The 121,896-nt window shown below is 48.2% G+C and overlaps 5 protein-coding genes across 9 annotated transcripts; 2 read left to right on the top strand and 3 right to left on the bottom strand.

The window, feature by feature from the left end:
* The first annotated feature begins 641 nt into the window (after nucleotides 1-641).
* On the top strand, nucleotides 642-18,562 carry SELENON (selenoprotein N). Its single transcript, XM_052659168.1, has 12 exons — nucleotides 642-824; nucleotides 1,490-1,607; nucleotides 5,793-5,926; nucleotides 8,675-8,887; nucleotides 9,066-9,190; nucleotides 9,766-9,903; nucleotides 11,471-11,552; nucleotides 12,171-12,359; nucleotides 12,736-12,841; nucleotides 13,909-14,021; nucleotides 14,113-14,214; nucleotides 15,639-18,562. Exons 1-12 carry the CDS (start codon nucleotides 642-644, stop codon nucleotides 15,807-15,809), a joined length of 1,674 nt encoding a protein of 557 aa, XP_052515128.1. The 3' UTR covers nucleotides 15,810-18,562.
* Nucleotides 18,563-21,098: 2,536 nt separating this feature from the next.
* Nucleotides 21,099-37,108, top strand: MTFR1L (mitochondrial fission regulator 1 like). Of its 5 annotated transcripts, none has more exons than XR_008200878.1 (8): nucleotides 21,100-21,187; nucleotides 24,172-24,315; nucleotides 24,725-24,829; nucleotides 27,595-27,704; nucleotides 28,135-28,346; nucleotides 29,609-29,930; nucleotides 33,957-34,262; nucleotides 36,584-37,108. XR_008200878.1 is itself a non-coding variant. In XM_052655713.1 (7 exons), exons 2-7 carry the CDS (start codon nucleotides 24,301-24,303, stop codon nucleotides 34,060-34,062), a joined length of 870 nt encoding a protein of 289 aa, XP_052511673.1. In that variant the 5' UTR covers nucleotides 21,099-21,159; nucleotides 24,172-24,300; the 3' UTR covers nucleotides 34,063-36,303. The 5 variants fall into 5 exon arrangements, 2 of the variants coding, with proteins under 2 accessions (XP_052511673.1, XP_052511665.1); XR_008200881.1 differs by having other exon boundaries at nucleotides 36,555-37,108; XR_008200877.1 differs by having other exon boundaries at nucleotides 36,529-37,108.
* On the bottom strand, nucleotides 36,068-48,498 carry AUNIP (aurora kinase A and ninein interacting protein). The gene is made up of 3 exons (XM_052655693.1): nucleotides 48,415-48,498; nucleotides 38,355-38,496; nucleotides 36,068-36,915 (listed from the first exon to the last, which is right to left on the bottom strand). The coding sequence occupies exons 1-3, from the start codon at nucleotides 48,496-48,498 to the stop codon at nucleotides 36,068-36,070; spliced, it is 1,074 nt and encodes a 357-aa protein (XP_052511653.1).
* A 2,767-nt stretch (nucleotides 48,499-51,265) lies between these two features.
* PAQR7 (progestin and adipoQ receptor family member 7) lies at nucleotides 51,266-54,390 on the bottom strand. The gene is made up of 2 exons (XM_052636288.1): nucleotides 54,354-54,390; nucleotides 51,266-52,339 (listed from the first exon to the last, which is right to left on the bottom strand). The coding sequence occupies exons 1-2, from the start codon at nucleotides 54,363-54,365 to the stop codon at nucleotides 51,266-51,268; spliced, it is 1,086 nt and encodes a 361-aa protein (XP_052492248.1). The 5' UTR covers nucleotides 54,366-54,390.
* Nucleotides 54,391-93,861: 39,471 nt separating this feature from the next.
* Nucleotides 93,862-97,597, bottom strand: STMN1 (stathmin 1). Its single transcript, XM_052664342.1, has 4 exons — nucleotides 97,526-97,597; nucleotides 96,850-97,022; nucleotides 94,744-94,935; nucleotides 93,862-94,331 (listed from the first exon to the last, which is right to left on the bottom strand). The coding sequence occupies exons 1-4, from the start codon at nucleotides 97,536-97,538 to the stop codon at nucleotides 94,260-94,262; spliced, it is 450 nt and encodes a 149-aa protein (XP_052520302.1). The 5' UTR covers nucleotides 97,539-97,597; the 3' UTR covers nucleotides 93,862-94,259.
* Nucleotides 97,598-121,896: the final 24,299 nt, after the last annotated feature.

The following is a 121,896-nucleotide window of genomic DNA, read 5'->3' as shown; positions in this document are numbered from 1 at the left end:
TCCACGGAATCGCCAAGAGTCGGACACGACTGAGCGACTGAACAACACCAACCAACCCACAGAAGAGCCTCTCTGAATCCTCCCTACAGGTGAAGAAGCTCGGGCCCCGCAGGTGAGGGTTCAGCGCTGCGCCCGTCTGTCCTTACACGGGTAGCTCCTGTCCCTGGTGAATCTGCAGAGGTGGTCTTCCAGCAGGACCATGAGAGAAACAGGGAGGGCTGAACTTGGGTAGTTTTCTGTTGCGCGATGACTGGAGACATTTCAGAAAGCAGGTCGGATAAGAGGCAGGGTGGGATGCGGGGAGACTGGGTACCCGGCCCGCCTCTGGCTTCCCTCGCATCTCCTCGCGGTGCTCGGCCTGGAAGTGCTCCCGGGCTCCTCCAGGCTAGGCGGGACGCGGAGGCCCGGTTTCGTTCGGGGAGAGGAAAGTGAAGGAAGGAGACACCGCCGGCCGGTAGGGTGTGTGGAGCAGGCGCCCCGGCGCGCCTCCCTCCCTGCACTCGCGAGCCAGCAGCGCCGCCGTGCGCCGGACCCAGCGCCCCCGCCCGTCCCGCCCCGGCGCCCAGGCCCGGCCCCGGCCCCGCCCGCGCCCGCGCCGCCGCGGCTCCGCGTCCGCGGCCACCCCGCCCGGAGCCGCCGCCATGGGCCGGACCCGGCCGGGCGAGCGCGGGCCTCCGGGCCCCGGCCCCGCCGCGCCGCCCGCGCCCCCGCCGCGCCGCGCCCGCGCCCTGGCGCTGCTCGGGGCGCTGCTCGCCGCCGCCGCGGCCGCCGCCGCCGCCCGGGCCTTCGGCCGCTACAGCGAGGCCCAGGCGGCCGCGAGGCAGGTCCGAGTCGGCGGGAGGGCGCGGCGGCCGGCCGGGGACGCTCGGGTGGGCCCGGGCGGCGGGGCTCGCCGACGGGCAGGGCTCCGAGGGGCCGGGGGCCGGTGGGGGACGGGGCGGGGATGGAAGGGCAGCCTGACCGGAGGGGGACGGGGCCGCAGGGCCGGGAGGGCGGCCGGGAAGGAAAGGCGGGGGCTCCAGAGAGCGGGCGGGCTAGGAAGGACTGACGGGGGTGAGCAGACTGGCCCCGAGTGAGGCCGGAGCTGGGACGGCTCCTAGGGGAGCGGGCGGACGGGTGACTAGGACAGTTCACCGCAGACAAAGCACTGAGCGCAGCTGGGACCCGAGCATCCGGGCGGGGCCGGGGGCGCTGGGACGGTGGGGAGGGGAGACCAGGGAGGACGATGGGTGGACCAAGAGGGTGACTCTAGATGGATCCGGATACGAAGCGGGCACTCGGAGAGGGGACAGTGGACGAAGGCTCGGAGTGTAGCAGGGACCGAGAGGGATGGGAACGGGGGACCTGGGCTCTGGGGCGTGCAGAAGTGGCATTTGGACAGATGTTTCGGAGATGGGTGGACTGAAAGAACTCGGGAAGGTGGTGGCGAGAGCGGTTTGGGATACCAGTGGGTATCCGGTTGCTCAACCCAGAGCCTCCTCCCAAGCAGGATTCAGCACTGAAAACCCTGGGGACAGAAGGCCTCTTCCTCTTCTCCTCCCTGGACACTGACCGCGACATGTACATCAGCCCCGAGGAGTTCAAGCCCATTGCTGAGAAGCTGACAGGTACCAGGAGAGGCTGGGGACCCGGGAGGAGGGACCTGGGGCACCGCCCTCTGGTTCTTGCTCTGTGTCTGCTCTGAGCAGGAGGACTGCCTGGAGTAGGAGGCGGCTGCCCTGGGGTTCAGAGATACTTTCTAGCGGGTGGTTTGGGCAAGCTGCCTCACCATGAGTACACACAAACAAAGACACACACACACAGACAGACACACAGAGACACACAGACACAGACACACATATACAAACAGACACACACACACAAACACAGACACACATGCTTGAGCCTGTTCTCACAGGTGAAGATTACAAGCTAACATTCTCTGACCCCTTGCTCAGGACCGGACATCACTTGAAGCACCTTCAGCTGCCCTGGGCTTTAGAGATACTTTCTAGCGGGTGGTTGGGGCAAGCTGCCTCACCATGAGTACACACACATGCACGCATACACACCCCTTTCCGAGCTTGTTCTCCTCACGGGTGAATATTACAAGCTAACATTCTCTGACCACTTTCCCAGGACCAGACTCACTTTAAGCACCTTCTGAGTTATGTCTTAGCAGTGCCTGTGAGATGGATGCTGACCTGATCCTCACGTGTATACTTTGAGAGACTGGGGAGAGGAAGGCTCTCCAGCCTGCCTAGGAAGGAAAGGTGCGAGGAGGGTGCAGGGCGAGGATTAGGGAGCCTCTGTCTTCAGGTCCTGCACCAGCTGATTTGAGGATTAGAGAAAACGTCTGCAAAGTGCAGTAGATGGTCAGTGGCGTGGTGTGTGTGCTCAGTTGTGTCTGACTCTTTGCGACCCTGTAGACTGTAGCCTGGTGAAGGCGATGGCACCCACTCCAGTACTCTTGCCTGGAAAATCCCATGGACGGAGGAGCCTGGTGGGCTGCAGTCCATGGGGTCTCGAAGAGTCGGACACGACTGAGCGACTTCACTTTCACTTTTCACTTTCATGCATTGGAGAAGGAAATGGCAACCCACTCCAGTGTTCTTGCCTGGAGAATCTCTGGGACGGGGGAGCCTGGTGGGCTGCTGTCTATGGGGTCGCACAGAGTCGGACACGACTGAAGCGACTTAGCAGCAGACTGTAGCCTGTCAGGTTCCTCTGTTCATGGAATGTTCCAGGCAAGCATACTAGAGTGGGTTGCCATTTCCTACTCCAAGGGATCATCCCAGCCTGGGGATTGAACTCGAGTCTCCTTCATCTCCTGCATTGGCAGGCAGATTCTTTATACCAATGTGCCCCCTGGGAAGCCTGGATAATCAATAGACAGGAGCTATTGCTATTACTACTAAATATTAAACTTTCCTGGGGAACTGTCAGATTCCTATCCTACTTTGTCACCTGTTTTTGCCTGGATGTAATTTGATTTCGGTTGTAAAGATGAGCTAAAGCATTCTAATGAATTATAAAATGTCTCTTCCACCACTCCATCACCAGCCTAACCTCTGTGTCCATATCTTGTGATGTTTCTTGAACTTCTGATCTTGGGCATCTACTTGTTACCAAGATCGCCTGGTGTAAGTAGGTCAATAGATGGGAAAGACAGAAAGAGATACCAGCTGCTCTCAGGCAAGTAAGCGCCTCAGGTCCGAGATGGGCTTTCTGTGTCTCAGGATGGGGTTGGGTAGGTCAGCTTAGTCCCGGCCCGGTGGCACAGTCCCTGTCAGAGAAGAGTCAGATGAAAAATGCTAATTTGGTGGAGCAGACGTGTCAGTGCCTCCCAGGGGCAGTCAGGTTCTGTCATGAAAGCAGATGGGCAAGTACACAGGTCAGTCCCGTGCGGATTTGCTTTGACTTCGTATTTTGCACGCACTGCTCCGAGCAGCCACACAGCCACATCCTTGTCCTTTTCTGCACCTGGAGAGCCAGAGTTCCCTCATAATGACATGTTGGCCAAGCTTGCTGAGCTTGGGGATGCTTTTAGTTTTTTTACACAAATCTTTTTCTCCATCGGGGAAAATAATCTCTCCCTGCATTACCACCTAAGCCACTGTGAGTACAAAACTGGACCAAGCTGTCGGATGAACAAAAAATAAAACCAAAAAGAAACACCAAATCTAAGTAGGAAATAGAGGCAAACAGTCCCCTCTAGGTGGTACAGTTATGTATGCCTAATTTTCTGCTTTGTAGCTTAACATTTTTACAAATTGTCTATAGTGAGCAAAGTTTACGTATAAGTTGGGAAATACAACTTTTTATTTAAAAACCAAAAAGCCACAACACGCAGGGCATTATTATTCAGAATTATCTGTGATAACAGTAAAATGATTGGATAAGGAAGCTGACCAGTAACCCTACATAATCCTGTTGCTCCGTTCCTCTGAGGTTTCCAGATTGCTGTTTGGAAATTTTGTTGCCTTGACTTAGAAATGCAGACGTAACTGGGATGCTTTGGAACAGGGGTTTCCATCAGAAGCCACTGGGGGTGGGAGGGTGGGATGCTAATCAAAAGCACACTTTCTCCAGTTTCTAGCCCTTGGAGACTGACCCAGTAGGTCTGACTCAGGGGGTTCTGGGCATCTGTAGTTTAAAAAGGCATCCTGGTGATTCCAGCGATTCCTGGGTAAGCACTCCTTTGAATGTACCCATCCAGTCTGTCGATCCGTCAACAAACGCCAAGCAATGGTCTCTGCCCCCAAGAGAGCAGTCATGGCAAGACCCACCCATGCTTCATTCCATTATCTGCGTCATGGGGCCCCTCCCTGCTATTTGAAAGACTACACACTTGGCAGGTCTCTGAGCAGGAAGAGATCCAATGAATCAAGTTCAGCTACTGTCAGTCCAGCCCCTCCTTATACCGATGGGGAAACAGGCCACCCAGGAAATCAGGGAAAAGCAGGTCTCCTGACTTCAGGATCAGCGCTCTTTCTGTGACACCAAAGATTGCCTGATTCCACGTTCCCTGACCTCTCCGAGCAGCCCTTGCTTCTCCATGAGACCCCCATGACCGGACATGCATAGTAGCATGAGCTCCCGGAAGGGCTGAGGGATTTGCCCCCCAAATAGTCCAGGAAATAGAGCTGACCTCACCCCAGAGATGAGCTGAGGGAAGGGGATCAGCCAGCCTGGCCTGGTAGAAGGAGCACACTTTAGGGTAAGAATTAGGTTTGAGCCCTAGCCCTGTGGATCCCCAACCCTGAAACCATTGGTAATAAGTCATACAGCTGATGTTTATTATGGCTTACTCTGTACCAGGCCTGGTGCTAACACCACCTGGATTACCTCATTTAATCCTCATAACAGGCCCCTGGGCCAACTACCACGCAGCTGATGAGGGGTGGGGCTGCTACTTGAACCCAGGTCATCTGGTTCCTGAGCCTTTGAGGAAACTTTGGAGATCTTAATGTTCCCAGAAGAGAGTTGTGGTTGATTGCAGGTTTAGGGTACAACAGGCCCACGTTTGAATCCTGATTCATACCCGGCCTGGCTGTGTGTCCTTGGGAAGTGACTTCAACTCTCTGAGCCTCCAGTTTCTCATTTGTAACATGGAATTGATAATACTGCCTCACAGGACTACTGTGAAACTAAAACGTGATATATATAGGAGAAATTGTATATGCGGGATATACTATGTTGTATACATTATACGTACACTTTGTATATCATATTGCTGCTGCTGCTGCTAAGTCGCTTCAGTCGTGTCCGACTCTGTGTGACCCCATAGACGGCAGCCCACCAGTCTCCCCCGTCCCTGGGATTCTCCAGGCAAGAACACTGGAGTGGGTTGCCATTTCCTTCTCCAGTGCATGAAAGTGAAAAGTGAAAGTGAAGCCACTCAGTCGTGTCCGACTCTTCACGACCCCATGGACTGTAGCCCACCAGGCTCCTCCGTCCATGGGATTTTCCAGGCAATAGTACTGGAGTGGATTGCCATTTCCTTCTGCAGGGTGTCTTCCCCACCCAGGGATCGAACCCGGGTCTCCCGCATTGTAGACAGACACTTTACCGTCTGAGCCACCAGCCCAAATAACTTCTGGGCTAGCCCAATACATATACAATTTATTTGTATATGTTTGATAAATGATGTAATCTATATTGTTACTTTGGTGATTGTTACCTGTTACAACCTCCCACCCCCATCCCTCCCAAGCATGGCTTCCTTAATCACTGGCCCATGCGGACCATCCTAGGAAGTAAGGCCCTGCCGTCTAAGGGAGGACCCCTGTCCGCTGGCCTGTGTCTCACAGGGTCGATTCCTACGGCCAACTACGAGGAAGAGGAGCTGCCCCCTGACCCCAGCGAGGAGACTCTCACCATAGAAGCCCGATTCCAGCCTCTGCTCCCTGAGTCCATGACCAAGAGCAAAGATGGGTTCCTAGGGGTAAGTTGGGGCAGGAGGGGCAGGGGGCCTCCCAGAGACAGGACCAGAGACGGGGAACCATCTGTGTGTACTCGCCTCCTGAGAATGGTCTGTGCTCTGCTCATCTTTCCTCCCTCCCTTCCCTCCCTCATCCAGTGCCCTCTGCACCCAGCATGCCAGGCCCTGTCCCACCGTCCAGGCCCCCAGTCTGGTAGGGGAGCTAGGAGGGATAAGCATGAACCCGTGACCCAGATGGCTTCCTAGAGGGAATGACCTCTGACAGCAACTGCAAGGGACGAAGGCTCAGGCCAGTGTCCACAGGGTAGGGAGGATCTGGCTGGAGGAAACAGCTGGTATGCTAGAGACCATGCTGATGCAGACAACTTGCTTATGATCGTTACTTTCTACAGGTCAGTCTTCCACTCCAAGGCTGCGATTTCCTCAGGGCAAGGCCTGTGACACACATTTGTGCATCCCCAGGGCCCTAGCACAGTACCTGGCCCCTGACAGGTGCTCTCTTGAGCTCCAATGAACTGGACCTGAAGTTTAGTCCCTGGCAGGGGCTCTGGAGTGGGGAATGACCCTGACAAGTGCCGTCCTAACCAGCCCCACCTGAACCCAAGGCCCTGTGGACAAGGTCTCAAACCCTCCCAGGATCTGGCATCCCTAGGCCCTGCTGCCTTTCCTGCTCACTCCCCCGCTCTCTCCTCTCAGCTGTCCATGGCTCCAGATGTCCAGACTTTCCTCCACCTGTGAGCTAGCTCACATGCTGGTCCCTCAACCAAGAACGCCTTTTCTCTTTGCCTTGCCCACACCTGCTCAGCCTTTGTGTCTCAGCTGAACCATCACTTCAGCATAGACAAAGGCCTGAAGGCAGGAGATGCCTGGCAGGACCCCGAGGGCAGAGAGAGGGGTTGACTGGACCCCGGGCAGGGGCATCCCTATCAGTGGGACTGGAAGAGAAGTTGCCTGATGGCCCAGGGGCTCAGTTGCCTGACTTTGGCCTTCATTCTGCAGCAGCCAAATACCATAGTGTGTTTTGAAATAGGAGACATCCCTCATCAGATCTAGGCTTTCCAGGCCGGCAGCTGGGAAGAAATGGAAGGGAAAAAGACCAGTTCCTAGGAGGGATGGGAAGACAGGAAGAGGGAAGGGGAGGCCTTGGTGATGGAAAAGAAGGACCACCTGAGGGATGCTGGGGAGGGAAGAAAGGCAGCACGGGGCTCCTAAAGGAAGGGGGTGGGGAGGGGTGGTTGGGGTATCTCAGGCTTCTGGCTGGTGGCCAGGTGCGTGGGGGACCCATCGCCTGATGGGAGCTGGAGGAGGGGCGCGGGTCTGGTAGGGAGGGTATGGGGCCAGTCTGGACTGCTGGAGGTGAGGTTCCTGAGGACATCTGGGGGAGAGTCCAGCATGGTCTGGGTGGAGAAGGTCCACCATTGATGGGCTGGAGTGCTGTCTGAGCAGATGAGTCCCTCCCACTGAGCGGAGAGAACCCGTGCAGGGGCCCACTTGCACTAACAGGGGAGGTGGGGTCTGGAAGACCCCAGCCCTGCCTCCCTAGCTCAGGCCCCACCTTGCAGGCCACTCCCCAAGAGCTCCGAAGCCTGTGAGCAGGACCAGCAGGCAGACAGGCTCCGCCTGGCCCCAGCCGGCCAGCCTTGCTTTGAGAACTCCCCTCGCCACCTCAGCTTGTGCGTATGCCAGCAGACCAAAAGCCCGGGTGCCCCTGCTGTCCCTGGGCTTCCTCACCCCCCTGCCTGCCCTGTTCTCTGCTCCCTATGCCCCGCCTCTCCAGGTCTCCCTGAGCCCAAGGCCCCTCACCAGGGAGGTGGAGGAGGGGACTTGTTACTGTCAAAGGTGGGACAGCTCTCTGGCGGCTGGGAGCCCTGAGCGGGGCCAGGCACTCACTGTCGTGGCAGCTGCTGTTGGTGACCGGTAAGGGCGGGGAAGAGCCACCGAAGGTGGGGCTCTGACCAGGGGACCTGTGTGGTCCAGGGCCTCCTCCTGCTCTAGGCCTGCACAGTGCCTGACCCCCCCCCCCGCGCCCCGCTGCCCGTCACTCATCCAACAGCACTGGGGTGGATTACTGATGAGGAAATGGCCAGGGGAGGCCTTGGGCCCGGGGTGCCCAGCCAGCATGGCCCAGCCTATGCTTGAAATAGCGGTGCCCTTCCTCCCCCTCCTCTGTGGTCTCATCCTGCCCCTGCCCCTAGAGATTTCACCCAAAGGTGGCTTCTGCTCCCCCACAGACTCCTGAATTCTTGTCACCCAGGATGTTAGCTGCAGGGAGGAGACTTGGAGGGGGAGCTAAGGGGGCAGAAAGCAGGGCAGGCGGAGGGGGTGAGGAAGCCCAGGGCGGGCCGGGGGCACACGGCGCTGGTCTGCTGGCTTATGCACAAGAGGGAAGTGGGACCTGGGCTTGAAAGGCGGGCAGAGGTGGTCAGGGCCTACCACACAGAGCCCCCCTGTTCCAGTCCTAGGTGACCCTCCTGCTGCCTCGATTCCCCTGTCCTCCCAAGAGGTGTCTGGCCTGGGCTGGACCCGAGGGGCCGCAGGGGCACCACTTCCCAGGCTGGGGGCTGGGAGGGGTGAAGTGAGCCTCAGCTCTGGCAGGACGGTACCAGCCAGACTCACCCCGTCCTGACCAGAGCAGGAGCCTCCCAGTGCCTCTGTTTTCTGGGTTCGGGGGTTGGCTCAGGGCTCAAGGAAACCTCCAGGCAGCCTGGGAGGTTCTCAGTGCCCAGCGTGCTGGCGGTCTCCCTGCCCCAGGTCTCCCGCCTAGCCCTATCTGGCCTCCGCAACTGGACCACGGCAGCCTCGCCCAGCGCCGTGTTTGCCGCCCGCCACTTCCGGCCCTTCCTCCCGCCCCGGGGCCACGTGGAGCTGGGTGAGCCCTGGTGGATCATCCCCAGTGAACTGAGCGTCTTCACCGGCTACCTGTCCAACAACCGCTTCTACCCACCGCCGCCCAAGGGCAAGGAGGTGAGGGCAGCCCCATGGCCCCATGCCCCAGCCCTGCACCTGGACCCCAAGGCGCCGGCCTGCCCCCTGCCCTGCACTCCTACCTCCGTCCGGCCCCACCCCTGGTCCAGGGCCGACACTCAGCCAGGGGAGCGGGGTCCCCGCAAGCCAACCCCGGGTCCCACTGCCCTCCCCGCAGGTCATCATCCACCGGCTTCTGAGCATGTTCCACCCACGGCCCTTCGTGAAGACCCGTTTTGCCCCTCAGGGGGCCGTGGCCTGCCTGACCGCCATCAGCGACTTCTATTACACCGTGATGTTCCGGTGAGGGGTCCTAGCAGCCCCATCCCTGCTTTCACCTGGGCCCGGGACTCCAGGGCAGCACGGAAGGGTACAGCCCCGGGAGCCAGGGCCAGGCCCTGCCACCACCATCACCACCACGTACCGCCCTGCGGGCCTGGACAAGCAGCTTTGCTCTCTGAGCCTCACGTTCCTCCTCACGCACCGGGGAGGGGGTGACTTCCTCCAGGAGGAAGGAAAAAGTGCTGAGTGTGCTTTAGCATGGGGCTGGTGGCCGTGACTGTCATCCACACGGAAGGGGGTGCATAAGAGCTGTGACACCAGGTCACACAGCCCCTGGAGAGGCTGTGAGAGCTCAGAGGAGGGTCAGCTATGCTTCCAAGGAAGGCGCAGGGAAGCTGGGCCCTGAAGGTAGGGCAGCGCCTTGTGGGCCTGCCCTTTCCCTGCCCCACACACTTCTCCGCCCCCTGCCCAGCCCTCTGCCCCACCCAGAGTCTGGCCATCCCTGTGTGGGTTCCAGGCTTTGGGGCAGAAGGGGGCGGGCAGGCAAGCTCTGCTCGGCCAGGGATCCCGCTCCCAGCTGGCTCCCTTCCCTCCAGCATCCACGCCGAATTCCAGCTCAGCGAGCCCCCCGACTTCCCCTTCTGGTTCTCCCCCGGCCAGTTCACCGGCCACATCATCCTTTCCAAAGATGCCACCCACGTCCGTGACTTCCGGCTCTTCGTGCCCAACCACAGGTGAGAGCCTCCATCCCACCCCAGCATCCTGCTCCCATGTGCCCCCCGACAGCTCCCAGAGTTCAGCCCCCCTCAGTCTCTCCCCAGAGCCCCTTCTCTTGGGAAGCACCTGGAGCTGACCTCGCAGGAGGCAGTATGAGGTGGTCGGGGGCAGGGAGGTGGTCATTCCATCATCCCAGGCAGCACCTGGGACACGCTTATGGGATGATGGAGTGACCAGCCAGCTCTGCGCTGGGACCTAAGGCACCAGCCCGCAGCCCCTCCCTGAAGCTGGAGCCCCGCTGCTCATTCTGCTGACAGACTCATGACCACACCTTGCCCTGGCACCCTAGGGAAAGGCTGGCAGGTGGGCAGGGGCCTGACTGGTGGGGGTGCAGGAAGCTTTCCCAAAGGAAGGGGCATCTGTGCAGCGACCTGGGGGCTGAGGAGGGCTTAGCAGAGAGAACAGCGCGTGCGGAGACCTAAGGGGCAGGCCCTCCTTGCCTGCAGTTGCTACCCCAGACCCTGGGTGGGGACTGAGGGCGGCTTCTGGAAGGGCTTGATGCCAGCCACCTGCCTGCCTGCTCCACCTGCTCAGGGTCAGCCTCTTGTCGGGGGAACACGGGGCGCAGAGAGCCTTTCCAGCTTTGTCCCAGATGGCAAACCCAGGGGGGCCTGAGTGACTGTACCAGGACGGTCCCCGGGCTGGGAGCCAAATGGCCAGAGCTAAGTCAGCTCTGGCACCAGTGGCTATGGGCAAGACCCTGGCCCGCTCCAGGCCTCAAGTTTCCTCATCTGCTAGATGGGGGGCTGGGTCCTAGGCAGGAGTGACAGGGTCGCCGGGACAGCCTGGGAAGAGAACCCAGGACCAGGAGCGACCTGCCATCCTCGTTCAGGGTTACCGAGGGCAACGAGGGGCCCATATGAAAATGATGAGGAAGGAGCAGCCCTCCTCCTCTCCCTTGCTCAGCAAGCATGTCCCTGTGCTGCGGGGGCTCAGCCCAGGGCACGCCTGCCCCCAGCCCAGGGGTGGAGGTGGGGGCCTGGATTGGATGAAACCGAAGGAGCAGGAGGCGGGGGTGGAGTGCCTGCTTCACCGGCCCAAGGTGGTTGGTAGCCTGCCCTGGGGCGCCCTCATGCGGTGGACCTGCGGGTTGCACATGATCAGGCCAGACTTCCCACTGGAGATGGTGGAGGAGGCCCGCAGCGGGAGGATGGTACCCGTTTTTCATTCCTGCCCCACTCGAGGTGCTGGGGGAGGCACTGATGACCGCTGCCTCTAAGAGTCATGGGTCGCGGGCAGTGCGTGAGCCATGGATGTGGAAGCCCTTTGTAAACTGTAAAGGCCTGGGTCGGTGGAGGGTGGTGTGGTCCTAATGCCTTTAGAAGAGGCAGCCTGGCGAAAGAAAAGGTCCCAGGCTCTGCCGTCAGCATCCCAGTGGCTCTGAGACCTTAGGTTCACCCTGCTGAGTCTCAGTGTCCTCATCTATAAAATGGGGCCAGCGTCAGGCTTTCGGTGAGATGAAGTCTGATGTCTGATGGGCTTTGATGATGGTGTTGTGCCCTGGGCGCCCTCTCCCGTCTCCAGGTCTCTGAATGTGGACATGGAGTGGCTGTATGGGGCCAGTGAGAGCAGCAACATGGAGGTGGACATCGGCTACATACCCCAGGTGAGCGCACAGGTGGTCCCTTCACGTGGTTAGTCATAGTCGTGTCCGACTCTTTGCAACCCCAGGGACTGTAGCCCACCAGGGTCCTCTGTCTATGGGATTTCCCAGGCAAGAATACTGGAGCGGGTTGCCATTTCCTCTTCCAGAAGATCTTCCAGACCCAGGGATCGAACTTGGGTCTCCTGCATCTCCTGCATTGGCAGGCGGGTTCTTTACCACTGAGCCACCCAGGAAGCCCCAGGTTGGAAGGTGGGGCTTGGTGGCAGGGCCCTGCCACAGAGTCTCTCAGCTTGGCTGCAGGGAGACCCAGCTGGCTAGGAGCCTCAGGACAGGGAATGACAGAGTTCCTGGCAGGCAAAGCAGGATCCTGGGAAGACACGTATTCCTGCACGCAGAGTCCAGCAGCTGCCATGGGCCCTCAGCTGGCTTCCCTCGGTGGAGCCCTGGCTGGACAGTGGGCTCTGTACCAGACTCACTGCACAGCCTTGACTGGGCCCTGCCCTTCCCTGGGCCTGTCTCCCTACCTCTGCGATGAGTGACGTGTCTCTGAGGGTCTCTCGGGGCCCCTGGAGGACTCTTGCCCCTCACTGAGACATCCCTCACTGACCCCTGGCCCAGATGGAGCTGGAGGCGCTGGGCCCCTCGGTGCCCTCCGTGATCCTGGACGAGGATGGCAACCTGATCGACAGCCGCCTGCCCTCAGGGGAGCCCCTCCAGTTTGTGTTTGAGGAGATCCAGTGGCAGCAGGAGCTGAGCTGGGAGGAGGCAGCCCGGCGCCTGGAGGTGGCCATGTACCCCTTCAAGAAGGTGAAGCAGGACAGCGGGCACAGGCAGGGGCGGGCTCCCTGGGGCTGGGATGAGAGCTGAGGAGCGGCAGGTGGGCCCTGGGCACCGAGTGCCAGGCAGGGCTGTGGCTGAGGCTGCCTCCCTGTGGGGCTCAGCCTGGACCAGGGAGCCGCCCCTTTGTCCTTCAGAACTTGGCAGAGCCATCCCCTGGCTCAGCATCTCACGCACACAACAAACATCCATGCATATGTACACACATATCCATACATGTGCATACACACACACACACATATCCACTACAAATACACACACACCCACATGCACATCACACGCTCAGCCCCTGCAGTGGGACCCTGGCCGCACACAGTAGCTTCTCTCTGTCCCCACTTGGCCCCAGGTCACCTACCTGCCGTTCACCGAGGCCTTTGACCAAGCCAAGGCCAAGAACAAGCTGGTGCACTCAATCCTGCTGTGGGGGGCCCTGGACGACCAGTCCTGCTGAGGTGAGGAGACCCCAGCAGTCCGTGGGGAGAGGAGGGCGGCGTTACTCCTTGTGGGTGCAGGAGGCTCTGAGACCACGGGACTCTGCTCTCAGAGCCCGAGGTTGCTTGAGGACCGCATGGGGCAGGGAGGTGGGGTGAGGGCTCTGGGGTGCTGTGCTGAGCTCCGAGGAAGCTGCTGGACTCAGGAGAAGGAGCCCAGCTCTGCCATCTTCAGCCAGGAGGCTTTGTCCAAGTGATTTTCCTTCCCAGACCTGAGTTTTCTCAGCAATAAAAGGATAACATACTTACCTCCCACCATTGTGAAAACAGATGTGAAAGTGTCCGTGCTCTGGAAAGTGTTGCACACAAGTGAGAGAAAAATAGTGCCAAAGCCTGGACACTTTTCACTTAATCAGAAAAATACAACAAAGACCCCCTGGTGCAAAGATCTCTGGGTGCCTGACAGGGGTTACAAAGAGGAGCAAACAGTGCCCCTGCCCTCGTCCAGCCAATCGACAAACATCCTGGATACCTCCTGTGCCTAGCCGTAGGCCAGATGCTGGGCATCCTGCATCGAGGAAGTCAGAAGCAGTCCCTGGGCTCAGGGAGCACACAGTGTATGCAGAAGGCAGACACTACAAGTGTGGCAAGTTTGCACAAGGCAAGGTCCAGAGTGGCACAGGAGTGTGTAACGGGGGGATCAGGGAAGGCTTATTTGAAAGAGTGACACAAGCTGAGACTCTGAAGGAGGATTAAGGGTTTGTCGAGTGACAGGAGGAAGTGTTTTAGATAAATAGAAGGATAGTCTGTGCAGAGGCCCTGGGGCAGCGTTTAGTGGATTTAAGAAGCTGTCAGTGTCTGCAAGCCCCTGGGCCAGGTGGGAGCCAACACCAAGTCTCAGCCCAGGATTCCAGTATGTTACTGATGTTAATTACAGCTACCAGGAATTCAGTACCTCTTCTGTGGCACTGTTTGAATCACTGTTATTTCACCTGGGTGCACAGAGTATTCTGTAGTCCCTGAGGTTTAGTGCTGATTGAAATCCCAGTGAGACATGTGGGGTCCTGGCCTTGCTTCTCCCTGAACAGGTTCGGGGCGGACTCTCCGGGAGACGGTCCTGGAAAGTTCGCCCATCCTCGCCCTCCTCAACGAGAGCTTCATCAGCACCTGGTCCCTGGTGAAGGAGCTAGAGGACCTGCAGGTGAGCGGCAGGTGGGTGGTAAGAGCCCCATGGGAGCCCCTGGGACAGTGGAGCCCAGGCGGCAGGAGCATATACCCACCTGTCCCCGCAGAACAACCAGGAGAACCCATCCCACCAGAAGCTGGCCGGCCTGCACCTGGAGAAGTACAGCTTCCCCGTGGAGATGATGATCTGCCTGCCCAATGGCACCGTGGTAGGTCCCCGCCACCTGGCCTCAGCCGCGGACAGAGGAAGCAGAGAGCCAGGGCTGTGGCTTGCAGACCTCATCATCCCGGTCTGACTCTGCCACCTCCTGGCTGGTCTCTTAGCCAGTCCGAGCCTCAGTTATCCCCTGATGTCCCCTCGGCCTGCCTGCAGGTGTCGGGACCTTCCCTCAGAATGGGGACCTCAGGAGCACTCTGGGGCACAGTCGGCAGCAGAGTGGACAGGAATGTGACCCAGAACGGAAGTCTCACCTCAGACCATTGCAGCCAGCCCTGGCGTGGCAGGGATGGGGGGTGGCAGGGGGCAAGCCTGGTGGCAGCAGAAAGGACCTGACACTACCCAGGCGGAGGCAAGACCCCCGCTCTCCCTGAGGGCCCCTGACAGAGCACTCACGTGCTCAAGCAGGATTCGCACATGAGACTGGTGATCACTAATGCTGATTTTTACAAACTGAGGCTCAGAAGAGTGCAGAGACGTGGCAAGAGCTGCATAAGGAAGAAGCATAGTCGGCTCTGAAAACAGGCGCCCACCTGTGAGCCTCAGCATCACTTGCTCTTCTGAGCAAGCTGCTGCTCCCTTCAGTCCTGGGGGATGGGCAGGGTAGGAGGTCAGCAGGCGGGGAGCAGCGCAGAAGCGAGAGCTGGGTTGGCCCAAGCATCATTCCCTTAGTCGTGTCCGACTCTGCGACCCCACGGACAGTAGCCCACCAGTCTCCTCTGTCCATGGGATCCTCCAGGCAAGGAGTGGGTTTCCACTCCCTTCTCCAGGGGATCTTCCCGACCCAGGGATCAGACCAGGATCTTATGCATTGTAGGCAGATTCTTTACCAGCTGAGCCACCAGGGAAGCCACCTGAGCCACCTGTCTCAGGCTCAGGGAAGGGAAGGCCTCATGGTATCAGCCAGATCACACTGGTCCATGGACGAAACCCCCTTAGTGGACCCAGCCCAGCAGGGCCCCGGGTGGCGGAGCTGGGCAGACAGGACTCCGCCTGGGCGGTGGGTGGCCTGCACTCTCCCGTTCATTTACTGGGCACCCGCCCTTAAGGTACTCACTAGCTGGAGTGGGAGGCTGATGGGGACACAGGCCTGGGCAGGCAGGTATTTTGACAGAAGTGAGTGTGGATTTCAGGGGTTATGGGATCAGAGACAAGAGGGTCAAAGGGCACAGAGGCGAGGTTGTGGGGAGGGGTGATATTGAAAGGCCTTAGGTTTTGCCTGGTGGGCGAGGTGTGGAGCCCTGGAGGCAGAGAGCCCTGTGAGCGGAGGAAGAGGGGAACAGTTCCCGCGGCGCTCATGCTCGCGGCTGCCCAGCCTGCCCAGCCTGCCCGTCATCTGCCCAGACGAGGAAAGTCGAGGCCGCAGCGGGCACTGGGCCCCCCACCCCTGCTCTCCTCACCCAGCTCTTCCCCCAGGTCCACCACATCAACGCCAACTACTTCTTGGACATCACGTCCATGAAGCCCGAGGACATTGAGAACCACGTCTTCAGCTTCTCGTCCACCTTTGAAGACCCGTCCACGGCCACCTACATGCAGTTCCTGAAGGAGGGCCTCCGGCGTGGCCTGCCCATCCTCCAGCCCTAGTGAGCCTGCCGCCGGTGAGACCCCAGCTGGACAGGGAGCAGGACAGGCCTCTCCTCCCGGGAGCGCCAGAGCAGCCTTCCCATGTGTCACACACCAAGCCCTTCGCTCCCCCGCTCAGGCTGCCTGGGGGGACCGGGGTCAGCTAATGGCGGCCATCCGAGCTTTTCCTTGGAGGTGGGTGGACAGGGGTCCTTGGCTGACCTTGAGTGCTGGCTGCCACCGCCAGCCTTTAACTACGTACCTGGCTCTGGTAGCTGCTTGAGACCCCAAAAGAGACGGCCTGGGGTCATCTCCTCAGACCTCCCCCACTCAGGCACATAGTCCTGGCCCTTGCAGGGCGAACAATAGGGAAAAATGGGTGCTAAAAAGACAGGGCCACCCCCCTCCTTACCTTCACCCCTTCCAAAAGAGACATCAAGAAGCCTTGGCCTGGGGTGGGGAGAGGCTGCCAAGGAAGCACTCCTGTCTGTCTGGAGCCTTCTTCCAGGCCAGAGGCCTGCCTGGCTGCCCTCCTGCGCCTGGGGTCCCCTGCCCAGGTGACGTCAGCATTCCAGAAGCTCTGAGCAGAGCCCTCCTTCAGAAGGGGAAATCGTACTGTACCCTGCTGCTCTCCAGACCACTCAATCCAGCCTGACGAAAGGACCCCAGAACCTGTTTCAGGACTTCCTGGAGGCCTGCTCTCTGGGAGGTTTACTGTGAAGGAGGCTTCTGCCCTTGACAAGGAGTCCACTGAGGCCAAGGGCCTCAGCTTCCCCTACGGCCTACCCCAGCATGGGTGACAGCGAGACTCATGGAGCCAGTGTCTCTGTAACAGCCCCCATCCGCTCCCCACCCCAGACCTCAGCTCCACAGAAACGTCTCCCAGAGGTCGCAGCCTCCCCCAGAGCAGGCACTGTCCCACCTCTCAGGCCGCCCAGACCAGGTTATCTACCGCTGGGCGGCCACCAACTCTCCTTGGCCGCTGAGTCCACATCCCGAGCCACTGACCATGGCCAGTCTTTTTTTTTTTTATATACATGCAGAAAGCGTTTTTATGTGAACTTTCTCACAGTTTATATGTATTTTTGATAGCCCCAGCACTGAGGAGAAAGAAGGGGGCGATGGTGTCCCCCCAGCAGCCGCCCCATGATGGCTGGATCTGAAAGCTTAGGTGGATCCAGCTTGATGTCTTTGCAGTTGCTTCTGTGGGAAGAAACATCCCCTTCTCTTCCTCCTTCTCGACCAACTTTTAAAAAATAGTCCCCAGAGGGTCCGTATACCCCCAACTGTATCCTTATCCTCCACTCAGACCCATGAGGAGCCCTGGGGCTTTCACGAAGGCCCCTTCTCACCCCTACGTATCCCGCCCCCACCCCCTACTCCCCCACCCCACTTGGGTCGGGGGGCTCCCCCTTCAGCCTGAAAGGGGAAGGAAGGCAAACATCTCAGATGCACTCCCCAGCCTCCCACCTGTGAGTCCCCCTGCTGCCACTAGAGTTTCCACACTGAGCCTTCCTCACAGGCTTGTTCTCGATGTTGTATTGCGTATCACGATAATAGCTAGTTACTGAGCGCTTTCTCTGCCTAAGGCACCCTGTTAAGATGACACGTATTTTCTCATTTACTCCTCACAACAAAGGACGCGAGGCGGGTAGCCGTCATTCCTGTCTTGTAGATGAAGGAACTGAGTCTCAGGAAAGCGAAGTGACTTGCCCAAGGCGACTCGGTGGTGGGCTTGACAGTCAGCCTGTGTCTTGATGTTGGGAGTGTTTCATCTTGTCCTTCCCACCTCTCCCCTGCCTGTTTTCACCGAGGCGAAAAAGAAAGCCTTTCATACCAAAATGTCAGGTTCCCTTGTCTTCTCTAGAGCAAATGAGGCGCGAGCCAGCAAGCTCGGCCAGGTTCTTTGTGTCCCTCCTGGGAGGCAGCTTAAAGGGAGGGAGGGCACTAAGCCTGTCTCAGTGCTTCCGTCTTGGGTGGCAGTAACCCATCCCACTAGCCACCTGGTGTCCGAAGACATTCAGCCCTCGCACCCAGCAGGCTCCTCCCCTCATGCTGGGCTAAGAAGGCCAAGGCCATGATGAGGGATCCTTGTCCCATGGAAGGCGATGCTTGTACTTCCTGCATCCTCTCCTGATGCCTCTGCCTGATCCCCTACTGTGTTCAAAGGCTCATGGTGGGGGAGGCCCCCAGCTGCCCTCTTGTCACCCCTCCTCCACTTCCCTCCTCTGTCCCCAGTGTGTCCTATAAAAAAATTGAAGAGATTAGGGTGGTTCTAAGTGCCTTTCCTTTCAGCCAGATGTTGTTCTGTTCTGTTCTCCATCTCACTCCTCTGCTGGAGAATTGATACTTTTGAACTGAGAGGCCCTTGGACCACAAGATCAAACCACTCAATCCTAAAGGAAACCAACCCTGAATATTCATTGGAAGGACTGATACTGAAGGTGAAGCTTCAATACTTTGGCCACCTTATGCAAAGAATGGACTCATTGGAAAAGACTCTGATGCTGGGAAAGATTGAAGGCAAAAAGAGAAGGGGGCAGCAGAGGATGAGATAGCATCACCGACTCAATGGACGTGAATCACGGAAGACAGAGGAGGCTGGCGTGCTATAGTTAGTGGGGTTGCAAGGAGCCAAATGAGTGACTGAACAACAACCTTTTTGGGAATTGGCAGATGGCCAAGTGAGCATGGCTGGAATCCCTCTGGGACTAGTTTATTTGTCACCAGAAGCTTGAGTAACTTGCTTAAAATAAATTTGTGATAGACCTAGAGAACTTATTATTTTTAGAATCTGGTGTTCTGTGTTGAGAAAGATTCTGAAGTTAAATCTATCATCAATTAGGTAATTTTTTTTTCTTTTTGAGGGTGTGAACTTAAGGAAAAACCTGTAAAAGAAGGATTGAAGAAGTTAGTTCAGCTGCTCAGTCATGTCCGTCTCTTTGCGACCCCATGAACTGCAGCACGCCAGGCCTCCCTGTCCATCACCAACTCCCAGAGTCCACCCAAACCCATGTCCATTGAGTCAGTGATGCCATCCAACCATCTCATCCTCTGCCGTCCCCTTCTCCTCCTGCCCTCAATCTTTCCCAGCATCAGGGTCTTTTCAAATGAGTCAGCCCTTCACATCAAGTGGCCAAAGTACTGGAGTTTCAGCTTCAGCATCAGTCCTACCAAAGAACACTCAGGACTGATCTCCTTTAGGATGGACTGGTTGGATCTCCTTGCAGTCCAAGGGACTCTCAAGAGTCTTCTCCAACACCACAGTTCAAAAGCATCGATTCTTCAGCGCTAAGCTTTCTTCACAGGCAATGGCACCCCACTCCAGTTCTCTTGCCTGGAGAGTCCCATGGACGGAAGAGCCTGGAGGGCTGCAGTCCATGGGGTCGCTGAGGGTCAGACACGACGGAGCGACTTCACTTTCACTTTTCACTTTCATGCTTTGGAGAAGGAAATAGCACCCCACTGCAGTGTTCTTGCCTGGAGAATCCCAGGGACGAGGGAGCCTGGTGGGCTGCCGTCTCTGGGGTCGCACAGAGTCGGACATGACTGAAGCGACTTAGCAGCAGCAGCAGCAGCAACTTTCTTCACAGTCCAACTCTCACATCCATACATGACTACTGGAAAAACCATAGCCTTGGCTAGATAAACCTTTGTTGACAAAGTAATGTCTCTCCTTTTTAATATGCTGTCTAGGTTGGTTATCACTTTCCTTCCAAGGAGTAAGTGCCTTTTAATTTCATGGCTATTGAAGAAGAAAGGGGAAAGAAAGAAACTTGAGCAGAAATAGAATCTGAAAGCCAAACCTTGGCCAGATCACCAGAGAAAGGCTCTAGAGCATAAACCATACCGCCAAATTGAACTGGCCTCTTGTACCTTGTATCAGTCGCTCCTAGGCTTAGAGGTAGAGTAACTTATTAGGTTAGAGCTTCCATTCTGAGAATGGGGCAGCTGTGAGCAGCCAGCACAGCTGCTGGGGGATAGAGTCATGTGCTGGGTAAAAGGGATCTTTGGGAAAAACAAAGACTGCAGTACCACATCCAAGGAAAGGCAGCTAGAATGGATTTGCAAGATCTGCCATTGCCCAGGATGGGAACGTGATGATTAAAGCAACAATTTCTCATCCTGGAAAGAGGGCTGGACCAAATTTCAAATTTTCATAATTTGCAGTATAGTGGGAATCAGGGTGGACACAGTCTCTGACTAGGACCAGCTACATAGTTTGCAGGGTCCAGTGCAAAATGAAAATGCAGGGCCCTTGTTGAAAAAAAAATTTTTTTGTTAATTTCAAGAGAGCAACAATAGGGCATTAAAGCAAGGAGTTTGTTTGATAGGAGGCCTGTGTGACAGCACAGATTCTCCCCACCATGAAGCCCATCTGTCCCTGGCAGCTGGGACTTTCAAGCTTAGAGGCCAAAGAACAGCAGCCTGGGAGCCAGGCATAGTCACACAGAAGTCAGAGGAGGGCATGTGACCCAGGCCTGGATGCCATGGTGACCAAGACTCCGGGGGGGTTGAGCACAAAAAGGGAGTGCGTGAGCGAGCCTGGAAGGAATGTGGGTCTCTTCTGCAATGCCTCTGGTGTCTTGCTTCTCGGGCTATCCATCTGAGCAACCAACTCACAATATATCATGGTGGGTATGAGTGTGTGATACACAACAGCTTAAATAAAAGAAAGCCACAAAGCACTGGAGGGCAAGAGGCAAGAGGAGAAAGAGACTCATTTCTTGGTGCAGAGACGACTGTAGAGGGTCTTGGCTGGGAAGCATAAACTAAAGGAACCAGAGGGAGATGGGAGAGGGGTTGACGACGGGGGACACATGTACACCCACGGCTGATTCATGTGAATGTATGGCAAAAACCACTACAATATTGTAAAGTAACTAGTCTCCAATTAAATAAATTCATTTACAAAAAATAAAAATAAATTGAAGGAACCAGAGTGAGATGAGGTCGGGCAAGCACTAAGCCTGGAGCCTTGAACGCCGGCGCGAAGCTTCTGAAGTTTGTAATCGAGGTGGGGACAGCAGACACCGATCAATTTGGAGGCGGAATAGCAACACAGATCCCTCCCAAAGGTTGGATTGGGACTAAGCGACGAGAGCGGTAAAGAGCCGGTTGACCTCGGGTTTCCCGGCACCATCAACTTTTTCCCCAGGGGGCGTGGCCTATGGTAGGCGTATCCCCTCTACCGCCCCGCCTCGGCCCCGCAGGATCCTCTCTCGCCCCACCCCCAGCAGGGTCCGCTTCCGGAAGACGCGCGCGGCCGCGGCTCGGCGCGCAGCTGCAAGGGATCGCTTCCGGGGGGTGGGTCAGCGGAAGTGAGGGCGAGTGAAGCTGGGCGGCCCGCTGTGGTAGGAGGGGCCGTGAGGTGAGTGAATCCGGAGCCGCAGTCTGAGGTGAGACTAGGTCCGAGTGCCGCCTCAGAGCGGGAACGCGAGCGGGAGCGCGGCCGTCCGGCCCGGCGTGTCGCGCGGCCGAGTGCCGGGCGCCGTGCGCTGCCCAAGGCTGCTGGGCCCGCGCCGGTTTTCGGGGGAACTCGTGTTGTCCGCCACACTCGGCTGAGGGGAAACTGAGTCCCCGGGGGGCAGTTGCTCGCCCGAGTCACCCAGCCGCACCAGAGGCTTCTCGTTTCGGCCGCCTCCTCGCTTCCTCCGGGACCCGGCGCCGGGCCTTTGAGTTCATGGGCGCCCCCCCACTCCCGAGCCGAGGCGAGAACTTGGCCGACCTTGACCCCGTCTGGTCGGGCTGTTGCGGGGGGAAGGGAGGCGTGTCCTGGACAAAGGCCCCCGCGGCGGCTCCCCCTCCCCCGGCAGAGAACGGCGCTGAGCGCAGCGGCCTCGGCGGGGACCGGGATGATGCGGCCGGGCCCCGCTCGGGAGGCGCTGGGAGACCGTGTGTAAAAACACCGGGACAGCAGACCCGGAAAGGGCAGTGCGGGTTCGGAGGTGGTGGGAACCAGGCGCACGGCCAGCGAGCCGTGGGGAGTCTTCTAAGCAGACACTTGTGCAGGGTTCAAGGCTAAGTCGGCGTTCTCGTTGGTTCGTTTCTTAACAAATGCTCGAGTGCCTGCCGGGTACGGAGCGGGCTCAGGGCTGCACCTGGAAGCCCCGCCCTTCGGACAAACTGCACAAGCTACACCGTTATCTGGTTACTGCTGCTCCGGAGGAAACGCGGGACGCCGGTCCGGGAAGGGCAGGCAATGCTTCAGCTGAGCTCCAGGGGTAATTGAGGATGAGCTTGGTGAAGAGGCTGGTAGGGTTTCTAGCAGAGGGAATAGAGTAGACAGGGCCGTTGAGGGGCTGCAAGGCCAGTGTGGGTGGAGGGCAGGGGAAGGCGGGTGTGGCGGTGAAGCATGCAGGGACCAGAGTGGAGAGGCCTTGTCGGCTGGGAGAGAAAGACAGGGAGGACCTGCTGGCCATGCTGAAGAGGCTTGGTGTTATCTTCTTTGCTCTAGCAAGCATGAGGGGTTGAAGCTTGGCAGAGATCTATTCCCAATGTGTTCTGAAAAGAGGCCTCTGGCTGCCACGTGAGGGTTAGGCCCAACCGAGTTTGGAGGTAAGTTTGGAGAGGTAGTGGCTGCAGTGACTGAAGTGAGAAACACAGGGAAGCACTGTTGTGTGGAGCTTGTGGCAGGCACTGACACTTAGCACAGAGCCTGGCACACCGAAGGACTTATAAAAAGTCTTGAACTTTGCTGAGAAGATGGAACCCAGGTTGGAGGCAGGAGGATCTGGACCAGACTTGGGTGCTTTCTACTGCCATGGCCACTAAGTGACCTTAAAGCAGTCCCTCTTTTCTAGCTTCCTTTCCTCATGTATCGCAGAGTAAATACCTCCTCTCTTAGAGGTGAAGAGAGACCCTCCAAGGGAGGTTTCTGGAAAGAGCTGGTTAGTCCAGCCTATCCCCTTTTCAGAGGCTGCCCTTGGCTCTGCACTGACTCCTTACCTAGAACATTCCCAGCCCTGGAGACCTGACCATTACCTGACATGCGACCCCCCCCCCCCCCCACCTTTATGGCCTGACCATACTCTGTTCTTTACACATCTCTTCACCTTCTTTTCCTAGACCTGTGTTAATGTTGCTGTTTTCTTTCCCTTCTTAGCTCCTCTGAACTCACTATGGGGCCTTGGGGCCAGGGAACTCAACTCACCTGGCCAGCTGCCTAATGTGCCTTTCTTAGACAATGATATTCAGCCTCTGGTAGAATTAGGTATTTGAGTCCTGTCTCTCTTCTAGATTATGAGTTCCTTGAGAGCATAGCTGTGTCTTACTCTTTCCATAGCCCCTACAGTGCCCAGCATAGGTCCTGGCACAGAGCGAGTATTAAGTGTTTGATGAACAAGGGACTGAATGAGTTCATTGACTGCAACTGCTCACCATGCAAGGGCAGCTATGAGGAATCCGCCCATCTGTGTCTTGTTTCAACAGTTCATTAAGTACTTTAAAATCTTACTTCACTGATTGACCTTCTTGGTATCCCTGAGTGGCAGCTCTTCCTATCTTCTTACTGATAAGAGAAACTACATTCTGAAAGATTAAGTAAGTTGCCTAAGGCTATTAAGCCAGTTGAAGGCTGAGCCAGGATAAAAAGTTTTGGCTCTTCTCCAGTACCCGGTAGACTGAATTTGGCCAGACTGGCTTCTTTCTCCCGTTGTCTGTTTCACTCATATCTGCCTGGTGTAGGGGCCCAGCAGAGCTAGGCTGGGTGGCACATGCTGGACTTTTTACATCTTATCCTCAGGAATGAATGTTGGACTTGGATGGCACCTTACACTCTGCCTTTCCCATGAGCTTTTTTATCTACCAAACAGTTCTATTTACATCGAAGTTTGTTTTTATCTTACCAACTTAAAAAAAATTTTTAATTGAAGTATAGTTCATTTACAACGTCATGTTTCTTTCGGGTATACAGCACAGTGATTCAGTTATACATATATATTCTTTAGAAGTTTTGCCTCAGGAAACCTAAGGACTCAGGAAGGCTCCCAGCTTTGGCCAAGCTCACATGGTGCATCTGAAAGTAACCTCTAACGGTCTGGATTTGTAGAAGCCATGGTTGGGTGAGCACAGCCTCTTTGGCTGGTTTTCTTCCCCTGTGATACGTCAGAGAAGCCTCACTGTTAGTCATGGGCTTCCCTGGTGGCTCAGATGGTAAAGAATCTGCCTGCAATGTGGGAGACCTGGGTTTGAGCCCTGGGTTGGGAAGATTCCCTGGAGAAGGGACTGGCTACCCACTCCAGTATTCTTGCCTGGAGAATCCCATGGACAGAGCAGCCTGGTGGGCTACAGTCCATGGGGTCGCAAAGAGTTGAACACGACTGAGTGACTTGTGTGGGCTTGTGTGGTAGCCACTGAGTCTCCTGTGGGGATTGTTTCACAGGAAGAGAAGTCTGGTGTTCCTTGAGATGGCCTGATATGAAGGCGTCACACTCCCTGCCTCCCCAAGCCTCTAGCGCTGCCCGGTGGCTGCCTTGTCCTTCAAGTGCAGGAGCCAGTTGAAACGTCAGGAATGGAAGCCAATGTGGTAAGGGGCGTTCCCAAGGCAAGGGTGTAGTGGGGAAGATTAAGTACTAGACCTGCTAAAGTTCTATAGGAAGTTCTGAGATCCTCAAGTTAACTCTTCCCCAACCCAGGCTTGGGATTGAAGGGTCCTGCCTTCCATCCCCTCCCTCCAGGCAGAACCAAATATGATATTGGAGCAGTTAGAGGGTCAGTGTGTTTCCATCACTCTGTGTAGTGGGAAGGGAGGGCCACTAATTCCTCACCCTTTTCTCTGGATCCTCCCAGCATTTACTGTGCCTCAGCAGCAGCAGGTGTCCTCTTACGTATCTGGCCAAAGTGAAGGTTGACTGCTGCTAAAGGGAAGGTAGGGGAGAGGATGGGGACAGAAGTTGGATTTTTTCTGAGGTTGTGGCTGTCTCTCTGTGCTTTAGACCATCCCAATCTGGCAAAATAAGCCGCATGGCGCTGCTCGAAGTGTAGTGAGGAGAATTGGGACCAACTTGCCCCTGAAGCCATGTCCCCGGGCATCCTTTGAGGTAAGTGAGCTGGAAAATAGTGGCCCAGAGTGTACGGGGAGTGCTGCTGCTTCTGTGGCCCAGACTCCTTGGCGTTGCCAAGACAGCCTGCCTTCCTGATCACATCTGCATTTTTCAAAAAGAATTTAACTGCTTTTAATGTATCCTGGTCACTGTGGCTTCCTGATTGCACACAAACCTGTGACCACAAGTCAAGCTTCCAATCTGCTCATAAATTAATCATATTGCATCTTTGATGCCTCTGCTAAGCAACTCAAATTTCATCAGGCTCCAGCAATCCAGTGTGTCAGAGTAGGCCAAAGGCCCCTGCTGAACTGGATCTCCAGACTAGCTGTGTCTGTGCTCTGAGGTGTGTGCCTACAACCCTGGCAGGTCCCCTCACAGAACACTGAGTGCTGTGTGTGATTTTGAGATGAACTCTGCTTTTCTTTTAATATGGTGTTGTCACTCAGGGCTTCCCTGGTGGCTCAGACAGTAGAGAATCTACCTGCACCACAAGGCACCCAGGTTTGATCCCTGGGTCAGGAATATCCCTGGAGAAGGAAATGGCACCCAGTATTCTTGCATGGGAAATCCCATGGACAGAGGAGCCTGATGGGCTACAGTCCATGGGGTTGCAAAAAGTCGGACACAACTGAGCGACTAGCACTTAAACTGCTTTTCTTCACCAGCCCTAAGGCTTGCCCTGCTTAGCTACCTATTTACAGTATTTCCCTGATGTCTTTATTCCTCATCCCCTCTTTTCTAGCCAAGTTTAGCCGTTCCTTTACTGGGCTATTTCAGTCTCACCTCTGTGCCCAGGGGGCCTTTAGCATTCACTCTATAGTAAGACTCCCTTGTGCAGTGGAAAGCTAAGTAGCATTTATTGGTCCTAGCTGCCACTCTGTAAGAACTAATGGTTAAGCATCAGCTCCAAGTTAGATGCTTAAGGTCTGTGCCTTTGGGGAGCTGGAACACAAAAGAACTACTTCAGCTTTCTGCCTACACAAAGGAGACAGAAATATGTGCCTGAAAAGATGTAGGCCTGGGGCGAAACAAATGAAGGAGCTGAGTTTGTATATCGGATGCTGAGCTGCAAACTGTGTAGGAGCTTATCTGGAGTCTGAATTGGAATGGGTTTGGGGTTCGGTGCAGGGTGCTGTCTCTTGACCCAGATTGCCGGTTATTGCCTAGGGCTGAATGTGGCCCTGGCTGCCTCAAGCATCAGGAACAAAGGGAAGGACAGCTCGGAAGCATGAGTCAGTCATGGTTGCCCCCACATTTGACTATAGCCTCTCCAGTCCTTTGGCTGGATGCTGCTGGGCAGAGGTGATCAAGGGCACAGGCTCCCACAGAGCAGAAGTAGTAATACCAGCTACATTTATGGAGCCCACACTGTGTGCCAGGCACTGTGCTAAGTACTTTATATTTGTTAACTCATTTAATTGCCAATAGCAGAGGAGCCCTCTGGCTAATCAAGGAAAGCAAATGGAGGCGTCCCCTAAATGGCCCATCTTAGCATTAACTCCTGCGTCATTAGCTCGTTTGTAACCTTGGAGCATCACTTCACTTCTGTGAGACCCAGATTCCCTATCAAAAAGTCAGACCTATCAGTTCCAGATCTACCTACGGAACAGTCTATAGCAGAAGCATCTGAATTTAACTCATATATAGGTGCATTTTTGAGAAACTGCCTCTAGATTTGCTGTAAATTGATTACCTTAAATATTTTTAAGGGAATCTTACTGATTTATTTTTTAATTTACCCATATGAAAATATTAAATTATGAAAAAAGAAAGGGAAACAAGTTGCCTGTAATCACATAGTCATGAGACATGTTTTAGTTCTTTCCTGTCTTTTTCTGAGCATGTATTTTTCTTTGTTGTAAACAGTCAGAATATAATTGAACCTTCCTAATTTTTCATTTAACATGGTGTCACTCAATCTCCCTGTTCCCTAGTTGTTCATTTGGGTGGAGGAGCTATTTTAAGGAATTACATTATGATTCCTTTTGTCTAATTAGCTATTTTTTAAAATTTAAATCTAAATAGTCAAATTATCAACTTTGTTTCTAACAGTGTTGCTATAACATGTAGATCCCAGTATGCTACAAAGGTGTTGTAAAGAGCTTGCCAGGAGAAATTTCCTGTTGATATAACAGATTGTCCATGTCCTTGCACCTGTATTCTCACAACCAGAAGGCTAGACAGTGGGCATCTCTGTTAAAAAGTAACTCTTGCCAGTCCTACTGAAGACTTCTTTGCTCTAGCCAGGGGTCAGCAGAGGACCAGATAGTGAATATTTTAGGCTCTGGGCCATACCGGTCTCCATTACAGCTACTTACTTCTGCAGTTATAGCTTAAAAGCCATGACAGGTAAGACTCAAATGAGTGTGACTCTTTTTTTCCAATAAAATCTTCTGATTGCTCTCCACCTTCCCATCCACGCTCCAAACCGTAGCCAGACTAATCTTTTAAAACCTCACATCTAATCCTTACTTACTTGACCTTTCAATGGCTCATTATTTCAAAGCTCCTAATTCACTTCCCAGTCTCTCCCAACTCCCCACCACTCTATCCTTCCTGTTTCAGCCATGCTGAATTATTTGTAATTTCACAGACTCTTTCTTCTGGCCTCTTATTCAAACTGCCTCCAACTGGGACCTCCTTTAGGAAGTCTTCCCTACACCCAGTGCTGGATTAGATGTTCCCCTATGTATTTTGCCCAGTTTCCAGTTGTCTCATCACGATGGCAGTAAATGTTAATGAATTTTCCTTCCCCACAGACCCTGCCCAACATCTCTGACCTGTGTCTGAGGGATGTGCCCCCAGTTCCTACCCTGGCTGACATCGCCTGGATTGCTGCAGATGAAGAGGAGACTTATGCCCGGGTCAGGTAGCTGAGGCAGTAGCCTGCCGACTGGGGAATGAAAGAGTGAGATGGAGGGCAACAGGAGTGAGAGTAGAACCTGGCTGTGTTACTTTTATTTTTTAAGAGTAAGGAGATTAACCTCCTTTGTTTATTTAATTTTTGGCTGCACTTGGTTGCTGTGCGCAGGCTTCTCATTACAGTGGCTTCTCTTATTGCGGAGCATTGGCTCTAGGGGCATGGACTTCAGTAGCTGTGGCACACAGTTCAGTTGCCCTGCAGCATGAGGAATCTTCCCAGATGGGGGTACAACCCTGTTCCCTGCATTGGCAGGCAGATTCTTAATCACTGGACCACCGGGGAAGTCTGGCTATATATCTCTTGCAGGAGTGTATGATGGAATTTTGGAAGCAGTGCAGTGGCCCATGTCTCTGACACTTTTCTCTCCCTGGTCCAGGAGCGATACACGCCCCCTGAGGCACACCTGGAAGCCCAGCCCTCTGATCGTCATGCAGCGCAATGCCTCAGTGCCCAACCTGCGTGGGTCGGAGGAGAGGCTCCTGGCCCTGAAGAAGCCAGCCCTGCCAGCCCTCAGCCGCACCACTGAGTTGCAGGATGAGCTGAGCCACCTGCGCAGCCAGATTGCCAAAATAGTGGCAGCTGATGCAGGTAGGAGCCCCTGAGCCAGGACCAAATAGCAGGCTGTTTGTTTTTGCTTAGCTTTTGGACAGGATAGGGATACGAATGGTCCTTGATTCGGGGGTACTGGAGTCTAGGGCTCTGGGACTGCCCTAAAGCCTGGCTAGCCTGTATAACTTTTGGATGGTTTCTGTCAGCCATTTGGGGCAGACTGGTTGGGTTAGGAACAAAATCTTCACTTAATCTGGGGCCCCAGGCAGATTCCCTCCCTCAGCCACAAAAACCAACTCTCTTCCAAATGTCTTTTAAGATCATGTCTTCCATGAGTGCTCCATGAGCTTCTGGCTTTCCTTTTCAATATGAGAAATAAGTGTTCCCTACCACTGAGAGATATCCCCCTTTGTAAGCATATTTTCCGTTTCCTTGCATTCTGACTTTCTACCAGAGACCATCTCTCCATCCCTCAGCCTTTCTGTCTGCAGTTAAGGGAAAATCACTGGGAATGGATGGGCTGACCAGATGTAGGAAATACCAACAGGTGGATCTCTCCCAGGATGCTCCGTGTTTAACCCTCATATTCCTCCCATTCTCACTTTTTTCCTATTCATTGACTCAAAGTTATAGCTCCCAAACCTTGTCAGTTGGTAGAACATGTGAAAATCACGGTTTTCTCTCTGAAATTTTTATGTATTTAATTCCCTCATGTGGCAGTTTTATAGAGAAAATGGACTTGAATTTTCCATATATAGTTGTTTGCTACATTTTTTTTTAATCATCCAGGAGACATGCTGAAGTAGTTTAGGAAAAATCCAAAAATATTCCCTAGAAACTTAGAAATTGAGGAAATTCTCTCCATTAAAATTTGGGAACTGGGAGAACTATCACCATTCTGGTTTTTGGCTGTCGAACAGTTCTTCTAGTCACAGATAGCTGCATTTAAAGGAGCACAGTCAGAAGCACTGGCCTAGTTAGAGAAAAGAACAAATTCAGGCCATGGTTCTACACTATTGCTTCAGTCTAAAAAGTGCTGTCCTTCCATTGCCCACTGCAAAATGGGAGCTTTTAGGAAGCAAGGCCTTTATGGGGTGGGTCTTTCTGCCCTTCTGAACACTGGAAAAGCGTAGTACTGCTGCATCTTCTTGAGATCCTGAGAGGGGAAGGTAGTTGGAGGAACCCAGAATGTCACAGTGTCAGCCCAGGAAATGAATATTTGGTAGGCAGTGCTTGTGGGGGGATGTAACTGCTGTATTTTAGCCCCCGTGTCCATCCATGCCTATTGTTTTCTCTTTCAGCTTCGGCTTCTTTAACGCCAGATTTCTTATCTCCAGGAAGTTCAAATGTCTCTTCTCCCTTACCTTGTTTTGGATCCTCATTCCACTCTACAACTTCCTTTGTCATTAGTGACATCACCGAGGAGACCGAGATAGAGGTCCCTGAGCTTCCATCAGTCCCCCTGCTTTGTTCTGCCAGCCCTGAATGTTGCAGACCAGAACACAAAGCTACCTGCAGCTCATCTGAAGAGGATGACTGCGTCTCTCTGTCCAAGGCCAGCAGCTTTGCAGATATGATGGGCATCCTAAAGGACTTCCACCGGATGAAGCAGAGCCAAGACCTGTAAGTATACGTTAAGGAGCTTATGGTGATCATTTTGGGGGGCGGGCAGAGGGGGCTGTGCTGGGTCTTCATTATTCCACTCGGGATATGGGACCTTCGTTGTGATATGTGGGATCTAGTTCCCTGACCAGGGATTGGACCCAGGCCCCCTGCATTGGGACCTCAGAGTCTTAGCCACTGAATCCCCTATGCTGGTCTATTTACTGTTTAAGTTGCCTGTGGCCAATTATCCAATAGAAAGTAAATACTGACATAGTAAATCCTCATTAGTAGCAATGTGTAATTTCATTCACAAAGCTTGCTGCCCGCTTGCTAGTGCCTGGGGACCCCAGTTTGAAAAAAGAGGAACACTTTACATTTGGTTGGGGTGGTCTAACCCAAGGAAATGTTACTAAACAGGAGGTTTAATAAGAAGGTTCATCTAATCCAGCTTCTGTCCTCCAGTGAGGCTTCACCACTTTGGTTCTCATACTGCTAGTAATGTGTCCCTGTGCCCCATCCTTCAAAGTACAGTTGCATAACAGTTATTTTAGTATCTCAAAAAAGTAGACTTGGTGGAAGGAGAATTCCCTTTAAACAGTGGTCCATTATTCAGACCAACCCTGGAAACACAGATTTACGAACAAAGCTTTTGAGATGCCTAGTGCCTAACTCTGGCTGCCTATCAGAATTGCTTGGGTTTGTTCAAAATGCACCTTAAACTTACCAAAGCAGAACACTAGGTGTTTCTGATGGGAGTGTGAGGGGATCTGGAAAATACCTACCATAAGAAACTCGTCTAGCAGAGAAGCCCTAGAGCTCCAGCCTGAGAGTCACCTGCTTGCAGTGTTTCTCTGCTGCATGGGACATACCAGAAGTGTTTATTTAAATGTAGATTCCTGGACATTGAAATATTTGACATCTTAACCTCAAAGTCCAGAGGCCAGGTGTGCAGCTGTATTTTTTAATGCCGTTAAAAAGCTGTTTTCAGCCTCTTCAATAAATGATGCTGGGAAAACTGGACAGCTATATGTAAAAGAATGAAATTAGAACACCTCCTAACACCATACACAAAGATAAACTCAAAATAGATTAAAGACCTAAATGTAAGACTAGAAACTAAAAAACTCTTATTAGAGGAAAATAAGCAGAACACTCGATGACAGAAATCAAAGCAAGATTCTCTATGACCCACCTCCTAGAGTAATGGAAATAAAAACAAAAGTAAACAAGTGGGACATGATTAAACTTAAAAGCTTTTGCACAGCAAAGGAGACTATAAGCAAGGTGCAAAGACAACCCTCAGAATGGGAGAAAATAATAGCAAATGAAACAACTGACAAAGGATCAATTTCTAAAACATACAAACAGCTCATACAGCTCAGTGCCAGAAAAACAAACAACCCAATCAAAAAGTAGGGGAAAGACCTAGAACAGACATTTCTCCAAAGAAGACATACAGATGGCTAACAAACACATGAAAAGATGCTCAACATTGCTCATTATTAGAGAAATGCAAATCAAAAATACGAGATATCACCTCACATCAGTCAGAATGGCCCTCATCAAAGTCTACAAACAAAAAATGCTGGAGAGGGTGTGGAGAAAAGGGAACACTCTTGCACTGTTGGTGGCAATGTAAATTAATACAGCACTATGGAAGACGGTATGGAGATTCCTTAAAAAACTAGGAATAAAACTACCATATGACCCAGCAATCCCACTCCTAGGCATATACCCTGAGGAAACCAAAATTGAAAGAGACACATGTATACCATTGTTCATTGCAGCACTATTTACAATAGATAGAACATGGAAGCAACCTAGATGTCCATTGAAGATGAATGGATAAAGAAGTTGTGGTACATACACACAATGGAATATTAGCCATAAAAGAACACGTTTGAGTCAGTTGTAATGAGGTGGATGGATGAACCTAGAACCTATTATACAGAGTGAAGTGAGTCAGAAAGAGAAAGATAAATACCATATTCTAACACATATATATGGAATCTAGAAAAATGGTCCTGAAGAATTATCTATAGGGCAGCAGTGGAGAAACAGACATAGAGAACAGACTTATGGACATGGGGAGAGGGGAGGAGAGGGTGAGATGTATGGAAAGAGTAACATGGAAACTTACATTGCCGTAAAATAGATAGCCAATGGGAATTTGCTATATGGCTCAGGAAACTCAAACAGGGGCTCTATATCAACCTAGAGGGGTGGGGTAGGGAGAGAAATGTGGGAAGGTTCAGAAGAGAGGGGATATATGTATACCTATGGCTGATGCATGTTGTGGTTTGACAGAAAACAGCAAAATTGTGTAAAGCAATTATCCTTCAATAATAAAGAAAAATTGTTGGGTGGATGCAAATAAGCCAGTATCTGCAGACGTGTAAAAATCTTACATTTCAGAATTATCCTTTGTTAAGTGTCCTAGTTACAGAACCCATCTGTGAACCTACAGATTAATCAATCTGTAGCTACACATGAGTTAACTAAGGCTCAGACGTTGTACATTGTTTGCTTATTCATTTATGCCATTAAAAATTATTTTGCCTTAAAAAAAAAAAGCTGTTTTCAGGGCTGGGGAGCTGAGGGCTGCCTCCTGGAACGATAAAGTTACTCTTAAAGGGACGGTGACTCGCCTCACACAAGATCCCTTTTTGTTTTCTGGTCCCATTTTCTTCTGAAAACTAGACAAGGGTGCTGGTAGTGGATCCTACTACCTGTTCCTAGTCAGGCTGGTCACACAGACCCCCCAGTTCTTTGATTTCCAGCATTTCCAAATTCAGCTGCTGCTGCTTTCTTCTTCTGATCAGTATTTTATAGATTGACTCTCCAACTTTCCTACACTTGCCTCTTGTACCAATTAGATCTGTGATCCCCTACTGCTAAGCCCTTCTTCTCACTCATGCCCTAGGATCTTTTCTCCTTTGTTGATAGAAGGAGCTGGGTTGATGAGTAAGAATGGGAAAGTAGTCCTGTCCTCAAGGTTCAGAAATGTGACAGACTGAAGGCAGTTCCTCTTGGTTTGGTTTTCAAGGTTTAATAATAATCTTAGCCCTTATATGACCAATAAAATGCCTTCATGAGGATGTATATATGTAAGTTCACTAGGATTTCAAGCAACTACTTTCGGAAGATACCTGAGGTTATCAGGTAATTTGAACCTACCCTAATCTGGAACTGGTTTTGCTCCCATGGGTCCCTTATAATGTGAACATTTAACTGTAAATTCTGGATTGCTTATAAGATAGAGCCAGAAGGTGGGATCAGAAGCTTAGCCACGACAGGCCAATACCAACAGGTTAATGGTCCTTTGCCCACATTTTATAGCCATTGCAGGGAATAGTAAAACTATGTCTAATTAAAAGATGAGATCTGCAAGCTTGGTTTTAAACTCTGGCCTCTTCGCTTACTAATGACTTTGGGCATAGTCATAACATTGCTGTGCTTCAATCTCCTCATTGGTAAAAAAAGGTTGTAATAGCTTCTACCTCATAAGAGTGTTGTGAGGAATAAGATTGTATTCCAACACACAAAACACTTCTCAGGACAGAATAAGTACTCAGTCATTTCAGTCACTCAGTCGTGTCCAACTCTTTGCGACCACATGGACTGCAGCATGCCAGGCCTCCCTTTCCATCACCAACTCCCAGAATTGACCCAAACTTATGTACATTGAGTCGGTGATGCCATCCAACCATTTCATCCTCTGTCGTCCCCTTCTCCTGCCCTCAATCTTTCCCAGCATCAGGGTCTTTTCAAATGAGTCAGCTCTTCACATCAGGTGGCCAAAGTATTGGAGTTTCAGCTTCAACATCAGTCCTTCCAATGAACACTCAGGACTGATCTCCTTTAGGATGGACTGGTTGGATCTCCTTGCAGTCCAAGGGACTCTCAAGAGTCTTCTCCAACACCACAGTTCAAAAGCATCAATTCTTCGGCACTCAGCTTTCTTTATAGTCCAACTCTCACATCCATACATGACTACTGGAAAAACCAAAGTACTCAATAAACAAGCTATTATTCTATTTCTAGGAGCCGGAGTTCACTGAAGGAGGAAGATCCTGCTGTTCTTATCTCTGAAGTCCTAAGGAGGAAGTTTGCTCTGAAGGAAGAAGATATCAGTAGAAAAGGGAACTGATATCACTCAGCTCTGCAACTCAGTCTCACGCTCCTGGAATTCCTTCAGTAGCTGCCTTCCTCACCGCAGATGTTTCTGCCCATCAGTTAAAAATCTGCAACAGTCTTGCTGAAAGCTAGAGCTTGGACTAAGAAGAGCTGCATTATGTTTTCCATACTCAAACCTAAGAAGCTAAAGGACTGTTTTGAGCTGAGACACAGGTAATTATATACATTGGAAATGTCTCAATTTAAAGGGTGAGATACAACTTTCTGGTTTTTCTTTCTCTTGTGTGAAAGTAAGTCCTAAATGAAAGACTGACTTCACTGCACTAGACCCCGTAACTGGTCTCACCGAACACTTTTTGTGCCCAGCTGTCACTCACTCTCAGCCGCTTCCTTGCAGCAGAGCAGGGCTGAGGGGAGGGGGCTATAAATGTATGTGCACGTTCACAGGGCAGGGAAAATCTTATGCTGCTCCATCATGAACTGACACCAATGCCCAGCAATCATTCTCTCCCCCTTCCCTGTCTTAACACTTACATGTAGAGGTTGGGCCACTGGACCCACCGAGGCTTGGGATACTGCTGGGAGGCCTGGGCTGTTTTTTTCTTAAATATATTTTGTAATACTGTACAACCAAATCTACCCTCCAAGGCCCTGACGCCTCATTGGTTCCACTGATTGAAAGCTCTTTCTCTTCCATGGACTTTAAGCCCAGCAGGGAAGAGAAATGAAGAGGTGAATCTTCCAGGCCCTTGACTGCTCCTTTGCGTGGGGCCAAGGTTTGTACTTACTATACCATGCATGACTCAGATGCCCTCAGGTCCTTTTCATTACAGTATGTATCCTGTGTTTGGGTTGAAGCATTACCTGACATTAAAGGAAGGATCTGGAGAGATACTGCGTTGGTTGTGTCCATCTCTTGAGTTGTGACCACCCAGTATCCCCCACAGGTATAGAATTCCTATTAATTTCAAGGTATATGAGCTTTTGTAAACAGGTTCCTGCCTTTATAGGAGGAAGCTTCTTCCCTAGGGAGCTTCTTGTTCCCTTTAGAAACACTTCTTAAAGCCAGTCCATCCTATAACTTGCACGCTTGCCCCTAGAGGCTTATTTTTAAGCCTCCTACGTACCACACCTGCAACATGGGAAACTGCTGCCCGGTGGATGATGTCTTGAATAGAACACAAATCAGATTGGATTCGTGTTCAGATCAGACCCATGGCAGTGACGGAACATTGCTTTTTCAAAAAAACGAAATTGGTAATGTTTTAGTTACCATCAGAGCCAGCTTTGTAAACAGTCATTTATTTGGATTCATAGTTTTACAAAGGGAGTTCTCTCCCACCTTATAGTAGAAGAATGATACAGTCACGTTTAGATCATTATAAGTCAGCCCTTTTCAGGGAGATGTTTAAACATATATAACCTTAAAATGCTGTAAAGTTACCACAAAAATAAAATAAAAAAACTACTTAATCATTCTACTTCTGTCTATCCTCCCTGCCCCTGTATGCCTGGGTCTGGGAGAATTGCCTCATCACTCAAAAAAGTCAAGAATAATGGTGACAAGCTTAGGTTGAATGGGTAAAATTACAGCCAAAGATTAGAAAAACACATATCCATAAGCAGCAGCTTCCAAGTCAGAAGCATCTAAAAGGGCAAAGAGGTCCCTCTGTGCAGGCTGTGTAGCGGGCTCTAGTGGAGGGATGAGTACCTGCCCTGCCCCTTCAGTGCTCACCACAACTCATGCAGGGAATTCACCAGCCACCTCATCCTCAGGGCAAGACATGAAGCCAATCACACTGTCAACAAGTGGTACCATCTGCTTTATTGACACTTAAGAAAATGGTCAGTAACAACAGCTTCATCCCATGCTTCCCTCCCACCAAAGATCATTCTCCTGAATGACCTTTCTAAAACAAAAATCTTCCATTCCCCTACTCAAACATACCCCTTGAAGATGTTTTCTTATATGTCATTTCTAGGTACTTTTAGCACCACCCAAACCCTCACAAAGACATTTAGGCTTGGTGCCTGATAACTTGATTACCTTCAGAGTCCTGGGTAAACAGCAAATCAGGCTGCAGATTGAACTGGGTGGTCCTGTCCTGGCACTGAGCCCAAAGGCTATTAGGAACCTGCCCATAGCCCTGATTTTGGTCATTGGTTACATCTCGGAAAGGAGCTCTAGAGTTGTGGGCAATGACCCGCTGGCCCTGAGAATCCTCGGTGAAAAGCTGACTCCAGGAGTCCTTGTCATTCCTTTCACTGTCCCAGGAAAACTCAGGAATAGGGCAAGAGCTTTGTTTCACTGCTTTCGTGTTTGCTCTGTGCTGGGAATCCTTGTATGTTTGAAGGACAGGGGCCTGCCTGTTGCTTTTGGCAGACACATTTTCCCAGTTAGTCTTATCCAAGAGCTGATGGCCCTTGTGCCCAGTTGTTTTACTGTGTCTCTCCACACTCTGATAATTATTTTTCTTAGATCCATGAAGCCATTCCCTTTCACAGGAAGAATCCTCTCCCTCTTTTTGGTCCAGCAAGCAAGAACTCTCCAGGTCTTGGGTGAAGGAGCAAGCCAGTGAGGCCTTACTCTCTCCAGCACAGACTGAGGTATCAGGCCGGAACAAAGACGGCACAGTCAAGTATGGGGTTCCTATTCCATGGTGGCAAGAAGCCTTCAGAGACTGAGGAGAAAGTCTAGCTTCCTGGACGTCTGCAGGGGTTGAAGTGGCTAAAGGGGGTGCTGTGAAGTCATCCTGCAAGCCCTGGGTCAGATGTTCCAGCTGGGCTGCGTCTTCCTTAGACTCTTTGTTGGTCCAACTTTCTGTATGAGATGAAACACTCCTCTGGTCAGCACCGTTTGTCTTTCCTAGTAAAACAGATGAACAAATTTTATTCTGCAGGAAAACTCCACCTGAGTAGGATTCAGGTGGCTTTTTCTGTAATCAGTATTGGCTACCATACTACCTTTGATCTTCCTGCTTTCAATCTCTAGTCTAAAACACAGCTCTTATATTCCCCTTCTCAAATATATGGGTGCTTGCTTTGACCTACCTAATAAACATGGCATATAATCAGACCACAGCCTACTCTTCACATTTTCATATTATGGGTTTGTGTAACACAGGAGGGCAGATCAGTTTTGCTTTTGTTTTTTATTTAACATGTAGTTTCTTCTGAATAGTGATGCTGGCCAAATATTACTCCTGGATATTATACCATTTTTGTAAAGTCTTACAGATCACATTAACCAGCCAACTCAGAAATCTCCTGAAGAATGTAGGTCTCCTGCTCCCCAAATATTTCATGGAAAATGGAATAAAGATACAATTATTTGCTAAGTCAATCAGTAGAAAGGACAAAACTATTAGTGTCCAGCCTGTATGTTTTATCAGGTGTGGAATGGATCCTGTCTGCCTTAAGGATAAATGTAACATGAAATTCCTACTCCCCCACAAATGATGCCAAGATCTAATTATAAACAAAGCTGATAACTTTCTTTCCTTCTCCAAGAAATATACTACAGAAATAGTTTTTTAAAAGCGTTCTCAACTTTTTCTAAGATTTCAATACAGACTATATAGAATATATAAGAATTTTGAATTGGAAAGTGGTTTTGAAAAAATCTGCACACGTTGCTTAAAGCAAAAGATCGTTTTAAGTTTTTGTTTCTGGTAGGGAGAAAGCATTTTGAAGGCTTAGGCAAAGCAGTCCTGGGAATGGCACCAAGAATTAGAACTCTTCCCAGCACCCTTCAACTGACAAGAATCCTGCTATGTAAGCCCCAGCCTGCTCTGAGGCAGCTGGTCCCCAAAGAGAAACATGCAAACAAAGAATTGCCAAGGAATGAGACACAAGCCAACTTTATGCCAAGCTTTCTAAGAAAAAAAACCTTTGAACTTTGATTAATTTGAGAAGCTTCATATAGACATAGCAATTATCAATTAATCTTATACAGACTACTAACTGTGGCCAATCCAAGACATATACCTTACTAATACATATACCTTAGTAATGGCTCCCCTCTGCACCCCCAATCCTCAAGTGTACCTTTCCTCACTGCTCTGTCAAAGAATACCAGTATTTAATTTTAGACTGTGATAAACAGAACCAGAAAAGCATGTTTGTAAAAGCACGTATATATTGCTTTCCAAAAGACGATGTTTTCTTGTGCTTTATAACTCGTCTAATAAGTCAGCTAAGTTTAACACAAAGCACTAGTGACACCACTTCTCATAAATGTTGCAGCTTGGAAAAATGAGTGCCCTCCTTTTTGCACCCTGATGGCTTTCAGTGTGCTCACCATACCTGGCTGCAAGGAGAGAAAGGAAGCAATGCTGGTCTGCCGAGTGCCTGCAGATGGACAGCTTCTTTGAGTAAAAGAAATTTTAGCTTTTCTCTCTCCAGGAAGGAGTGTTAACATTTTGGTGCTTGACTTGATTAAATGTGTCTAAGGAAGGGAAGAAAAAGAATAATAGAAACGATTAATATCAAGACAGCTCAGACAGGAAAGACTCAATAAACACCAGTTACCCTCTTGGAACCACACTAGATCTTTTGGACTCCATGCATAAACGCTTGTCTAGTTTTGGCTGTACCTCACCTTCCACCGTTTTCTGCCATACTGATGGTGTCTGTTTTTCCTCAAGAATCATATATTCAATTCTAGCCCATTCTTTGTGCTTCCCTGTAGAAATCATCAGGCTGACTAAAAAAACAGGATCTGTTGAAGGGATTCCACAGAAGATAGTCTCTCCTTTATACTTAAAGATAATTTATGATTCTACAGCAGCAGCAGTTGATTCATTTTCAATAGTTTTCAAATAGTCACATAGTGGTTTAACAGCATGGCTCCTGAGTCACACAGCTGCTCAAATTAACACCAGTTTTGCCACAGCCCATTAGCTGCATGACCTTCTAGAAGTTGTTTGATCTCTGTATCATTCTCATCTGTGAAATGGAGACAATAACAGTACCAAGCCCACAGGGCAGTTAGGATTTGGTGCGTTAATTCATATAAAGGGCTTACACAATTCTCATACATAGACAACATTTAATAATAGTTGGCTGTTAAGAAGAAGAATGAGATGGCTGGATGGCATCACTGACTCGATGAACCTGAGTCTGAGTGAACTCCGGGAGTTGGTGATGGACAGGGAGGCCTGGCGTGCTGCGATTCATGGGGTCGCAAAGAGTCAGACACGACTGAGCGACTGAACTGAACTGAAGAAGGAGAGCAATGAAGCAGCACAAATCTCACTACACTTACACTCATCCCATGCTCCTTTATTTGTGATTTGATTTTCTTGTGGAATGCCCAAAAAGTAGGGAAAGTAGGATTATATTAAATTTGCTGTGAAAGTCAAAGACAGAATGAGATTTGCCAGTATCCATGTACCAATTTCACGTACTGTTGAAGCGTTCAGTTCAGTCGCTCAGTCGTGTCCGACTCTTTGCGACCCCATGAATCGCAGCACGCCAGGCCTCCCTGTCCATCACCAACTCCCGGAGTTCACTCAGACTCACGTCCATTGAGTCAGTGATGCCATCCAGCCATCTCATCCTTGGTCTTCCCCTTCTCCTCCTGCCCCCAATCCCTCCCAGCATCAGAGTCTTTTCCAATGAGTCAACTCTTCACATGAGGTGGCCAAAGTACTGGAGCTTCAGCTTTAGCATCATTCCTTCCAAAGAAATCCCAGGGTTGATCTCCTTCAGAATGGACTGGTTGGATCTCCTTGCAGTCCAAGGGACTCTCGAGAGTCTTCTCCAACACCACAGTTCAAAAGCATCAATTCTTCGGCACTCAGCCTTCTTCACAGTCCAACTCTCACATCCATACATGACCACTGGAAAAACCATAGCCTTGACTAGACGGACCTTAGTCGGCAAAGTAATGTCTCTGCTTTTGAATATGCTATCTAGGTTGGTCATAACTTTTCTTCCAAGGAGTAAGCGTCTTTTAATTTCATGGCTACTTGAAGGATTTTGAGCATTATCTTGCTAGCATGCAAAACAAGCACATTTGAACAGTAGTTTGAACATTCTTTGTCATTGCCTTTGGGATTGGAATGAAAACTAACCTTTTCCAGTCCTGTGGCCACTGCTGAGTTTTCCAAATTTGCTGGCATATTGAGTGCAGCAGTTTAACAGCATCATCTTTTAGGATTTGAAATAGCTCAGCTGGAATTTCATCACCTCCACTAGTTTTGTTTGTAGTAATTCTTCCTAAGGCCCACTTGACAAGGAGACACTTGCTCCTTGGATGAAAAGCTATGACAAACCTAGACAGCATATTAAAAAGCAGAGACACAACTTTGCCAACAAAGGTCCATATAGTCAAAGCTATGGTTTTTCCAGTAGTCATGTATGGATGTAAGAATTGGACCACAAAGAAGGCTGAGTGCCAAAGAAATGATGCTTTCAAACTGTGGTGCTGGAGAATACTCGAGAGTCCCATGGACTGCAAGGAGATCAAACCAGTCAATCCTAAAGGAAATCAACCCTGAATATTCATTGGAAGGACTGATGCTGAAGCTCCAATACTTTGGCCACCTGATGCAAAGAGCCAACTCATTGGAAAAGACCCTGACTGGGAAAGTTTAAGGCAGGAGAAGGGGATGACAGAGGATGAGATGGTTGGACAGAGTTGGATGGCAACACCAACTCAATAGACATGAGTTTCAGCAAACTCCAGGAGACAGTGAAGGACAGGAAAGCCTGGCCTGCTGCAGTCCATGGGGTCACAAAGCTGGACACAACTTAGCAAATGAACAACAACAATGTACCAATTTGGAAGTAGGCCTGAAATTTGAACCCATGTTATTAATTCTAGCCCAAAGTTGACTTCATTTTAACATTTGGAAAATCCTGGGCATAAAATTCATAGACTTGTAGTATTAGTATGGAGTATTTCCTTCCACCATACAAAACTAGAAAACTGAATCAGATGCAGAAACAACTGATTTTGGATGATGGATAACAGGCAGTGCAGGACTGTGATCCCTGAAAGCAGGAGAAATAAGGTGAATCCTGGATCACCCTAGGTAGCACTTGTCAGATTGCACTGTATGTAGAGAGATACCTAGGCAGAGCACTGCAGTCTTGGTGAATCGAGCAGGCTGAGACTGGAATTCGGGGAAAGATGGGGTGGCTGGGATTTGCAGCACGGAGAAGCACATCCAGAAATCTACATAGAGAGCCCTTCAGTTCATTACTGAAAACAAACCCACCCCACGAGGTCAGACAAAAAATGCCAGGAGCACAAGATGAACAATTCCTAGAGCTCACACAGGGCTGGGAGGGTTCTCGCTAGCCACAGAAGAAACACTTTTTTTAAAATTGGAGTATAATTGCTTTCCAGTGTTGTTAGTTTCTGCTGTACAACTAAGTGAGGAGTGAAAGTGTTAGTCGCTCAGTTGGGTCTGACTCTTCATGACCCCATTTACTCCTTCATGACCCCCACCAGGCTCCTTTGTCCATGGAATTCTCCAGACAAGAATACTGGAGTGGGTGGCTGTTTCCTTCTCCAGGGAATCTGCCTAACCCAGGGACCGAACCCAGGTCTCCTGCACCGCAGGCAGATTCTTTACTGTTTGAGCCATATAACTCCTCCCTCTGGGACCTCCCTCCCACCCACACCCCTATCCCACCCATCTAGGTCATCACAGAGCACCAAGCTGATCTCCCTGTAGTATACAGAAGGTTCCCATCAGCCATCCGTTTCACACGCGGTAGTGTATGTATGCCAGTCCTAATCTCCCAGCCCATCCCACCCTCACCTTCTCCCCATGTCCACATATCCATTCTCTGCATCTGCATCTCTTTTCCTGCCCTGGAAATAAGTTCATCTGTACCATTTTTCTAGATTCTACAGGTATGTGTTAATATATGATACTTGGATTAAAGACCTAAATGTATGACCGGACACTATAAAACTCTTAGAGGAAAACACAGGAAATATACTCTGACATAAACCACAGCAAGATCTTTTTCAACCCACCTCCTAGAGTAATGAAAACAAAAACAAAAATAAACAAATGGAACCTAATTAAACTTAAAAGCTTTTGCACAGCAAAGGAAACCATAAATAAGATGAAAAGACAACTCTCAGAATGGGAGAAAATATTTTCAAACAAAGCAACAAACAAAAGACCAATCTCCAAATTACACAAACAGCTTATGGAGCTCAATTTAAAAAAAAAAAAATCAAAAAATGGATGAAAGACCTAAAGACACATTTCTTCCTAGAAAGACCTTTTTAACATCAGTGACATTTAGCAGAATTAGTAGAAGGATCACCCCTTAGCAATTCTAAACTGGCCCCAGAACAAAAACTATTCCAAACCTGTCCTGCTATTGTTTTTCAGTCACCAAGTCATGTCTGACTCTTGGCAACCCCATGGACTGCAGCACCGTCCCTCACCGTCGCCCAGAGTTTCCCCAAGTTCATGTTTGTTGAATCAACTAGTCCTAACAAAGCTTAAAAACAAGCTGACTGGGACTTCCCTGGTGGCTCAGTGGTAAAGAATCCACCTGCCAATGCAGGAGACCTGGATTCCATTCCTGATTCAGGAAGATACCACATGCCAAGGAACAGCTAAGCCCACGCGCCGCAACTACTGATTGAGCCTGTGCTCTAGAGCCCAGGAGGCACAACTACTGTAGCCTGTGCCCCCAGAACCCGTGCTCCACAGGAGAAACCACAGCAAGGAGAAGCCCGCAGCCGCAACTAGAGCAGCCTCCACTCTGCGACTAGAGGAAAGTCAATGTATCAGTGAAGACTAGCACGGCCAAAAATAAATATAAATGAACACTTTTTTAAAAAAAGAGCAAGGTGATTAGCAAGTAACTACCTGCCAAAACAAATTTCAATATTCTCTAAAGACAACAAAATCCAGACCCCCAGCAATGTAGAACCATGGTCGAGCACCCAACAAAACATTGCTAGATATGTGAAATGCAGGAAAATAACCCATAATGGGGAGGTGGGGGTGGAGTGGGGGATCAGTTAATGGAAACAGACTCAGAAAAACCAGGGATGACTGGGAATTCCCTGGCAGTTTAGTGGTTAGGACTTCACCCTTTCACTGCTGAGAACCTGGGTTCACTCCCTGGTCAGGGAACTAAGATCCAGGAACTGCAAGCTGACCTGTTAGGCCCATATGTATGTATATGTGTGTGTGTGTGTGTGTGTGTGTGTGTATATATGTATATGTATATATATATGTATATATATATATATAAGATGACAGAATTAGCAAACTTTAAATATGCTCAAGGATTTAAAGGAAAATGTGAAAATAATGAAAGAAATAGAAGTTATGAAACATTCACTAGATGGGCTTAATAGATTATAGAGACTACAGAAAAAAAAAAACACTGGGACCTGAAGTTATAACAATATGAACAATCCAAAATGAAGCAGAGTGAGAAACTGAAAAGAATAAATTCGTAATGGTCTATAGAGCACACATATAACAAGAAGTCCAAAAAACAAGGTGAAAGACGGCAGAAAATATACTTAGAAATAATGGCTCCAATTTTTTTGAGTTTGCTGAAAACTACAAAAAACTGTAATTGTCTTTTTCAAAGATGGCCAATAAAAAGTACCCAAGTACTACATTTTAGACCCAGATAACCACGATGGTGTGATCACTCACCTAGAGACAGACATCCTGGAATGTGAAGTCAAGTGGCCCTTAGGAAGCCTCACTACGAACAAAGCTATGGAGGTGAAGGAATTCCAGCTGAGCTATTTCATATCCTAAAAGATGATTCTGTGAAAGTGCTGCACTCAATGTCAGCAAATATGGAAAACTCAAGCAGTGGCCACAGGACTGGAAAAGGTCAGTTTTCATTCCAGTCCCTAAGAAAGGGAATGCCAAAGAATGTTCAAACTACCACACACTTGTACTCATTTCACAAGCTAGCAAAGTAATGCTCCAAATTCTCCAAGTTAGGCTTCAATAGTACATGAACCAAGAATTTCCAGATGTTCAAGCTGGATTTAGAAAAGGGAGAGGAATCAAAGATCAAATTGCCAACAACTGTTGGATTATCGCAAAAGCCAAGAGTTCCAGAAAAACATCTGCTTCATTGACTACGCTAAAGCCTTTTACTGTGTGGATCACAATAAACTGGAGAATTCTTCAAGAGATGGGAATACCAGACCACCTTTCCTCCCTCCTGAGAAACCTGTATGCAGGTCAAGAAGCAACAGTTAGAACCAGACATGGAACAACGGACTGGTTCCAAATTGGGAAAGGAGTACGTCAAGGCTGTATACTGTCCTCCTGCTTATTTAACTTATATGCAGAGTACATCATGAGAAATGCCAAGCTGGATGAAGCACAAGCTGGAATCAAGATTGCAGGGAAAAATATCCATAACCTCAGATATTCAGATGACACCATCTTTATGGCAGAAAGTGAAGGAGAACTAAAGAGCCTCTTGATGAAGGTGAAAGAGAAAAGTGAAAAAGCTGGCTTAAAACTCAACATTAAAAAAATGAAGATCAAGGCGTCCACTCCCATCACTTCGTGGCAAATAGATAGGGAAACAACAGAAACAGTGACAGATTTTATTTCCTTGGACTCCAAAATCACTGCAGATGGTGACTGCAGCCATGAAATTGAAAGACACTTGCTCCTTGGAAGAAAAGCTATGACAGGAATGGGCAAATTCAGTTCAGATGACCATTATTATCTACTACTGTGGAAAAGAATCTCTTAGAAGAAATGGAGTAGCCCTCATAGTCAACGAAAGAGTCCGAAATGCAGTACTTGGGTGCAATCTCAAAAACGATAGCATGATCTCTGTTTGTTTCCAAGGCCAACCATTCAATATCACAGTAATCCAAGTCTATGGCCTAACCACTAATGCCGAAGAAGCTGAACAGTTCTATGAAGATCTACAAGACCTTCTAGAACTAACACCAAAAAAAGATGTTCTTTTCATAATCAGTTCAGTTGCTCAGTTGTATCCGACTCTACAACCCCATGAGCTGCAGCACACCAGGCTTCCCTGTCCATCACCAACTCCTGGAGCTTGCTCAAACTCATGTCCATTGAGTCGGTGATGCCATCCAACCATCTCATCCTCTGTCATCCCCTTCTCCTCCTGCCTATGTAAACTCAATTTATTACTTTGCATATAACCATTTGTCTCAAAAACTTATATAACCTTGCCTTGACCTCTATAGGAGGAACAGTCCTCAGAGCTTTCTGAAAAACTGTCTCCCAGATTATAATCCTCAAGCTGGCCCAAATAAAATTTCCCCTTTCTTTCTTAAATTAACTATTAATTTTTCATTGACACTTGACATTAAAACTCATTCAGGCCTATTGGATAGCTAATCTAGGAAGAAGCAGGATTCCTGTAAAAGGGAATCTTTAGGACTTTGCTTTGGGCTGGAAATCTTAACACCAGAGGAACAGGAACTAGTGGAAGAACAAAAGTTTATAAAAGTATCTTTAGGAATAAAATACCAAAGTAGTTTTAGGAATAATGGCATCAGTGACTACAGTCATAAGGTCCTGCTACTGCTAAGTCACTTCAGTCGTGTCTGTCTGACTCTGTGCCACCCCAGAGACGGCAGCCCACCAGGCTCCCCCGTCCCTGGGATTCTCCAGGCAAGAACACTGAAGTGGGTTGCCATTTCCTTCTCCAGTGCATGAAAGTGAAAAGTGAAAGTGAAGTCGCTCAGTCGTGTCCGACTCTTCTCGACCCCATGGACTGTAACCTACCAGGCTCCTCCATCCATGAGATTTTCCAGGCAAGAGTACTGGAGTGGGGTGCCATTTCTGACCTCCAGAAATCAGAGGAAAGTAAAGGGCCTAGAGATCCTGAAGAGAGGACTCCTGCCATGCACCAGATCAACACACAAATGTTTTCATCATAACATCATCAAAGGAAAAGGTGTGATTTGGAGTGTCAGAGTTACAGACATAGAAACAAATATTGATTCTCCTCTTCCCTGAGGGATATTCTTTTTCTCTCCTAGCTCTCTTCTACTTCTCTTTCTAAATTAAACTGGTACACAGATTTCCCATCCACCTCACATAAATCAAGAATGTATTTATTCTAAAAGTATAAAAGGCTTATTCTTAACTCCAGAAGTAAAAAACACCCATTGCACATTTTGGTCATTTTTGATAAATATGTTTATTTCCCTACCACCCATTAATTAGCCTTTTCCCCTATATGTGGGGATAGATAGCATTCTATCTATGCTATAATATGATAAAACTCCTATTTTGGGGCATACTCATTCACACACTAGAGAAGAACAAAAAAGTTGACAAGCAAGCAAGATAACTTTGCTAATCCAACAAACATAGTTAACAAAAAATATAAGGCTGACACAGACTCTCAAGAACTCCTGTGCTATAGGAAATATGTTTCAGATTTCTAAAGTGATCTACATTTTAACCACTGCATAGAAGAAAGAGACTTTTGTATTTACTAAACAAGGTTACATGTTTCATGTTCTTAATTTTAAAAACATACATTCTTTAACGAGTTATCTCATTTCTAGAAATTGATCCTGCAAACGATTTATTTGCATATGTACAAAAGGATGTGTGTATAAAACTCTTCATTTCATAAGTGTTTTAACAGCAAAAGATTAGAGACAGCTTCTTATCAAGAAAAGACTGGTAAACATAAATACTATATATACTTGCGGGCTTCCCTACACAGTAAAGAATCTGCCTGCAATGCAGGAGACCTGAGTTTGATCCCTGGGTTGGGAAGATTCCCTGGAGGAGAGCATGGCAATCCACTCCAGTATTCTTGCCTGGAGAATCCTCATGGACAGAGGAGCCTGGTGGGCTACATTCCATGGGGTCACAGAGTCGGATGTGACTGAGCAACTAACCACAGCACATATATACTTGCGATGGCTGAATCGTACTCCAAAATTTGTATGTTGAGGCTCTAATACCCACATGACATTATTTGGCCACCTATGCTCTCTCACACTCTTTAGATCTCATCTGCTCCTGTTTGCCTCACTCTGCTTCAGCAACACTAGCCTTCTTGGGCTTCAGGTCAAGTAGACGCATATATCTCTGTCTCTCTCTACACACACACATACACACCAAGAAACGACCACTTGAGGACACAAGAATAAGGCAGCTGTTTTCAAGACAGGAAGTCCTCACCAGAATCGAACCATACTGGCACCCTGATCTCAGACTTCCAGCCTCCAGAACAATGAAAAAATTAATTCTGTTGGTTTAAGCCACCCAATCTATGGTATTCTGTTATGGCAGCCCAGCTGACTAAGACATTATTATTGCATATAATGGATACTATTTCATAACAGAATGCTATGTAGTCCTTAAAATGAATGAAGCAGCTTTCTGTGAGCCATATGAAATAGTCCTTAAGATGCAGTGAGTGAAATAAGTAAGCTGCAGAACAATATATATGATGCTACTATTTAAAAGAATAGTTATGCATTTGCTTGTAGATGCAGATTATCTCTGGAAGGATACCCAAGAAAGTTGTGGCCTCTGAGACAAGGAAAGGCTATAAATGTTAGATATTTTACCGCATAAGTTAAACATATTACTACATACATTACATATATTACTACTACATAGAATTGTACCAAACAAAATAACTCGTCGGAAATATTCAGCACAATGTCCGGCTTAAAATGCTCAATAAACAGTAAATATTATCTTATACTTCTGTTTCTTTGTAATGACTAACAATCTTGCATATGTGCCAAACCTGTGTGTGATTTCCAATTCTCCAAGTTGGTTGAACCTGGCTTAATTAACCTCACCTCAGTCTCCTTACTCCCGTAAAGGTGATGATACAAATAATACATATTAAATACTTACTACAGTATGTGACATCCACTGGATGCTATTTTTCTGTTTTTCCTTTCTTCTATTTTTTTACCCCCTGAAGTTACCAGTTCTGGGCAGCGGACCCTCCCGGCGAGAACTTCCCTTTGCATACGCACCCACCCCTCCGCGTACTTGAGCCTCTGCTACCTTCCCGCAGGGATTCTACGTTAAGGAGTCTGTCCGCTCCATTACGCTCCTCAAAGCGAAGTTTCTCTCCAACCTCTCCCTCACCTCGAAACCTCGCCGTCCCAGCCTCTTCACATGCCGCCGCACTCAGCCTCCCTGTCAGCCTTCCTACCCCATTTTCTTCTCTCCACTCTTCCCAAATCCCATTCTTCAGCCTTTTTCAGACTCCAGCCCCTCTCTCCCCTCAACTGCCAAATATGTTCGTTCTCGCCCCTCGACTCTACCTCCATCATCTCCAGGTTCACCCAAAAGCCTCTCTTCACACACCTTTGGGCCCCTAGGCCCTCCCGAACCACCCTCTCTCCCCCGCAACGACTCACCTGCGCTTTCCGCCTCTTCAGCGCCGCGGCGTCCAGCCACACGCCGCAGGCCTCCTCCTCCTTCTCCGGGTCTCTGTGCCTCATGGCCGCTGAGAAGACCAAGCCAACCGGACACCCGCTGGAAGCTCGAGCCACCTCACGCAACCGCCACCAGAGACTCTGCGGACGTTCGGATCTCCCGCCAACGCTGGGGGCGGAGCTACGCCGCGACCGCCCCGGCGCAGGCACCGCCCTCAGCGTCAGCTCCGCCCCTGAGCAAGCCCCGCCCCCTTTCCCCCCCGCTGCGGTCTTAAGGCCTTAACCAGGACAGTGGTGAAGCGTGGAGCGGATTACCAAGGCCAAGTTCATTCTGGCTTTCTGATCCAAAAGTTGTATTCGGAACTGTGTTGAGTGAACGCGTTCGCGACGCTGCACAAGGAATATGCATTTTCTTTTTGTGGAGTTAGTTGCACTCTCTTCCTCATAACCGTCAGATCTTTTCCTTGTCTTATCGCTGAGTTCTTATGCATCCTTAAGTCGCTTCAGTCGTATCTGACTCTTTGCGACCCTATGGACCGTACCCAGCCAGGCTCCTCTGTCCATGGGATTCTCCAGACAAGAATACTGAAATGGGTAGCCATTTCCTCCGCTAGGGGATCTTCCTGACCCAGGGATCGAACCTGTGTCTCTTATGGCCTACCTGCATTGGCAGGCCGGTTTTTTACCACTAGCGCCACCTGGGAAGCCAAGGAACATCTAGGAAGCCTAGGAACACCTAGGAACATCTCAAAAAGAGGAGAGGAGGTTCTGGTCTGCCAGCTCCATAGCTGGGATCCTCAGCATTACCTTAAACGAATTACATTTGTAATTCAAAACAAAAAACTAAGCATAACTAGGAAACCTCATGGGAAAGGATTTGGAAAATATTAAGTAGAATGAAAACTAAAACTTCGGAGTCAAGAACTAGCTTTCAGTACTTACTGTGTGGCCTTGAATTTTAAAGAGGATCAAGCAAGTTTTGTGAACGTACTTTGCAAATTCTGAAAGCCCCTCAGAAATGCACCTGGACTTCCCAGTTGGTGCAGTTGGTAAAGAATTTGCCTGCCAATGCAGGAGACACAAGAGATGGGGGTTCAATCCCTGGGTCAGGAAGATCCTCTGGAGAAGGAAATGGCAGCCCAGTCCAGTATTCTTGCCTGGAAATCCAATGGACAGAAGAGCCTGGTGGGGTACAGTCCATGGGGTCACAAAGAGTAGGCCATGACTGAGCAGCACACACACACACACGCACACCAAGCATTGTTCTAAGTCCTCAGAAATACAAAAATGCTAGCATACATAACCACAATCTCCACAGATGAAATACATGCACGACATGGTATTTTAGCAGTGGAATGATATTCCTTATTCATTCAAGATTTTTTGCTTTTCTTACCTGTACTTCCTAATTTTCCTTCACTGTACATATGTTGCCATTTATTGCTTATGTACTGGGGAAAAGGCAATACTGTAAATGTTGACATGTAATGATATCATAAAAGTTAACATAAAGACCTTCCTTGATTAAAAAACCAAGAAATGAAATATTTGTCAAATTATATATTTTAAACATATTCTTTTAACGTCTAATATTAATTTAGTAATAAAACTGCCTCACCTTTCCTATCAAAAAAAAGTTCCCATATACAGTAAATAAGGCCCACCCCCAGGCAAAGATAAAACAGGATCTCTTCCCTTTGCCCACCCCCAAGCTCCCCCTGAAAACCTCCTCCAACACAATGAGCAGGCCCAAGGGGTGCACCAGGGCCCTCTCTCCAGGATAGGAGACAAGAAGCAAGGAGGCAACTGTTAGCACAGGCATTTTATTGCATCCAGGACATCAGAGTCCAGACCACCCCTGATTTCAGCTCCAGTGACTCCTCCTTCCATTCCTCTTGGCCTTTGAACAGGTTTTTCCCTCTCCCTGGAATACACTTCCTCTTCTCCATCTGCAAACTCCTATTCACCCTTCTCAACCCAAGACCCTGAGGGTCCCAGGCAGCATTAATTATTCCCTCCTTAGTGTTTCCCCTGACAGTTCATTCAATAGTAAAGCCTTTACCATTCTGCATTAATCCACAGGGCCCCATCAATAGCCTGTATCTGAGTAGAGGCCCAAGAAACACTGAATGGATAAACACTGAGTTGTGAACAAGGGACCCAGGAAAGAAGATGGGAACAGGATGAGTGGGATACAGAGTCCAGTGATAGGAGGGTGGAGCTCACTGGGACAGTGACTGAGAGCTGTGGGGCACTGGATGGGATCCATTTCCACCTGGCACAATCTTCAACCTTTGAGGGTTCTCTGGAGCACCCAAACTCCAAGCTGGAGTTCAAGGAACCTTAAAGTACTGCACACAACAGTTCCCAACGGGATCTGGGTAGAGGGCACTGCTGATGCTTCCCCTGTCCCTCAGCTCAGATCTGACTCTAACCTAAATCCCAACTTCACCCCCTCCCATATAATCTGGAAGCCCCAAGTCAGGGTCTTGGCCCCAGCTGATCCCCTATCCTCACCCCTAAGTGAGAGAGGCAGTGAGGGGAGGCAAAACCAGGGTGACACACATCTTTCTCTTTCCCTCTCCCAGGGCAGGCAACTGGGGCAGGCCCAAGAGTAGACCCCAGCAGCTCCAGCCAATCCTCAAATCCAAGGACTGGCCAGTGCTGCCCTTGGCAGCTGAGGCGTGCACAGAGACTCACCGCGGGCCAGATACAAACAACTTTACCAGGACTTGTTCCCATCTGGAGCCAAGGTTCCCACCTATTCCCATCTGTTCCCATCCGGACCTTTGGGCCCCCACTATACCTCCCTCCCTACCAGCTGCCACCCCCTTCACTGAGTCTTCCGATCAAGATCAAGTTTGCGCCGTACCAGCTGGCTCAGGAGGAATGCGGTGAGGATGCTGCTGCCTACAGTGAGCAAGAAGAGGCCAGAGAAGTTGTGGGGCCAGCGGGTGTGCAGAGGCTCATAGATGGGCCGCCGGGCCTCATAGTCCAGCGCCACAGCCTCCAGCTGGGCCAGTGTGCACAGTACCAAAAAGACATGGAAGAGCTGGTGGCCCTGCCCGAAGACATGGCAGCTGCCAGGGAACCAGCGCTCAGGCATGAAGGCAGAGAAGAAAGCCGCAGCCAACAGGAAGAAGACCACCTGGCATTTGTGGTAGAGAAGAGCCGGGTCGTCTGTGGCAGGGTCGGGGGACACAAGGATGCGGTGTGCCACGGGGCTGATGTCCAGTGCGTAGGCCAGCGCGGAGGGTACCTCCTGGCAAGTGCGGCCCAGCAGGCCAGGCTTCTGGATGTATTTGTTGTAGCAGGAGCCAGTGCAGGAAAGCCAAGCAAGAAAGGCAGCCGTGGGCAGGAAGATGGTCTGCACTTGGGCATGCCAGGCGGGCTCAATGGCATAGTAGAAGTGCGCCAGGGCGCTACCAAACTGGTACACGGCCACACCCACATAGTCCAGGAAGAAGAAGCTGTAATGCCAGAACTCAGACTTGGCCTGCAGGAGGTGAGCTAAGGCACTGAGGGAGAGGTAGGTGAAGGAGGCGAGGACGATGATGAAGAGGGGCAGGGCATGGGGGTCTCCCCAGAAGTCCACAGTGCCCACAAAGATGGCGAGCCGCAGCAGCAGCACCAGGGCGGCCAGCAGGTGGGTCCAGACGTTCACTGCCTCGTTGTGCTGCTGGAACAGCGTGCGGAAGTAGAAGCGCCAGGTCTGATGCAGCGGCCGGTAGCCCACGTAGATGTACGGCTTCCAGAAGAGGGGCGGCACCTTGGCTCGATCCACGGTGAACACAGGCTCTGATGGCACAGACGGCTGAGTCTCCTGGTGGACCTGCCGTGGACCGGGCAGGAGGTGGCTGAGCTTCTGGGCCACCATCGTGGCCATGGCTGTGGGCTGGGCAGGGGGCTGGAAAAGAGAGGCCCGAGCAAAGTTAGGGAGCTGGTGTCCTCACCAGCTGCCCCGTGAGCAGCAACTGGGGGGGCTTTGCTGCCCAGTTCTTCCTCCCTCTTCCCTACCCCCTTATCCCCACACTGAGTTAAAAAGGAACAGAGTTGTCCTTAAGGAGAGCTCAGCTCTGTCTCACGATTCTTTTGCTCCTTGATCTATCCCAAGGGCCTAGAATAGTGCCTGGCATATAGAAGGTGCTCAATAAATGTCTGAGGCAGGCGTTACTTAAAGAGGCTCAGGAGTCAGCCAACTCCTTTCCAGCCCAGGCTCCATACAGCAGCCCCCGTCGTTTTCCTCCCGTGTTCATGCTGCCATCAGTGCTCACACGGTGGCGACAATGTCCTTGCTAAGAACAGATTTGCTGCCTCTACCTTCAGCTTCTTCCAAATGGCCTGGGTCCCACTAACCCTCCATCACCCTACATGATCTGGTCCCTACGCCTTTCCCAGCGTTAGTACTCAACCACAGCACACATCACACCCAGCCACAGCCTCATCAAGCCCCTGGACCTGCTGTTTCACATGTCTGTTCACATGTCTGTTCGCTCCATCTGAAACATTTACCTCATCTTGCCTGTCTGGCAAGCTCCTAGTCATTCCTCAAAACCCATTTCTTCTGTGATATTTTCCCAGGTTTCCCTCGCCCCCAGTCCTCTAACGCTGACCCTTCTACTCGAATGCCTACTGTCCTTTGACCATTACAACACTTCTCATAGGCATTAAGTTGTTAATGCAAGCTCCTCCAGGGTAGGCTTATTTGTCTTATTATTTTGTGAACCCCTGGTGCTTCGCAGGTAACTAGTGCTCATTTTCATTCATTTCATGCTTGTGGAATGAAAAATCAGCATAATAGCATCATAATAATACTTTGTAGCCTTCAAGGCCCAACTCAAAAAGCCACTTTTCCCCCTGCAAGTCCCTAGTAACAACTGATCCTATAAAAACAGCCCTAGCCACACCCCTGCTGAAAAGTTCCTGCCTCCAGACCCTCCACATTGCTAACTGCAAATAAATCCAATCTAACCCCTCACCCTGCATTCAAGACCCCATGACCTGCTCCCATCCTCATTTCCCACCTAACCGAAATGTAGACCCTGTGCCAACTTCCTTTCCCTCTACTGAAATCCTTTAAGCTGCCACCTCCTAATGCCCCCTCATTTTCCCCTGTGGAATATCTATAATGGATTATATAAGTTATCATTTAAAACATATTCATTCATTTATTCATTTAGCAAACACTTACTGAGCTCCTTCTCTGCCTCATGTCCTGTGCTGGGTCCCAGAATGTGGGGTGGGAGGAGAGTGGAAAAGAATTTGATCCTTGCCTTCAGGAACTTCATAATATGGTAGAGGTTATAGAGAGGAAACCAAAGCATAGCAAATGCTTACATAGCGTGTGCTGTGTGCCAGACAGTGTCTTAAGCAATTTATGCATATTTGATTCATTTAATCAACACAACACCCTATGAGATAGGTACTATCATATGCCCATTTTTCAGACAAGGAAACTGAAGCACAGAGAAGTTGAGTACCCTGCCTAAGAAGCAGCAGAGGCATGATATAAATTCAGTTTGCAGTCTTTTTATTATTATTACTATTATTTTATTTTTTGACAGCACTGCACAGCATGTACGATTTTAGTTCCCTAACCAGGGATTGAATCTGCAGCCCTTGCACTGGAAACATGGAGTCTTAACCACTGGACCACCGGGGAAGTCTCTCAGTTTGTAATTTTAACTACTTCCCAAAACTGCCCTCTGCAAGACAAGGTGGCAAGTACTATTAATAATTTAATAATTATATACTGTTTTTGCCTGATACTAGTTGCTTAATTCAGGCTTATCATTACTCACTGTGCCATTCATTAAATCAAATATGTATTGATAAACTATCCAGACAAATTAGCTAGACAGACAACTCCCCTCCCTCAAATTCTCCCCAAGAAGCTTAATGAACGCAGCAACCAAACTTACTCTGTTCATCATTCATCAGATATCTACTGCAACTTCCTTTGCACCAGTCATTCTGAAATGCAAGAAATCTGGGCAAGATAAAGCACTCAAGTTCTCCGCCATCAGCAGCACCATGATCACCCACAAAGCCCCAATAATTCGCACATAGTCCAATCAAACAGAGGGTGCTTGTTGTGCAAAGGCAACATCAAGCCACCCCCAGCCCACACTCCACCTCACCCCCAGCCTGACTTGCGTCCCTTAGTTCCTACTGCATTACATTATGGAGTCAGCTCTGGCCTCTGACCTTTCCCAGCCTGGTAGGGAAGTAGGAGCTAAATAAGTCATTACACCACTGCATGGGAGGTGCTACAACAGGGGAGTACAAGAGTCTTCTACTTTATATTCCACGATGGCCTGGCAGGTTTAGGAATCAGACCCTGCTGATGAACCAATTCATCAGCAAGACCTTGCTAATGACAGCAGCGAGGCCACTTCTGTGCAGAGCACAAGAATCCCCTGGCCCACTTGCTGGTTGAATCCACTTGCCAGAACTGGATTTCTTCTCCTCTCCGAGAGACCAGTCTTTAGCCTCCACAGTCTGGCCTCCACCCTTGTCTACAGCTTTGTCTTCCCAACTCAGAACCTCAGGGAACCAGAAAAGGCCTCTGAAAGCATCTCATGCAGTTCCTTTGTTTTACCTTGAGAAAACAGGAGCCCAGAGACAGGAAGGCTTTCCCAAGAGTTGCCCAATTCAGCTAGCTTTCCATTCCACCATGAGGACAAAGGCTTGGGAATGATGACATGCAATAGTGCCTTAGTTCCTGGCTCCCTAAAATCTGTTACATCCAGTTCAATGCTCCATACCCCACTCTTAGAACTTCCCAAGTCCTAAGAGCATATTAAAAGATCAGAGAAGGCCTGCACCAAAGAAGCCTGCTTCACTTTGTTGAACCTATTGGGTTGGCCAAAAACGTCATACAGGTTTTTCCATAAGATGTTAATGGGAAAACCCAAACACTTTTTGACCAGCTCAATACATTTGCCAAGCTTACATGACAAGGGTTGCCTTTCCCAGTAATGATTATAAAGCTAGCTGAAATATAGTAAGAGTTTACTATATGCTCACTCATAGCCTGGTGGCTCAGCTGGTAAAGAATCTGCCTGTAATGCAGGAGACCTGGGTTCGATCCCTGGGTTGAAAAGACCCCCTGGAGAAGGGAACAGCTACCCATTCCAGTATTCTGGCCTGGATATACAGTCCATGGGGTCGCAAAGAGTGGGACATGACTGAGCGACTTTCACTTTCACTTTCTCACCATAGTCTTGTTGCAACTCTCATAACTAGCCTGTGAGGTAGGTAGAGAGAGGTGAAGCCAGGATCTGGACCCAGCTCTGTGACTGCAGAGCCCAGATACTCTCAGCCACTCCTGTTGCCCTGCTTCCTGTCACAGCCAACCGCATCCCACAGAACCACTTCGGAAAATGCTGTTCTAAAGCAGGTGACCAGGTCCTTTCCTGCAAACTGCTTCCTTAGGCTTCTAGCAACTGACTTGTATCCAAGGACCTCAGTCTCACCCAGTTACCAGCACCCTACTCTCTGTACCAGTGAAGCCTGGCTCGCAGCCACCTCTTGAGGGGGGTGATAGCTCTCACTCCCTGTCCTCCCCCTCCCCCACACACAGTGGACTCTGAGCGCAGAACCCAGACATCAGATCCTGGGATAACAGAGGTCTAGTTGCCCTGTTTCCTTTAGACCTCAGCCAGCAGCCCAGTTCCATGTGAGCAGCTCTATTTTCAGAATTGGTTCCCATCTCCTGACTCCATAAAAGGGGCCCTGGATCCAAGGGAAAGAAGCGGGGCAGGAGTCTAGCATGACCAGAAGGATGAGGGTGGACATCCAGAGGGCAGGCTCAGGGCATCCTGAGTAGTTTGCCAACCCCAGTCTTGTTCCAGGCATCCCACCCCAGTCCAGTACACCTTCATGGACCTCCTCCACGCTCAGTCACTTCAGCATGTCCAGCTCATTACAACCCCATGGATTGTAGCCTGCCAGGGTCCTCTGTCCACGGGATTCTCCAGGCAAGAATATTGGAGTGGGTTGCCATGCCATTCTCCAGGGGACCTTCCTGACCCAGGGATTGAACATTGGAAAGCAGGTTCTTTACCACTAACACCACCTGGGAAGCCCCATGGCCCCCCTCCAAGTCTCCCTAATTGCACTAGTTACCTAAGGGTTTCTCTTGAACACTAGGGCTGATGACTTCTGCTACAGAACAGAAAAAATTCACCAGATGCCAGGCACTGGATGGCACTTCCACAGGTGAGGGTCACTAGGGGTGGGGCTTCCAGGGACTGTAGGTGTCTTGTGTGATGTCACTAGAGGGTGGGGCTAAAGACCACCTCCACCCTCCACCCTCCCCTCTATTACCACTACTACCTTGGTCAAATCCAGACTAAACTCTGCCTCCATGAGCCAGGCCTCAGCTATAGAAGGAAGCTCATGGTTAACCTCTGCATGAAATATTTGGGGAAACTGAGAGCTAGCTGAAATGTTGTGACTTACCCAAGATCACACGGCAAGGCAGGCAAAGCTGGGCTGAGACCAAGTGTCAAGGGCTTGGTTGATGGATATCAGGCAAACTTGACAGGCTTCTGTCCCCTACTCAGTGGGAATCAGAATGGAAGGAAGTTAGGAATCAAGGAGAAAACAGACACTATAAAGGCTCATGAAGCAGATGGACTTCAGATTCAGACAAACCAAGTTGGCTTCTGATTCCATAACACACTAGCTGTGTGACCTAAGACAAGCGACTTACCGTCTCTAATCCTCAGCCCCTCATGGGAATTTTAACATTATCCACCTCATGCTGCTGCTGCTAAGTCACTTCAGTCGCGTCCGACTCTGTGCGACCCCATCGATAGCAGCCCACCAGGCTCCCCCATCCCTGGGATTCTCCAGGCAAGAACACTGGAGTGGGTTGCCATTGCCTTCTCCAATGCATGAAAGTGAAAAGTGAAAGTGAAAGTGAAGTCGTATCCGACTCTTCGCATAGACTGCTACAAATATGAAATCTATGAGAACAGTTTTAGCACAGTTTAGGGATTCAGTAAATGATTCCTATTATTAGCATCAATTATTAATAGTAGTAGCATTTGAAATATTCCTAGCCTGAATATTAGCATTTAAAACATTCCCAAGTTGAAAAGTTTGCTTTGGGTTCTCTAAAAAAATCTCAGTGCTCTTTTAGGCCTCAATATCTGGTTCCACTGGGTTTGGAGGCCTTACAAAATTATCTGTATCTCTTTAAACATTTACCTTCCTCTGAGGGTACATTTAGGGACCAGGACAATATGGCTGGAGTTTGGACTTCTGGGGACACTGACCTTATTTAATAATTAAAGCGTTCTTAGCAAAGGCCATTCAGAGTAACCTCTCTGGATTCACAGAGCCCTGAAGATTTGCACTTGCCCATTGACCCAAGAGAAGTGAAATCGCCAGAGAACAGGGGCTTCAGCCCCAGCTGCCCCAGGAGCCCCATCCCTGAGCAGGAGAGTAAAGGTGGAAGAATGAGCTAGCCGGTAATATGTGGCAAATCTTGCAGGTTTGGGAGCCTTCTGGTTTGGCTGGACTTCAGAACTGGGATCTCCATGGCCCAAGTGGGATGTCTTTTTGTCTTTTTTTTTTAAGTTTATTTTACTTATTTTTGACTCTGCTCGACCTTCCTTGCTGCTTGCAGATTTTCGTTGCTATGAATGGTGGCTGCTCTCCATCGCGGTGTGCAGAGTCCTCATTTCAGTGGCTTCTCTTATTGCGGAACACAGGCTCTGGGGCACCCAGGCTCCGTCGTTGTGGTGCGTGGGCTTAATTACCCTGCAGCATGTGGTAATTTCCCCGACCAGGGATTGAACCTGTGTCCCCTGCATTGGCAGGTGGATTCTTAACCACTTGACCACCAGTGGGAAGTCTTCTGTCAGCCTGAGGATCTTCTTCTTCTTCTCCCCTCCCACCCCCTCAGCTCTTCCAATTTACATTTCCCTTTTCTAAACTCAAGGTCAACCTCCTCACCTGCTTCCTCAACCAAAGCTTACCACCCCCAAGTTCCCCTGGTCTCCCCCTGATACACACTGTCAGAGAGAGGCTCCTTAATATCTCTGGGGGCAAAACAGCAGACCAGTTTGTGGGGATTAGGTGGTGAACGGGCTTCGGAGTGGGAGAGCCCTGGGTTGTACCAATCTCACAGATTTTACTCAATGAGTACTGTACGCGGGGCATGGGGCTGCCAGGTTGGGGGCATATGGTGAGCAAAGCAGACAGGCTGCCTGATGGGGCTCACCCACACAAATGAAATACCCCTGAGCCCGGGAAAATAAATAAATAAAGCCCAGAGAGAAGCCCCCTGGCTGGTAATCACGGAGAACTGCAGAGAGCTGGGGCTCCCGGGGGGGCATCTGCTCACCTGTTTCCTCGGGCAGTTATTTCAAGACAAGCCAGGTCCTTGTTTTCATGTGAGGATGGGATTTCAGGTTTGGAACTTACCAGTTGTGTGACTTTGCTTCACCTCTCTGTACCTGTCCATTTAAAATCTGAGAATAATAATAGCTGCCTCAAGAAAAACAAAGTCACAGATGCTGGATGTTGGCTCTGGCACGGCTTTGGCTCCACCAGCTTTGTTGATTCTAGTCCTGACTGAGCTACTCAATCCTTGTGTGGCCCTGACAAGTCCCTTCTGTCCTTGGCCCTGTTTCTCCAAATGTCGAAGGACAGAATGCATTCTCCAGTGACTTCAAAGGGCCCTTTAGGCCCTAAGACATTCCAACAGAATTTGTTTTAGGCTTCAATTCAGTTCAGTTCAGCTCTTACTCAGTGTCAGAAACTGGAGCTTCAGCTGTGAACAAAGCAGTTAAAACACCACCCTCAGAGAACTAGTAGCCCAGTTAATTAACAGCTAAAGGGTAACACCTAAGGGTATTCATACCCTGCCCTCTTGGAGCTTAACAGCCTTGTGTGTGTGTTAGTTGCTCAGTCCTCTCTGACTCTGCGACCCCATGGACTATAGCCCACCAGGCTCCTTTGTCCGTGGGATTCTCCAGGCAAGAATACTGGAGTGGGTTGCCATTTCCTTCTCCATAACAGCCTTACTAAATACCATCTATTATAAGTATATTTGATTAAAATTCTACTTCTTTTGCCTCCTTCCTGTCAAGCAAAATATTCATCTTTGCTTCTCTGGGCCCTGACAGTTCAGCACACTCTCTTAAAGACAACTTTATCTTGCCATGGAAGGCTAAGTTTAACCTCATTAGATAAAAACAACTAAGGCCAGGCTAGTGCGGTCCTGACAAGGACAACACAATATGGCAGAGCCTGAAATGTCATTACTGAGACTAGGCACTATCAGTTATCATTTACAACGGCTTTACACACATTACACCTCTCCCTCTCAGCAACTCTTTGAACCTGTGGCTACGCTGCTGTCACAGCCCCGGAGGGAAGCAGGATGACAGAGCATGCCTATCTTACTCCAAAACCAGTGCTCTTGCCCTTCATCCACTGCGGTCAACTCCCAGGCACCCAGTGGGTGGCCACAGATTATACAAGCAAAGTTTCCATCCCTGGCTGGCTTCTTGATATCTCAGCAACTAGGTCACCTCCCTCAGTGCAAACCAATTCGCCAGTTCCTCCCACTGAGTTTAAAGAAAAAGCTCCTTCATGTCTTCCAAAACTGAACAGAAACCTCTTTTGTTTTTTGTAACTGCACTTTGGGCCTCCCTTTGTACTGAACCGTGTGATCAGAATGAAATAAATCACTCTTAAAGGAATTCCTCTTTGGGTCTCAGACTCATAACTGCTCTGAGGATAGGGGAACACCTGCTGGAGGAAAGCAGGCCCAGGTGAGCTAGCTACAACTGCCCAGGACATGGGGACAGAAAAGGGACCCGGGTTTAGCACTGACCAGTTTCCCTACCGACCTCTTGGCAGCGGAACTAAGCTGGGGAAAAGCAGCCTCTCACTAAGGGGCCCCGCGGTGGTACAAGCCCCAGGATGGGAGGCTGGGTCCCTCTCCAGTGTCGGGGACATCCACCTAGGAGCAGCCAGGCCCTGAAAATATATCACACTCAACTCCCCAGTCTTGGTCAGACCTGACCTCTCACTCCTGCCAGGCTTAGTTGGGTAGTAGTGGGCGGATGCTCCAGGGAATTTTCTGGTTTCCCTATAGGTCCTCAAAGCCTATAGTCTCGAGACACGTGCGTCCCTCAACGAGTTGGGGGGAATCCCTCATGGTCTCCTGACACCAAAGGAACCCCGATCCCAACGGACCTACGCTCCTTTGGAGTGAGAACCCCTCTGAGCCCCCTGCCGGGCTCTTCCACTGTTTCCGGTTTCCCAACTGGGAGTCCGTCACACCACTCAGTTCCAGGTACTCACACCCCCTTTCACCCCCAGAATCTCCCTAGATTCCCCCTTTCGTGGGAGGAGCGTGGTCCGGACCCATCGTCCTCCGACACTGCAGTCCTCCCCGGGGCCAGCTCGCCCCACCGCCCGCCCCCCTCACAGGCGTGCTCCTCCTTGCGGCTCTGACTGCCCCGAGCCTCCAGCCTCCTCCCGCTCCTCCCCGAGAGGCTCCCCCTCCAGCTGCGCTCCTCCTAATCCAGTCCTCCGCAGCGGCGCCCCCTCCAGCTGATTCATCGTCAGCCTCCCAGTGGGAGATGCTCCCTCTCCGCCGGCGTGGTCCTGTGTGTCTCCCTCCCTCCCCACGTGCCTCTCCCCGCCCGGCACCCCCTCAAACCAAGACACCCAGCCCCGAGTCTCGGATGCACCCTGCGCCCCGCCCGGCCCCGCTGCCCAGCACCCCCAGCTGTCCGGCAGCCGGGTACCTGCGGCCGAGCCGAGCCGAGCTGCGAGAGGCTGCCCTCGGCATCCAGGCATCCGGAGCGCAGATAAACGGGTGCGGCCGGGCGGAGGCCCCGCCCCGAGTCGGGGGAGGACTGGCCGCAGACTCTGGGTTCGGGGCTCAGGACCCGGCCGCCGCCTGCCCAGGCCTGGGTGATCCCGCCCGCCCACCGAGCCGGCCTGGCCGGGCGCCAGCAGCACCCTCACCCCCGCGCCCACGTGTTGCACACGGGGGCAAGAGGGGTCACCCACACCGGCGACGACAGCCTGGCGAGGTCCTGCGTCTTTGGGGCCGAGGGGGACTCGGAGGCTGAGAAAGCAGAAGTTGCTGCTCAGCTGAGGAGTCGCTCCCACTTCCGGCGACTTGAGCCGCAAGCTCCGGAGTCTGGACCTGGCTGACCCGGGAGGGAGGCGGCGAGTCGGAGCTGGAGCACCCGAATTTTCCAGTGAGAGCCCGCAGCCCAGCCCTGAAGCCACGTAAACCCACACAGCCCACCTCAGATGGCCGCTTCTGGTCAGATTCGCCTGACCTTCCCCCATCTTCACCTCGCTGCCTGGGGAGCTCCACCCCACCCCTGCACCTCTGTCTTATTCAAGTCCCCACCTAAAGCGCCGTCTTCGGGCAGCTTTCCCTAACCTACCCTGCTCAGCCCAAGACACACTATTTAGACTTCCATTAAAACACCTGCTTTGGGAATTCCCTGGTGGTCCAGTGGTTAGCTCTCAGAGCTTTCACTGCTGAGGCTACAAGTTCAATCCCTGGTCACGGATCCAAGTTTCCACAGGCTTTTCCATGTGGCCAAACAAAAGCCCGCTTTCTACTCCCTGGTGTAACATCTCCCAGCAGGAGAGGGAGTACCTGAAGAGTAGGCTATCCCTGCCCCTAGCAGGCCCTCAGGAGATACTGGACCAACAATGGCAGGGCTTGTCTGCTCCTCAGGTATGTAAAGATCTGGACCGGGAAGAGTGGGGAGAAACCCGGACCTGTCTGGGAAGCATCAGCCTGATGGATGGAACTGAGGGGAGACTGTCTCCGGGAACAACCCCTGCCTTCAGGGAGCTCTGAGCCTATTCAGAGGGACAGTTGTGGGGCAAAGGCGTGATGACAGGATCCAGGTTCTGGTGCTACCCCAACTAACCATGCGATCTTGGGCAAGTTTCCTTGTTCTCGGTGGGCCTTAGTTTTATTACCTGTAAAACAGAGCTAATAATACCAACCTGACGGGGGTGTTAGGAGAAGTAAGTAAAACTAAAGTAGATATGAAGGTTGTTTGTCAACTGCAATGTACTAGAGGAATGTACATTTCTCTTTTATAACAAAACCCGTATAATCATAATGTAATAGGATGAAATAAGTCTTTACTTCTACAGGTTCAGACAAGCACGCAAGAATTACTTAAATCTCCATTGCTCTTATAGCTAGGAAAAGCAGCATAGAAAATCTGATCATTTAGAACAGGTAGGGTATAGCAAATGAAAACAAGTAAGGACATTATGGAGATTACATTCTACATGATGAAACATATTCTACCATAGTGAATGAAAACTTGAAAGGTGATCTGGATTCAGTTTCCATTTGTGGAACATCTGCTCTGTCCTGGACTTGTTTGTTTTGTGTTGTTTTTATGTCTATTTATTTATCTATTTAGCTGTGCCAGGTCTTAACTATGGGAAGCTGGATCTTCGATCTTCTTTGCAGGATGCAGGTTCTTTAAGTTGTGGCGTGTGGATTCTTTTTGTTGTGTCCTGTAGGATCTTTAGGTGCTGCATGTCAGGTCTAGTTTCCTGACCAGGGATCGAACCCTGGCCCCCTGCATTGGGAGCAAGGAGTGCTCACCACTGGACCACTAGGGAAGTCCCTGGACTTGTTTTTAAAGTGATAGTTTATTAAGCTCTTGCTATGGGCAAAACTACCTCCTTTGATCCAGATAATCCTATTAACTCATTTCACAAATTGGGAAATTGAGGCTCAGAAAGAGGACATGAGACTGTTAAATTCTCTCATTTGGCCTCATGCATTCCTGCACATTGACTGTGTTGCTCCCCATTTTATGGCTAGAAAACATGAAGCTCAGTGAAGAGAAATGACATATCCTAGGTCTCATAACTCAGGGTGTATTTAGGGTCTGGGCAGGAGATGCAGGAGGCGCGGGTTCGATCCCTGGGTCAGGAAGATCCCCTGGAGGACGGCATGGCAACCCACTCCAGTATTCTTGCCGGGAAAATCCCATGGACTGAGGAGCCTGGCGGGCTACACCAGGGGTCGCAAAGAGTCAGACACGACTGAAGTGACTGAGCACGCACACACACGTGCATAAGTGAACCTGTATTTGTGCTTGGGGGAGGAAAACCACTTAACCAGGAAACTTGGCTTGGATACTTGAGAGCTGAATGATAAAAATAATAAAAGTAGAAACAGTGATCAGTCATGACGCACTTGCCATGCACAAAGCCCGTTAGACACACTGTAAGTCCGTGGCGGGGTGCTGTCATTATCTCTGTTTGCAGATGAGGAAGCAGGCTCGAGAGGATCCTACTTGCCCAAGGTCACCCAGTTGCCTAGTGGCAGACTTAGATCCAAGTCCAGCTCTTAGCTGCTACACAGTACTGGTATCAAAGAGTGGAGCTGTGGGGCCAGCACGCGTCCTTCCCTGCCCTCTGCTCCGACTCCTTCCAGCCCAGGGAGGGTGAGAGCAGCCCCAGGGCAGCCAAGGGCACCTCCCTTCCCTGCCCTCCCCTGGCTCAGGCCACCTGGTTGAGGCCCAGTGACTCCACTGCTCCAGGATCCCAGAGCCCCAATAAGCCTTTGAATCCCGTCCCTGGAAAGGGGAACAGGTTATTCTATAACCTGTGCAATATCCACCTGCCCTCCCAGGTGCCGGGCTCGGCCCTTGAAGGAACAGGAAGACTGGATTTCTGGGTAGGCTTAAGGAGCCAAAGGCCTCAGAGGTCGGGCTCTGAGTGGGGAGGCCATCTGGAAGGGCTTCAGTGGACTGGAAGTAAGAGAAAGGATGAAGGGGGCGCCTGAGCTGTCTGAAACACAATCTTTTTTGTTTGTTTGTTTTTTGGTATTTATTTATTTACTTGGCTGTACTGGGTTTTAGTCGAGGCATGCAGGATCTAATTCCTTGACCAGGGGTCGAATCTAGGCCCCCTGCTTTGGGAGCACAGAGTCTTAGCCACTGGACCACGAGGGGAAGTCCCTGGAACACATTCTTGTCTTTTCCCCCCAAGCAAGTGCTTCCATCTTCTGGAGGCAGCAAAGCCGTGAGGCACATGAGTGTATCCTACCTGGATTCACATCTTAGTTCTACCACTTACCAGCAAGTTATGTATATCCTTCACTCTCAAACAGGCTAATGATACCCACCATATGGGGTTGGCATGAGGACTAAATGAAATAATACATGTGACATGTTCACAGAGCCTGGCACAGAGGGACTGCTCGATAAAGGCCAACTATCAGTCTGTTTCAATTCTTTACTCCATCCCTCTGCCAATAGGTGAGAAAAATAAAGTAAAGAAAATTTGTGGTAAGCCCCCAAACTTTGAAATGGTTTGTTACACAGCATCGTTAAAGCTATTCCTGACTTGTACACATAGCCAAGCCAGAGTTGGAACCCGGGGAATCTGACTCAAGACCATAATCTCAACCATGTTTGGTGCACGGGGAGTGCAATGCAGGAGGGACTGGCTTCCTACAGAGATTCTCTGTGTCAAGCCCACTTGGGGCGAGGCTTACAGTATGAGGAGTTTCTCCCCAAGCCCTGGGGAGGGGGAAGAATTTTCAAGGCAGAGGGAACAATATGTGCAAAGGCACAGAGTGGCGGGGTAAGTTTAGGGGATGGGAAACTAAATATAGGGGGCCTGGTGGCAGCAGAGGGCACTGGAAAGGCAGGGGTGTTGGTGATGCCAGAATGCAGGGAGTCAAGGCGGGACGGCTTCAGCCCTGGGGGCGGTGGGGAGATGAGTTAGAGAGAGGGTTTTTTTCTGGTGAGAGCTAGGTGGGATGGGATGGTTTTCTTCTCATTTCAAGCCTAGTGAGGTGGCTTCAGGGAGACCAGTCAGAGAGGTAGTGGGCTGGACTCTGTGGCTGGTCTCTAACTCTTACCTAAGGACCCCAAGGGGTTAGTAGCAACAGAGGAAGGGGCAGTGGGAGGGAACTGCACTCGTGCATGAGCAGGTCATGGGTCTGTGCTACGCCCGATCAGAACTGGGTCATAGGAGAGAGTCAGCCTGGGGCAGCCTTAGATCCCGCCCGAGCGGTCTCCAGAAATGGCCCAGTGCCTCAGCAGAAGGAGGCTGGAGGTGTCCTGAGATGTTCTGGGAACAGGGCAGGTTCACTGTAAGCAACTGGCTGGTGGATGCACTTTGTTCTCAGCAAGGGAAGCAAGGGATCGCCAGGTGGGAGGCCCCACAGTGACCATCCCATGTGGCAAACACAGGAGTGGCCCAGGCCATATCTTCTTGGCCCACCAAGATTTCAGCCTCAGCAGTGGCAGACCGTTCAGAACGTGCTGACCCCAGCCCCACTCCAAGCACCCACCAAGCCTGCCTCTCCTTTCTGGCCTCAGGGCTCTCTTGGAAGCTCTAGCTCAGCCTACCAGCTGAGCTGCAGACTAGAAATGCAGGCGGCCAGCACCCTGGGAGCAGCCCTCACCCACTGGTGTGTCAGAGCCGTTGGAGAAAGCCCCAGGCTCCTGTCCAAAAGAAGACAGCTCCGAAGGGCCCTGTCTGCAGGGCAGACCGGCAGACACCTCCTCCCTTGTGCTCGGCCTCCTTTCTGGTCTCGCCCACTCCCTCCCTTCACTTCCAGCCATCATCTCCCAAATAAACTATCTGCAATTAAGTCTCTGTTTCAGGCTCTGATTTGGGGAAAAACCAGACCAGGGCTTCCAGGAAAGCAGACCCACCCACAGGAAGAAAGAGTCAGTTTTAAATCTCTGCCAAGCCTGGGGTTTTCCCTCTGGCTCAGCTGTTAAAGAATTCACTTGCCAATGCAGGAGACTCCAGTTCGATCCCTGAGTTAGGAAGATCCCCAGGAGAAGAAAATGACAACCCAACTCCAGAATTCTTGCCCGGGAAATCCCACGGACAGAGGAGCTTGGCGGACCCCAGTCCATGTGGTCCCTAAAAAGTCAGACGCAACCCAACAACTATACAACAATAACAACAGCAAACCTAAAAGTGAAAGTGTTAGTCGCTCAGTCGTGTCGACTCTTTGTGACCTCATGGACTGTAGCCCGCCAGGCTCCCCTGTCCATGGAATTCTCCAGACAAGAATATTAGAGTGGGTAGCCTCTCCCTTCTCCAGGGGATCTGCCCAACCCAGGGACTGAATCCAAGTCTCTTAAGTCTCCTGCAGATTCTTTACCATCTGAGCCACCAGGGAAGCCCAATAAACCTGGAAAGCAAGAAAACAAGCTCACCACAGAGGGTTAAGTCAGCTAATTCCTGATCCTATAACCTGCTGCGAGAAGGGGTGCAGCCTCATGCGGCAGGCATAAAGGAGCCAGTCATGGTGCCACCCTGGCTCCCTTCCTACTCCAGACTCAAGCTGCCAACACATCCCCATCCCTTTGACTTTGCACTGGATGTTCCTTCTGTCTGAAGCTCACTTTGCCCCAGACAGGACCTATTACTTACTTTCTGGGGCCCAAACAAAAATGCAGGGCTTTGTTCAAAACTTAAAAATTTCAAGATAGCAATAGCAGAGTATTAAATCAAGCATGGGACCCTTCAGAGCACAGAGCCCCATGTGACTGCATGGGTTCCATGGCCATGAATCTGGGCCTGGCTCCAAAAAGCTGAATGTCTGGCTGCCCCTTCCTTCACATCTCTACTTAAATGTCACCTTACCAGCGGAGGCTTTCCCTGACCACTTATATCAACTGGCATCCAACCCTCAACAGCACCCCTATCCCACGCAGGACCTCTGATAATCCATCCCAGTCTCATTTTCCTTCTGGACACTCAGCGTGCCTGCAGAAAATGCTAGGTGGCATTTCAGGGAGCTCCAAGGAAATCTGGTCCTTTATGTCTCAGCACAGAAAGAATCCCACGAAAGGCAAAGCCGTAGGTCAGTGGTTTATCAGAGTAGGATGCTTATGAGGCTTACAAGTGGGCAAGTGCTTCACATGGAGCAGTTAGTGGGCTACCATTTTACAATCAAAGGACAAGTGAGGAGGGGAAAAGGTCACCTTCTTCCTCATTCTTGAGCAGATATCACCCTTCCATCATCAGCGCCTTCTCCAGGTTGGGCAGGGGAATTTTCTTGTCCCTACAGGGTCAAGCCAGAGCCATTGGAGAAAGCCCCAGGCTCCCGTCCAAAAGAAGACAGCTCTGAAGGGCTGTCATGCAGGACTGTCAGGCACAGTGGAAAACTAGTTCTAGGTCTCAGCACAACGAGAGTCTTTGCTTTGAAATGTCACCTTTCCATGAGTTATTATTTGTGTGTGTGTGTGTGCAGCGAGCATGTCCTAGGGGGCCATTAACTGAGCTCACTGGGCAGGATGTGTGTCTCATGGCACCACCTTATTGTCTGGGGGCATGTCTCACGCTTCTGCTGCATGGACTTTATGCCAAGTAACCTGCTTGGCTTTGTGGTTAAGTAATCATTAATTTCTGCAATTGATTTCCTATTTTATTGTTGTCTTTTCCATTAGACTGTAAGCTCCAGGGACTTTGAATCTGAGTAAGCTCTGGGAGTTTCTGATGGACAGGGAAGCCTGGGGTGCTGCAGTCCATGGGGTCACAAAAAGTCAGACACGACCGAGCGACTAAACTGAACTGAATCGTTAACTTTCTTTCTTGAGTAATCATTAACTTACAGGGGTCTCCTACACCTTCTTCTGTTTTTTTTTTTTTTCACTTACAATTCTCTAGTGGGATTAACTATTTAATTACCTACTTTGTCCCTTTACTCTGTCCCTATCATTGCCATGCTGATGACCCCAGAGTCACCCGTCCTTTCTGATCCCTGCTATTTATGAACTGGAAGAGTTCCTAACACATAGTAGGTGCTCAACAGAGGTTAATGGAGTGGAGGAAGGGAGAAAAAGAGGGAGGAAAGGGAAAGGAAAGATGTCTTCATTGTGGAGCAAGCCTGGGCTGGGAGAGAGGTCTGAAGTTGTGACTCAACTCTTTCAAATTACTGAAACTATTTCATGACTTACGTGATCGGAAACTTTTAAAATCTGAGAGCGTTCAGTGAAGTCATGAAATCTGCTCTTGGTTTCAACCAAGGGACAACAAGACCCAGCTGCAGAAAGTGTCTTCACAGGCAGTGGGGGCAAAAAACAAAGATGTTTTCTTCAGTACAACATTTGCCTGTGTGCAAGGATTTTTGCAAGTTGAAGTCCTAGAAGCAGAATTATCAGATCAAAGGGGATTTTGATAGTTATCACTAAAGTACACTTCTTCACATTGGACTAATTTACACTTCCACCAACTGAGTGTGAGTTAAACCTTTTGATGTTTGCCAAAGTGCTACGTGCAAATGGAATCTTGGTTTTCTTTTGCTTCACATTTCCCCTATTATGAGTGAGGCTGAATATCCATTAAAACACACTGTGCTACTGTGATTTATTAAAAGAAATACATTTGATCTCTGGCCCCGTTTCTGACATAGAGCTTCTGAAATCCTTGTCATGTCCTAAGTGAGGCGGGCACTAAGGGCATCTCTTGTTCTAACATTTGTCTTTGACCCTGTTCCTGACACAGGGTTTCTAAAACCCTGTAGCAAGTTAATCAGACCCAAGCAAGGGGTTATTGGAACCTCTGACCCATAGCTGGTTGGTCAGAAGCACTGGCATCTGAAATGGGAGAGAGGGGTGGTCCTGTGGGACTGAGTTCTTAAACCTGTGGGATCTGATGCTGTTTCTGGGTAGAGAGTATCAGAACTGAGTTGAATTCTCAGAAGCCTTGCTGGGTCTGAGAATCGTTCAGTGTCGTGTGGGAGTTCGCCCCTCCCCCAACTCACATAGACATTGGGATTGGGTCCAGGAATCCAAAAGACACTTTTAATCTTATTTATTTGTTTGTGGCTGTGCTGGGTCTTCACTGCTGTGTGAGGGCTTTCTCCAGTTGCAGCCAGTGGGGGCTCCTCTCTAGCTGCGGTGCATGGACCTCTCATCGTGGTGGCTTCCCTTGTTTCAGAGCACGGGCTCCAGGCACGTGGGCTTCAGTAGCAGCATGCTGGCTCCATAGTTTCAGCACACAGGCTCAGTTGCCCCAAGGCATGTGGGATCTTCCTGGACCAGGGATCAAACGTGTGTCCCCCGTATAAGCAAATGGATTCCTAACCACTGGACCATCAGAAAAGTCCCAAAAGACACTTTTAAAAGAGAAACAATTCACCCCAAATCCCCTCCTTTAACACTCTGACTTTACCTTCCTTAAGTTTACAGCCGATTTTCTGACATCTTTTTCATAGTTTTAGACAAGACAGAATTTAATGTTCTACTTTTCAGTTTCATTTATCTTTTTCAACAAATATTTATCCTAGTTATAAATATTTATACTAGTCAGGATGAGTTAGGTTTGCTGCAGTAATAACACTATCTTAGCAGTTTAAAGCAGACTGCATTTCTTGCTCATTCTACATGTCCATTGTCAGTGTCTCTATTCTTTGTCATCCTCACTCCAGGGCCAGGCTGATGGAGCAGCCTTGAGGTGCATCCAGCCACCTCTGCAGAGGCTGAAGTATGGAAAGTTGCACACTGGCTATTAAAGTCTCTTCTCAGGAGTGACATACAGCACATTCTTTCATGTTTCATTGGTTAAAGCACGTCACATGGCCACAACTAACTTCAGGGGGTAAGGAAGTGCGATAGGAGAAGAAACAAATATTTGGTGGTCAGCATGAGTTGCTACCACATGCAGCATCTAGTTCGTGTCTGGCTATCTGCTCAGCCTCGGGAAAAGGGAGATGAATTCAGTGTTGTTCCTATACTCAACATTCTCCATGGTCAGAATGATACTTCTGGGGGAAACACACAAAAACCACTTTTAATAACCCCGGAATATCTCATTGGTAGAACAGATCATAATGTGCTTAATCATTTATCAAAAGCCTACTCAGGGTATCTGTATTTTCCTTTCTTTCTCCCTTGCTTTCAGCATTAAAATAACAACCTAAGTATCGATGGATGAACGGATAAAGAAAATGTGGCATAAAGCCATACACAGATACACATACACAGAATGGAATGCTATTTAGCCATAAAAAGGAATGAAATCTTGCCATTTGCAACAATGTGAATGGACCTTAAGGTGTTATGCTTAGTAAAATAAGTCAGACAGAGAAAGACAAACACTGTATGATCTCACTGATATGAGCAACAACAAACAACAACAACCGAAAAAAAGAACAAGCTCATAGATACAGAGGAAAGAGCAGTGGTTGTCATAAAGAGGCAGTAGGGAATGGATGAAATGGGTGAATCAGGTCAAAAGGTACAACATCTCTACATCATCTGGGTACAAAATACATTACTCATAGGGATATAATATATCCTGGCGTGCTGCAGTCCATGGGGTCACAAAGAGTCAGACACAACTGAGTGACTGAACTGATATAATATAGAGCATGGTGACTGTAGTTAGTAATAATGTATTGCCTATTTGAAAGTTGTCAAAAGAAAAAATTCTTTAAAAGTTCTCATCATAAGAAAAAAATAGTATGCTATGTATTGTGACAGATGTTAACTGGACTTGTGATGATCAGTTTATAATATATGCAAATGTTGAATCATTATGTTGTATGCCTAAAACTAATATAATGTTAGATGTCAATAATATCTCAATAAAAAATTAATAAAGTAACATTGCACATAATCACATCAAAAATAAGTAAACACTGAGAGACATCCCGCATCTGAGGTCAGGGCGGCAGCCAGGAGAAGCCACCGCACGCCCAAGCCCAGGGGCGGTGACCCTGAGGAGCCACCTCGAGCCTGAGGCCAGGGACGGCAGCTGGAAGGAGCCACCCACGCCCGAGGCCAGGGCCCGCAGCCGGGAGGAGCAACCCAAGGAGCGGAGGAGCTATCCCACATTGAAGGTCAGGAACGGTGGTGGTAAGAAGATACCCCTCATCCAAGGTAAGGAGCAGCAGCTGTGCTTTGCTGGAGCAGCCGTGAAGAGATACCCCCACGTCCAAGGTAAGAGAAACCCAAGTAAGATGGTAGGTGTTGCAAGAGGGCATCAGAGGGCAGACACTCTGAAACCATACTCACAGAAAACTAGTCAATCTAATCACACTAGGACCACAGCCTTGTCTAACTCAATGAAACCAAGCCATGCCTGAGGGGCAACCCAAGACGGGCGGGTCATGGTGGAGAGGTCTGACAGAATGTGGTCCACTGGAGAAGGGAATGACAAGCCACTTCAGTATTCTTGCCTTGAGAACCCCATGAACAGTATGAAAAGGCAAAATGATAGGATACTGAAAGAGGAACTCCCCAGGTCATTAGGTGCCCAATATGCTACTGGAGATCAGAGGAGAAATAAATACAGAAAGAACGAAGGGATGGAGCCAAAGCAAAAACAGTACCCAGCTGTGGATGTGACTGTTGATAGAAGCAAGATCCGATGCTGTAAAGAGCAATATCGCATAGGAACCTGGAATGTCACGTCCATGAATCAAGGCAAATTGGAAGTGGTCAAACAAGAGATGGCAAGAGTGAACGTCGACATTCTAGGAATCAGCAAACTAAAATGGATTGGAATGGGTGAATTTAACTCAGATGACCATTATATCTACTACTGCAGGCAGGAATCCCTCAGAAGAAATGGAGTAGCCATCATGGTCAACAAAAGAGTCTGAAATGCAGTACTTGGATGCAATCTCAAAAATGACAGAATAATTTCTGTTCATCTCCAAGGCAAACCATTCAATATCACAGTAATCCAAGTCTATGCCCCAACCAGTAATGCTGAAGAAGCTGAAGTTGAACGGTTCTATGAAGACCTACAAGACCTTTTAGAACTAACACCCAAAAAAGATGTCCTTTTCATTATAGGGGACTGGCATGCAAAAGTAGGAAGTCAAGAAACACCTGGAGTAACAGGCAAATTTGGCCTTGGAATGTGGAATGAAGCAGGGCAAAGACTAATAGAGTGTTGCCAAGAAAATGCACTGGTCATAGCAAACACCCTCTTCCAACAACACAAGAGAAGACTCTACACATGGACATTGCCAGATGGTCAACACCGAAATCAGATTGATTATATTCTTTGCAGCCAAAGATGGAGAAGCTCTATACAGTCAAAAAACAAGACCAGGAGCTGACTGTGGCTCAGATCATGAACTCCTTATTACCAAATTCAGACTCAAATTGAAGAAAGTAGGGAAAACCGCTGGACCGTTCAGGTATGACCTAAATCAAATCCCTTATGATTATACAGTGGAAGTGAGAAATAGATTTAAGGGCCTAGATCTGATAGATAGAGTGCCTGATGAACTATGGAATGAGGTTCATGACATTGTGCAGGAGACAGGGATCAAGACCATCCCCATGGAAAAGAAATGCAAAAAAGCAAAATGGCTGTCTGGGGAGGCCTTAGAAATAGCTGTGAAAAGAAGAGAGGCGAAAAACAAAGGAGAAAAGGAAAAATATAGGCATCTAAATGCAGAGTTCCAAAGAATAGCAAGAAGAGATAAGAAAGCCTTCTTCAGCGATCAATGCAAAGAAATAGAGGAAGACAACAGAATGGGAAAGACTAGAGATCTCTTCCAGAAAATTAGAGATACCAAGGGAACATTTCATGCAAAGATTGGCTTGATAAAGGATAGAAATGGTATGGACCTAACAGAAGCAGAAGATATTAAGAAGAGGTAGCAAGAATACACAGAAGAACTGTACAAAACAGATCTTCACGACCCAGATAGTCATGATGATGTGATCACTAATCTAGCACCAGACATCTTGGAATGTGAAGTCAAGTGGGCCTTAGAAAGCATCACTATGAACAAAGCTAGTGGAGGTGATGGAATTGCAGCTGCGCTGTTTCAAATCCTGAAAGATGATGCTGTGAAAGTGCTGCACTCAATATGACAGCAAATTTGGAAAACTCAGCAGTGGCCACAGGACTGGAAAAGGTCAGTTTTCATTCCAATCCCAAAGAAAGGCAATGCCAAAGAAGGCTCAAACTACCACACAATTGCACTCATCTCACATGCTAGTAAAGTAATGCTCAAAATTCTCCAAGCCAGGCTTCAGCAATACGTGAACCGTGAACTCCCTGACGTTCAAGCTGGTTTTAGAAAAGGCAGAGGAACCAGAGATCAAATTGCCAACATCCGCTGGATCATGGAAAAAGCAAGAGAGTTCCAGAAAAACACCTATTTCTGCTTTATCGACTATGCCAAAGCCTTTGACTGTGTGGATCACAATAAACTGTGGAAAATTCTGAAAGAGATGGGAATACCAGATCACCTGACCTGCCTCTTGAGAAATATGTATGCAGGTCAGGAAGCAACAGTTAGAACTGGACATGGAACAACAGACTGGTTCCAAATTGGGAAAGGAGTACATCAAGGCTGTATATTGTCACCCTGCTTATTTAACTTATATGTAGAGTACATCATGAGAAACGCTGGGCTGGAAGAAGCACAAGGTGGAATCAAGATTGCCGGAAGAAATACCAATAACCTCAGATATGCAGATGACACTGCCCTTATAGCAGAAAGTGAAGAGGAGCTAAAAAGCCTCTTGATGAAAGTGAAAGAGGAAAGTGAAAAAGTTGGCTTAAAGCTCAACATTCAGAAAACGAAGATCATGGCATCCGGTCCCATCACTCCATGGGAAATAGATGGGAAACAGTGGAAACAGTGGCTGACTTTATTTTTTTGGGCTCCAAAATCACTGCAGATGGTGACTGCAGCCATGAAATTAAAAGACGCTTACTCCTTGGAAGAAAAGTTATGACCAACCTAGATAGTATATTCAAAAGCAGAGACATTACTTTGCCGACTAAGGTCCGTCTAGTCAAGGCTATGGTTTTTCCTGTGGTCATGTATGGATGTGAGAGTTGGACTGTGAAGAAGGCTGAGCGCCGAAGAATTGATGCTTTTGAACTGTGGTGTTGGAGAAGACTCTTGAGAGTCCCTTGGACTGCAAGGAGATCCAACCAGTCCATTCTGAAGGAGATCAACCCTGGGATTTCTTTGGAAGGAATGATGCTAAAGCTGAAGCTCCAGTACTTTGGCCACCTCATGCGAAGAGTTGATTCATTGGAAAAGACTCTGATGCTGGGAGGGATTGAGGGTAGGAGGATAAGAGGACAACCAAAGATGAGATGGCTGGATGGCATCACGGACTCGATGGACATGAGCCTGAGTGAACTCCGGGAGATGGTGATGCACAGGGAGGCCTGGCGTGCTGTGATTCATGGGGTCGCAAAGAGTCGGACACGACTGAGCGACTGAACTGAACTGAACTGAGGAATAGAAATAGTTCAGGCTTGAAAATATGTGGGTTATTTTCAAATATCTTTTGATATTCATTTCTAACGTAATTCCACAGTGATAAGAGAACAGACTCTGTATGATTTCAATACTTTTAGACCATGAGATTTTTTCACCTTCTTTTATGTCCCTGGAAATGTTCCACTGTCTCCTAGTTTATAATCTATGGGAACTTTGTATCCTACTGTTGTGTGAAAATCGTATGAATCTTAATTATGTTGAATTGGTTCATAGTGCTTTTCAGGTCCACTATATCCTTCTACTTCTCTGTATACTCATTCTATTAATGAATGTTAAGAGTTTTTGAGAATTTGATGTTGAAACTCCAACTAAAAATCTTAATTTATCTACTTAAAAAATAATTGCTGTATATAGTGGAACTATATGTAACCTTGTTCTGTAAAAATAAGATAAAAAGATCTGTTCAGACTCTCCAAAAAAGAAAAAATGAAGAATATTTTAAAGGAGAGTCTAAATAAAACCATATTGTCTATTCTCAACAATAAATAGAAATTATCATGAAAAAAAGTGTAAGACTTATACAATGAAATCTATAAAATATTGCTGAAAGAGATTTTAAGAGATATAAATATATGGAAAGACAATTTATGTTCATGGATTGGAAGACTCAGTATTGTTAAGACAGCAAGTCTCCCCAAATTGATCTATATATTCACTTCAATCCCCGTCAAACTCCCAGAAAACATTTTTTATTTTTTTGCAGAAATTGGCAAGGTGATCTTCATCCAACCTCCAAAGCTGTTCCTAAAATATGAAAATACATTGAATGCAAAATAAGTGAAACAATTCTGAAAACAAAGAATGAAGTAGAGGATTTATATTTCATGATTTCAAAATATAGTATCATACCATGTAACCAAAACACTGTGGTCCTGGCATAACAACAGATATATAGATCAATGGAACAGCATTGAGAGTTCCGAAATAAACTCTTACATTTATGATAATTAACTAAAAAGAAGATAAGTCAAGACTGGGAGAAAACTATTCTTAAATATCATGTATCTGCTCAAGAACTTGTATCCAGGATATATAAAGAACTCTTTCAACTAAATAAAACAATAGATAATTCAATTTTTAAATGGGCAAAGTGTTTGAATAGATATTTCACCAAAGAGGATTTACCAATGGCCAGAAGCACTTGAGAAAATGCTCAGGATCTTTAGTCATTGTAGGAATGCAAATCCAAACCACAATGAGTTATCACTTCACTAGAAGTGATATAGAACGGCTATAATTTAAAAGAAAGAAAACAACAAGTGTCAAGGATGAGAAGAAATTGGAACACTGTTCATACACTACTGATGGGAATGTAAAAATGATACAGCTACTTTGGTAAACAATGTGGCAATTCCTCAAAGAACTTCATGTGGAGTTATCTACATATGACCTAGCAATTCCATCCCTAGGAGTCTACCTGAAAGAAGTGAAAACACATGTCCACACAAAGACTTGGTGCTCAGGACACGTTTAATTTTCCTACTTGGAACTAAGAGACCTCAGGTATTTTTTACAAACTAGCAAAGTCTGGCAGGGCCCTTCAGAAATAGGAGCATTTCACAGCTACAGAAACTGAGGCTATGTCCAAAAGAACTGAAAACACATGTCCACAAAGACTTATGTGGAAATGGGAATTTCCAAAGACAAACGGGAATTTCCTGGTGGCCCAGTGCTCAAGATTCAGCGCTTTCACTGCTGAGGGTAAGGGTTCAATCCCTGGTCAGCGAAGTAAGATCCTGTAAGCCCTACAGCCTGGACAAAAGAAGGAAAGAAAAGAGAAAGGAGAGAGAGAGAGAAAAGACTTATACATAAAGGTTCAAAGAAGCATTTTCCCAAAGTGGAAACAACCCAAACATCTATTGATGATGAGAAGATAAGTAAAATGTGGTATATCCATACAATAGAATATCATTTGGCCGTAAAAAAGAATGATGGCCTGATACACAGTACGACATGGATGAACCTCAGAAACGCTGTGATCAAAGAAGCCAGATGCCAAAACACACACTGCATGATTGCATTTACATGACGTGTCCAGATAAAGCAAATCTCTAAGACAGAAAGCAGATTAGTGGTTTCCAGGGCTGAGGGTATGAACTGGCGTGAGAGATCTCTTTAGGATGATTGAATATCCTAAAATTAGATTGTGATGATGGTTGTACCACTCTGTAAACTCGCTAAGCCATTGAATTATACACTTAAAAGAGGTACATTTTATGGGGCGTAAATTACGTCTCAATAAAACTGTTAAAAATAATGTGACAATTAACCTCTACACAACAAATTAATTTTTTCTTTAATTTTCTTGGTATGAGAGATCATTTTTCAGCTTGCTACTTGACCTCCTGAGGTTGTTTCAGACTTTGTGCTCAGGACATATTTAATTTTCCTGCTTGGAAATAAGATAACTGAGGTCTTTTATACAAACTGGCAAAGTCTTGCAGGGCCCTTTAAAATCAGGGCCATTTCACAGCTAGAGAAACTGAGGTTCAGAGAAGTAAAGGCTCTTCCCACGGCAGCATAGAAACTTGGCAACAGCTCCATCAATGACCAGCAGAAGACTGATTTAATAATACAAACGCCAGTCACTGAGCAACCGATCTGGCCTCAGCCTGGCACAGGCAGCCCCATCGTGTGTTCTTGCCAGCACCCCTTTAATCTTTCTGAAGATCTTGCCCCAGCCTGAGATGCTTCTCTAGCCTTTCCCTCTCGGGTGTACAAAGACAGTCTCAACTTCTGGGTCCCCAAAAGTCCAGTCCTGTTGTCCATTAACATTATCATGTTCTTTTGGGTCCAAAGCTTCCCCTCTCTGATAAGTCAGAGGAGGAGACAGAAGTAGAAGAGGTATCCTTTGTCTAGTGTGGTTGTGATTGGGGTTTAGTGCTTCCGGGCAGCTGGTACCTAAATGCAGACTCTGTCCTTATGGGGTGCTTCTGTGGGTTCCCAAGAGAAAGCCCTACCAAAGCTTCATGCTGCATCCCAGGCAGGGGGGTGGCTCTGTCCAGTGGATCCCTTCGAACCCCTACCCTTCTGTTTTGGCACCCCCCGCACCTCTCCACTGTGGGTGCCTCGCCCTGGGAGGAAGCGCCCCTGGGCAGGGTCACAGCCACCTTCCTTTCCACTTTCCACCCACAGAAACCATTATGCTTCCCTACCATCTGGGCAAGAGCAGCCTAGCCCCAGAGGAACTGGGATGCGGAGCTGCTGGGCCCTCTCCGGATGTCAAGCAGGATCTTTTGAGCTTTACAGAAAAGACACGGTAGGCATTCCATACTCCCCGCTCAGGCTCCCTTCACAGCTAAGTAAACTAAGACCCAGAAAGAGCAAACAGATTCAGAATTAGGACCCAAGTTTGCCTGACACAAAAATCATTTTCTTTCTTCCGCACCAAAGTTCCTATTGGCCAGACTGAGGTCACTGCCATCATTAACAGTAAATATTTAATGAGTACTTGCTGGTGAGACAAGTCAGACCACACCGTTTAGTCAGACTGGAAGCCCAGAGTAGGGCAAAGAACAGGAGCAGGAGGGGGAGAGGTTTGCTCAGCTGAAATCTGGCCTGAGGCCCAGGTCCACGCGCCCAGAGTAGACCTGGACTGAAAAAATAAATGTCACCATGTAATCTGCAACCTAGGGACCCAGGGACAGGAGGGGGAGGTGATATTGATCAAGGCCGAAACAGTGGTTTCCAAACTTTGCTGCAATGGAATCACCCAGGGATTAAAAAAAAAAATTCTGATGACTGGACCCCACTCCCAGACTTTCTAATTGAATTGATATGAGAAGCAATTAAGGCAATAGGTTGTTCAAATGGGTTGTAAAGTTGGTGGCAGGGACAGGATATGTGGGGTGGAGGGGCAGGGGCGACTGGAGGTCTCTCCAGAGGAAGTGGCAATATTACGGCCTCAAGGCCTGGGGCTCTAGAGCAGGGAGTTCAGGGCCCAGGGCACTGGGCTGGCCCAAAGTGGCCCTTGGGAAAGATTAGCTGGAGGACTCTGGGAGGGAGGGAAGGAACAGAAGAGAAAAGAAGCAAAAATGCAGTCAGAGAACTGATTTTGAGTCCATGAACTTTCTGTGTGACCTGAGACAAATTGCTTCCCCTCTCTGGGCCTCAGTGTCTCCATCTTGAAAAGGTGGGGATTGAACTTGATGATGGCTAAGGGTCCCTCTGGCTCCAGGGTTGGAGGATGCTCCAGACCCTGGCAGGCTGGAGCTAGTGTGAGATAAGCCCGGATAGAGGCCCAATCTGCAGATCCGTAGAGGATGCTGCTGCAATACTAGGCTGGGCCTGGGCAGGTACGAGGTCCGTGAGAGAGGTCCTCCACGGCCCCTTCCTGGACTCCCTGACCGCTCCATCAGGCTGCTGGAGGTGGTTCATGGAAATTTCCTCTCAGCCCCTCTAGCTCAGGGAACGTGGCTCAGTGTCAAATGGAAATGTCCGCTCTCCCTCCGACAGCTGGTGGGAGACATGTGCATTGGAGCTGGAGACGCAGAGAACTCACGGCAATGACGGCGGTGGGGAGGGACACACCTGGTTATAGGCTATCCGGGCTTCGTCAGTGGCCCAGGCGTCTTCCATCAACAAGTGTTTATGGAGTAACTCACCTACAGCATTCACCATGCTGCCAAAGACTGTTCCAACTCCCACACAACTGCACCCATCTCACACGCGAGCAAAGTAATGCTCAAAATTCTCCAAACTAGGCTTCAACAGTACGTGAACCAAGAATTTCCAGATGTTCGAGATGGATTTAGAAAAGGCAGAGAAACCAGAGATCAAATCGCCAACATCCACTGGATCATAGAAAAAGCCAGAGAGTTCCACAAAAACATCTACTGCTGCTTTATAGACTATGCCAAAGCCTTTGACTGTGTGAATCACAACAAACTGTGGAAAATTCCGAAAGAGATGGGAATACCAGACCACCTGACCTGCCTCCTGAGAAACCTGTATGCAGATCAAGAAGCAACAGTTAGAACTGGACATGGAACAATGGACTGGTTCCAAATAGGAAAAGGAGTACGTCAAGGCTGTATATTGTCACCCTGTTCAGTTCAGTCAGTTCAGTCGCGACCCCATGGACTGCAGCATGCCAGGCTTCCCTATCTATCTCCAACTCCCGGAGCTTGCTCAAACTCATGTCCATCGAGTCGGCAATGCCATCCAACCATATTATCCTCTGTCGTCCCCTTTTCCTCCTGCCTTCAATCACCCTACTTACTTAACTTATATGCAGAGTACATCATACAAAATGCTGGGCTGGATGAAGCACAAGTTGCAATCAAGATTTCTAGGAGAAATATCAATAACCTTATATATGCAGATGACACCACCGTAGCACTAAGCGAAGACAAACCAAAGAGCCTCTTGATGAAGGTGAAAGAGGAGAGTAAAAAAGCTGGCTTAAAACTCAACATTAAAAAAAATGAAGATCATGGCATCCGTTCCCATCACTCCATGGCAAATAGATGGGGATACAATGGAAACAGTGACAGACTTTATTTCCTTGGGCTCCAAAATCACTGCAGATGGTGACTGTAGCCATTAAATTAAAAGATGCTTGCTCCTTAGAGGAAAAGCTATAACAAATCTAGACAGCATATTAAAAAGCAGAAACATTACTTTGCCAACAAAGGTCCATATAATCAAAGCTATGGTTTTCCCAGAAGTCATGTATGGATGTGAGAGCTGGACCATAAAGAAGGCTGATTGCCAAAGAATTGATGCTTTTGAACTGTGGATTTGGAGAAAACACTTGAGAGTCCCTTGGACAGCAAGGAGATCAAACCAGTCAATCCTAAAGGAAATCAGTGCTGAATATTCATTGGAAGGACTGATGCTGAAGCTGAAACTCCAATACTTCAGCCACCTGATGTGAAGACTGACTCACTGGAAAAGACCCTGATGCTGGGAAAGATTGAAGGCAGTAGAGGATGACAGAAGATGCGGTGGTTGGATGGCATCATCGACTCAGTGGACATGAGTTTGAGCAAACTCCAGGAGATAGTGAAGGATGGGGAAGCCTGGTGTGCTGTAGTCCATGGGGTCGCAAAAAGTCGTACATGACTGAGCGACTGAACAGCGAAACCTACTGTGTTCTGGGCCCTATTCCAGGAGCCAAGGACTTAGGACAGGACAGACTCAGGACAGGACAGACACCTGTCTCCTAACAGGGGGATGATAATAAGCATGAATGCTGTGAATGAGGGAAGGTAAAGAAAAGACTGTGGTGCTGGGGGCAGGGAGGTGGCTGTTTTAGGGAGGGTGACCAGAGAAGGCTTTGCTGTGGATAAAGCAACTTTTGTGAGATTACCAAGGAACAGCAAGTACAACAGTTGCCGATTATCCACGGTTTCCCTTTGCTGTTTCCCATCACAACCACGACCAACCAGATAAATTTGTAAATAATTTTTTAAATAACAAATGACAAAAATAAACAACTCATACGTTTTAAATCATGTGAGGTTATGGGTCACGTGATGAAATCCTCGCACAGTCCAGTTTGGTCCTGGCCAGGCCTAGAATCATCCCTCTGTCCAGCACATCCTGCCAGTTACTCACTCAGTAGCCACTTGGGTTATAGCAAGATTGTTGGGGGATGCAGTGTTTGTGTTCAAGTCACCATTATTTTACGTACTAATGGCCCCAAAGCGCAAGAGTAGTGATGTTGACAATTCAGATATGGCAAAGAGACAAGTGCTTCCTTTAACTGAAAGGGTGAAAGCTGTGGACTTAAGGAAAGAAAAAAAAAAATTCTATGCTGAGGGTGACTGGATCTTCTCTCCATGGAACTGTGAAGAAGGTAAAGAAATTTGTGCTAGTTTTGCCATCGTGCCTCACATTGCAAAAGTTATGGGTACTATACATGATAAATGTTTAATTAATAAGAAAAAGGCACGGGACTTGCCTGGCAGCCCAGAGGTTAAGACTCTGCACTTCCAATGCAAGGGGCACAGGTTTGATGCCTTGTTGGGGAACTAAGATCCTACATACCCCATGGCACAGCCACAAAACATGGAAAAAGCATTAAATTTGTACAAAAGGAACTTTTGAGAGAGAGAAACAACGTTCACATAACTTATTACAGTCTATTGTTATAATTGTTCTTGTTATTGTTTAGAAGCTAAGTCACGTTCGACTCTTTGGGACCCCATGGACTGTAGCCCGCCAAGCTCCCCTGTCCATGGGATTTCCCAGGCCAGAATATTAGAATAGGATCTTCCTCACCCAGGGAGCAAACTGGTGTTCCTTACTCTGGCACCCGGATTCTTCACCACTAAGCCACCCAGGAAGCCCATAATTGTTCTACTTTATTTTTATTGTTGTTAATCTCTTACAATGCCTAACTGATAAGTTATACTTTATCATATGTTTGTATGTATATGTAGGATAAAAGATAAAACATCAGCTGTGTAGATAGGGTTCCATACTGAGGTTTCAAGCCTCCACCGGGGGTCTTGGAACATATCCCCCACAGATAAGAGGGGACTTCAGTACAAAAACCCTGAAGCAGGTCCTTGGCTGGCATGTTGAGGGCAGCAGGGGAAGAGTAGGTGATGGGATCAGAGGGTTTCCTGCCAAGCAACTGGACCTCGCGTTACCAAACGTGACCTCCTTTCCATTAGAAGCTCAGCCCTTCTCCAGAAAGGAGGTCGAGGACACAGCGGGCCTGTCTCCTGCCCCGGGTCCAACTCAGTGCCCCCACCCCCTGCTCTCTCCAACATCAAGCACCAGTTCCCTCCCAGCTGTGGGAGGGAAGTCGTAGCCTCTTCTTGTCAGAGCCTCTATGAGGTGTCTCCAGAGTCACTGGCAATCAAGCCCAGACACTGGCGGGGGCGGGACTAGCCCTCACTCTGCGCCCCATGTGGCTGGCACTGCTCCGGAGCCCGCGGCCATCCTGGTGGCCTGGACAGGGGCTCCCGGGAGGGTGCCACCTGGGCAGTAGCACCTGCGAGGGGATGTTGGACATCTCATGCCTGACCTGGGTCATTTTCTCTCTTGGTCTCAGAGCTTGAGAGCAATGTGAAGCCATGGGACAGGGGATGAGGCTGGATCTTCCTCCTTGTCAGCCCAGGTCGAGGGAGCCCTTCAGGGTCAGGATGGTTCTCTTACTCTGAGTTCACCGCTCATATATCTGTTCTGTCCCATGTTCATCGCAACGCTCTGGGGGCATCATTTCTGCTAAAGCCAGCTTTGCATGTGAGGGTGAAGGGCCAGACAGCAGTGGCTTCCTCCATGTGGATGCAGCTGAGGTGGCAAAGGCGTCGGGCAGAGCGCTGGGAGGAAGAATCTGACTCCAGGGGTCAAGGGGCTGCCCTGGAGGACGCACTGTAGAGGGGCTGGGGCAGCAGTTGTGGGGGGCTGGTGTGGAGGCTCCCCGAAGGATCCTGGAGCGTGATGGTGCTGGTCCGGTCGGGGGAGTTGTGGAAGAGGTGAGAGAAGTGGTGGTCTGGCATCCAGGTGTCTGCCTGGCTTGTCCTTCCGCTGTCCGGTCATTCAACCGCCTCCTCCCTGCATGGAAGCCCACAGTCATCATTCCTGCTTCCACTGGCCCATTCCATCAACAAGTGTTTATGGGGTGCCCAGACAGGTCTGACCTGGACCCACCCTGCTTGCCATCCATTGGTGGCTCCCCAGTCAAGCCCAAACCCCTTGTCTTGACTGACAACACCCTGTATGGCCTCCCAGACTCCTGCCTCCCTAGAGCCCCTCCATCTGCAGCCCAGTCACCCTCACATTGCCACCTCGCCTCTCTCAGTCCTCCATGCGCTGCTCCTGTGTCTGAAACACTCATTGCTGCTTTTTTTTTTGAACTGCCCAACTCCTACTTCTCCTCTGATCCTCAGCTCAGATGTGAACTCCTCCAGGAAGCCCTCCCTGACTGATCCCATTACACCAGTCTGACTTGGTTCCCTTTTCTGTGCTTCTGTTGACTCCTCTGATAACTAACATCCATCACACTGTGATGCATATTAATTACCTGTCCTCCTCCTGGGCTGTGTGTGTTTAAACTCAACATGATTCCATTAGCTCTAGTTGTATTCAGTGATTCACAATGAAAAGCCACAACACATTGGCTTGAACTAGGAAAAGGAATAACTTGTTTCACAGAACAAGAACTCGGGGGCAGACAGTCCGAGACTGGTGTGTGAGCTCGTGAATATAACCACAGCCTCAGGCTCCATCTACCACTTGGCTCCAGCCATCTTATACAGCTTTTACCCTCCTAGGCACAAGGTGGATATTGTATCTCTAGGGTGATGTTTCCATTCCAGGCAGGAAGGGGGAGGACGGGAAAAGGGCAAAAGATCGGTACTTCAAGAAAAGTTCATCAGCTTTCTGTTACAAGGAAGGAGAGAACGGGTACTGACAGGCAGTCAGCAAGGTCTGCTGCGATGGCTAGATGGACTCATTGCTGCTTCCCAGCCCACAGCCCCCATGTATGTTCCATCTCCAAACTTCTTCACTGGAGTAGATGACACCTCCACTCAGCAGCCCAACTGAAGCACTTAGGGGTCATCCCTTACTCCAGAGCCCGCATCCAGCCCATCAGGGTCCTGCTGTCTCCACTGTGACACAGATCCTGAACCCAACTTCGCCTCTCCAGCCTGTTGACCCCACCTTAGGCCAAACTTCCCTCCTCTCTCCCTCCCGCACTCCTGATCACTTTACATCCATTCTCTTCTTCACAGTGGTTCAAGGCTCCTTTACAGACATAACCCCATCACATCCCTAGAGCCCCTAGAGGCTTCACATTACGCAGAATATATATACTGCACCCCCACACCCTGGCCCACAGGCTTGCATGGCTGGCCCCTGACTGCCTCCCTGCCGCAGACCCTCTTGCTCACCCTATCTAGCTGGGCAGGCCTTTTGCACACCCTTCCCTCACACCTGTGGGCTCTTGCCTTTGGACCTTTTGCACGAGCTGTCAATGCACTATCCCCTGCCCATCCATACGAGGAGGCTCCTCACCCTCTGCCACGGGTCACTGCCTATGACATCACCCCTTTCATTTTCTCTTTGCACTCCTCATAAGCTCTCCTATTGTCTTTCTCCTCCACCAGAATGTAAGCTTTTGAGGGCAGGGACTCCATCTGCCTTGTGCACAGCCATATCCCTAAGGCCTAAGACTGCCTGGCATGGCAGATGATTCAGTATTTGCTCAGTGAATAAATGAATGAATGAATGGAGAGGTTTGTTGAGTGTTCCCTTAGAGGATCTTTCAGCTCTTAAGACATCTAAAGAGGAAGGAGAGGAGAAGATAGAGGGTAGGGAATGTGATAACCTGAGATTCAAGTCAGAAACAAGAAGCAGTGAGTGACCATCTTCCCACCAACATCCAAACCCTTCCTGCTGATTTCCAACCTAGACAGCATATTGAAAAGCAGAGACATTACTTTGTCAACAAAGGTCCGTCTAGTCAAGGCTATGGTTTTTCCAGTAGTCATGTATGGATGTGAGAGCTGGACTATAAAGAAAGCTGAACGCCAAAGAATTGATGCTTTTGAACTGTAGTGTCAGAGAAGACTCTTAAGAGCCCCTTGGACTGCAAGGAGATCCAACCAGTCCATCCTAAAGGAAATCAGTCCTGAATATTCATTGGAAGGACTGATGGTGAAGCTGAAACTGCAATACTTTGGCCACCTGTTGTGAAGAACTGATTCACTGGAAAAGACCCTGATGCTGGGAAAGATTGAAGGGAGGAGGAGAAGGGAATGACAGAGGATGAGATGGTTGGATGGCATCACCAACTCAATGGACATGAGTTTGAGTAAACTACAGGAGTTGCTGATGGACAAGGAGGCCTGGCCTGCTGCAGTCCATGGGGTTGCAAAGAGTTGGACACAACTGAGCGATTGAACTGAACTGACTGCCCAAGTGATCCTGCCAGGCAGAGTGTCTCTGAGGTGGGGGTGAGAGCCTGTTTGGGGAAAACCAGAGGGAGGAGATGAGCACGGCAGACACCATATGGAGCCTGCTCTATTCTGGCCAGATGACCTCACCATCTGGGAAATAATGTTGAGAGCGCCCCCTGCTGGCTCAGCCGCTAACCAGCTCTGGGGTCAGTGACTGGAAGCCCCCTGAACCTCAGTTTCCTCCCATGGAAATGGAATAATACTTATTATTAAGGACTCTGTAAGATGGAATATGCAAAACGCTTATACAGTGTGGAGCAAATAGTACGTGCTCAAAATTCCTTAACCACAAAAGGAGGAAAGAGAGATAGGAAAGAGTCAGAAAGGGTCAGAAAATACAGAGAAAGATGACAATAAAAAGAGGCAGGTAGCTGTAAAGGGGCAGCCCAGTCTGGGCCGCTGGGAGTTTGACTCTCCCACAAAAGATACAGAAATATAAAGCACCCAAAACTGTAGTACCCACTCCCCGAAACTGACTTTTGAGTTCTTCTGGTTCAACACTCTCCTTTTACAAATGTTCTGAGCCCCAGAAGGAACAAAAATGTCTCTAAGATGCCCAGAGATTCAGCAGAGAAGCCATGCGCGGAGGGATGGCAAGCTGGGGAGGAGTCACGCAGGTGGGCCGGGGCAGTGGTTTATGTTTGCTGTTCTCCGCCGTCCAGAGGGAGAGGGCCTGCCCTCCTCTGTCCCCTCGGCCACAGCGGGGGAAAATGGCAGACTGAGAAGAGGGTCACTGGGCAAGAAGGGACAGGGAGGGGCAGGGGACTGACTTGTTCCTGCCCATGCCCTGCACTAGGCGCTTCACTTAACCCAGCACAGACTCAATACTCATCCATCCTGTGAGGGATTATCCTCATTTCACAGGTGAGGGCACAGAAGCCCCCGGCCCCTGAAGAGCTAACAGGGCTCCATTCTGTGTGATTCCAAAAAGCTGCATCGCGCTTCTGCCTGGGAATTGAAAGGCCTGGATTTGGGACCGAAACTAAGTGGCTGTAACCTTGGGCAACAGAGAAGGCAATGGCACCCCACTCCAGTACTCTTGCCTGGAAAATCCCATGGATGGAGGAGCCTGGAAGGCTGCAGTCCATATGGTCACGAAGAGTCAGACACGACTGAGCAACTTCACTTTCACTTTTCACTTTCATGCATTGGAGAAGGAAATGGCAACCCACTCGTGTTCTTGCCTGGAGAATCCCAGGGACCGGGGAGCCTGGTGGGCTGCCATCTGTGGGGTCGGACATGACTGAAGCAACTTAGCAGCAGCAGCAGCAGCAGCAACCTTGGGCAATCCTTTCTCTCCAGCCTCAAGCTCTTCCTCTAAACAAGGAGGGTAGGCATTGGTCACTGAGGGCCCTTCCAGCTGGAGCTGACATTCTTAGAATTCTGAACAACAGCCTTCCCCAGCTGAGTCAGGAGGAAGGCCTGCCAGACACCCTGCAGCTCTCATCTGGCCTTCCTGCCCCCGGAGCCCTGGGCAGCCATGCCCAGGGAGTCCCTCATCCTGCCCTGGCCAGGCAGCACAATGCCGCCTCCTCTCCCTTCCAGGGTGGCGCCCATCCCCCCACACCTCCAGCCCAGGGAGCCGGGACCTCAGCCCCCATCACTCTCTGGGGCAAATCTCAACAGTCTGGGGAAGCAAAACTAAACAATGAATTAAGCCCTTCAATTTCCCCCAAATCTTCAAGGCTGTGGGGAGCCCACAGGTGAAGATTTAGATCAGGGCTTCTCCAACTAAAAAAAAAGTTTTAAGAACTTAATTTTTTATAAAATTAAATATACTCGATAGTGGTAATGGTTACAGAACATAGTGAATGTTCTTAATGCCACTGCAATGTACACTTAAAATGATTAGTATGGTACATTTTATGTTATGTATATTTTACAATAAAAATTTTTTGATGAAATAAAAAAAAAGAAAAATGCTGGCCTCAACTTGGATAGTCTTCAACAGATCTTGTAAGGCTGTTATAGAAGTTCCTAAATGCTTACTTTCAATTTCTGTTCTTATCTTATTGCAGACCGGTAACGTTTTATGGACTGGTAGCAATCCCAGGGCTGCTCTTTGATAGAACTGATTCAGGCTGCTCAGAGGTGGACTCTGGTTTTGCAGTCTCTCAGGAGACATTCCAGAAGGAACAACATTTCTGAACCCACTGCTTCTCAAGCAGAAACTTCTGGATACCAAGCCAGTCAACCCCAAGCAGCCCCAGGCCACTGATCTGACTTATGCCTGGACCCCTCCTTCCACCCTAGTCTGTCTCGCAGGGTCTTCTTGATGTGCATTACAGATAAAGTGTGCCTGCTGGTGGCCCCTGATGGGCATAGGGAATTGTGAGGTAGGGGGAGGAGTGGGCGGAACTGCACGAGAGGAGTGAAGTTGTGCCCTCTTTGCTTCTAACCCCTATAGCAAACTTGGCCCAAGTGCCACCTGCTACGGGAAGTCATCCTGGGCTCACAGCAGAACCGAGGAGCCCCCAGCTGTGTCCCTGCATCGTAGCACAGTCCCCCTGCACGTATTCTCATTGAATGGTTGACACGGGAAATCTGAAAGCGGTGCCTACTCCTCTGGGTGGGGTGGGCCTTGGTTTGAGGGCTTGGCTAGATTTCAGGTCTTGGTTAGGTGCTCCTGTCCAGGGTATAGTCTGCACAGCTCTGAGCAGCTCAGCTGCCTTGATGGTTGGGACTCTGGGCACATCTCCACCAGGCTGTGGGGACTGCAGAGTGGGACCTGCGTCTGGAGTGTTGTGTCAGAGTACAGTGGTCTGCTTGGCGGAGCAAAAGAAAACATTGTGGGTTTTTGAAACATCTGGACACCTGGGCTCCAATTTTAGAAAGTCTACCTGCAAAGGTCTGATGAGCGTCCTGAGTCTCTACATTTTGAAAAAGTGCCATGTGACTCTGATGCCCCATTGGTGTCTGGCCCGTGAGAGGTGCCAGCGAGTGGTTTGGTGGCCGTGATCAGTGCTGCAGCACGTCTGAAGAAGGGAACACAGGGACCTCCAGCCTGGAGGACGTTAGAAGGGAGTGTCACTTTTATCTATCCTTTTGTACCAGTTGGACTTTTGAGTTAAAAATCTGATGAACTGATAAAATGGCTATCATTTATGTCAAGAACTGCAGGGACTTCCCTGCTGTCCAGTGGTTAAGATTCTGTGCTTCCAATGCGTGGGGCACAGGTTCAATCCCTGGTTGGGGAACAGCTCCCATATGCCACCGTGGCCAAAAGAAAACCCTGCAAACTCGCCTGAATGTGTATCTGAGGCCTGCCATCCGTAAGGACGTAAGTGGGCGGGCCAGAGGCACAGAGGCTGTAGTGTGCAAGTGCGCCTCAAGGGGGCAGCAGCTGCTCAGAGCGCGCTGATCGCCTCTGGGTGGGACTGTGAGCACAGACAGGGTTGCAGGATTTTCTGGGTTTTGAAGGTAAGTCTGAAATCACATTTTCAACTGTAATTAATTGTCAACTAATTTTTAAAAATTTAAAGCACAGCACAGAGTGAAGCCAACAAGCCTGTGGACTGACTCTGGCTGCAGGCCAGCAGTTGGTGCATTCGAATCTTGAATCTGAGAAGGATGTTAAGGACTGGGCACCTTCAAGGCCCGTCCGCAAAGCCAGGACAGAGCCAGCCTTTGTTTCTAGAAAATCGGGTTGACTCCCCACAGGTCCACACAGGATAGGAACAACTCAGGTGCCCAGAGGAGTCACCACCCACTCATAGTCATCTAATTCAGCACACATTAAGCTCCCACCACGTGCCAGGCTCAGTGCTGGAGACCCAGTGACGTGACAGGCACAGCTCCTGCTCTGGGGGAATGCTTCCTTCTAACTGGAGACACACGGTTGAAACAAATAATCACGATAATGAATTCATTGTGAAACATGAGGAGCTGCGGTATAGCACAAGGTTGGGGTTGGATTCCTGATTCCACCCTTGGTCGGCTGTCACTTCCGGCAAATACCCTAATCTCTCAGTGGCCTCCTTTCCTACCTGTGAAATGGGCATGACAATATCATAGGGTTGTCTTGGGGATCCCGAGATCATGCAAATAATTATTAGTCACAGCCACGAAGTAGAGAGAGCTATAAAGAACACGTAAGAGGGAGCCTAGGCTTCTCAGAGAACCCCATCAAGCCCCTCCCCAATCCCAGAAGCTTCTCCCCCGATAGGTGTGAGGCCACAGGTTGGAAGTCTGGGCCCAGCGACCGCTGCACCCCCAGGGCTCAGTCCCCCGTGTGCTCTCCATTCTGCTGTGGCAGCCATGGGCATCTGGGTAATCTCCCGCACTTGCCCCCGGTAGGATTTGGTGCCCAAGGAAGGTACTGCCCTTGATCTCACTGGGAGAAGCCCAGGCCTTTCCCCCCATTGGCCAGAGCCCCTCCCACTGAGACTGCCACATCTCAGAGCTCATCAAATTCTACAATTAAGTATTACACATCTGGGTGCCTGTATAAAACGAGTCAGAAAACCTTCCTTGTGCCACCAAAGCGCAGAATGCTAGCTTCCACTGGCAGGGACCTCAGCCACTGGGACACTGTGGACCTTCTACTTGACCTGGGCAAAGAGGGAGGAAGGCAGAAGGCAAGAGACTCAAGTAACAGTAATGCTTCTGGTGCCTTCAAGGTCAGCTCAGTGGAGGAACCCTCAATGGCCAAGATAGGATCCCTGATCTAATCAGGTAGAGAAGACCTGGAATTACGCTTGAACGTGGAAGGCAATTTCCAGGGTACCTAATCCAACCTCCCATTCAAAGCGAGAAGCTCCTCTCTAAGGAGCCTGGCCTTATCTTCTTGTTCACAAGCAAATCACTTTCAACAGTGATTCAGAAACCCAACTAACAGTAAGGTGGCCAAGTGGTTATCTGGGAGGGCAAAGCAGTGCTAACACATCACTGGAAATCAAAACTCTTCATGGGGAGGATAACACAGATGCAAGCAACACCTTTATAAAGGGCTGGCGGGTGGGGCTGAAATCTTTCTTCCTTAGAGTAACAGAAGATCGTCACTCATGGCCTTTTTGAGGGCGGCAGCACTGGCTGAATCCGGGGCAGAGGGGACGCCGAAATGCCAGAGCAGCCCCCTTCCCAGGAAGGGCCTGGACTCAGTGCCCCAGTTAGACCCTGACCAGCTGAGACCTGTGGGCGTTACCTCGCCCTCCTAGACCTGCTTACTTCTGTCCTGTAGCAGCAGCCACCTCACACGTTTGGACCTGAGGAGACAACGTCACAACGCCCAAAAGGAACTGCTCACCCTACAGTAGCCTCAGACCGGCAACACCACTCCCCAGCCAGCCCTGGAGTGGTTTATTTCTCCTCCTGTTGCCCACTGTCAGCAGAAAGTCTCCCAGTTCCTTGGTGCGGTGTCTCCAGAGCCCAGTGGCGCCATCCAGCTCAGAGGCTCATCACCTCACCCTTGTGGCGCTTCCACAGCCTCCCAGTGTGGTCTCCATCACCTTCCCTTTCCAATTCACCCTGCCCCACGCCTCCATTCTCTCCCTCAGGATGGCTTTGTTCACTGAACAATCCTGTTCTGTGTTCTGAAGCCCCCACTGCTCAGGATAAAGGGAATAGAGAGGGGATCTCTGAGAGCCTGCTGTGAGCCAGTAACCATGGCAGGTCCTCATAAACTACATGTTAACAACCTACTCACCAGAGACATATTAATGTCCTTTGTTAACCAAACGTTATTGACCAGTGTTTCAAAATTCACTTACATAACAAATCGCCGATTAGTTTCTGCAAAAACCTCCCTGTCAGGGAAGTGTTATCAAGTCCATATCTGATTTCTCAGAGGACTGGCTCAAGTCTTCTCTCCTCTATTAAGCTTCCCAGACCACCGAATCCTGTGGTTACACCCTCCACTGAAACACACTTGGCCGAGTACAAACATGGGACTGAGGCCATATTTTCATCAAGGCGTTCCACAACCCTCCACCCGCTTCAGGCATAAACACAAGATGCACAGGGACCCCATTTCATCTTTGCGTTGCTAGCACATAGCTCAAAGTTGGGCACGTACTAGCTGTTTGTTAAATGTGGATTTAAGGGCTTTCTTCCCATCCCTCAAGCCCCTCCTTTCTGCTGAGGCCAATCACCACATCCAAGTACAAAAGCCTCAAGAGGAAGGGATGCACCTCATTTTCCACTCAAGTCAAAGGAAACAGAGTGTGCTCTACAGCGACAGCCCCCAGGCTGCAGTCAAACCACTTCTGACCTCTGACAGAGGAGCCACCAGGAGAGGCTGGCCTGGCTCACTCTGAAGACAGGACTGAGTCCTCCGGCCCAGGGCTCTGGACAATCCCCAGGAGCTCCTGGACACCCACTCCTTCCCTCCGAGCTGTGCACGTATGTGTGCGCTCAGTTGCTCAGTCATGCCCAACTCTTGAGACCCCCAGAGGACAGGTTCCTCTGTCCACGGGATTCTCCAGGCGGGAATACTGGAGGGGGTTGCCATTTCCTCCTCCAGGGGATTGAACCTGAGTCTCCTGCATTGGCAGGTGGATTCTTTACCACTAAGCCATCTGGGAAGCCCTCCTTCCAAGTCACAGGCAAAGAATTTGAATGGCAATTACTTAACCTAATTCAATCTTTTTATGTTTGAGAAAACTGAGGCCCAGGACTAGTACCTCTCCGAAGGTCAGAGGTAAAACAGAAAAGCCAGGGCTTCCGATTTTATGGGTAAGATGGATCTCCTTCAGTTCCCTGTGACAACTGCTATCACAAGGTGGGAACTTTTGACACGAAGTCAGGGCCACCACGGGGTTGGCTGTAACCAACTGGGGGATCCCTCCTCAGGCGCATCTTAGACCCTCTTTTTCCTGGTCTCTGTTCCGTTCCCCACATGTCCCACGGGAACAAAAACCTACTGCTCTCTGTAGGACATCTAGTATCATAACTGATGAGTTTCTACTTTCAGGCCATCTTTATATCCAAGCTACTCAGAACTGGTAAAGGTTCCCATGGGTACCATCTCACCCACGCAAACCTCTAATAGCTACTACAGGACAGATCGAAGACGGACAGCGGTGCATTTCTGCACACAAGCTTCACTTTGGCCTCTGTGTTTAGATATTGCCATCATACTGAACTACACTTGATCTTTTTCCTGTTTGCCCTATACAGCCATGACTCTAAATTCAATCTTCTTTCAGAACCCCTACAATTGATCACTTTATAAATTTTTAAGTCAATTCAAGGCACTTAAAAGCTGTACAGTCATTTGCAACTCAATATAAACTTATTAGCTCCCTCACTAGCCTCTGGTTAAAAATGGTTATCATTTTATTAGTGCTAAATATACACTAAATACAGTTTTAAGTGTGCTCTACTGTACACACACATATTCTTTTAATCCTAACAATATAGGAAGTTTGATAAAACCCAAATTAAGAGCTGCAGAAGCGTAAGTGTGGCAACATGCTCACCCCACTGCAGTATTAGCAGTCATCCTGGAAACTCTTTCACTGGAGGCGTGTGGCTTCCAAAAGCTTTTCTGCAGTTAGTCTGAGAAGCAAATAATCATATGTAATTAAGGCTATTTCCCAAATAGCCTAGGAAAGCTGCCAAAGGCTTTCCAGAATTCAGAGGCAAGCCGGTGAAAACTGTAAACACTGTAGCCTCTGGATGCAAGACAAAGCAACCATCAACCTTCACCACCCAAGTCAATGCTGCTCCAGAGAATAAAGTTCCCTCTATCAGTTCACAGGGGTTGCTAGAGGGGTACACAAAGTTTTACTAATCTTTTGATTCCTGAAAAATGGTTCCTAAGGCAGGCAAGTGTTAGGATTCACCCCCAACCCCAGCCTGTAACATAAAGCAAATAAAGCATCCAATACCTCTAACTAGGATCTTAAGGTTTCTCTAAACTGTTCTCTAGAAACACCATTTGTGCCTTCAGTCTGCCTTCTTAATGGGGACACAGAAAACAAAAAATGCTTGTTTGCAAATAAACATCTGAAAGACTATCATAACAGCTGATCTGGGCCGAGGCATCACAACAAAGTGACGATTGTGGAAGAAGACAATGCAAACAACTCCGGAGCAGAAACTCCAGGGCAGAGAACTCGCAGCGATGTGTGCGCGGGGTGTTTCCACCAGCCTCGAGGCCCCATCTGGAACAAATACAAACTAGGAGGGTCCCTATCACTGGACAACTTATTACCTGGACAGAAAGAAGTCACTGCCACCAACAGCACTGTGCAGTTTTATTAACCATTCAAGTACAGTAGCGTCTGTAAGATCGCGACAGAATTGGGATTTACAAGTGAGCAGATGTTCAGCATCTAACAATCTGAAAGAAGCCACTACATACTCTTTTCACAGACACGTTTTCACGGAGCCAATACAGTACTAGCCATTAACCCAGCACACCAGGTGTACTGAAGTAGAAAAGATGCAACAAGAAAAATAGCTACATTAGAAAGACTTCAACACTTTAGAAAAAGAGTAAAACACTTTTCGTTTCTCCCCTTTAGCCCCTAAAACAACATCATACCGTCTGCATCTACCTATACAGTCCTACATCAGCTTCTAGAATATTTGTCAGGAGGGCGAAAGTAAAATGACACTGGCCAGTACAGTCTTTGGATATTTAGGAAGGGGAGGGGGAGAAAGTCAGTTCTCGGAACAAATTAGTCGGCTTCAGTCTCATCAGCAGGATCTTTGGATTCTTTGTTCTTCCGCACTTCTTCAATGTGCTTGTCCTGTAAGGAAATAGTACATACCACCAGTCAAGTAAAAAAGCCTGCAAGGTCATGCCCCCAAGAGGCCCAAATCAGCATTAGTACACACATTATACGACATGTATAATAATATACTATTATTATATATATTATGGAAATCACATAATTAGAGTTCTAAGTCATCATCTTCAAACTTCATAGGTCACTCATTGAACCTAATGATTCAGCCTTCTACTGCTCTTCCCAAGAACATGCAATTGTGCTGCAAATTAGTGAACATTCCTTAATTTAAAATAAGACATCTCTGATTTAACTTGTTAACCCCAAAATGGATGACAAAGACACCAAGCACGCGTGATCGAGGCAGGGCTCACGCCGCCTCAGTGGCGCATCTCATGCCGGCCCCCGCGCCCCCAGGGGCCGGGGCACTGACCTTCTCCCGCAGGCGCTCCAGCTTGGCGGCCATCTGCGCCTCCCGGTTCTCTTTGTTGGCCTCCATCTTGTGGGTCAGCTTCTCTTCCGCCATCTTGCTGAAGTTGTTGTTCTCCTCTATCGCCTTCTGAAGCACCTCCTTCTCGTGCTCCCGCTTCTCAGCAAGCTGCTTCAAGACCTCAGCTTCATGGGACTGGAAGAAAGTTTAATGCGCTAGGCTCTCTGAAATGTTATATAGCATTAGGTCAAATCACAGAAGAAATTACTAATTGAGAGGACTGAAGATAGAAAGTTAGATCCCTTTAAATAATACTGAAATCAGGACCTGAATTATCTGTATCAGAATACTTAAAAATTATATTTTCTAGTGTTTTTATTTACTTTGGGAAACTGCCCATATTTGTTCAGAGATTCTTGCCCAATTATTCCTTTAAGGAAATCTTGGTAAGATTTACCACTTAATGGTATCAAGATGATTTGAGTGATATATACTTAGAAATGGCACTGTATTGTAAAGAATTTTGATTTTTTAACCTCAAAGACTACCTAAAGAAAATGAGTTCATTGTAAAAAATGTAACCATACTGATAAAAAGAAAACCCACGGTTATCATAGAAAATTTAAGACTAAACCTCCAGATTACTATTTAAGCCAAAGGATTTGTTTTAAGGAAAAGCTTATTCGTGTTTTTCTACGGATACTGCATTAACTTCCAGACCAGTGGAGCGCTGTTACCATGGTGTGCCTCCTTCAACAGACTCAGAATAGCTTATTACCAGATTCCGACGTGTTTGGAAGCATCAACTTGCAGGAAAACTTCAGAGCATCTGCCATTGGTTCTGTTAATTCTCTTCTTCAAAATCCCAGTCATGATAAGAGTTTCACTATATTTAGCCAATAACTATGAAAAGCTCTGGCTAATGACTACACAGCTAGTGTTGATTCCTTAAAAAAATATTCTCTGTCCTGCCTTCAGCTGCATCTCTTCCATGAACTCAAACTACATGAAATCTATCAACTTGGACTAAATAGAAGAGCAGGTAGGAGATGAAACACTGTTGCAAATACAGCCACTCTCCCTGGGGAGGTAATTCACTGTCCACAGTGGGTCAGTACAGAACACACGTGGCACTGAAACGTGCCCAGCACATGCTACCGCAGCTCAACAGGGCCCCCGAGTGCATGTGTGGGGTTAAAGGTACCAGACTTCAAAGCACCAAACTGCGTTGGCTGCAGGCACGTTTACCACTTCACCTTTTGTGCGTTCATTTCTCTAATTTTAAAATTAGACCCATGCACCCCAATCAAGAGTTGCTAGAAAGAGGGACTAAATGAGAATTTATGTATAATTCTTAACAACTAGAAGGACGCTGAAGAGAGAAATACACCAAAATGTTACCAATAGTTATTTCTGCGAAGTAGGATATGAATTTTCTAACTTATTTATAAACTTCTGTGGTTCCCAGTTTTTCTATAGCAAGCATATTAATATTTGCTGACTTTTCTGATTAGTTCTTTTTAAAGATACCTACTTTAAAATAGAAGCACTAGATAAAAGCTACCATACCAGTATGACAGCTGAGCAACACAATCATGTCACTAGCAATTTAAAATGTTTTTATTGTACTGCTCTCAAAAAACAAAACAAAAACTAAAAAACCACAGACTTACACACAAACTTAAAAAACCAAACCCCAAAACCCTAAGAGACAAAAAAATGAATCAACAATCTATTTTCCAAAGAGAAAGCATGAAAAGTATGAATTTTGGTTTCAGACAGAACTGGGCTTAAACTCTAGCTCCAGTACTCACTAACTGTATGACTCAGGAAAATGATTTAACGTTCCTGAGAACATTTTCTAATCCAGTATCTCAGACAACACCTACCCTCTAGGGTCAAGGTAGAAAAGGAGAACTATTTAAGTAAAGGAGATGGTACACAATAGGAGCTCAATAAATGATGGCTGGTATTCTCTCCCCGCTACTGGCACTTTAATTTTCATAGTTATAGTCACCACCTAGCTACAATTCTGTTTTCCTCCTCTTATAAAACAGACTGGCCACGTTACATTAATAAATATCTGGTTTTCTGTAAATTGGTGTTTACCTTGCGTCTTTCTTCTGCAGCTTCTAATTTCTTCTGAATTTCCTCCAGGGAAAGATCCTTCTTCTTAGGAGGGGAAAGGGGAAATTCTGGGACAGATTCTTTTGACCGAGGGCTGAGAATCAGCTCAAAAGCCTGGCCTGAGGCACGCTTCTCCAGTTCCTTCACCTGGATATCTGGATTTGATCATATTTATAACATATTCAGAAAAATGGAGTTTTTCCTATTCTAATAAACTGTTCTATTGTTTTCTAAAAGCCAAATCAATTTAATGAATAGAATGAGGGCTGGTGAAACAGCTGTGTTTACAGCCAAGAAATTATTATCTAAACACTATGTCCCAGAAAAGCAAAGCTCAATATTTTTGGATTGATAAATACCATTCTGAGACATCAGTATTTGACAATCATTTCCTTGAACAGAACAAAAACATGCAAAACTCCACATTTTGCTTTAGACCAAACCAAATCGTCTAATAATGAAACAATTTACTATGTACTCTCAGTACATTCAAGTGGTAATTTTTCTGCTTTAATTGCTCTCCAATTTATAAAGTAAGATTTTTTTTGGTAAGACCAAAAAACAAGTGCCAAATTAAGATGGCTTAAGACCTGAGACATCTCCTATTCTAAAATTAGAAGTCCATCACAATTTCAGCTTTCCCAAATAGAACACCTACCAGAAGAAGCCATGGTGAAGAGAAGACAAGAGACTGGCAGTGTACTCTACACGATTCACTGGCAAGGAGAACCCTGAAAACGATTTTCAAAAGCATGCAATCAATTTCTTTGCATTTCCATGTCATTGATTCAAAGGGATATCAAATCACATCCATATAAATCAATGTCAAAAAAACCCCCACTAGTGTGGAATTAAATATGACATTAATTAGAAAATTATTTAAAAATCTATAAAATAAACACTGGGAAACCTGAATTGAATAGCATGTTGGTTGTAGAAGAGGTTAACTGAGCTTGCCCGTTCGAAATATACTTAAGATTTTTAAAATTAGACAGGGATTTAAATCACAACGTCCCCGCCCCTCAGTATATTCTCCCCCTGGTGAAAAGACAGTGCAGATTCAACGCCTAGTGAGACCGGAGCCATCTTAACACTGCCTACCACTCATTGTGCAAACGAGAAATACCCACCCCTGCTTTGTCTGTGTCTGCCATGCAGAAAACAAAACGCCCAAACTAGTATTAACCAATAATGTCTCACTCCTATTGTTCCTGCGGTTTAAGGTCCTTATTCAACAGCGGGTTAACATGAATTATCAACAATTTTATGAAGCTTTAGGCCTTAGGTTACACCTATTTGTTGCCTTGTGCAGTATTTTTCCACGGAAAAAAAAAACTCTACATCCCTTCATCTTTTCAAAGGTCATGATTCCTGCAGACCCAAGTCTAGTGTCAAACACGTAGGAATACAAGTTCTCAACAGCGGGAACTTAAAATCCGAAGCAGGGAAACGGTCCAAGCCCGTCGGACGAGCATGAGACTCCCCGCACCAGACCCAGGATGGGCGTGGCCCTGGTCCGGGAGAGGAATCGCGGCAGGCCGCCCCCCGGCCAATCAGAGCCCGCCCTGCACTCCGGCCCCGGGCCCCGCCCCTTCCTCCCCGCGCCTTTTCGAATCTCCCCGAACTCTCAACACCCCGGAGCCCGCGCGCGTGGGAAGAGGAGGGGTGGGCGGGGCTAACGGTCCCATCCGGGTAACCCCGCCCACCCCGGGCTCTCCCCGCGCGGACTAGCCCCCCATCAACTCCCGCCAAAAACACCTTGAGGCGGGCCCCCGCCCCCCGCCCCCAGCCCCGCCGCAGCTGGCCGGGAGGTGCTAGTACTCCGAAGGAAACCGTGGGGTACCCGCCATCGGCTCGCCACCTCTTTCCTTCGCTCCCAGTCGTCAGCCACCCAAAGGCGTCCGCGTCCCTGAGCCGAGCGGACTGGACAGCTCTCGTGGGGGTGTCAGCCTTCCGTGGGCAGCCTCACGAACACTGGGCGGGGGCGCTGCCCTTTCCGGCCCCGCAGTCTGGCCCTCAGGTCGCTCCCTGGGGGCGCCGCCCCGCCCCTTCAAACAATGGGGACCCCAGCGGGGGCCGCGCCTGCAGGGGGGCGGGGGAGGGTGGGCCTACGCCCCCTATTGTCTCCTCGAGGGCATCTCGGGGCTACCTCCGCGGGCTCGCCCAGCTGGCCGCACCCCCTCCCCACCACAGCCGCGCCCCCAGGGAGCCAGGGACAAAGCCGAGGCTCCGCCCGAGCCACACACAAAGCAGAGCGACCCCCCCACCCCGCCCTCCAGCCCCTTTACGGCCCGCGGCCCCGCCCGCCGGCCTCCAGCAGGGGGTCGCTGCCCCAGGGCCGGCCCCTCCCGCTGGCCGCGTCCCTCTTACTGTCCCCGGCAGGTCGCCGCCGCCTCCTCCCGAGAGTCCCACACCCACCTGCTCCGTCCGAGCCGCCTGGCCACACTCTGAGCACCAACAGACCCGGGCGCGCACAAAAGCGCCAAACAGCGGCACGTGACCTCCCCGCCCGGCTCCGCATTGGCTGGGAGCGGCGGCACGTGCCGACCCCTTCCCACCGCCACCCCCAGCCCAAGTGGACCCCGCCCCTGGGGACCCCGGAGCACCTCGGGAAGTGTAGTTCAGGCTGGTGGGACGGGCGGACAATGCCAGGGGTGAGGGCTGCTTTGGGCGGGGGGTTCTCCAGATGTGAGCTGGGGGGACGGGGACGGTCATCTGGCAGGGGAAGGGGGTGATGCGGTGAGCCCCCGCCTGGGTTTGAACCAGTTCTCCCCTTCTTAGGAAAAGGGTGGGGCAAGGTCCCTTCCCTTTCCACCTCTCAAGACAGTGGCCCCCCTGGACTCCACCTCTGTGGAGCCCCTTACCCCACATCACATCCCAAAGGCACCCCTCCCTTGGGACAGCGCATTGCCCTTCCGGGGCCCCCTCGGTGCAGCCACCTAAGACGCCCAAGCCCTTGTGACGGGACAATGCCACTTCATGCCTCCACCTGTCACCTGTATTGTGACATCGTCATAATCTAACCCACTCTGCCCCAACAGGGCACGGGCGTGGCCCTTAACTCATTGTGTGCGTTCTCCCTACCGTCTTAGGGACCCCCAACTGGTGACCCTCTATAGAGACCTGTGGGGGAAAAGCAAAAAGCTCTGGAATTTGATCTCCTCTGGTCTAACGAAGTCACTGGGCTTAAATGCAGACTCCATCTGTTCTGCCAAGCCTTTTACCGGACGATAGGGAAGGAAGCTCAATTGCAGTTCTAGACTACACAGACTGCAGTTAAGTGTTGCTTTTGTTCTTGAAGCACGTGCTCCCACATCGGTGCTGGGTCATTATAAAGAATCAAAACAAAAGAAGCCACAAGGTCACGGTTCCCCCTGCCCTGGATAGATCAGATGCACAGCAGAAACACAAAATTGCTCTGACCCTGGCTATCTTAGAACGGCTGGCCTCATTCTTAAACACAGAAAGGTCAGAGGAAAAATAAATAAAATGAACATGGTTCCCAAGCCCCTTCTCCCATTCCCCCGGCCAAAGCTCTGTCCTTGGTGGTGGTTATTACACCAAAGCACCTGCCTTGAGATACTGACAAGGTAGAAGGACACGGTCATTTTACTGCTTGATGGGCTCTACCTCCCCCAAAACAAGAAACAAACATGACCTACTTTGATGGAGCAGGAGTCCTAATTTAAAGACTCCCCATGTTCTGCTATTTACTATGGATATGCAGGAGTTAAATATAATTCATAGGTGCTTGAGACAAGGAAAACTGGATTATACAGGCAGCAGACACACCACACAAAGCAAACAATTAGCAATACACTGTTGCCTGAAATATGCTTGTTGTAGCATTTTCTCCAACAATTGCCCTTGTGTGGGGTCGGCCTCTCCCCCGCCCCCAATCTAAGTGGTTTTCCCTTAGCATGTGAACAGGACCAGCAATAATTCAGATTCTGAGCCGTGAGAACCTTCTCCTTCTCAGACCAAACTTAGCCACCAAACAATCGGGTGTTTCCATCCGTCAGTTTTCTGAGCGAAATCTCAGAAATCATCAGGAAGATTGGAGGGGAGTTGGGATAAGAGACCTCACTGCAAAGTGACAGATTAATAGGCAACACACACAAGCAAGAAACCCAAGGCTGAGAAGTCTGTTAGACCCTGAACCACGCTTTATCAAGTAAAAGTCTTTGTACTTGATCGGGAGGTTTGCAGAGGAAGGTCCCACCCATTTGATGCATTTTTTTTTAAATACAAGAAATTGCCACAAAAATCTCACCTTTCTGACTATTCATGTTATGACAGAAAAAAATAAATCTTTCAAAACGCTGATTATTTTAAAGCACTTATACCGATTATTCCCACCGGCCCCCCCCCCCCCTTTTTCTTTCTCCCTAGAGCAGATGTCTATTTCCATGGAAACCATGGCTAGGAACGAAGATGTTAGAATTCATGTAGATTTTTCATCTTTTTTAACAATGCCACTTGGCTTCTGGGTTTGTTATTAGATTTTTGGTCCTGACGGTCTCTATGACGAGGATTTCCTGAGATCCCCACTGCTGCTTGAGGACTGAGGAGACTGGAGTCGGGTTTCCTCAAGAATGATGCTATGAATAAAAAAGGGTTTGGTGGGGCTTTAGGGTGGGGCTGCCTTTCTGAGAGCTAGACCACAGCTATGTATTGTCAGTTCTTCTGAGTGTTCATGAATGAGCTTTGGCATTGGAAGGGCTTTCAACTGTGAAAGAGAAAACAGCTTTGCCATCTCACTTTGGAAAGGGGCAGAAGCTCCTTTCTTGGAAGTTTCCAAGAACTGACTTCAAAATCCACTCCCTCCTGAAGTGGCAGCAAGGAGTTAACATTTGCATCTTGGGATTATCTGTCTTTGCCGATGAGAATTATTTTTGCCTCTGCTCAGATGGCTTGGTCAAATTGCTGGGGAGCTGGCTGTGACTATGGATTAACACAAAGTGAAGTTGAGATATGGCAGCCATCCAGCTTATTTGATCTGTGTAGACAGCTAAAGGAGAGCCCTTCAGGCTTCAAAGTCCAAAAGGATGTCTACGCTGATCAAACAAGTCGGGCTGTTGTCAGATCTGCTCTGTTCTTACAGAGCACCAGCTGCCTTTGTTCATTGTTGGTTCTGAGGCTGCAGGGTTGTCTCCCACAGAGGTGCCACTGAGTTCCACTGCTGTTTACAGGGCCTGTCCTTGGCCGAAGGTGTCGTGGGAGAGGTTTTCTCCATGTCCCCAGCCTCACTGTTCCCTTTGTCCCCTAATCCTTAGGCATCATGCTCTAACACTCCCTTCCCTGTTCAAAACCTCTCTGTGAATCTGCTATTTTACTTGCTTGGCTCCCTCACTAGACAACTAAACCTAAGAAGGCAGAAGTTGTGTCTCTGGTGTCCATCGTACCTGCCCAGAACGGAACCTGGCCCTGGAGGGTGGGGCCTGGATGGTTGCAGATGACTTAAGGCAAGAACCACCTCACTCATCCTCAGCTTCCACTTCTGTGATGCTCGACACCTGCACCAGCAGAGGTGGTGAGGATTAAGTCAGATAATGTATGTGCAAGTGCTTAGCACAATACCTGGCCCCTCTCAGTGCTAAGACTTGTTAACCATTATTGCTAAGAGAAGTTTCTTGATTGCTATCGGTTACTGAATAAATGAATCAATGATGACTAGTAGACTTTCTCCTTTGGGTAGAAATCATAGTCTCTGGGTTAACTCTTTTCCCATGGAGTATTTTTAAAAATTCAATTAATTGAACATTTTGAATAAATAAACACATTCACACAGTTGAGAAATAAAGTATGAAAATTCCTTCTCCTTCCCTCCCTCATCTATCCCCATCTGCCAAATCCTCTACTTACCCTTCCCCTACTTTAACCATTGTTACTAGTTTCTTGTGTATCCTAGGGTTTTCTTCACGTAAGCAATTTTGCTTACATGTATGTTAGCAAATTTGTAGCCACGTAGTCTTCATCCCCCCTTCATAAGAAAATGTCAGTCTACTGTAACTGTTCTGCACTTAGTGTTTTTTCACTTAAGAACACATATCAGGGATCTTTTCCATAGTCATATATCAAGCATTTCCTGGATCTGGGATCCAATGTACAAATGCTCCATAATCCAGTTAACCAGTGCCCTATCCATGGCCCTTAGGTTAATATTTGCTATTTCAAACAATGCTGTAATGAACAAGCTAATATAGATGGTATTTTCCATCTGGGTAAGTATATCTGAGGGGTAAGTATAGCTGAAACTCCAACACTGTGGCCACCTGATGCGAAGAACTGACTCACTGGAAAAGACGCTGATGCTGGGAAAGACTGAAGGCAGGAGGAGAAGGGGATGACAGAGGATGAGATGGTTGGATGGCATCACCAACTCGGTGGACATGAATTTGAGTAATCTCTGGGAGTTGGTGATGAACAGGGAAGTCTGATGTGCCACAGTCCATGGGGTCGCAAAGAGTCGGATACGACTGAGCGACTGAAGTATATCAAAAGATATATTCCTAGAGTAGTATTGCTAGGTCTTCTCATGTGTAATTTGGATAGTGCCAAACTGCCTTTCATAGGCGTTGTACCAGTTCAACACCTACCATGTGGTATTTTAGTTCATTATTTCAATTCATTCAAAAATGATTTGAAAGGTTTTGTCCCCAGAAATTTCAGGCATTAGGGAAAAGGAGGGGGAGGACTAGAAATTCCGAGAAAGACATGCTGTCAGTTTTGTCTGTGTTAATAATGCCTACAAATACTTGATAACAGCAACTGATCTTAGAGCAGCTCTGGTGCCTACACTGTATCAGTGTCTGTCTTGTGCTAGAAGTATCTGCAAGTGTCATCATGAGATTGGAAGCTTTTTGAAGGCAGGGTCTTTTTCATAGCTGTATCCCACTCCCCCCTCCATGATGCCTGGCCCAGTGGCTGGCACATATCTTATTAAATCAGTTCTAAGATGTATGTTGTCCCCACATTTGTGTATCTTTAAAATCAGTGTGCTCATAGTCCATGAATACCATTTCATAATTGCTGACAGCATATTTTCTTAGTGGCACATAAAATAACATCTTAAAAATAAATGGGATTCCTGACTCAACTAAATATGGTAAAGTACACACATATTAAAAGTGTGAGTGGAATGGGGCCAAGATGTCACTGCCCCTGCCATCTTCTCACTCTATGTTCTAACATTCATCCCTCTTATCTAAGCCCATGCCATCTTCTAATGACTCCTTTTATGGTGATGTCTTCTTGAGCTTCCATCTCTCCCCTGAACTCTAAAAAAACATTTCCAGCTACCTAAAGGACACCTCCTCATGGATGCTCCATAAAGCCCTCAAATTCGGTATGGTCCCCACACTGAACTAACAACTTCCCACCAACCACATCTCATTTCTCCATTCTGTTAGAGGCTTGGCTAGGCTCTCACCCTTCAGGCCTAAAACTTCAGTCAAATTCAACTCTTCCAGGACTTTCCTGCTGGTTCAGTGGTTAAGAATTCACCTCCCAATGCAGGGAATGGAGGTTTGAACCCTGGTCAAGGAATTAAGATCTCAGATGCTGCAGAGCAACTAAGCCTACACACTGCAACTAGAGAGAAGCTTCCAGATGCCACCACTAGAGAAAGCCCATGTACCACAATGAAGACCCAGCACAACCAAAATTTTTTAAAAACACACACACACAAATGGACTTCCCTGATGGTCCAGTGGTTGGGAATCCACCTGCCAATGCAAGGGACATGGATTTGATCCCTGGTCCAGGAAGATCCCACATGCCTCGGGACAATAAAGCCTGCTCACCACAACTACTGAAGCCCATGCTCTGCAACACGAGAAGCCACCACAGGGAGAAGCCCGCGCCCCGTAACGAGAGAGTAGCCCCTGCTCTCCCTACTATAGAAAGCCTGTGCACAGCAACAAGACCCAGGCCCCTCAAAAAGACACAGTCAACTCTTCCCTCTTTCTGTAGGCTTCCACTTATAGAAACAGCACTTTCTAATACAATGGAACATGTAAAATGATAGTAACTAAAAGAATGAAGCTGGAGGACTCATACTTCTTGATTTTGAAACTTGCTGCAAAGTTACAGGAATCAAAACAGTGTGGTACTGGCATAATAGTTGTGTCTGACTCTTTGTGACCCCATGGACCATGGAACTCCCCAGGCCAGAAAACTGGAGTGGGTAGCCTTTCCCTTCTCCAGGGGATCTTCCCAACCTAGGGACTGAACCCAGGTCTCCCGCATTGCAGGCAGATTGTTTACCCAGTTGAGCCACAAGAGAAGCCCTTCTAATACAATGGAATATTTAAAATGATAGTAACTAAAAGAATAAAGCTTGATTTCGAAACTTGCAGCAAAGTCACAGGAATCAACACAATGCGGTACTGGCATAAAGATAAACACATAGACCAATGCAACAGAGTACCAAGCCTAGAAATAAACCCTTGCATATATGGTCAAATGATTTTTGACAAGAGTACTAAGATCCATTCAGTGGGGGAAAGGACAGTCTTTTCAACTAATAGTGCTGGGAAACTGGATGGCCTCATGCAAAGAAATGAAGTTGAACTCTTACCTCACTCACATCACATACAAAAAAATTAACTCAAAATCGATCAAAGATCTAAATATGAAACCTAAAACTATAAAACTCTTAGAAGAAAACATAGGAAAAAAGCTTCATAACACTGGATTTAGCAAGGATTTCTTAGATGTGACACCAGCCAGCAAAAGAAAAACACAGACAAATTGAACTTTGAGAAAATTAAAAATCTTGTGCGTCAAAATACATTATCAACAGAGTAAAAAGGCAACCCATAGAATGTAAGAAAATATTTTCAAATTATATATCTGATAAGGCATTAATATCACACTGAGGGCAGAGACATTACTTTGCCAACAAAAGGCCATCTAGTCAAGGCTATGGTTTTTCCTGTGGTCATGTATGGATGTGAGACTTGGACTGTGAAGAAAGCTGAGCACCGAAGAATTGACGCTTTTGAACTGTGGTGTTGGAGAAGACTCTTGAGAGTCCCTTTGACTGCAAGGAGATCCAACCAGTGCATTCTAAAGGAGATCAGCCCTGGGTGTTCTTTGGAAGGAATGATGCTGAAGCTGAAACTCCAGTACTTTGGCCACCTCATGCGAAGAGTTGACTCATTGGAAAAGACTCTGATGCTGGGAGGGATTGGGGGCAGGAGGAAAAGGGGATGACAGAGGATGAGATGGCTGGATGGCATCACAGACTCGATGGACGTGAGTTTGAGTGAACTCCGGGAGTTGGTGATGGACAGGGAGGTCTGGCGTGCTGCAATTCATAGGGTCGCAAAGAGTCGCATGTGACTGAGCGACTGAACTGAGCTGAACTGAACTGAGGGCATTATGCTAAGTGCAATAAGTCAGACAAAGAAAGACAAATTCCCTATGATCTTACTTGTATGTAGAATCTAAAACAACCTCCCCTCCAAAAGAGACAAGCTCATAGATACAGAAAAAGCTTGGTAGATGCTGGAGTAGAGGGGGTGGGGTAAGTGGGTGAAATGGGTGAAAGGGGTCAAAAGTTATAAACTTTCAGCTGTAAAGTAAATAAGTCACGGAGATATAATGTACAGCATGGTGCCTATAGTTAATAATATTGCATTGCACACTTGAAAGTTGCTAAGAAAGTAAATCTTAAAAAGTCCTCATCACAAGAAGACAAAATTCTGTGACATAGAGTGACAGATATTAATTAGATGTTATTCTGGTAATGGTTTTGCTACATACAAACACCCAAATCATGATGTTGTATACTTAAAACTAACATAATGTTAGTTGTCAGTTATACCTCAATGACGTTTTTATTAAAAATAAGCGAAAAGAAAATGGGCAAAGTATTTGAATAAACATTCCTCCAAAAAAAGATATACACAATCCAGATAAACAGTATCACTAGTCATTAGGCAAATGCAAATCAAAATTAGGATGACTACTATCAAAAATCCAGTAAATAGCAAGTGTTGGTGAGGGTGTAGAGAAACTGAAACGTTTGTGCACTGTTGGTGAGAATGTAAGATGGCACAGTTGCTGTGGAACACAGTATGGAGGGTCACCCTCAAACTAAAAAGGGAACTATTGTGCACCAGTGGCAGAGCGGACAGGAATCTGCCTGCCAGCGCAGAGGACGCAGGTCTGACCCCCGGTCCAAGAAGATTCCACGTGCAGCAGAGCAACGAAAGCCCGTGCTCCACAATTACTGAGCCCACGTGCAGCAACTACTGAAGCCCGTGCTTCAGAGCCTGTGCTCCTCAAGAGAAACCACCACAATGAGAAGCCTGTGCACTGCAATGAAGAATAACTCCTGCTCACAGCATCTAGAGGAAGCCCATGCTCAGCAACGAAGACCCATCACAGCCAAAAAAAGAAGCAGATATATTCTGTGTTCCAGCAAGTACAGTTCTGGGAATACCTCTGCCAGAAGCTGGTGGAGAAGAGCGAATGAGGATAGAGTTTCAGTTTCCTAAGATGAAAAGAGTTATGGAGATGGATGGTGGTGATGGTTGCATAACATTATGAATGTATTTAATATCACTGAACTGTATACTTTAAAATGGTCACGATGGTACTTTTTATGTTATGTATGTTTTACTACAATAAAAAAAATTTGAAAAAAAATGTTTATAGCCTTAACATACTCATAGACCACTTACCACATGGCAGGTACTGGTCTAAACACTCCAAGTTTGTTAACCCATGCTAACCCCCACAACAATCTTATGAGATTTATTAACTTGAGTTGTAAAGATGAGGAAGTGAGGGTAACCAGTTGTCCCAGTTTTCCTGGGACTAAGGGTTTTTCCTAGAATCCAGGACTTTCAGTGATACAACCATGAAAGCCTTGGGCAAACCCTAGTGAGTGGGTCCCTCTAAAAATAACTGAGGCCCAAAGAGACAGCATCTTTCTAGACATGTCAACAGGGTCCTTGTCCTAGGCTCTGCACTTCCAAGGGCTTCACTCTGACCCGCTTCCTGCTGTGCACATTTTCATAGGCAAGGAGTCCCCTGGGTCCAAGGAGCCATGCCTACCCTGAGCATGGGCATTCTTCTAGACTACACTGTGAGAACCAGGACTCCAGAACTCCCTGTCCAAATAGCCAGGGTCCACTTTCAGCAACTGTACCAACCCCTTCCCCGGCTCTGTCCTCCCAAGGGCAAACTTCCCTGCCATTGAGTACACCCTATGCCCAGGGCTGGCTACTCATAAGGGGTGTGGGTACGCTCTGGCCATGGGGTCTGGGGTGTGGAAGGTATATACAGGAGCCATAAATTGGAAGAGAAGGGATCTAGCTCAGCCACATTCTGAGCTGGAACGCCAAGGAACTCAAGAATTCTCAGCTCAAAACCCGGTTCATAGGTTACTTTGGAGGTATGTTTGTCAAAGTATTGGGTTGGCCAAAAAGTTTGGTTGGGTCTTTCCATACCACCTTATGGGAAAACTCGAATGAAATTTTTGGCTAACTCAGTTCAGTTCACTTGAATCACTCAGTCGTGTCTGACCCCATGGACTGCAGCACGCCAGGCTTCCCTGTCCATTGCCAACTCCTGGAGTTTACTCAAACTCATGTCCATTGAGTCGGTGATGCCATCCAACCATCTCATCCTCTGTCTTCCCCTTCTCCTGCTTTCAATCTTTCCCAGTATCGGGGTCTTTTCAAATGAGTCAGTTCTTCGCATCAGGTGGCCAAAGTATTGGAGTTTCAGCTTCAACATCAGTCCTTCCAATGAATATTCAGGACTGATTTCCTTTAGGATGGACTGGTTGGATCTCCTTGCAGTCCAAGGGACTCAAGAGTCTTCTCCAACACCACAATTCAAAAGCATCAATTCTCTGGTGCTCAGCTTTCTTTATAGTCCAACTCTCACATCCATACAAGACTACTGGAAAAACCATAGCTTTGACTACATGGACCTTTGTTGGCAAAGTAATGTCTCTGTTTTTTAATATGCTGTCTAGGTTGGTCATAACTTTCCTTCCAAGGAGTAAGCGTCTTTTAATTTTATGGCTGCAGTCACCATCTGCAGTGATTTTGGAGCCCTTTAAAAAAATGAAGTCTGCCACTATTTCCATTGCTTCCCCATCTATTTGCCATGAACTGATGGGACTGGATGCCATGATCTTGGTTTTCTGAATGTTGAGTTTTAAGCCAACTTTTTCACTCTCCTCTTTCACTTTCATCAAGAGGCTCTTTAGTTCTTCACTTTCTGCCATAAAGGTGGTGTCATCTGCATATCTGAGGTGATTGATATTACTCCTGGCAATCTTAATCCAGCCCAGCATTTCTCATGATGTACTCTGCATATAAGTCAAATACTCAGGGTGACAATATACAGCCTTGATGTACACCTTTTCCTATTTGGAACTAATCTGCTGTTCCATGTCCAGTTCTAACTGTTGCTTCCTGACCTGCATACAGGTTTCTCAGGAGGCAGGTCAGGTGGTCTGGTATTCCCATCTCTTTCAGAATTTTCCACAGTTTATTGTGATCCCACACAGTCAAAGGCTTTGGCATAGTCAATAAAGTAGAAATAGATGTTTTTCTGGAACTCTCTTGCTTTTTTGATATCCAACGGATGTTGGCAATTTGATCTCTGGTTCCTCTCTTTTCTAAAACCAGCTTGAACATCTGGAAGTTAACAGTTCACTTACTGTTGAAGCCTGGCTTGGAGAATTTTGAGCATTACTTTACTAGCATGTGAGATGACTGCAGTTGTGCAGTAGTTTGAGCATTCTTTGGCATTGCCTTTCTTTGAGATTGGAATGAAAACTAACCTTTTCCAGTCCTGTGGCCACTGCTGAGTTTTCTAAATTTGCTGGCATATTGAGTGCAGCACTTTCACAGCATCATTTTTTAGGATTTGAAACAGGGCAGCTGGAATTCCATCACCTCCACTACCTTTGTTCATAGTGATACTTCCTAAGGCCCACTTGACTTCACATTCCAGGATGTCTGGCTCTAGGTGAGTGATCACACCATCATGGTTATCTGGGTTGTGAAGATCTTTTTTTGTACAGTTCTTCTGTGTATTCTTGCCACCTCTTCTTAATATCTTCTGCTTCTGTTAGGTCCATTACATTTCTGTCCTTTATTGAGCCCATCTTTGCAGGAAATGTTCCCTTGGTATCCCTAATTTTCTTGAAGAGATCTCTAGTCTTTCCCATTCTATTGTTTTCCTCTATTTCTTTGCATTGATCACTGAGGAAGGCTTTTTAAAAATCTCTCCTTGATATTCTTTGGAACTCTGCATTCAGATGGGTATATGTTTCCTTTTTTCCTTTGCTTTTCACTTCTCTTCTTTTCACAGCTATTTGTAAAGCCTCCTCAGACAGCCATTTTGCTTTTTTCCATTTCTTCCAAATCTATTTCTCACTTCCACTGTATAATCATAAGAGATTTGATTTAGGTCATACCTGAATAGTCTAGTGGTTTTCCCTACTTTCTTCAATTTAAGTCTGAATTTGGCAATAAAGAGTTCATGATCTGAACCACAGTCAGCTCCCAGTCTTGTTTTTGTGGACTGTAGAGCTTCTCCACCTTTGGCTGCAAAGAATATAATCAGTATGGTTTCGGTGTTGACCATCTGGTGATGTCCATGTGTAGAGTCTTCTCTTGTGTTGTTGGAAGAGGGTGTTGCCTATGACCAGTGTGTTCTCTTGGCAAAACTCTATTAGTCTTTGCCCTGCTTCATTCTGTACTCCAAGGCCAAATTTGCCTGTTACACCAGGCAATTTTGCTATACCAGGTTGTACTGGCCAACTCAGTACAAGGGTAAAACATATATTTTTTTAAAAAGCTGTTTGTTAGCTTGACTTATAACTCTTAAGTACTTGGACATACGATATGTGGGCTTCCCTTTTATACTCCTGCCTTGGGTCTAACAAATGCTAGCAGCAGGCCTGAAAAGAGAAATTTAAGTCATGTGACTAACCATGCCACAGGGGAGCACAGAGGTTTTGCAGTCTGGTTCCAAGTCTAGGCTTTGAGCTATCACTCTAAACTGTTTTATTAGCCTAACCCTATTATTTTACAATGGGGGAGAAAAGCCATACAGAGAACTTTAGACATTTGTCCAAGGTCACACAACTAACTCAAGTCACAGCAGAAATCTGAAGCTGTGCTTTACTTTTTAAAAATATTTATTTTTTGCTTCACTGGATCTTCATTACTGTGCATGGATTTTCTCCAGTTGCAGGGGGGAGGGTTACTCCCTAGATGCGGTGCTCATTGTTGCGTCTCTCTCCTTGTAGGGCTCCCCTGGCGGCTCAGACAGTAAAGAATCTGCCTGTAAAACAGGAGACCCAGGTTTGATCCCTGGGTCAGGAAGATCCCCTGGAGAAGGGAATGGCAACCCACTCCAGTATTCTTGCCTGGAGAATCCCACCGACAGAGGAGCCTGGCAGGTTACAGTCCATGGAGTCACTTCCTAAAAAGTCACACTCCTGTGTGTTTTGCTGACAGCAACTCTCAGCCTCGAGTCCTTGGCTTTTGTCTGTATTGAAATTCTCTCCACCTTCAAGGTCTTGATCAATCTTTCTGATCCCCATACACTGTCCTGTATTGTAGCTATCCATATGTATGTTTGTCTTCCTCAGTAGAGAGTAAGCGTCTTCAGGGCAAGATTTTATGTGGCTTGTCTTTGTATCCCTATAGTGCCATGAACTCACCAAATATTAACCATCTGGTTGATGTCTTTTTGGCCATTAAACCACACTTAGGGCTGAGGGGCAAACAGCATAAAACTAAGTGTATATATATATATATATATATATATTCTGCACCAACTATCACAGAGACATTAAATATATTTATAAAATGTATATTTAACTTCTTTTTAAACTTTTAAATTTGAAATCATTTTAGATTTCCAGAGAGTTGCAAAGGTAGTACACCTAGTTCCCACAGACCTTTCAGCCAGCTCCCTGCTAGGTTAACATCTTACATAATCATGGTGCATTTATCCAAACCAAAAGATGAAATCTGGCACAATACTGTTAACTAAGTGACCGGCTTTACCTGGATTCCCTGGTTGCCTATTGGGGTTCTTTCTGTGTTCCAGGATCCTATTCGGGATACCACCTTGCATGTAGCATCTTATTTCCTTAGCCGTTGACATTTCTTTTACTGGTGAGGCTGGGGTGGGGGGATGAGGGTTGGATTGCTTTCTATGTTTCTTTGAATCCTTTTCCAAATAATCAAAATGTGAGCAAGAAAGATGGCATGGGGATGGTGAGCTAGCAGCACTCGCCCTCTGTTGGGCTGCTGGGGTTTTGAACAGGGAAATGGCTGGAAGGATGATTTTCATCTGAGAACCAGTCTTTTTCTTGAATGGACACACGTGAGCCTAAAAACAGCATTACTTTTAATTCATTAAATTTCTGGGCCATTCCATAGCCCATTTTCCCATGGACTGGCACAAAACACGTTCCCAGTTACTTATAAAAACTTCCAAGCAGTTGGCATTTATCAGCAATCTTAGCAATTCAGTGAGAACAGAGGTTACAGCTGTCACGGGAAGTTGAAACCAAGGCGGCTGAATCACACCCACCCGGAGGAGGCCGGGAGAACGTGTTCACGGAGTAGTATTCGAGCCTGGAAGAGGGGGGTGTGGCTGGGGTGTCAGATGGAGGAGGGTGGGATGCTGTGTAAGAGACAAGACATGAGTGAAAGAAGAGCCCGTGTGTCTGGAATTCAGAGCAGATCTCCAGCCCTTCTGGGCTTATTGCTAAGCCCTTACATCAGTCAGTGAGCACCAGCACCGAGGTGCGCTCGTGACTGCCCCCTTCCTGCCACTTGACTGGGTCACCGCAGACCACCGCCTGGATGGGCTTCAGTCTGCCCCCTACCTCGAATCCATTCCCAACAAGGGCAGCAACTCAAACCACTGGAGGATGGGGGCCCCATCTAAGGGGGAGAAATGGGGTGTACTACTTCCGTGGGGTTGCCTTACAGGGTGCCACAAATCAGGTCGCCCAAGCGACCGAAATGTATTGTCTCTCATGGTTCCAGGGCCCCAAAATCCAAAATCTAGACGACAACAGGCAGGTTACTTCAGAGGGATGGAAGGGAGACTCCGCCACGCTCTCTTCTAGCTTCTGGCAGCCTCAACTGTTGCTTGGCTTATAGATAGCAGCCCCCTCCCCAAGCCCGCATCCTCAGATCATCTTCTATGTGCATTTGTCTGTCCAAATTTCCCCTTTATATAAGGACACCGGTTGTATTGGATTAAGGACTCCCCTGGGGCCTTCCCTGGTAGTCCAGTGGTTGAGAATCCGCCTTCCAATGCAGGGGATAGGGGTTTGATCCCTGGTCTGGGGACTAAGATCCCACGTGTGCAGGGCAACTATGGCCAGATGCCACAACGACTGTAGCCTGAGCGCTCTTGCTCTGCAACAAGAGATGCCCCAGGCAACTAAAGAAAGCTAGAGCTATGCAGCAAAGAACCAGTGCAGCCAAAAAAATAAAAGAGGGTCTACCCTGATGACCTTATCTTCTCCTGGTTATCTGAACAGACCCAATTTACAAATAAGGTCACATTCAAGGTTACAGGTAGGAATTCAACATTTTGGTGGGAGGTGGGGATCCAAGTCAATTCATAACAGCTTCCATAACAGACAGCTTTGGCTGAAGTCTATCCTAGAACAATGTGTGGCTCAAGAAGCTGGAATTTAGGCTTTCTTGTGAAATTTCCTGATTTTTAACTATCAGTACCTAATTAAATATAAGTAAACTGTTTCTAGGGGCTTCCTAGGTAAAGAACCCACCTGCCAACACAGGAGAGGTAAGAGACACGAATTTGATCCCTGGGTCAGGCAGATCCCCTGGAGGAGGGCATGGCAACCCACCCCAGTTATTCTTGCCTAGAGAATCCCATAGTCAGAGGAACCTGTAGGGCTACAGTCCATAGGGTCACAAAAAGTCCGGCACCACTGAAACGACTTAGCTCACACACAAACTGTTTCTAAAACCACGACTGCCAAAAGCAAGTGAACCTCTAGTCCACTGTTACCGCAGGGTTCTCTCTAAAAGTCTGATCTCGTCCTTCCCCTTAACCCCTGGTGTATGGCCAAGTTCCCTAGCCTGGCACACGAGGCTCTCCCCAGTCCACTTTTTCCCGTCTCTCCAGGATCTTATCCTACCATTGTTTTCCCCACCCACCGTACTGCCACATCAAAAGAGCTGCCCTTCTCCAAACACGTGTGCTGTTCCACACCTCTGTGACTCTGCGTCCTCTCTCTGCTGATGCCTTCTCTCCTCCAGTCCAGAGGAAAACTCCTGGCCATCTTTCAACTGCCACCCACTCCCATTTCCCCAGCAAAAGCTTCCCTGTTCATTCCCGAGGAGTTAACCTCTTCCTTCTCTAAGCCTCCACTGCACCCTACATTTCTCTAGCACAGCACTTGACATTTGATTTGCTATTATTTGATTACCCATTTGCCTCCTGTCTGGACCACGAACTCTTTGAGGGTAGGGACTATTGATCTGGATCACCTTGCACAGATCCCAGCCCGCAGCAAGTACTCAGTAAATAAGGAGTAAATGAATACTCTGCACAGCCAAGTAGTATCATGGGGGACCCGAAGAAACATCATGTGGAGTCCCTGTCCTTAAGGTTCTTACAGTCCAGCTGGGTTCATAAGATACACACCAAAGAAAAGACAAACTATACTGGTGGTATTGACAACTGGCAGAAGAGGCTACTGGGGCCTCTTGTTATTGTTGTTGTTCGGTCACTAAGTCATGTGACCCCATGGACCGCATCACGTCAGGCTTCTCTGTCCTTCACCATCTCCCAGAGCTGGCTCAAACGCATGTCCATTGAGTCAGTGTCACCATCCAACCATCTCATCCTCTGTCGTCCCCTTCTCCTCCTGCCTTCAATCTTTCCCAGCATCAGGGTCTTTTCCAATGAGTTGGCTCTTCACATTAGGAGGCCAAAGTTTGGAGCTTCAGCTTCCGTGTCAGTCCTTTCAGTGAATATTCAGGGTTGATTTCCTTTAGGATTGACTGGTTTGATCTCCTTGCAGTCCAAGGGACTCTCAAGAGTCTTCTTGAGTCAACAATACTCATCCAGGACAGAAAAGATACTATTTTAATGGCCTGAAGGACTGCTCTATATGAAGAAAGGTCAGGATAACTTGGCAAATCTTTCCAGGAAGAGCAAAGTATTGTGCTGCATGCTCACAGAGATAAGGCTGACTATGTTGCTGTTCAGTTGCTCAGTCGTGTCCAACTCTTCGCGACCCCAAGGACTGCAGCATGCCAGGCTTCCCCATCCTTCACCATCTCTCGGAGTTTGCTCAAACTCATGTCCATTGAATCAGTGATGCCATCCAACCATCTCATCCTCTGTTATCCCCTAGTTCTCCTGCCTTCAATCTTGCCCAGCATCAGGGTCTTTTCCAATGAGTTGGCTCTTTGCATCAGGTGGCCAGAGTATTGAAGCTTCAGTTTCAGCATCAGTCCTTCCAATGAATATTCAGGGTTGATAATCTTAAGGTTGATTACAGTGGCTCATTACAAGAAGAGAGAATAGGGTAAGAAGAGAGTCGGAAAAAACCCAGGGAAACAAAGCTGGAGAAAGAGGGGTAGGGGCACAAAAGAGGGCCTGGGACCCACGCTTGTGTCACACTGCTCTCCCTCATCAGTCTTCCCTTCATTAGTATGTTTCCAGGCTGCAATTCATCCTGCCTTAAACTCTCTGATGACTCCTTCCAGAATCCCTATTTCTCTGCTCACCCCTATAACAAGGCTCTCCAAAAAGGCTGTCTTTGTTGCTGTCTCCAACTCTTCAAACCCTCCTCATGCAGACTCATGCTCCACTTCTGTCTACAGATGCTGTTCTTGCCAAGACCTCCAATGCCATCTACATTACCACACCCATTGGGCAACTCCACTTTCTCATCATCCTTGCCACGGTTGACCTTGGGGATTTCATGGGTCACACAGACACTCTTGGGCTTCCCAGGTGGCACTAGTGGTAAAGAACCCATCTGCCAATTAAGGGAGACATAAGAGACATTGGTTCAATCCCTGGGTTGGGAAGATACCCTGGAGAAGGGCATGGCAACTCACTTCAGTATTCTTGCCTGGAGAATCCCATGGACAGAGGAGCCTGGAGAGCTACAGTCCATAGGGTAGCAAAGAGTGGGACATGACTGAAGCCACTTAGCATGCACACACACACACACACACACACACACACACAGAGTCACTCTTGAAACTCATCGCTGCTTTTTTTCTCTTTTTTAGGTAGACAAGTCACCATTTATTTGTCTGTGATGATCTGCAAACACAATCTGTTCAAAAAACAAAGGACAGGTGTGCTACAATTAAAAACCAATCCGGGGATTTCCCTCTTGGTTAAGTGGTTAAGACTAGATCCAACACACAACAACTAGACCCAGCACAACCAAATGAAGAAAAACCCAACCAATCTGAACTTTGCAGGTGGATTTTAAAAGGTGATCATTTAGCGTATAAGCTGTTTACCATATTCTTTTGAATCTAAGATGCACTTTAAAAATTAGCATCTTTGGAATAGAATGTGTTAATAGAACGTGTTTAATCAGTTGATATTACAGTTTAATTGGTACCGGTTTTTCTTTCTTGGTATTACATAAAATAATGGTGCATTCTGCAGTTGCCATCTTATATTTGATGATGTATGGTACTAGATTGTTTAATAGCAGGATTTTGTTAAATAGAATCATCTTCTACTATTTTTTTTTTTACAATTTTTTATTCTGTTAAAATACACATGACATAAAATTTACCATTTTACCCATTTTAAGTGTACAGTTCAGTGGTACTAAATACATGTATTCGGAATTCCCTGGAGGTCCAGTGTTTAGGACCAAATGCTTTCACTGCCATGGCTCTGGGTTCATCCCTGGTCAGAGAACTAAGATCCTGCAAGCCTTGTGGCACAGCCAATAAATAAATAAATACACATATACTGTTGTGCAAGCATTGGCCCCATTTGTTGTTGTTGTTTAGTTCCTAAGTCGTGTCCAACTCTTTTGTGACCCCACAGACTGTAGCCCACCGGGCTCCTCTATCCATGGGATTTTCCAGGAAAGAACACTGGAGTGGGTTGCTGTTTCCTCCTCCAGGGGATCTTCCCCTGGCCCCCGCCCCCGCCCCCAGGGATCAAACCTGACTCTCCTACACTGCAGGCAGATTCTTCACCACAGAACCACCTGGGAAACCATCATCATCCATGCCCAAAACTCTTGTACATCTGAAACTCTACCCCTATTAAACAATAATGCTCTCCTCTCCCCCAGCCCCTGGCAACCAGCATTCTATTTTCTGGCTCTGTGATTTTGACTACCTGGTACCTCACATAAGCAAAATCATATACTACTTGTTTTTTGTGGATGCATGATTTCACTAAGCATAATGTCCTCAAGGCTCATCCGTGTTGTAGTATATGTCAGCAATTACTTCCTTTTTAAGGCAGAGTTAAATATTCCATTGCAACATTTTGTTTATCCATTCATCCACTGATGGACATTTGGATTGCTTCCACCTTTGGGCTATTGTGAATAATGGTGCTATGGACACTTGTGTACAAATACCCCTGCATTAAAAAAAAAACAAAAACACGAAAGCAAACCCCCAAAAGTACAAAGAAGAAAATAACAGTTACTCATATTTCCCAGCACCTAGAATTAACCATCATTTACATTTTGACATTTGTTTCCAGTGTTTTCTTTATGACTGTGCAGTTTAAAATTCCTTAAGGTAGGAATGCAGTGTCTTTTTAAGAAAAAAGTAGGAGTTACAAAGAAAGTTGAAGTTCCTGTTCACTTCTACTCACTCTCCCAACTCCCTGCCCCTCCTCCCCAGAGAAAGTCACTCGAGTGTATCTTACAGTCCTTTCATTTTTTAAAAAATATTTTTTTACATATGTTTGAAGATATCATAGAAAATCCACAGTTCTGAAATGTTGCAAAAACTGCATTATATGCATTATTCTATAACTTTGCTTTTATTTAATAGATTTTGAGCTCTATCCATGTCGCTGCATGTATAGATCTAAGTTATTCCTTCTAAATGCAATATAGTTACTCATTATGAATATGGGCTCTATTTTATTTGTATTTTCTCTATTGATGGTCATTGAGCTGTTTCACTGGTTTCTTATTAGGTGTGATCCTGCAATGGACAGCCTTCTTGAATACATGTGCAAGTATTTCTCCAGGGTAGAAACCGAGAAAGAGAATTGTCAGGGCACAGTGCATGAATATTTTCAGTTTTACTAGATAAGGACAAATGGAGAGAATGGATTTCCCCACAGCCTCACCAGTCCTTGATATGGTCTGCTTTTATTCCTTCTCTGCATTTTTTTAAATGAGAAGAATGCAGTCTGGGGCTGTACTGCTTTCTCGCAATTACCGAGCAGGTTAAGGACAGGGCCAAAACTAGACCCCACTTCAACTGACACCCAAGACACACGTTTTGCACCACTTTGTATTGCCCCTTGTCAGCTCTCCATGGAAAATTCAGAAAAGATCCCAGTGTAAGGGGGTGTGGGGGTGTGGGGGGCAGGATGACTGAAATTCTCAACATGGTGATTATACCGCGAGTAAAATGATTGCAAATTCCTCCCAGAAAATGGCTTCACCCCGCAGATCCGCGCTCCCACCCGAAGCAGTTGCAACCTGCGGCTTTCAGAGCTGCACCCAGGGTGGTGATTGGCTCTTACTCGGCCGACACAGGGTGGGACCAGAAATGGCGTCTCCAGCAGCTGATTTTTCAAGGCAGCGGCTCTGTTCTGGGAGGAGGGGGCGGCCGAGCCTCGCTGGGAGTGGGGGTCCCCCCGTGGCCGTCCTGCATCCGAGCTGGACCGCAGCATCCAGTACCAGCCCTGGCGACACCTCCCAGACCCTTGCAGCACCTCCAGCCGGCGCCCGGAGGGGCTGGAAGGGGGCGAGAGAGGCACGACGGAGATTTCCCGCGGACCCCCCAGCCGCGCCCACCGAGGCTGCTCCGAAAGGGTACATCCCGGAGCACAGGCAGCCGCCGCCCGCCGTTAGCTTTGCGGGAGACGAGGAAGGCTGGACCCACACTTCTCTCTTCCCAGTCTCCTCCGATCAGGGTGTCAGCTCCGATCAGGGTGTCAGCTCTGCAGCAGGGACCTCCAGGGAGGAAGACGACTGAACTCTGCCTGGGCCCCTCCGAGTGGAGTCCCGTGAAGCTGGGTGAGGTCCCAGACCCCAAGCCTTTCCTAAGGGCCAGTCCTGGTGTGGGGTTGTCTCTCCCCAGGAGCTGGTGGCCTGGTTTCCTTTTTCCTCACCATGGCAGGAAAGAGCAGTGGGACAATTTGAGGAAAAGAACAAAGCTGGCACCGCCCAAGTCACTTCAAGAGCCTGGAAGGCTCCCTTCCTCTCCCTGTTGGGATTACTTGGAGGGCTGGCTTTTTTTTTTTTTTTTTCCCTCTAAAATCTTCTTCTTAGCTACCACCGTTTGAGACCTTGCTATGTGCCAAGCACTGTACTAAGTGTATTAGCTCATTTCCTCCCCATGACAACTCTTAGGACAGGTTCAAAGCAGATGAGGAATTTCCCCGGGGTCACACCTATAGAGGGATTAGAAATTTCTTCCAGATCCTGTGTTTTTATTTAAAAAAGTAATTATTTGCTCAGTTTTAATGATCTTACACAGATCCTTTTGGGAAAAAAAAAAAAAATGAGAACACTGCAAACATCACCATACTCTTTTTACTGAGTGGGAGGAATGAACAGGGCACTGTATGGCTGGTGAGAGTAGAAACAGGTAACACTTTTCGGGAAAGCAGTTTGGCCATTTGAATCAAGGGCTTTAAAACACTGTCCACGCCCTTCAGTGAAGAAATGGTTACCCTCTATAGAGACAGCCATAGCTATCAAGATGTAAAATGTATATTCCCTGGGACCCAGCAATTCCACCCAAAGGACTCTATTCTACAGATGGATACAGCAACACATGGACAAAACGGCATATATGTGAGGACATTCATTACTGCACTGCTCGAATAGCAACAGATGGGAGACATCTAAAAACGTACCAATAGAATTGACTCGTTTAACCACGGCACACCCATTTAAGGCAGTTCTATGGACTATTTCTAGAAAATAAGGCAGTTTTCTACTTTACATGTGGAACAATCATCAAGAAATTTTAAGTGAAAAGAGAAAAAGTATGTATATGATGTGCTACTGTTTTTATATGAAAAAAGAATATATATATGCATACATGTACATTTTTTTTTTCCTAAGAAAGATGCACAAAAAGACAGGTGATATTGTTGCTTGTAAGAAGGAAAACCACAACTGAGAGACACATTTTTTTCCCATTGTGTAATCTTTAGTACTTTTGGAATTTTGTATCATGTGCACATATTAGCAATTCAAAATTCAACTTAAAAAAAAAAACAGATTCAGCAAAATTCCTATCTCTAGACCCAGTAATTCTCCTTCTGAGAATCTAGCTTAAGGAAACGATCAGATTTCAGACAAAGATTTATGCAAAAAGATATTCACTGAGGTGTTATCATAGTGAAAAAATGTAGGCAACTTAGAAGTCCAACAATGGAGAAAAGAAAATTATGGTGTGTACATATAATACTATCATGAAATCATAAAAAGGATGTCTACAAAAATATCTTAGTGACATAGGAAGATGCTTATTACTGTTAAGTTTTTTTTTTTTTAAAGCCAGGTAGAAAATTATCTATGCAATATGCTCGGATCGCTGTAACAAAAGCAGGCATAGACAATAATTGCCAAAAAGTGAACAGTCAGGACTGCTGTGTGGAGGGACTATAAGTGATTTTGTTCCCCCAGATAGCTTTTTCTACCTTTCCACTTTTTTGCAGTGGGCATCTATGCCTTTAATGGCCTTTAAAAAACAAAACAAAAACTTAAGAATAAAACCTCATAGTACTTAGAAAAATTAAAGACATACACAGTAACCCACAAATTCTACTTCTAAAAATAAACCCTGCCTAAATCGATGAACAAGTTTGCAAAGTGTTATTAATCACAAAAGATGGTAGACAACTCAAGTGTTTATGGAAGGAGACGACTTCAACAAGTACGGAACATCCATCATGCAGAATATTAAGTAGCAGTTATGGAGAATGGGGTAGGTAAACCAACATGCAAAAATCTGCAGGGTAACATATTATCATAGCAGGGAAAGCAACTTGCAGAAAAACATGGATGCTGTGACTGCATTTATGCTCAAAAAAGAAAAGCTGAAGCTCTGTGTGTTTGGACATTAATGTATGAAGGGCATTAAATTGTTAACAATAGCTCTCTCTGGCAAAGGGAACACACTAAAAGACTATCTTTGCTTTTGACTCAACGTATATCTGTGGTATTTGCATCTTTTATAAATGTGTTCTCATATCATTTGTGTGGTTAGAAAACAGTAATAACATGGGAGGATACATATAAGCATAGAGAAAGTCTGAAAAGATACACAACAAAATTATCAGTACTTTCCAGCAGGGATGAGGGACTGGGATTTAAGGTGATGGGTCATTGTCTCAATTTACTCTATATACAGTGAGTTTTTTTCTGTAATTACGCCCACATGTGAACTACCTTCATAATTATAGCAGCAACATCAAAAGCCTGCCTGTTCTGCATTTCCCCAGCTCTCTGTTCTTCCTCTAGGCTAAGGCTCTGTTCTCAGGTGACCTCCTTGCTGACATGCAACGCCCAGGAGCCCAAAGTCCTGGATGACACCAGGACCTCAGCCTCGTTTCTCCTCTTACCAGAGAGGGGGAACCTGAGATGCTGAGCCACAGCCTTCTGGCAGCTCGGCTGGGAAAGGGGACTCGGGCAACCTGGATCCCAGGCCCCTTGTCTCCCACCTTCAGTCTCCAGAGATAACCCACAGGAGCCAGGCAAGGGAGGACAGGGCTTGAAGCCACAAATTAATGATATCAGTGTAGTATCAAATGCGGGAACAATAAACCCCATCATTTACCGAG

This window comes from Budorcas taxicolor, chromosome 2 (genome assembly GCF_023091745.1).
Source record: "Budorcas taxicolor isolate Tak-1 chromosome 2, Takin1.1, whole genome shotgun sequence".
Taxonomy (NCBI): Eukaryota; Metazoa; Chordata; class Mammalia; order Artiodactyla; family Bovidae; genus Budorcas; species Budorcas taxicolor.
The sequence above is the reverse complement of the archived record's forward strand: the minus strand, read 5'-3'. Positions and strand labels throughout refer to the sequence as shown.

What these genes read in the sequence shown, in the direction of transcription:
- MTFR1L (XM_052655713.1), top strand. An exon ending in GTCCCCGGGCATCCTTTGAG is followed by an intron (nt 24,830 to 27,594) that starts GTAAGTGAGCTG and finishes CCTTCCCCACAG; the next exon opens with ACCCTGCCCAACATCTCTGA. An exon ending in ATGAAGCAGAGCCAAGACCT is followed by an intron (nt 29,931 to 33,956) that starts GTAAGTATACGT and finishes TTCTATTTCTAG; the next exon opens with GAGCCGGAGTTCACTGAAGG.
- AUNIP (XM_052655693.1), bottom strand. Translation starts at nt 48,498, where the DNA reads ATGAGGCACAGAGACCCGGAGAAGGAGGAGGAGGCCTGCGGCGTGTGG. An exon ending in TGAAGAGGCGGAAAGCGCAG is followed by an intron (nt 38,497 to 48,414) that starts GTGAGTCGTTGC and finishes TCCCTTCCTTAG; the next exon opens with ACACATTTAATCAAGTCAAG. An exon ending in CTTTCTCTCCTTGCAGCCAG is followed by an intron (nt 36,916 to 38,354) that starts GTATGGTGAGCA and finishes CTGTTTTACTAG; the next exon opens with GAAAGACAAACGGTGCTGAC.
- STMN1 (XM_052664342.1), bottom strand. An exon ending in CTGCAGAAGAAAGACGCAAG is followed by an intron (nt 94,936 to 96,849) that starts GTAAACACCAAT and finishes ACTTTCTTCCAG; the next exon opens with TCCCATGAAGCTGAGGTCTT. An exon ending in TGGAGCGCCTGCGGGAGAAG is followed by an intron (nt 94,332 to 94,743) that starts GTCAGTGCCCCG and finishes ATTTCCTTACAG; the next exon opens with GACAAGCACATTGAAGAAGT.